Here is a 144,179-nt window from a genome sequence, read left to right on the forward strand (position 1 = left end):
AGCTGTTATCCTTATGGGAGTTCCCTTGTATGTTATTTGTCATTTTTCCCTTGCTACTTTCAACAATTTTTGTCTTTAATTTTTGCCAATTTGATTACTATGTGTCTTGGCGTGTTTCTCCTTGGGTTTATCCTGTATGGGACTCTCTGTGCTTCCTGGACTTGGGTGACTATTTCGTTTCCCATGTTAGGGAAATTTTCGAGTATAACCTCTTCAAATATTTTCTTGGGTCCTTTCTCTCTCCTCTTTCTGGGACCCCTATAATGCACATGTTGTAGAGTTTAATGTTGTCCAAGTGATCTCCTAGGCTGTCTTCATTTATTTTCATTCTTTTTTCTTTATTCTGTTCCACAGCAGTGAATTCCACCATTCTGTCTTCCAGGTCACTTATCCATTCTTCTGCCTCAGTTATTCTGCCATTGATTCCTTCTAGTGTATTTTTCATTTCAGTTATTGTATTGCTCATCTCTGTTTGTTTGTTCTTTAATTCTTCTAGGTCTTTGTTAAACATTTTTTGCATCTTCTTGATCTTTCCTCCATTCTTTTTCTGAAGTCCTGGATCATCTTCACTATCATTATTCTGAATTCTTTTTCTGGAAGGTTGCCTATCTTCACTTCATTTAGTTGTTTTTCCTGGGTTTTATTTTGTTCTTTCATCTGGTACATAGCCCTCTGCCTTTTCATATTGTCTGTCTTTCTGTGAATGTGTTTTTTTCCCCACAAACTGCAGGATTGTAGTTCTTCTTGCCTCTGCTCTCTGCCCTCTGGTGGATGAGGCTTTCTAAGAGGCTTGTGTAAGTTGCCTGCTGGGAGGGACTGGTGGTGGGTAGAGCTGACTCTTGCTCTGGTGGGGAGAGCTCAGTAAACTTTAATCTGTTTCTCTGCTCATGGGTGGGATTGGGTTCCCTCCCTGTTGGTTGTTTGGCCTGAGGCAACGCAACACTGTAGCCTACCTGGGCTCTTTGGTGAGGCTAATGACAGTCTCCGGGAGGGCTCACACCAAGGAGTACCTCCCAGAACCTCCGCTGCCAGTGTCCCTGTCCCCATGGTGAGCTATAGCCACCCCCACCTCCACAGGAGACCCTCCAGCACTAGTACGTAGGTCTGGTTCAGTCTCTTATGCGGTCACTGCTCCTTCTCCTGAGTCCCAATGCGCACACTACTTTGTGTGTGCCCTCCAAGAGTGGAGTCTTTGTTTCCCCCAGTCATGTTGAAGTCCTGCAATCAAATCCCAGTAGCCTTCAAAGTCTGATTCTCTAGGAATTCCTCCTCCTGTTGCCAGACTCCCAGGTTGCGAAGCCTGAGTGGGATTCAGAACCTTCACTCCAGTGTGTGGGCTTCTGTGGTATAAGTGTTCTGCAGTTTGTGAGTCACCCACCTAGCAGTTATAGGATTTGATTTTTTTGTGATTTCACCCCTCCTACCATCTCATTGTGACTTCTCCTTTGTCTTTGGATATGGGATATCTTTTTTGGTGAGTTCCAGAGTCTTCATGTCGATGATTGTTCAACAGTTAATTGTGATTCCAGTGCTCTCGCAAGAGGGAGTGACAGCATGTCCTTCTACTCCGCCATTTTGAACCAATTCAGTTCTGTAGGTCAGAAGTCCAGCACCGCCTGGCTAGGTTCTTTCCTCAGAGTATCACAAGGCTAAAATCAAGGTATAAGCCAAGCTGAGTTCTTGCGTGTGAGATCTGGGAAAAGCCAATTCATTCTTGGAGCAGACAAAATTCACCTTCTTGCTATGGTAGGCCAAAGCCCTATTTCCTTGATTGCTATCAGCGAGAACCACTCTTAGCTCTTAGAGGCTGCCCACATTCCTTGCCATCCCATCTATTCTTAATACCTCCAAATTTCTAAATACTTTAGTTATATAACTAAAGTATGTGTGTATATATATATATATATATATATATATAGAACTATATATTTAGTTATAAATATCTTAAATATTTTCTGTTGATGAGACAAAGATCTAACTCACAAAAACCAGTTTGTCTGGCTGCTCCTCTGCAACCATTTCTGTTTGTATTTTAGGGCATGACTTCCTTGTTTTTATTTCACCTTTCAGTGATTTTTTTTTTTATCCCCTTAGCCTTTTTCAGATATGTGTTGGAATCTCCTGTACTCAAAGTTCTCCTTGCATTCATTTTATTAGTTTATACATTTATTATGTGTTTACTATTATTTGAGTGGAGTTTTGGAGGAAAGGAGGTAAACAGCATGAGCTTAGTTTGTCATATTGTAAGATTAGACAGCTTCTTGAGTTTAAGAATCATATGTATTAAGAAATCAAGAGGGATATAGAAGAAGGCTAAATGATGGGTACTTTCATGTAAATAGGAAAGACAGAAACTTGTGCAAAATTACTTTGAGTTACCTAATATTTCTGATACTTGATTTCCCATCTGGAAAATAAAGTGGATGAATAAGATGATTTCTAAGTTCCTTCCAACTTGAACATTTTATTCTTATATTGATTTTCTCTTATGCTGGCTTAATCTGTTTCAATAAAACATAATCTACACATACTGCCTTTCTGTTTGTATCCCCAATATGTTCATGATTGGACATGAGCAGTGAAATTTGATAGATATCATAGAACATTCTGCCACCCTTCATTAATGATCACCTTCTTTCAAGGTTAGCAATTAAAAGGAAAGAATTTATAAACCTTTTATCTTAATTCTTATTGAAATTTACACTCAGTAATGCCCATTTTAGTTAATGTAGTTGGGTAATACTTATTTGTGTATTTGGGGAACATATGCATAATTTGACCAAATAAATCTGGCAGACTATTATGGTCTTCAGGAATGCTTACTTGTTCTCCAATGCTGAGTTTGTTAGCCCTTCAAAGGGAAACATCCAGGATTCATCATGATTTTTCCTGTTCCTCCATATTCAACATCTAATCAATTCATTAGCAAGTATGCTTTACTTCTAATACATATTTATCTAGTCTTTTCTTATCAACTACACCAATACCACCCTCTCTTGGGTCACCCCTATAATTCTAGCCTCCTGTCCCAGTCTCCTAACTGGTTCCCTTGCTTCCACTCTTTCCCCTACATTCCACTATTTTGAAAGGGTTTTCCAACACACATAGAATCAAATCAAAACTCCTACCATGACCTATAAACCTTTCCTAATCTGACGTGACTTCCTCCCATCTCATCTTCTTTTAATCTCTCTCACTCCTTTACTCCATTTGCACAATACTGGCTCTGGTGCTTCTCTAACTGTCAAACCCTTTCCATCTTTTGGCCATTGCACTTGTGGTATCCTCTGCTTAGAATGGTCTCCCAGATCTTTCTATGGCTGATCTACTTCCCATTTACTTCTTTGCTCCAATGCATCACCTCAGAGAGGACTTTGAAAAGAGCCATGCTTGTTGTTCAGACCCAGGCACTCTGTTCGCTTTGCCCTAACTTATTTTCTTCATAGCTTATCATTTTGTGGTATCACATGAATTATTTATGAATATATATTTATTTATATTTTACTTCTCTTTATCTCCACCCCTCTGTCTCTCCATCTCTCTCTCTCTCTTTTTCTTTCTCTTCCTCTTCTTTCCTTCCATAGAAGGGTAGAGGAGAAGTTTTGCCTGCCTCCTTTGCTGATGTACAGCTTTTTCTAGCAGCTTTTTCAGGATAGTGCCTGACAAATAATAGGGACTTACAATATTTTTATTTTGAGAGGGGGCAGAGTCAAGATGGTAGACTAGGAAGACTCTGAGCTTACATCCTCCTGTGAACGTATCAAAACTACAACTAAATACTAAGCAACTCTCACTGAGAATAACCTGAACTAGCAGAATCACTCTTCTGTAAACAAGACTGTAAAGAATGAATCAAATGGAGTCTAGTAGGAGGTGAGAAGATATTTAGTAATGTACAATATATAGCAAATACATAGTAAAGGCAGTGGATCAATCACTTAAATAAGCTAGTATGGGGGATAAAAGACAAAAATTATAAAGTCAACTATAACTACAATAAATGGTTCAGGGACAGACATGAAAATGTAAAAATATGGCATCAAAAACACAAAACGTGGGGGAGAGGTGAGTAAAAAATGTAGATCTTTTAGAATGTGTTTGAACTTACATGACTATCAGTTTAAAACACATAGGTACAATTATAGGTAAGCATATATGAACTTCATGGTACTACAAATCCAAAACCTACAAGAGATACACAAAAATTAAAAAGAAAGGAACCCAAACATAACACTAAAGAAAATCATCAAACCATAATGAGAGACTAAATGAGCCTAAAAGAAGAAGGAAAGAAAAGAACAGAGAAGAACTACAAAAACACCTACAAAACAAGTAACAAAATGACAGTAAGTACCTGACTATCAATAATCACTTTAAATGTCAATGGACTAAATGCCCCAATCAAGAGACATAGTGTGGCTGACTGGATAAGAAAAGAAGACCGGTCTATATGCTGCTCACAAGAGACTCACTTAGGAGCTAAAGACAAAGACTGAAAGAGAGAGAATGGAAAAAGATATTCCATGGAAGTGAAAACTAAAAGAAATTGGCTGTAGCAATACTCATATCAAAAAAGTAGAATTTAGGGGCTTCCCTGGTGGCACAGTGGTTAAGAATCTGCCTGCCAATGCAGGAGACACAGGTTCGAGCCCTGGTCTGGGAAGATCCCACATGCCGCGGAGCAACTAAGCCCGTGAGCCACAACTACTGAGACTGCGCGTCTGGAGCCTGTGCTCCACAACGGTAGAGGCCATGACAGTGAGAGGCCCGCGCACCGTGATGAAGAGTGGCCTCTGCTCGCCGCAACTGGAGAAAGCCCTCTCACAGAAACGAAGACCCAACACAGCCAAAAATAAATTTATTAAAAAAAAAAAAAAAGTAGAATTTAAACCAAAGTCTATAATAAAAGACAAAGAAGGGCATTATTTAATAATAAAGGGGGTCTCTCCATGTAGAGGATATAACATTCATAAACACATATGCACCTGATATAAGAGCACCTAAATATATAAAGTAAATATTAACAGACATAAAGTGAGAAATTGACAGTAATACAATAGTAATAGGTGACTTTAAAACCCACTTCCATCAATAGATAGATCATGCGGACGGAAAATCAGTAAGGAAAATGTGAACTTATATGTTAAACCAGATGAACTTAAAATATTTCTATAGGACATTCCATCCAGAATCAGAATGTACATTCTCTTCAAGTGCATATTGAATATTCTCCCAGATAGATCTCATGCTAGGCCACAAAACAAGTTTCAGTAAATTTAAGAAGACTGAAATTATATCAGGCATCTTTTTTTGACCACAACAGTATGAAAGTAGAAATCAATTACAGGAAGAAAATTGGGAAAAATACAAACATGTGGAGACTAAATATTTGCTACTAAAATACAAATGGGTCAATGTAGAAATCAAAGAGCAAATGAGAAAATACCTTGAGACAAATGAAAATAATAACACAAACTTCCAAAATCTATGGGATGCAGAAAAAGCAGTTCTAAGAGAGATACCAGCCTACCTCAAAAAATAAGAAAAATCTCAACCTACTTTTCCTTGTAAAGGAATTACAAAAATAAGAACAAACCAACCCCAAAGTCAGTAAAAGGAAGATCAGAGCAGAAATAAATAAAAGAGACCAAAAAAAAAATTAATGAAACTAAGAGCTGGCTTTCTGAAAAGATAAACAAAATTGTTAAACCTCTAGCAAAACTAATTTAAAAAAAGAAGTTACAAACAATATCACAGAAATATAAACAATCATAAGACTATACCACTAACACTTATATGCCGACAAATTAGACAACCTGAAAGAAATGGATAAATTCCTAGAAACATACAGTCTTCCAAGACTGAGTCAAGAAGAAATAGATCATCTGAAGACTAATTATTAGTATTGAAATGGAATCAGTAATCAAAATTCTCCAAACTTTTTGTTGGGAGTCCAGGGCTAGATGCTTTCACAGGGGAATTCTACCAAACATATAAAGAAGAACTAATAATTATCCTTCTAAAACTACTCCAAAAAATTGAAGAGGAAGGAACACTTAAAAAGTCACTTTACCAGGTCAGCATTAAATGATACCAAAACCTGACAAAGACGTTACAAAAAAAGAAAGTTACAGGCTAATATCACTGATGAACATAGATACAAAAATCGTCAACAAAATATTAGCAAACCAAGTTCAACAAACACAAAAAGGATCTCACATTGTGAGATCAGGAACAAGACAAGGATGCCCACTATCATAATTTCTATTTAACATAGAATTGGAAGTCCTAGCCACAGCAATATGACAAGATAGAGAAATAAAACACATCCAAATTGGAAAGGAAGAAATAAAATTGCCACTATTTGCAGCTGACGTGATACTGCATAGAAAACCCTGAAGACTCCCCCTGAAAAATCTATTAGAATAAACAAATTCAGTAAAATTGCAGAATACAAGATTAATATACAGAAATCTGTTGCATTTCTACACACTAAAAACAAACTATCATAAAGATAAAACAATCCTATTTACAACCACATAAAAAAAATAAAATGTCTAAGAATAAATTTAGGAGATGAAAAGAGGAGATGAAAGACCTATACTCTGAAAACTATAAGATATTGATAAAGAAAACTGAAGATTGTTGAAGAAAATTGAACAAACAAATGGAAAGATATCCATGTTCATGGATTGGAAGAATTAATATTGATAAAATCCGTACTACCCAAAACAGATTTAACGCAATCCCTGTCAAAATACCTATGACGTTTTTCACAGAACTAGAACAGATAGTCCTAAAATTTGTATGGAACCACAAAAGACCTTGAATAGCCAAAACAATCCTGAGAAAAATGAACAAAGCTGGAGGTATCACACTCCCTTACTTCAGACTATACTACAAAGTCGTAGTAATCAAAACAGCATGAGACTGGCACAAAAACAGACATGTAGATCAATGAACAGAATAGAGAGCCCAAAAGTAAACCCATGCACTTATGGTCACTTAATCTACAACAAACAAGGCAAGAATTTACAATGGGGAAAAGACAGTCTCTTCAATAAGTGGTGATGGGAAAACTGGACAGCTACACATGAAAAATCAAAGTTAGAACAGTTTCTCATACCATATAAAAAATCAACTTAAAATGGATAAAAGACGTAAATGTAAGACCAGAAACCATAAAACTCCTAGAAGAAAACAGGCAGTATTCTCCTTGACAAAGGTCTTAGCAATATTTCTTTGGATCAAAACACAAAAATAAACAAATGGGACCTAATTAAATGTAAAAGCTTTGCACAGAGAAGGAAACTATCAACCAAACAAAAAGGCAACCTACTGAATGGGAGGAGATATTTGCAAGTGATATGTCTAATAAGGGGTTAATACCCAAAATATATAAAGAGCTCATACAATTCAATATCAAAAAAAGGAAAAAAAACAACTTGATTAAAAATTGGATAGAGGACACGAATAGGCGTTTTTCCAAAGAAGACATACAGATGGTCAACAGGTACATGAAAAGATGCTCAATATCACTTATCATCAGGGTAATGCAAATCGAAACCACAATGAGATATTACCTCATGCCTGTCAGAATAGCTATTGTCAAAAAGACAAGAAATAGCAAGTGTTGGCAAGGATGTGGAGAAAAGGGAACTCTAGTACTTTGCTGATGGGAATGTAAATTGGTACAGCCACTATCAAAATCAGTTTAGAGGTTCCTCAAAAAATTAAAAATAGAACTACCATATGATCCAGCAATTCCACTCCTGGGTTATATTTGAAGAAAATGAAAACACTAATTGAAAAAGATATATGCACTGGAGTGTTCATAGTGGAATTATTTATAATAGCCAAGATATAGAAGCTACCTAAGTGTCCATTAACAGATGAGTGGATAAAGAAGATGTGGTATATATACACAATGGAATATTACTCAGCCATAAAAAGAATGAAATTTTGCCATTTGCAACAACATGGATGGACCTGGGGGATATTATGTTCAGTGAAATAAGTCAGACAGAAAAAGACAAATACTGAATACTTTAACATATATGTGGAATCTAAAATATAAAACAAAAAATGAATATAATAAAACCAAACAGACTCTCAGATACAGAGAACAAACTAGTGGTTACCAGTGGGGAGGCAGGGGAGGGGTAAGATAGGTGAAGAGGATTAAGAGTTACAAACTACTAGGTTTAAAATAAATAAAATATAAGCATGTAATGTACAACCCAGAGAGTATAGCCAACATTTTATACTAATTTATATGGAGTATAACCTATAAAAATATTGAATCTCTATGTTATACACCTGAAACTAATATTATACTGTAAGTTAACTATATTTCAAATAAAACAAAAAGGTTTTTACTTTGATTCTAATTGCTTGTTTAATTGCTTCAAATCCCCACTAGTCTTCAAGCAATTACAGAGCAGGAAACATGTCTGCCTTGCCATTTTATCCCCAGTGCTGACTAGAGTGCTTGCAAAAATAACGGTGTTTAAAAAAAAAAGAAAAAGAATAATATTTTCTGAACTCAATGGCAAATCTTATGACATTTTTATGAAACAGTCTAAAAATTATAATAAATTATTGGCTTCAAGACATTTCTAGGCTGATGAGCTCTTTGAATAATTTTAAAAATGACAGTAAATTTAAAAACCTTTAAATGCATTCAAATTTTATTTATGATGGTCACCTTGCTAGTGTTTGTGGTTTTCTATCTATTCCACATAGGCTCCTTGAATCTATCAGTGTCCTACATAGCAACTGGACACTATATTAGAAATGAGGACACATCCAACTCTATTAAATAAGAATATGTATTTATGCAAGTCACTGAATCCTAGGGTATTCCATTTGCTTTGTTTGTAAGCTGAAAAGAATGGTGTACGTGATCTCCAAAATGCTGTTGTTCTTGTCATACCATATATTTTATGTCATATCAATAATACTGGCTTTCCATAAAAGAGTAGATGAGTCATCACTAAACATACAGTCACATTTTAGTATTTCTGGAAGATGGGTTTAGTTCTGAATAACTGTTTCAAGAACATTGTTTTAGTGTGCAGGCATTAGTTAACTACTAGAACGTCCTTTCTTGCTGACCTTTGAGTTTATTTGCCTATTGGATTGTGATGATTTATTAAGGTAGATGATTTTCTTTGAAATGAAAAAAAAAACTAAAACAATTTTAAAAACCATGTTCAATGCTTCATAGTGTTGCTTACCAATGTTTAAGGTAAAACAAATCTATTTGTTTTTTTAGATTAACAAATCATATGTTCATTGATGGTTTCCACTGAACTATGTGGCCTTATGTACTATATTCATATTAGTTCTTTATTCCAACTTTTTTTTTTTTTTGCTTCTCTTTATACCACTAGTCTTCTAGTCATTTTTAGGTCTTTCTCTTGAACTACTTTATGTTCTTCAAATTTCACTTAATGTAGAAGCCAAACTGCAAAGGTGGGACAATGAATATGGTTAATAGGGGCCATAAAGGAATTCCTTTACAATTCATTAATTTTCTGTTCACTAACATTTTAATGTCATTTAAATTTTTTTTAGAAATAACAAAATATTGGTGATTTAAATCAATTTGATCTCTATCAGGAGCTTATTAGTAGGCAGAAATAGATGTGATTGGCTACACATGATTAGGGGCATGTACTTTGCTTTAAAACAAATAAACAAAACAAGAAAAAAGGGGGAAAATCAATAAAAACAAATACCACCATTATTTTTATATCTTTAAAGTGTTTTGGTTTTATAGAGTCACCTATTAAGTTGAAAACGTCCTCATGTCACACTGAGTAATAGGCAGTATGAGGATGTTAGGAAGAGTTGGTGTTTAGTTGTAGTTTCCAAGTTTAGAATAGAAGACAGTATATGCTGTAGGTCAGTATCAAGGAGATCAGACCGAGTCAAGCGCAAAACACTAGAAAAGACTGGAGAAATGATAGATTAGACTTACAGTGTTCTCTGTAGGTATAAATCAAGATATGTAAATGAAAATCCTGGCAGCAGAGTAGATTAGGCTCTCAAAAATTGTATAAAGAACAGAACAAGGTGGAGACGGAAGAAAATAGTAAAATTCAGGAAAGGGTAAAGAAGAGGAGTTTTTCTTAGAAACATGAAGTTGAGGAGCTGGGACCCCATCATCAAGAGGCAGAGCCAATGACTAATGTGAGCGGGAGCCTTTATTTCTCTAAGGAAAGGAACTGAGTTCAAAGGGGTAAGAAAGCAGAAGTATTTAAGTTATGAGCGACTGGTGAATGTTCTATCACTCCCTGGCAAGTTCACTTAGTGAATTCTTATCACCAAACCACACGGTGGGAGTTAGCAGAAATAGGGCTCGGGGAAATCACCTTCAATATTTGTAGGCATGGTTTGTAGTGGATATGGCTTTAATAGCCACAAGCTGAAGGGTGAGAAATATGTCATATACCTATGCCTTCTTCTTATAAACTCTGAGAACCCAATCAACTGGGAGAATTGAGTCTTTGTTGACTTTGGAGATTCTCTTTCTTCCTGTCAAGGTCATGGATAAATTCTAGAAGGTTAATCTGCATGAAAGCCTCAGAGGCGGTTCATGTACTTTGTTCTCACTGATTATTACTAAAATGTCCAATGACCAAGTCTTCATGGTACCCTGGGTTTCTGGGACTCTGTTGTTTCTGTGTTATGTTTTGGGTACAAAAAACCTTTATGGAAAGTGGGAGATCTGGAGATGCTAGATGCTTCCTCAGGCTCTGCTTACAGCCACTGAAATCCTACCACTCCCCCTGGGGTAATGAAAATGGAGAAAAATCCTCTTTTTTTTTTTTTTTTTTTTTTGCCTTTTAGAGTCCTGCCTATCCACCCTCTACCAAAGTCAATTCTTCTCCATGATATCAAGCATAATCTCTTCAAATGTGTTTGAACACTTAAAAAGCTGTAACATGGAGTTAACTTCAAGTGAGTTCTATTTTCTGCTCTACAAAAATCTTTATGGTAAGAACATTCAAATGGTACAACAACATGCTTAGAAATAAGGGAAGGAAAAAATGGAGGTCAGTCACATATACATAACTCAATAATTTATCTAGTCACTTTGTACCACTAGAAAACCTTTGTGTCCTCTCAAAGAACACTTGTTTCCCATTCCTGTGTGACCACATACCATTATCACAGTCACCATCTCTACCACCACCAGAAAGCTGAAACATGTACACGTCATCCTGTATGGAGATGTTACCCCAGAGTGTGACATGTACACAAAACAGTGCCTGTCGACATCTCAAGAACTAGGAAGGTGAGCTTGGGTGCCAGGATAATGTTTGACGACCCCTTTCAGGAGCTCACTTTTCTTAATCTTCCTTCTCCCACCACCAGTTCCATCCCACCCAGGGTTTCAGTCTTAGAAGGGTTCTAGGGCCCCACTTATTCTCACTGGTGTTTGTCCTAAACATAAGCACATCTGACCTAAATGCAGTTATGTAAAGCTTATATTTATTACTGGCAATTATAGCATTGAATCTTATCTCCACCAATACAATGTCATCTTCCTAATCATCCCTTTTCTTCCGCCATACCTGTATCAAGATCTCCTGCTGATGTTTTCCTAGATTAAGTTAGTTTGGCCTCTTTATCTCACCCATTTGAGGATCAGACTTTAAAGGGTGAGAGAAGCATGAAAAGTTATGGTGCGTAATTGCTTAGGAGCAGAGTGGTCTCGCTCTAGCTTACCTGAAAATGTCAGTTGCTCAAAACAGTATTATGGCTTTATTCCATCAGTATCCGCTGAGTGTTGTTTTCTTGGGTGGGTGTGGTTCACCCTGATGTTCTTCTTTCCCACAAAGAGTTGTGTATGCTTGCAAAAACTCCTTGCGGTTGCTCTTGGGGGTGTTTCCTCTTTGAGAAGGGCAGGAAAAGAGAGACTATCTTGTTTCCTGACCAAGTGGGAAGGCTGATCACGCAAGGACCCAGCTTCTCAGGTCTGAAGGGAGAGTGCAGAGAGTTTTAAGAGTGTCTTTCACACCACTGTGCTTGGTGCCAGAGGGCAAATATCAAAAAATCAGCCAAGGTGATTTACAAGGACAAGGTATTTGCGTATGTCTGACTCTAAAGATTAAGGCTAGTGCTCTTAAGAAAAGAATTTGGAGTTGAGGAACCAAGTCAAACGAGGTTAGAATATGGACAGAATAGTGTGATTGGGTGGATCAGAACAATTCTAGAGATGTTGGTTAATGGTCAAGTCTAGATACTTAGATATTTCCCAATTTCCACAGTAATGCTGATGAAGGCACCAATCCCCATTTAAAAAATTTTTATCATAAAAAAGAAAAAGAAGCCCAAGAATAAGAATACTCTAGATACACTCAGTGCTGATGACATAATGCGGCGTTAAAATAGAGAGTATAAACCATTTGGAGGGCTTCCCTAGTGGTGCAGTGGTTAAGAATCCGCCTGCCAAGGGTCGACGGAATCCGTCAAGCCCTGGTCCGGGAAGATCCCACATGCCACGGAGCAATTAAGCCCCTGCGCCACAGGAACTGATCCTGTGCTCTAGAGTCTGCGAGCCACAACTACTAAGCCCTTGTGCCACAACAGCTGAAGCCTGCGCGCCTAGAGCCCGTGCTTCGCAACGAGAGAAGCCACTGCAATGAGAAGCCCGCGCACCGCAACGAAGAGTAGCCCCCACTCGCGGCAACTTAGAGAAAGCCCACATGCAGCAACGAAGACCCAATACAGCCAAAAATAAATAAATAAAAATTAAAAAAAAAAACATTTGGATGCCCATGAAGCTATAAGTTCCTCGATGGGACATGTCAAAGAGAAAGGGAGATCAGACTGGTAAGTATCAGTCTTGAGGCTTGCTGTCTCATGTGTGTGTCTAACACTGACCCCCACCACAAGAGGCCACAAGAAACACTCATTTAGGCTTTGAATGGCATTCAGTGGATAATATCAAGTTTTCTAAATGAAGTGGCCTATGTAAGCACCTTCGTGTCTGGTGCAAATAGATAATCAATATTCTTATATTAAGTACAATAATGTATCAGGGGATATCCGTAGCAGCTGCCCAAGGCCCAATTAGGAGAAAACAAGTTTGGGGACTTTAGTTCATTCAAAGCGATTTTTGTGGTTAAAAAATCTAATCCCTAAAAGGATTTATGAAGACAAAATTATGGAGTCAATTATTCAAGAACCAGGGAGCCACAGTATATACTATTCCTGTCTTCCTTACCAGACTTTGAACTTCTTAAGGGCCTGGAATATATATATTGCATCTTCCATGCCTGGAATGTAGAATGTACTAAATAAGTGTTTCTAGAATAAATGTACGATTTCTTTTTCACTTCGCTTATTGCAGTAATGTTCTCCATTTATCTCCATTTCCCCCTATTTCCCAAGCACCTTTTGCCCCTTGGCCTAGATATTGAATATGTTTCATCATATTTTAAATAGACCTAGTCAGAGGTTCCCATGATAATCTCTGCCACAAGCATGTTGGCCAACGTGCCAGGGCGTTAGGAGGCGTGCCAGCACATTGCATAAGTGTCTGGATCATGTAATCAGATACTGTGACATGGAACAAAGTGAGCAGGGGAAGCCAAAGAAGTAAGACAGAGTGAAAGGGGAAAGGAGAAAACCAGAGAACTGCTACCACAATGCACTAGAAGCAGGGGAGGCTGTCGGATTCTTCCGCAGCCATGCTGTCAGAGAGTTTACTGATAGAGAAAGGTTGAAATAAAATCCAGAATCTAACTGTGAGAAGAGTTATTAGACCACTTGATCGAAGATCAAAGACAAGAAATAGACATTTCCTTTTGTGGCACAGAGCTTGTGATCGCCCTAGTATAGCTGGGACACACAAAGCTATGGTAGAGGCCGGGATCACTCACTAATACTGTTTGTACTTCATTTTTCTCTGAAATTTATTACAGATTTTGTTCCAAGGGATTATAGGAGAAATAAGAAAAGTTTTAGAATGTATTTGAATGCAATCTATGAAATGTCATTTGTTTTAAAAATCTGAAAGGAAAGGGATTTCACTTCATAGCGCATTTTCCCCATTTTAGGCACTATTGTTTTCTGCTTACCCTCAAGTGATTGTTTTCTAATACTCTTGCATATTTGGCAAAAAATGGATAACCAATACACTGTAATTTTATATACAGTAAAGATTAGAAAATGATTGTGGTAAGGGGTGCCTGGTGAAGACACTAACATCTCTGCATGTTCCTGTAAAAGAGCCTTGAGATGATATTTTTTCAAATCATCTTGTTCAAACTTTGCTCTCAGGAACCTTAATGTCACCACTTAACTGTACCCAAGATTTTCGAAATAGTTTTAACATTACAGAAAGAAATGTTCTGGGAGCAGGTATGTAAGAGATGTCTGGATGTCAGATAATTTAGGATCTGAGCTCATTCTGTTTATTTACAGCTTGATAACTCTAGGGAGGAAATGTATTCCCTTTTTATTTACAGGATCTCCCAGGTGAAAGACAATTGTTCTTAGATCATTCTCCCAGCTCTTTCAATCAAAGTTCTTGGACTTAAAACTGATTTTTTCCCCCAAAGCTGTATATATCTTGGAGGAGGTAGATGATTTTGGAGAAGAAGGTACAAGATAGAAAAAAGGGTACACAGGCTATGAAGTGATTTGACATGCTATTTCTTGTAAAAGTCCTTAAGGAATCTTCACTTGCATGATCAACTTCCCCAAACGGAATGAATACTAATTTTACACTGAATTAACACTCATAAAGTAGTTATAAAAAACCATAGAATATTGTTTATGAGGCACTGTTGGTTCTATTTCTTATTCTACTATAAGTAAATAAACATTTATATTTTTATTTCTTAGACTCTTACATAAACTAAGAATATAAGTATAGTTCTGGCAGGTAGCATAAAGTGACATTTCCTTGGAAAAATATTTAAACCATAGCCTTCATACTGTTTTTTCATACTTTTTATTTTTTAAAACTAATATTTTGGGGTTTTTTTTGTGTTAAAGATGAGCATGTTCCTTAAATGTAATTAGGGAAATACTTAAAAATGAAAAACATATATATCTATTATTTGTTCCACTAACTAAAGGTGACCACTCTAAAGGTTTTGTATATTTTCTTCCAATGAAAAGCCTATTTCTTATTGCTTAAGAGTAGCACTTAATGATGATCAATTATTGTAAAGCATCAAAAAATTAAGAAATCCAGTGTTATTAATTAGGATTTGAAAGAAATGATAGAAATAAAATAGTCATACTTAACTAAATTTATCATGACAACTTAGTTCTCATTCATTTAGGCTTTGCATCTATTGGATTCATTTTTTTCTTCTGATTGTAGTATTTTCTGATGTTCTAAATATCTGTTACTATGGTTCATTTTGACCACTATTCCTAGATATTATCATAGCAAATATCTATAGAGCATAGTAAAACAAAACAAAACAAGACAAAAAAACAAAAAACACCCTTGATTCTGATTTCAGGCCCTTCACACATCTCAATTTCAAATTTATATAGTGATAAGTCCAAGGCCAAATTTAGAATCCATGTAACCCACAATCTAACCTTCAAGGGCCTCGGATTCATAGCTCTTGCTCAGAGCTGAGGAAGAGTGGTCCTTGGTTTTAAAAGAAGGTGGGTTGGGGCAGCTGAGTATTGGGAAATCACCCAAGTGACAGTGTTTGGAAAACATAGACTCATGGGTGATCCATTAAAAATTCATTTCCTGTTCCAGAACTGTAGTTGTAAGGGTAAATACAATAAGAACTGACTACTAGCATAAGGATGTTATTATCAGAGTAGATTTTGACACCTGATGAGTGGCTCTTCTAATAGCAATGGTAATGAGCAATGTCTGGCTAATATATAGGATAGTTTCCTCATCTCATAGATTACCTGCACTATAGTGTTCTTTTCAAAGGAGACGTCATGAGGCTTAAGTGAGATGGTTAATGAGTTAGTTCTGTGACTGCTAAGTAGCTTTAAGGTGGGGTGTAGCAGCAGGGGCAGGAGTGGTAAAAGAGTGGTTATAAACTGCACATTGAAGGAACATCAGTCATAAGTTATACCTTGAGACCTAAACTCAGTGTAGTATAGAGACCAGGAGTTAGTGATGGAGTTGTTCACTCATAGCTGTGGAACCTTGAGGAAGGCATTTAAGTTTCCTCCTCTGCCATATGTGACTTGAGTTTGCACTATTAATATGCATTCACCATGAATAAATTGCTTTACGTATATGTGTCCGCCAGTCTGGATTTTATGGTCACAAGTCATCTGAAGAGTTTTTCTTAAAATTCAGCCTTACTCTGCAAAGTGCAAACATAAGAAGTCACTAAGAATGGCTTGACATTGGAGAGAATTCTGAGATCCAAGAGGAGGGATCGTTTAGCTTGATCTTAAAACTAAACTTTAAAATTGCTTGATTGTGCAATAGGAAATCTTTATACATGAGGGAGACTCACTGTGCAGGATTCTGATAGAACAGATGATCAGGATTCAATCAAAGTATTGATTGATAATTGATTATTCCCTTAAAGTATTGATGAATCCATATATTCAAAAATATCATTGAGCATCCACTATGTTCTAGACACAGTGACGACTATGAAGCCACAATCACGTCCTTCCAGAGGCTTCTAATTTAGTGGATAATGATAATTAATAACACAAAACAGCATTCATTAATTTTGAAATGAGTGTCACTGACAGTAAATTCTCCAGGAGTTCATCAGAAGAAACAATCTCTTTGAATAGAGGGGCTCATAAAGTTTCTCTGCTTCTTGACAGTATTTTGTCCAGCCTCATGGGAAGCGAAATGTTCAGCTAAATGTAATTCTTCCCCAAGGAAAACCAGCTGGTGTTTATATAGAATTCCTTTTGGCTTTATTATTGCCATAAGCAACTTCTTCTTTATTTGTGTTTTATAACATGGCTGGGAGCAGCAACAAACAAATGAAGACATTAGTAATATTCCCTGAACATATTTCATTTGTGTCTTTTAAAAACATATTTTTTAGGCCATGATGCAAAATTACCAGAAGTTTCTATTACCTGACTAAATGTGAAAATTTTTCTTGAAAAGGAAACTCTTACATCTCATAATAAATACGGAAAAACATCAAGCCTACTGATAAACTAAATAATGTGAAGGTTTATCTAGGACCTAGGTTCTTGGTGAAAGAAAAACGAAGTTGCTTTGATAATACGTCTTGATCATTCTCTTACATTGCAGTTGTATAAATACATTAAAAAAAAATTTTAAGCCACCAGAACAGATAACCTAACTGTCCTTCCTGAGGGAAACCATGATAGAAAAGCGTATGTGTCATGCTGTTTGTAAGGTAGTTATTCAAAGAACTGCAAAAGAAAGTTTTTGAATTCATAGAATGATGAATGGAAAGTTAGATGATGGCAGTAATGTTCATTGACTCCATGAAATCATTCAAAGGCCTACACTGAGATACCTCACATAATGTAGGGATATAATATCTTTTCTAATTTTTATGTACCATATCTAAATGCTTCTTATAGTTTCTAGAGGATATCTAAGTTTTGATCAGTGATTCAAGACAAGTGACATGAGTGTTGATACTCTCCTCAGGATATTTGCAAGCTCCTTACAGATTAGATTGCTGTGCAAGTTACTGATTTTCTCCAGTTTCTTCCTGTGAAGTTGGGAATGAAATCCTGATCATGGGAAAGGAGGAAGGGGATCTAGAAATCTGATTTAGTTGTATGGTGTGGAAAGATTTTCAAAGATGGGGAAGGGAGGCTGGGTTTAGGTAGGAGAAAAGGAAGATGGAGCGGCACTGGTCACATACACCTTTTGTTCTTAGGGCTTCTATAATGCTCATTGGAGCGTGGGAAGGTTTGCTAATGTCATCGGGTGAACTCAGCTAGTTCACTCATAGAGCCAGTGCTGACATGGCTCAAAGATGTAAAGTGGGTGACTTTTGTCCTCAGAGTATGGCAAGCCTTCCCTTTAATGGCTCTTGTCACCTTGGTAGCACACTAATCTCTCAATTGCCTATTCTGGTCCCCAGGAACACGTATTCTTACATGGCTCATTGAACTAATTTGTGCAGTAAATTTTCATGGAAAGCTTTCAGTGTGACAGGCTCTGTGCTAAACAAGGGTAAACTCACTAACGCTGGCAAAAAAAACTGAACCAAACCTCCAAGGCAATTTGTATTACAATGTGACAAACCCCTAGGTGACATTAAGGCAATGGAATAGAATTCTCATTTGAGGTATCATCAAGAAGAGTAGAGTTGACATTTTTAGGTTCAGTGATTTATATCATCTCTCTGATCCTACAGATTTCTTAACACTATAGCATACTATTGTGAAATAGATCTACAGTGGCTTCTGGCTTGTGGATTGGCATGCGTACAAAACCAACATACAGTTCATAACTGTTTTTTCCTGGTGACCCCGGACCTTGGTCTTTGTGACTTTAATCTAATCTCTGACTTGGGGTCCAACTCCCAGTATTTACATAACCATTTATTTTGTATGAGTCTTCCATGTTTCCCTTTGTTTTCATCAAGGCCTTTAGGACTGAAGATCCAAAATTATTTGCTGTCCAAATGGCAAAATGGTGATAAACATTGAAGCTGGGGGATGGTCATACAAGGTCGTTATACCCTTATTTCCACTTTTGAAAAGTTCAAGAGAAAGTCAAAAGACAAAGAAAACCATAATAGAAGTGACTTTCAGATATTGTGTATGAGAACCAGATGAGTATGAAATTGATGTTTAACTTTACAGGAAGAGAGAAGTTTAGAGAAAGACTCACAGGCCTAACTGTGCTACCTCTGTCTATCAAAAACCGCAAGGATTTTCTGCTTTAAGAAGTTGTGTGCAGTCAAGTCTTTATATGAAAGACTGTCAGTCTCTAATTGTTTCTAAGTTTCCTTGATGGAGTGGTGTCATATAAATCTTGGTCAACAGGCCTTGGAATCTTAACTGCTAAATTCACCAGTTTCTATGTTGTGGTCATTGTTGTTAACTTACATTTAAAATTCTACAGGTCTGCATTTCTTTTTTAACATACCACTAATGTTAGGGACCAGATGTTCCCTCTAGATCAGGGTAGGGCTTCTTAGTTGCTTCCCTTGTTTTTCTTATAATATACGTCTTCCACGAGGTTGTTTTAGAGACATTACAGCGTAGAGTCCTTGAGCTGGAAGCTTGGAATAGTGTCTCAGGGACAAGGAAGGAAGCTCTAAGAGAAAAGTATGGTGGAAAAGGAAGGAAAAAAATGGAAGCAAGCACAGTGTATGGATGTACCAGATGAAGCTAAAAAAAAAAAAAAAACATTCTCACAACTTGTTGAACTGTGATCTTGATGTAGAAGGAAAAAAAAACCTTACGGGGAAACATTCCAATCTGCTTTCTTAGGTTCCTTTAATATTCAGATAAACTTTTAGTAATTTTCTTTTAGAATATGACTATTTCCATGGCTTAATGTTCTCATTGTGTCATTAAATTTTATATTATATATCATTTAGTGGGAAAAACAAAATACTGACAATGTCATTCACTATGCTTCTTTTGATGTAACTTTTGTTCCGTGTGATCAAATAGAATATATGCACCATCAAAAGGCATTCAGGATTATACTGGCTGCTACAAAAACCAAGTTCCTCAGGTCCTGTAAGTTATTATCTTTCTGTTGCATTTTACAGTTGATAAAATTAACATTTAGAGAGGGTAAGTAGCCTATGCTCACACATCTCGAAGTGGGAGAACTGTACTCCCCTTATAAGCACTCCCAGATCTCCTGATTCAGAACTGTTTAATTTTCAAGGGATCCCATTAGTGAAAAGCACTTTTGTTTCCTTTGACAATAAAAGAAACATAGCAGTTAAAAATATATATTCCAGGTTTTTTCCCCCAGCTTTTCAAAAGTCTTCCACAGAAGATGTAAGTGAATCTCAACCTGGTTGTCATTTGATTTTCAAATGTGTTGAATGGTTGAGTGCCGAATTTTATCTAATCTCATTAGACAAAATTCAGTGGTGGTTACATAATGTTTTTGCCTAAAAAACTACGTTATTTCTTAAGAACCTATTAGATTTAGAAACAGGATATTTCCAAAAGAAAAAAATGACAAGACAGTATCTTTTTTTTTTCTTTTTTAAAGTAGGTCTCATTGAAACTGTGATGAGGAACCATGTCACTAGGGAAAAAGAGTCATTAAATTTTGTTTGTTTTGCATACATGCCAATTCACAACTCAGAGGAAACTGGATTTATTTTGCTATCAAGTAACTTTATAGACATATACACAGTATATAAACAGATTCTTAAAACGACTTTAAATACTCAAACATCTCTTTTGAAATGCATTTTAATAGGTGATAAATGAATTCAGGAGACCTATCTAGACTTCATTTTTAACCCCCAAACTGTACACAAGCTGATCATTTGAAGCACCATCTGAGTGTCGAGAAAGAAGAATGATTTTTCCAAGGTCCAAGACCTCATTGAAAATATCCCACTCAGAAATCTGGGAAACCCTATTTGCCAATGGCATGAGCCTAAGCAAAGCATAAGATAAAGCTGAGATCAATATTCCAGGCAAACCACCTATGAACACTACATCCAGTGATGAAGCTTAAAGTTAAAATCAGAGAAGTATTCAGAGCTGGATGAGAGAACGTCATGAACACAGACTGGAAATGAGCAATGTCATGAACACAGACTAGAAATGAGGAAACAGACTGGAAATGAGCAATGTCATGAACACAGACTGGAAATGAGCAAACAGACTGGAAATGAGCAATGTCGAACACAGGTTGGAAAGGAGCCAACAGGTCTGAGTTTCACAGGCTGTCTGAGCTGAGCAGCAGAGTTCAGGTGCCAGTGATGCAGACTAATTTCTCCCATATTCTGAATGGAAATCTATGCTAGTGATTAGATGCAGTGATTTAGCAAAATTCTCTTTGCTGGGCTTCCCTGGTGGCACAGTGGTTGAGAGTCCGCCTGGCGATGCAGGATACACGGGTTCGTGCCCCGGTCCGGAAGATCCCACATGCTACGGAGAGGCTGGGCCCGTGGGCGATGGCCGCTGGGCCTGCGCGTCCGGAGCCTGTGCTCCGCAGTGCGAGAGGCCACAGCAGTGAGAGGCCCGCGTACCACACACACACACACAAATTCTCTTTGCTTTCTGCTGTGCTCTTTTTCCATCAGAAATAATAACCTGTTCTCAATGAAGGCCTCAGACCTCCTAACTGCCCCCCCACCTCCACCCCACACACAAATCAGACTATTTAAACTGGAAGTAAAAGGAAAGAAATTACATTATTGCGTGTTCAACAATTTCTTAGCAGCTGCCTGCTGGAAGGTTTGTGGCAGTTACATCAGGCGTATCACATAAAGTTTATATTCAATAACTTCTAGTGTCTTCAGTCACTGAAAAATGCATGGTAGGTCCCCACTGAGTGTATTGCCACTCTCTGTGCTAGCTGTTGAAATATTATTTAGGGGAACATTAAAGAAAAAATATTCTCAGGTTTCAGAGTCATGTTGGGTGACAAAAAGTCACCCAAGGAAAAGTTGCAGGGATCCAGGGTTAAAAAACATACTAGTGATTCACATCCAATGCACAGCAGAATGAGCCATCATGGGAAGGATACATTAAGAAAACTGATAGGATCGCAAAAAAATGGTTCCACAGTTCCATGGCTACAGGGGATCCATTTAGTTTTCAGACCTTTGACCTTTGCTCAAAAGATGACCTAGTTAGTCTTCTATGCTTTGGCCTTTATATTTTGTCTCTTTGGACTAACAGCCATGTAGTAAATCTACAGTCATTCCATAAAGTTTCCCCTTTATATCTGTGCACTTTCAAATATAATTTGATGTGGCCTCCATTCCGGCAGAATGATCACTGCTTCATTATGCCATTTTAACCACGATCAGCAATTGTAGACAACAGTGTCCTTTGAGTACTGTGTATAAGTTAGTCAATCTATCTATTTGTACTTGAAAAGGCAAAAATAAAAAAAAGCAAATAACTTCTAGAAAAAAAGCAAAATAAAAACCTCATCAGAGATACATGAAATAAAGAACAGAAAGCTGTTATTGGTGTCATATACCCTTAAAGGTATCTTATCTACAAATGAACAGGCAAAAGTTAAAACTGAATTTAGCTCACGTCTTTCAGGAATGTATTACTGGAGTGCCGAAATTCGATAATAAACAAGTATGATCAGCAAACATACAGGCTTTCATTATCATCTAATAAAAGAGACTATTGTGATATGTTATGTAATTTTTAAACAGTTACTTGAACTTTACCTCATACAAAAATATAAAAACATCCTCTTATATAATATTATTATTAGGTCTTTAGGCTTTATGGCAAAACTGTTTCTTATACCCTTATAGTTATGACTGATTTCTGGCTACTTGTTGAGTCTCCAGCTGAATCATGGACAGGACCAGTGATATGACCTGAACTCAGTAATAAGGTACATAAACTTGACCTGGCTATCCCTTATCTCCCTCTAGTAGTAAGTTGTTACAAACTATTTGCTAAAATAAAAATACTCTTTACATGTATGTAGGTGATACTCAGGAAATGGTGTGGCAAAGAATATTCAATTTATATGCTTAGAGTTCTAAGGTAAAAAACAGAAATTTGGTACTTGAATGCCAATATGTGATTAAGGAAATAGAATATCATGGAGAGTAATGGATCGCAAAATTTAGGATAATAATAACAGCAATATCAGGCCAAAAGGTAGTACAGGCATCTTGAATATCATTCTAATGTTCTTTATTACTGTCCTGAGATACTTATAATTTTCAAGGAGAATAATGGGAGTTAAAAATAGCAAAGAAAAAAAAAAAGGAAAGCAAAGGGAATGTATGAGCCAAGATAATACAGAGATTAAATTCTACCAACTTCTTTCATAAATCTTTGATATCTCCACAGTCCCTGAATGGATACTTTGGCCAAGCATTGAACTGCTTCTGTGATCAGCAAACATACAGACTTTCTTTTCCTTTTTTTCCCCATTTAAAAATTATCTCCTACTTCTTGAGTTGGCAGAACGTCAGGCAAATTGATTGCCCGTCTATTTTCTGTACACAGCCCACATCTTTAAGGACCTCAGAATTTTTCTTAACATTGTGTGCCCTACCTAGAAGCCATTTTTTCCGCCTTTTCCACTTGTTCAAATCCTACTCATTTTCCAAAGCTTAACATAATGTGCTATCTCTGCATTTCCTTATCTCTCTCTGAGGTCTCAAAGCAAATTAGTTATGCATATCCTATGATTGTAAAACTAGCTACCTATCTATTACTGTAAAGCAGTTTTTCCAACCACTGATTTAAAATATTCATGGATTAACAATGATAAAGATGGTAAATGTGTCCATTTCTATTTCAATTTTAAAATCAAATTGAAATATAACTGCTTAAAAGAGGAAAAAAAAAGTTTGAGGTCTCAAACACTGTCAAATGAATACCCATTCAGTTTATCAAAACTGAACAATGCCAGCTGAAAGGAAGAGCTTTAAACTCTATTCAGTTTTAAACTACCATTATTCTTATTTTTAAAACTATTTTATAAATCATTGATTAAAGATATTGAGAGACCTAAGGGTATTGAAAACCAGAGGTGAAAGTAGAAGTAAGGAAGTTTGTATATCTGCAAATTTGCACCAACACCATCTTTATCAGGTTTGAAAAGTGCATTCAGGCAGTTCACATTTCGATAAAGAAGAAAGAGTTGTGTCTGGAAATTCAAGATCAGTAACCAAAGAAAATATATGTGTCACATATATTTAATCTTTTACTTGTTAGGTACAAAAGCAAGACACGTCCAAATAGTGTTATTGATGTAGAAGTGTTTTCATAAAGCAGCCTCTAACCTCCTTTCTTATCTCATAATTAAGAAATTAAATAATTAATATAAATATAAAAAATAGTATGATATAGTTAAAAAGTATGAAATACAAAAAGTCAAATATCAATTAAGGAAACGTTGTTTTTGTCCATATTTGATGACAAAAAATTGTTAAATTTCAGGTCATCTTTCACTATATATTTGGTACTGAAATACAATACATTAAAACTTTATGCATTAACAAATTAAGCTTCTTATTAATTATTTGGAGGTAAAATTTCCTTTTTTAGTAGGAAAAATCAAATTTAGTTTTCTATTATGGCTATATTAAAGAATACACAATCCTTAATAATTTCCTAATATAATTAGAAATCTGACTCTTCATATCATTAAAAATGAATAAAATTTTTTAACATGACAGGCTATAGATATAACTATGAAAATGGGTCACAGGTCTGAAAAGGTTTGGAAATGTTAGTTGATAAATAAAAATAATTAAAAATTGAATATAACAAATTAATACTTTATATTCACTTAGAAATGTGATATATAAATAAATCAATAGATGAATAAATACATGGATTAGAAGGAGGAGGGAAGAGCAAGATTTGTTAGAGAAGAAATTGATTGTAAAGCCAGATAGACCTGGTTTGAATTTTTTAAACTGTCACTTATGAGCTATAGGTCCTTAGGAAAGATATCCCACCAAAACTCTTTGAGCACAAGTTAATTATAAAAATAATAGATATGGCAGTTCCAGTAATATACCTACCTATGCAGTAGTCCTTATGCAAAGTTTTTATCCCATTCTTTTCTTGCTCTAGTTTGAGTGTAGTTTCAGCCTGCATGTGGTATACACATGGCTTCAACCTGTGTTGAAATGTTCAGGAGAAAGACACAAATCCTAGAAGTTAGTATTTCTTCCCAGCTTTCTTTTGTGTAATCCTCATTTATCCAAATTCAATTGCATTTTTTCCCACTGTTCTTTGATATCATCCATTACTTTCCTAGATGAGATGGAGGACTAAAAGACTAAGACTAATCTTTTAGTCCTCCATCTCATCTACCTTTTATAATACATTGTAACAAATAAAAAATTTATAAAATTCTATCTAATAAACAATAATCATTCATCTAATTAAGGGAGGGAATTAGATATTATCACCTAGATATTTTTCATAAGCTCAGATAATCTTCTTAATTTTCTCATGCCTAAACCTCAAAGTCAGCAGCACCATTCTAGTTTCTTCTGTTATATTTGGCTGGATAGATCTATGGATTGGCCAAGAGATAGTAGAAGTCTCAGTTCTCTCTGTTCTTCTCCATTATTTCCCACAAACATATCTGAGAATGCTGTTCTAAAAAGAGGAAATGGATTGAAGTTACATTTAAATGTTGACTATCAAATAACAAAATATATCTATAATGACTGGAATTTTAGGATCAAAAGTTTCATTAGAATAAGAACGTATGTCTTAAAATTATGCAGTATGAGAGACTCTACTGCTGGCTTTCACGTAGTCATCTGCCATGTTTTGAGAGGATCACATATAGCTAGGACCTGAAGGCAGCCTCTAGTAGCTGTGGACAACACCTAGTCAACAGTAAGCAAGGAAGCAGGAATCTCAGTCCTACAACCACAAGGAACTCACTTTCTCCAGCAAACATACGAGTGTAGAAGATGACCTCAAGCCTCAAATGAGAAAGTAGCCCAGCAGAAACTGTGTGAAACTGTGAGAAGAGAATTCAGCCACTCTGTGCTCGAACTACATACAGAACTGTGAGATAATAAATGGGTGTTGCTTTAAGCCACTAAGTTTGTTATGAAGCAATAGAAAATTAATATGATAGGGTTTTTTGTTTTGTTTTTTTTTTGTTGCATTAATTCCCATTGTTTCTTATATCAAAACAAATAACCTGAAAGCTATTTCTGGGACTAAAGACTTTCCATTCCCCACAGAAATTCTTTCATGGAATTAAGGGTTCCATGTTAAATCTTAAACATTTTAGTTGCAGGTTAATGCCATAAATAAATATATAAAAATAGTTTATTCAGCTAGTCAGCAAATATTTCTGGTATGCCTTCTACATGTTGGGTACTCTTTTAAGCAATGTGGAATATGGCAGTGAACAAGAGAGTGAAAATTCCCTGGCCCCAAGGGCTTTACATCTTCATATAATATATATTAAAGATTTTAAAAATACCAAAGAAATATATGATAAAATCAAGTAGCATAATAAATGCAATAAAGTGGAGTTAGAGGATAGAGTATGATGAGAGATTGCTGTTTTAAATACATTGGACACTAGAGAGATAACATTTGAGCAGAGAAGCTGAATAAAGAGGGGGAACAGAACCAACACACAAATATCTGGGAGAAGAGGGTTTCAGGTCAAGGGAACAGCCGGTGGAAGGTCCAGAGGTAGGATGTGTTTTGACGTGTTCCAGAAAGGCCAGAGTGGTGTGAGCAGAGTGAATGAAGTAGAAGATAGTAAGAGATAAAGGTGGAGGAGAAGTCAATGGCCAACCATATGAGGTCTTTTAGATTCTGAACCTTTGAAGATACTTTCTACTTCTGAACCTTTTGTTAGAACTCTTTGATGACACTGTCCATTTTAATGTATATCTCTTTTAAAGATCTAGTAATCAAGTTATCTTAAAATTTGGTTCATGAAGAAATTTGATGCCTTCTGAAGGACTGCTAAGTTTTCTTTTATGATGAGAGTTTTAAAACACATAACAGTACCCTTGTGGTCATGGCTGCCAGGAGACACCAAGCTTGGGCTTGAGTGAACGAATGTTCCTCAGCTAAGGTTTTGGGTAAACTCATCTCCGCTCCTTCACGATTTTTTTTATTTGTCTCACATCTTCATTAATTTTCTGTCATTTATTGTTGCTTTAAATACCTTTTGGAAATAGGTATAATACAAAAAAGACCAAATCTGCCAATCAGAGATCTTTCTATCTAAAACTATGATTCATATGACATCCATTTATTAAACAATTGGTTAGTATTTAGAGACTATGGACTAAATTAAATGAATAAGCCCTCGATTCCATCAAAGAGATAAATTTGTATGCTAAGTATAATAAAATAAGATTTAAACTTACAGGGAATTAAAGTCTCATATATAACACTCTGGGCGGTCAGTTCATGAAGAGCTTTTGTTGGCTAAGGGGAATTGAAGAAGAAATCACAGAGAGGAGGAGCTTAAAGGAAGACTCCTGCTGAATATGGTAAGACTCATTATACACTGAACAGTACTAAATGGTGTCATTCACATTGTATACGTGATATATATATATGTGATGTATTATATATGATATAATATATGTACATATATAATGGCAATTTTCTTGTAGGGTACTTCAAAGTATTTTGAAGAAGTGGTTCCTTTCATTTGCACAAAGTAACCACATAGGCCAATAGTAGCACAAACAGTAATTTTTAAACATGAAAGTATCCATTAATTCCAGTTCAATGTGTCTGGGATGAAGAATGAACATGTTATGTTTTTTAAAGCTTTCAGTGTCCACACCATGTTAAGGATCATTGAATTTGGAGAGTAACATTTAGGTAGAGAATTGAAAATTCTAGATAGAGGAAATATTTAAAGCAGTGGAAAATGCAAGAAAAAATGCAGAGAATATTTCATTGAAGAATAGACTTCATGCAGGAATAGGAATAATAGTTGAGAAACTTCTGTGCTGGTCTAAGGAGTTTAAAGTTCATTCTCTAGGAAATGGGTACTATTAATGTTTTATTTTAAATAAATAAATCATAAAATCAAATTTGGGTTTTAGAAAGATTACCCCGAAAGCAGTGAGAAGGATAAATGAGAGGGGAGTATTTCTGCATGCAGAAAAATCGATCAGGAGACCATGGTAATGGTTAAAGGTAGGTGGTGATTGAAACCTGACTTAGGTAGAGGCAGTGAAAACAAAACACAGGAGACAAATGGAAAATATATGGTGAGGTTAGAGTTGTTAGGAATTGGAAGATGATTGGGTGTATGGGGAACAGTTTTAGGCTGGGTAACAGGAGGTATGGTGATGTAATTTTACAGAGATGAAGAACACAGATGTAGAGGTAGGAAAGGGGAGTTGTGTTTACGGCAGCAGGGTAGAGATGTGCACGGAAGGTTGACGTGCAGTTATATCACAGTGAGTCAATCAAAACACGGTGTTTAAGAGCTTAAGACCTGGAGCCATGGAGATCTGGGCCCAAATCTGGCTACTTGGAGCACTGTAACAGTGAAGTAAGTTATTTAACTTTACTAAACTTTCATTTGAATGTGTAAAATGGTAAATGTTAGTTTTATATCCAGAATTTTGAAAAAGTGAGTTAATAGAGACACTTTACTGGTGTATAGAGAATTCTCAAAAATGCTAAGTAAATTTACTATTAGGGTAGAATTTAGGGGTAAAAAATAGATTTGGGGATTAACTGTGCAGAGGTGCTAAATTGAGCCCATAGAGTAGCATACATTGCCCAGGAAGAGAAGGTACAGGAAGAAGAGAATGGATAGGAGTAGAACACAGAAGATACCTATTTTGAGAATGCAGATAGAGCAAGGGGAACACAAAAATGGACAGGGAAAGGACAATCAAGAACATGGTATGAAGAATTTATGCAGAAATAGAGGAATCCTATTTGAAGTATGATCTAAGGGCTGGAAATCTTGGTTCTAGAGCTTTGTTAGTATGTTTTGATTGGTCTCAGTATCCTTCTACTTAATCTTCCCCTGTCTCTCCCAAAGAAAACAGAGCTACAGCACACTAGATAGTGTTTTGTACAGTTGCTTACCAAAAAAGTACATAAGAACTGCCTGATTATTAGCTGATTATCACGTGATAACATCAAAACAAAATTTCATAAACAGAAAGTGCTACAACATGTAAGTAATAATTATAAAAAACCAAAGCTCTGTGTCTGATTTAAAAACCAGTGGGACATCTGCTTGGTTGCTACCATAATTGGCCACCAGCCTGTTGTTTTGTTGTACTAGAAGGACTTTATGTCCTGTGGATGTTACTTGCTCCTGGTCCAGGGGGACTCAAGTTTCCATTAGATTACAAGCTTTATACACAGAGCCAGATGTGTGCAAGACTCTTGCACAATTTCTAAGTCACTTAAAATTTTTTTGCCTTTAGTATTAGGTTCATTCAGTTTCCTTTAGTCCTTCCTCCATGAGAATTAATCATCTCCCTGGACTTCCAGTCTCTAAGGTGTCACTTGCGTTGTGACTCTCCCTGTGACTCTCCTTGTGAAAGCTTGGTAGGATAACCCAAACAAAAAAGATAAATTGACATTGCAGTAAGCGTTCACTCCTGTTCACATTGTACTCAGTTCCGCTCAGTCATTCATTTATGTAATCTGTCATTCAAGAAATGTTGTTTCAGCACCAGCTGAAATATGCCAGTCATTGAGCTAGATGTGTTCTCATATGTTAACTGAAGAGTAAGTGTTCATGTTAGGGTGTAGAATAATTTCTAGAATAGCTTCAATTTAAACAGTTTATCAATTACTCTTCTTCCCCTTTCCTCACATACCACAACAGCAAACTCCGTTGATTTTACCTTCTAAATATTTCACAAATCCATGGTTTTTTCTCCATTTTTTTCAGTCATTTTAGGACGTTACTATTAAAGTCAGTAATAGTTGCCTTGATGGTTTCCCCACATCCATCCTTACCTCTCTTTAGTCCATTAACCATGAAGCTATCAGAGAGCTTGTTTTTAAATGTTATTCAGATCCAATCATGTATCTCTCTTGATTAAAATTTTTCGAAGGCTTCCCATCGTTCTTAGGATAAATCCCTACAAATCCCTATGACATCTGGTTCTTCCCCAGCTCTTCTGCCTCATCTCATATTACTCTTCCCTGCCCTCTTTCATCCAGTCACATTGGTCTTCTACCATGCTCCTTCCTGACCATGGCAGCCTCCTTAGAGTTGCTGGACCCCTACCTTTGAATGCTTTCCTAATTCTTTGCCACTTAAAAGCAACTCATTTTTAGATATTTGTGTGTGTGTGTGTGTGTGTGTGTGTGTGTGTGTATGATATATATGATATACATATAAATATATTATATGTCAGTATTTATATATGGTTGAACTAAATGGTAAATAAAGAGCCAAAGTTAATGCTCTCAAGTATCTTATTGTTTAGACAAGCAGTATTTAAGACATCTTAATATATTATAATAAACTGAGATAAACAAGGATAATTTTTGAAGGAATTTACACTGTGATAAGCTGAGAGGTCAGAGAGAATTCCCTAATATATCTATATATAGGCTTCCCTGTATAATATGTATATTTATATACATATATATAAACAATATCTGCATATATCCATATAGATATATACACACATACACACATATAAACAAATGCATGCAATAGATAGATGTATACATATATGCACGTGTATATACATATATAAACAAATACAATGTATATATACATATATGCACACATATATATACATTCAAATGTATATGTATATTAGGGAAAACTCTCTGATCTTTTAGCTTAGCTTATCACAATAAAACTTTCCTTCATTATTTATCCCACTTTATGATAATACATTATGATTTGTGAAATACTACTTGTCTCCCTTCACTAAACAATAAGATACTGAGAGCACAAACTTTGGCCCTTTATTCACCATTTTTTCTCAAAGGAGTAGCACAATGCCATACACATAAACAGAATCTCAAAGTGTTTTGCTATTTGATGGATGAATGATTAAATGATCAACCATCCACCCTAGAAGGGAAGAATGTTGCTTTGGAGCTATAATATTTCATTGCAAATTATATTTTAAATTAATTTTTATTAGAGTATCCTTCACACTGCAAATTATTGGTAAGGCTTTTACAACTAATGAAGATGACACTGGAAGGGAGAAAAAAATAAAGATACACAACTGAGCAGTAATTTTAGATGTCAAAGACAAGAGCACCACTCCATTAGATCATTTTTATTAGTATAGATTTCCATCAATCCTCATTACTTTTGTTTTTTTAAAAAAATTTATTTATTTATTTTTGGCTGTGCTGGGTCTTCGTTGTTGCACGTGGGCTTTCTCTAGTTGCCTCGAGTGGGGGCTACTCGTCGTTGCGGTGCACAGGCTTCTCATTGTGGTGGCTTCTCTTGTTGCGGAGCACAGGCTCTAGGTGCACAGGCTTCAGTAGTTGTGGCACGCGTGATCCAGAGCGCAGGCTCAGTAATTGTGGCACACGGGCTTAATTGCTCCGCGGCATGTGGGATCTTCCCAGACCAGGGCTTGAACTCATGTTCCCTGCATTGGCAGGCAGATTCTTAACCACTACACCACCAGGGAAGTCCCAATCCTCATTACTCTGGATGACAAACATAAAGCCAGCACTCGCCTCTAAAGTCAGCTTTGAGAGGAAATGGTGGTAAAACATTTACCTCAAGCTGATGTTTGGAATAAAGACATTTCACACATGTATAGATTTGAGGAGAGCAAGGTAAGCAGAGAAGATTAATATTAAGACTTTTTCTCCATTGTATATTCTTTTCTCCTTTGTCACAGATTAGGTAAATCCGAAAGAGGAAAACAAATATCATATATTAACACATATATGTGGAATCTAGAAAAATGGTACAGATGAACTTATTTGCAGGAATAGAGACGCAGACGTAGAGAATGGACGTGTGGACATGGAGGGGGGTAAGGGTGGTGGGATGAATTGGGAGATTGGAATTGACATACATACACTACCATGTGAAAAACAGATAGCTAGTGGGAACCTGCGGTATATAGCACAGGGAGCTCAGCTCTGTGCTCTGTGGTGACCTAGATGGGTGGGATCGGGGGAGGTGGGAGGTCCAAGAGGGAGTGGATATATGTGTACATATAGCTTATTCACTTTGTTGTACAGCAGAAACTAAACACAATATTGTAAAGCAACTATACCACGATTTAAAAAAAAAAAAGACTTTGCCCTAGCTTTTCTGCAAGAAAATGGTCCTTACAAAGAATGTCTGAGTGAAATTATTTATTCCATGCTAACATGGGAAAGCTAACAGACAAACAAACAGAAAAACCTAGAAAGAAGGGTGTGTTACTAGAATCAGTGAAAAATTAGTCCTCAAAATGTCTTTCAGATCCTAAATATATACTTTACGCAAGCTGATGATAATCCAAGGGCGTTTTTCAAATGTGTTTTTCCTAAAAACAAGTTAGCAAGGTTCACATGTTAAAGTATATTGGTGAATATTCTCATTGTTTTCAAGTGTGTACAGGGGTTTATGCCAAAATCTCCTAAGGCCACAACCATTCCTTCCCTGTTATGTTACAGAACCAGGGACTCAAGAACAGATTGCTGTTAACACTTATACAGTGGACAGGAATATATACAAAGGGGTGAATCTCTGATTTAAAACTTGAATTTTTCTGAAGGGAATTTTTTTTTTTTTTTTTTGGCTGCTTTGGGTCTTCATTGCTGTGCGTGGGCTTTCTCTAGTTGCGGCGAGCAGGGGCTGCTCATTGTGGTGGCTTCTCTTTGTTGCAGAGCATGGGCTCTAGGTGCGTGGGCTTCAGTAGTTGTGGCACGTGGGCTCAGTAGTTGTGGATCGCGGGCTCTAGAGCGCAGGCTCAGTAGCTGTGGCGCACGGGCTTAGTTGCTCTGCGGCATGTGGGATCTTCCCGGACCAGGGCTTGAACCCATGTCCGCTGCATCGGCAGGCAGATTCTTAACCACTGCACCACCAGGGAAGTCCTGAAGGGAATTTTTTAAAAGCATCATATTATTCATTGAAAAGGCCTAAACATGTTCCGCAGGACATAGTACTTAGGGGTGAAGTCATTGCTGGTAATAGTATTTGATGAAGCGCCCTAGGTGGTGCTGGTCAGATGGAGAAGAGATATCTGAAAGAGAGATGGCCCCTGAGGGCGTCAGGGAAAGAGGATCTGGGGGTTGGGGCAAGGAAGGACAGAAAATATGATTGTGACTACTGCCACTGTAACCGTGATGCTAAGTGTAGGGATGGATTCATTTGATTGCTGTTCTGAGAAAAAAATTTCACATAGAAAGGGGACATTTCGCAATAATGTCCTGTGAAGAACATACTATCGACAGCTGGCAAAAGCTGCTGTTGGCAGCAGGACTGTTGGTTCAACTTTCATGCCTTACAGTTTATGGCACTCATCGTGCAATAAAAACCGGGAGAGGCTTTGAGTTTGCCTAGTTTAATACTTTAGGTTCATAAACACTTGAAAGGCAACGAATTTGGGGTGAAAAAGTCCTAGGTTTAATTAACATCCTGTGACGAAATGTTGAATTTTGAAGATAGTTGCTGAAGAATGCCGATTCTTTGGTTGAAGAGGGTCAGAGGTCTTGTCGGAGTTAGTTACCCTAGAGCCCAGTTATTTTATTTTATTTTTATTTTTTGGGCTACGCGGGCCTCTCACTGCTGTGGCCTCTCCCTGTGCGGAGCACAGGCTCCGGACGCACAGGCTCAGCGGCCATGGCTCACGGGCCCAGCCGCTCCGCGGCACGTGGGATCTTCCCGGACCGGGGCACGAACCCGCGTCCCCTGCATCGGCAGGCGGACTCTGAACCACGGCGCCACCAGGGAAGCCCGAGCCCAGTTATTTTTTATCTCAATCCACCACTATTCTTCCCTCTCCCTCACCACCCACGCTTCAGAAGTCAATGCCAGCAGGGAGTGAAAAATTTAATGATAATGAATACATAACTCATAGAAAGGATATTCCACATTTCCTATTCTTATTTATAGGACATAATCCACATTCAAAGATAATGGTGAGTCGGGTGTGGGCATGCTGTGATATTTATTGTGATTCATAGAAAGTGTGTGTGATCCTGAGTTTGCAGAATTTGTGGTTTGTCCTTTGACCTCTTTGATAAAACATTTTGTTTAACAAGTTCCTAGCTCAAGCAATAGAAAAACCTTTTATACATACAGAACATATTTTTTTTCCTATAAAGAAAGGGGTCACGTTCTATGATAGATGAGAACCTGGCCTTCCCTCTCATGCCAAAATCTCTCTGATCTCCTGACCTCACCAGCTGACTCCTTGCCACCTGGATGTCACTCCCCTATGCCAGTTATCCAACCTCCGACTGCCAAACATGATATTAATGGCTGAGAAGGGGCCATGAGACTGACCCTCAAGGCTCTGGTAGGTCAAACTCTGTTTATGCAAACTGACGAGGACAAGTTGAGAAAAGTAAATGCAAGAGATGAGAAATATCTCTGGTAGTAAGGTTGTGCCTTACAGATCTTCGATCTTTTCCTTGTGTTACGGACATAATGCTTCTGGGGATTTCCTGGTGTCATAGCAATACTCCATAGGGACCATTTCTGTACTTTTCCTAACTTTGTTTGAAAAAAGTTAAAGCAGCCTTGGCATTCATTACTCATAGGATGGTTAATCTGACACAGATAATGTGTGGTTGAAATTCCTTTTTCACCTATAGTTATAGGTTATATATTTTAGGGTGGGAAAGAAACATGCTTTCAGTCAAAACTGTTAGACTCTCATATGAACTACTTATTAGCCATGTGTCCATTGTCAATATTTATCCTTTTGAGTTTGTTTTCTTTTCTGTAAACATTTGGACCTAAAAATATTAACTTGATTTGAAAGGATTTTGGGGGATTAGGAAAAGAGAATGAGATTGTACAATATTTAATTTAGCAAAGTACCAAGCATGTAGACAGTGCTCGGTGCATGGGATCTATTATCAAGATATGAAAATACAAGGTTTGGTAATTTGAAAAAAGTCATTCTCTTTCCTGGAATGATAGATAATACAGTAGGTAAGATCAGTTCATTTAGAAAGTGGTAACTCCCACATCTATCATTTTTCTCTAATGCCATTCTGTAAAGACAGTATTAACTAAAAATAATTAATACCTCAAAATCTCAGGAAAGCAGCATGACTTTTCTAGTTTCTCTAGTCACTTTGTTCTAATGTATTATTATAGATCCTTAATGTATGAATCCCAGGAAGTGACTTATTGTTAGAAATCTTGCCATTCTAGCTTCAGGGTAATAACTTTAATCGTAGAGTCTGCTCAGGCTGAGGGTAGAGCCTTATTCATATGCTTACCAACAGGACTAAGCAAAATTCAATTTAAATCTACTACATTATACACCTATACCAAAAGATTAACTTAAAACGAAGCACGATGGCAATGCGTGACGCTTTCTGCCTTGTTAACTGAGGCAAACCAAAATGGACCAAATTACTACTTAACCCATGTAGGATAAAAAATACTAGAAAGTTTACCAAATAGATATTCACGTTTCAAGGACTCATCTGCAAAATTTCCCCCCAAAAGTTTGTTGAATAAATATTTAATATTCACTATTATGTTTTTTCATACTTCATCAAGGAAAATTCAAACCTATCACAGCAAATGCTAATCATAGAGGGAAGCAGATTGATTGTTTAAGATTGATGATCTGAATTCCCGTGTTTCAGAAGCAAAGCAGCTATCTGTTAAGGGGCATAACAGGTTTTAAAAGGAAAAGGATTAAGGGTTTTATTTTCCTCACCTGCTCATAATGAGTGAGTTTTTTTTTTTCAAGTTAATTTTCATTTCATCTGGCTCAGGTGTCAGGGATCTATATTTATCTCGGTTTAGGCATGCGTCTGAAGCACTGGAAGTCTCAGGATGTCAATGGCTTTCACATGTCAGGATAACCTTAAATACAGAGGAGTCGTCAGGACCCTGAGCCTCATTTCTGAGTTCTCAGCTGCTGTGCTGTGGAAATCATGTGTTTATTTTCTGCATCTCCTCCTACAACAGTCACCCTGAAGCCAGTTTTAAGATCCTACCTCTGGGCAAGCAAGCGCCTCTAGAAGTTGGTGAGCACAATTATTTGTTTAGGGGTGTGGCTATAAATGTCTTTGTAGTTGATGGACTATCATCTAGTAAGTATTAGTAATTGTTATTTCTAACTCCTTAAGAAGATAAACATTAACTGGTATAATTAGTTTATGATGCTTCTTTTAACAGAGTTATAAACTTTCAACTAAATGGACAGACTTAACACAAATGTTTCATTTCCACTAGTCTCTCAATTCATCCTATGAAATTCCATTTGCATATTTTCCTACCTTTTATTTAGAAAATATCAGAAACTTGAACTAATTATTTTAAAAAGTACAATTTTAGTGGAAATTTTTCTTCCTTCAGATTCTCTTAGTTGATCTGGCACGTCCTAACCTAAAGTGATTTCTTATTTTATTTCAATTTCTGTGCATCTTCTTTTAAAAATGTTACTCTTTTGAAAAGGATGCTCTAAAATTCTGACCAGTTCAGTTTTTTGCTTCCAAACTGGAAAAACATGTTTTAAATGAGACTAGAAGTTGAATGACCTGTGTTCATGGGAGCTAAAAATGTTTTTTGGTGTGTTGTCAGGACTGATAATTTAAAAGACTCAATCCTCTTTACAAACTGACTCCTAGAAGGAAAAAAAATCATTCCATACATAAGCTTATTGATCACAGAAATTGTATTGACTGTGGGCACCAGATATTTGAGGGGAGGGGATTTTGTTACATAGAAGAATTTTTGTTACATGGTATGTTTCATACAATGGCTATATAAGACCAGGAAACACTTCAAAGAATGCTAGAGTAATGACTTACTCAGACAGGAAACTTAAGGATATACTTATTTAGAGACAAAATTAAGTGCTGATACAAAAAAAAGCAGTCCCCTCTGACTCTCTATGCTATGCTACGAAGTCTGAGAATGAATTGGACAGGTTTCTTTACCTTTAAAGAAGGTCATTTCCTTTTATTCTTTGGAGAATGGTTTCTTGGAGCTGTGCTGAATTCAGGGGAAAGCATTCTAGACTGATACTTATAAAAGTATTAACTTTTGTTCACTTCCTGTGAGAGAATTCAGAACTCAGGATCAGGATCAGATGAAGAGAAATAGGCAACCCGTCTTGTTCTCAGGTATACCTGACTAAGTAATAGAAGTGTGATTTGTGGGGCAATATATGAGACTCCTGCAATCCTGACAAGGGGAAAGGAGAGATATTTTCAGATGACGTACAACACAAACTGTAATTATTTGGAATAGGATCATTTTGTAAAGGACAATCAGGACTTTGCAATGAACTGTTCCCAGAGTTTCAGAAAGAAAACCAACACCTGACGATAATAAAACGATTTTCACCTGGGAAAAGAAGGTTAGCTCCTGAACTCAGAAGAATCATTGTTAGGAAAAAAAAAAAGAAAAGGAAAAAGCAAAAGGCTTTAAAGTGCTAACAAATTAGTGAGACTGCAGAGTGGACCAATCAAATGGAAGAATATATTTTTCTTAGAGCGAAAAAATACAGAGTAATATATTGCTGTTGATGTGACTAAGGCTAGTTTTGCTTAGCACAGATTGCTGATTGAGATTACTAATTCAGGAATTTAATAGTGTTTACAATCGAAGCTTCACAGTTGAATTCTTTGAAAAAAATTCATAAAATTTTGAAATGAGAAAGAAATGCTTTAAAATGAGAAGTATTTTTTATTGGTCAGTTGTTTATATGTTTTGATGCTTTTGGATGAAAATTGAAAAGTGTGTCTCCACTTTACTACAACCTAAAAGATCTGGAGTAAGAAGCAGGGCGGTGCTGGTGGAGGAGGGATGCTATTTCCATATCAGGTTCCTGGAATCAGAAATAATGCCTAATCCAAAACGATTCTCTCAATCACAAACAATGAATTGTCAGGAAAAGGAAAGAGTCTAAAGCTAGCTTAAGTGCCCAGGGAATAAAAAGAGAAATATAGTTCAGTAAATAGTTTTACTGTTTCGTGTGTTTTATGTTGAAGTATAGGTATTGGCTAAGCCACTGGAAACTTTTCTCCATTACAAAGGGCAGTTAGTAGGTATGCCAGTGATTCCACAATGAACTTTCCAGCCATTTCTTTATGGAGAAGGGTAAGGTGAATTCTGCTTTGTGTCTTCTGACAAATTTAGTCGTGTGGAGAATAAATAACACTGTTAAATCGGTGCTTGATAGTACACTGTTAATAGTTTAAGATGTTTTGAAATATACCCAGAGACCTTTGTCACACAAACACTAGCATCTGAAGGAGGAAATGACAGAAAACTGGCAAACATTCTGGAGGGGACATAGCAGACAGCTTGGCTACAGTCACCAAGGTCTCCAGAGTGTGCTCATAATAGAAAAGCATTGTTCACCCTTCAGTGTTTGTGAAGTTTAAAAGTGGAATGAGAACAGTTTTAAAAATGATTAGTTTGATCTCTTAATGTTGGTTTTTTTCTTATTAAATCTTCCAAACTTATATCTTACATTTCTCCCACTTTAATTTTTAGGAAATCAAAAGGGATAGTAGTAGTCATGAGAACGCAGTGTTACTGAAATTCATTTGGAGGCTCACTTTGTTCTATGTGGAACTTCATCATTACTCTATTTGAAATGTAACAGATGCTATTGTAAGGGGTCTTTCTTGTGTCTCACTCTAGGAAGCTTTAGAAATAAAGTAATAAAAGGTTATTCAGTACAGTGAGCCCAAAGCATGGACCCTAAACACGCCTTCTCAGAGCAGGCATACATTTTAATAAGTGGGATCTTTTCTACAAGTATTCTTACTTTAAGGCAGAACCCTAAAACAGCAAAAAGCTATTTTGGTTGGATAGATAATGGAGTCACTATCTTTCAGATACACTTATTCACTGATGCATTTGTTGAAAAATATTTATGAGCACTTACTGTGTGTCAGACAATGTTGTAGGCTACAGAGAACATTATTAGAAGCCTTACTGTGCTGGACATTTATAAGGATCCAGGATTTTTTTTTCAGGTGATGGTTCTACATTTTGTTTATATGGAATGAAACCTTTTGATGAAAATTAAAAAAGAAAAAGTTAAGTTAGTAAACGATGAAGACGTAAGTTGAATTCTGTGGATACTTTCCCACCACTGCCCACAAACAGACCCCTTAAGCAGCGGTCAGTCTCCTGAAGAAAATAGGCTAAACAAGTGACTTAAAAATAATGCTATATGTAGAGGAGGAGTAGAAGGAAGATACTGGGCAGAGTTAGCTTCTCGCCATTGCCTTTCCAAATGCATAATTAACTCTTAAAATTCTAATTAACTAACATACAGCACATGGAAATACCTCCAGAAAAAACTAACTGCACTGTAGACTATGAAGGATTAGGTTTCATAGCTTCCTAAATTTATTTCTGGTTGAACTGTTTTTGTCTGAAATGGGGAACATATATAATCTAAATTGTAGCTGAGTCTCTTGGTTAGGGGGGAAGACCTCTAGTTTGCATGGAAACCTCTAGTTGATATGAGCCTGATCCTTTTAAGAGCTGCTTGGTCAAAAGTCACATCCAAGCAGTCAGGTTAGACAGGCAATTACAGTGCAAGAGAACATCAGCTGTGATAAGGGCAATGCTCAGTGATAAGGGCTCTGTTTACAGAACTTTGCTCTTAGGTAGAGTCTATACTTCCTGCTGTGATGTAAGCTCCATGAAGGCAGGAGTCATTTGTAACTTAGAAATATCCAATGCCGGACACATAGTAAGCACTCAATAGACAGATTGTATCCATTTATTCAAAAATAGGTCTAAATCTTTTTTTTTTTTTTTTTTTTGCGGTACGTGGGCCTCTCACTACTGTGGCCTCTCCCGTTGCGGAGCACAGGCTCCGGACGCACAGGCTCAGCGGCCATGGCTTATGGGCCCAGCCGCTCCACGGCATGTGGGATCCTCCCGGACTGGTGCACGAACCCGTGTCCCCTGCATCGGCAGGCGGACTCCCAACCACTGCACCACCAGGGAAGCCCTAAATCATTTTTTTAATTAATTTTTACTGGCGTATAGTTGCTTTAACAATGTTGTGTTAGTTTCTGCTGTACAGCAAAGTGAATCAGTTGTACTTATACATATAGTCATTCTTTTTTAGATTTCCTTCCTAGTTAGGTCCCCAGAGATCATTGAGTATGGTTCCCTGTGTTAAACAGTAGGTTCTCATTAGTTATCTATTTTATACATAGTAGTGTATATATGTCAACTAGGTCTAAATCTTTTCTAACCCAAAATGTTCACCTTCCAATGAGGTCTATGAATAGAATTTTAAGAATTTTTAGTCATTTAAAATAATCTAAAACCTTTGTTTTTTTACCCATCTCTTATACTTAGCACTTTTTAAAATATACAATTTGACATAAATCTCTACTCTAAAGTAATATATAGATGTGTGCAGTTTTTTGAGTGAGAAATTCTCAGGTTGGTAGTTTCATGGACAGTCACCATCACTGGCACCAACCCCGCCTTTCCCAGAATGTCTGTTTTTTTTTTTTTCCAATTGGTGGAGGGGGGTGTATAGGGCAATCATCTATTAAAATTAATTACAGGGCTTCCTTGGTGGCGCAGTGGTTGAGAGTCTGCCTGCCGATGCAGGGGACGCGGGTTCGTGCCCTGGTCTGGGAAGATCCCACATGCCGCGGAGCGGCTGGGCCCGTGAGCCATGGCCGCTGAGCCTGTGCGTCCGGAGCCTGTGCTCCGCAACGGGAGAGGCCACAACAGTGAGAGGCCCACGTACCACAAAAAAAAAAAAATTAATTACAAAATTTAACACAGAAACATTCTATATTTCATATTACACTAAGTATGTAAACTCACAGACAGGGATAATTTCTCAGTGAGTCGAGTCTGTGAAGCTCATTCATCTCAGCTAATGCCACTGAAGCTTTAGTCCTTTTCCCCAATCTACATGGAAAGCTTAGGTGCGCTTGCTGGTGTGTTCAGTCTCTTAGGTGTCTTCACTACATGTACCAAGTTTCTGGATAGAGCCAAAGAAGAGCTCTTTGCTCAGTTGTTGCACTCTGGGTCCAATGGTCATCTTTAAGATTTGCTAACAGGCAACGAATAGATTTTGATTTCTCTACTTCTTACTTGTTGGGAAACCACAGTATGTATAGTAGTTGTTCTTTGCTAGCCTGATCACACATACCTCCAAAACCCTCCCTTGGGGTGGATGTAGAAGCCAGTGGGTAGTAGAGATGCAGACATCATTATCTGTTCTCTTCCTCAATTCACCGGTCAGAGTTCCTTCCAGACCTCGTTGAGAGTTTCTTTGCCTCCAGTTAGCCAAACTTCTGTGTTTTGCATTCTTATACTGCAGTCCTATTACAGTATTTCAGCAAAGTTCTGTTTTACCAGACGAAGTCAGGAAAAACAGGATTAGGCAAGGAAAAAAGTGAATTCTAATGTTGAGAGGCAAGCAGAAAGGAAGCTTACTATAATGACTCCCACTATCTTCTCTACCCCATTAATATTCCTCCTGAGTTTGAAAGATGCCATTTTGTTTTCTCTCTCACATCTCCCATGCGGAACTCTGTACATAGTAACAGCAAGAGCACTTCTGAAGCTGCAATCCTGTAGAATAAAGAAAAGCAATTGAAACCATCTGAATGGGCTTTTGTGAGGAGGAAACTTGGTTAATAATTATTGACCATGGCAGAGCAGCAGCTATGAAGCTTGGCTTTTTTCTGCGGCTTAAGGCTAGAAGTCAACTTTTAGCAGGTCTCCCGATGTTCACATTTGTTCATGGAAAAAGCTGCAAACATTGGAAGTGGGAATAGTTCTTGGCACAGTCTTAAACCAAGATCCACTCATTTTTATAAGTGAGGACGCTGAGGCCCGTAGAAGTGAAGTGAGCTTTTGTGTCCTGGCCTAGCCATTGGATTGTCATTCTCATTTCCCTTTCTGCAGTTTTTCTAGGTCTCCCCTTCCCATCAACACCAACATCTAGTTTTTATGGTTTCAACCTATAACCTAGATGTTGAAGAGACCCACATCTGCATTTCATGACCCCATTCTCTTCCCTGGGCTTTAGACTTATCCATTTATGTGCCTGCTGGTCAAGTTTGTAGACATGGATGCCCTACTCTGGAGCTGAAAGTTTGTAACCTCTTTCAACACATAACCTTGTTACTCTGTTCTGATTCATGATGTGCATTTTATGCTCAAAATTAAATTGTAAACAAACCCAAGAGTGGTGTGTTTCTTCCTCTGCTTGAATCTCTTATAATGTTCAGTACAATATGTGCACGTGCATGTACTGTGCAAATACTTTTAAACAAATAGGATGGATTAAATTATATGAGCTAATTATAACCTACTGGTGGGCTCAGGGCACTCTGATAATAATTATGCAAAATGCCTAGTATTTAATGAGAGGCAGTGTAAATTATTGGTTGAGATGCACTCGCAGCTAGATTGAAAAGGTTTGAAACTTGGGATCTGCCACTTACCAGCTGTGTGACCTTGGGCGAAATAGTAAACCTCTTTGTGTCTCTGCTTCCTTGGCTGTTAAATAAGAATAATAAAAGTACCGTCTTCATGGCTCAGTAGTTCAAAATAAACAAGTGACTATACGTAAAATACTTACACAAGTGCCTTGCACAAGTGCTATAGAAGGGTTAACTATTATTATTTAATTCTCACAATAATTTTAAATAGGCAGTGTTACCCTCACATAAGACTGAGTAAACAGACTCACAGAGATTAAGATACTGGCCCAGGGTCCTGCAGCTAGTTTGTGAAAATGCTAGATAGAACTATCCTCTCCCACCACCCAAATCTCTTATTTCCTCTCCATTCTTTCCTTTTATCTTGTTACTCCGAGCCTGAAACCTAGAATCCATTTTTGATTTTTTACCTCTCTACCTAGCTCATTAAGATTTGCTAACAGGCAATGAATAGATTTTGATTTCTCTACTTCTTACTTGTTGGGAAACCACAGTATGTATAGTATTTGTTCTTTGCTACAGGCAGTGTAAATCACCAAAGGTTAGCTGTTCATGCTACCTTCTAAATATCTCCTCATCTCTACTAAATATCTCTGAAATCTTTCCCAATGTCTTCTTCCTCAACCACTGCATGAATTCAGACCATATCATTTCCTACCTAGATTATTTCAAAAGACTTTCTCATGCCTTAGCTCCAATCTCTTCTCCATGTTACACCACCGCCGTCTTTCTAAATCCAACTTTTATCATATACTCCTTCCCTAAAATGCCTGAGTGATTCTATATTGCTTTCAAGAGAAATTCCTGAGAGAATGAATTCCTAGGTGTTCAAGCACAACCCTCAGTGGTATATTATGCGTGTTAGGGTTTCATGATGTCATTTCTGCCCACCTCTCCAATGTCCTTTCTTGTCTTTTCTAAAACTCGCACATTGAACCAAAGCCATACCAAACTATTTATATTTCCGTAGTTTTATGTTTTCTTATGCATCTGTATTTTGGGGGTATGCCTTTGATCCCTTTGCTGTCCTTTCACATCCTTCCATGACCCACCATTCTTCTCCCCACCTGCGTGTAGGTGTCACAATGTATTATAATTGTCTGTTTACAAATCTGTCTTCCTAGGCATGCTGTGAGCTACTTGCAGGAAAATATATCAGGTTTTTGTTGTTTTGATTCTCTCATTTTATCCCAATTAAAAGTCCAGGCTAAGAATGCTTAAGGAATTTATTTTATTTTACTCTTGCAAGGGCAATAGGTTAATGACACATGTGCGAGTGTCATTGGAGGAATAAAAGCATAAATAAATGAAAAGCAAAGTTAATGATTCAAACTGTTCTAGGAAAGTAGCTTCAAAAGTAATCTGAAATTTTCAAAAATGCAGAAGAGTTTGATAGGGGAAACGATCCAATATGAGAACCAGTAAAGATCATTGCAGAAAGACTGCAGACAGAGTTTGCTTCTCTTCTGGGTTGTGATCTGGCTGTGAAGGGAGCCAGATCAGAAGTTGGTTCAGGTTGCAGGCGTGACTGCCTGGCAGGTGCTTGCCATGTAGGCAAGAGGTTGAGGGCAAGATGAGATTAGGGAAGGACATGTACTATGATGGGTAAGGCGAGTTCCGAGTCTAAATTCTTCCTTCTCTGGGAAAATAAGGACTAGCAAGTGAGTGCTGGAAACTAGAGAGTCAGAAGTAGTATCTCATGGCACTCAGCTCAGTTTTAACAGTTGTTTAAATCAGATTAGATTTCGGCACAGTAGATCTCAAAAAATTGGTGTGCATGAGAATAACCAAGAATGCTTGTATGATCAGGCCACGCAAGATGGCTATTCTCTTGCTCTCTGTACATCCACTGCTCAACCAGTCCCCGCCCACCTACATCCTACTCACATGACTGACCTTCCCTGTTAATCATTGAGTCTAATCAATAAACGCCTACAAACTTGTCCCAGGCCCCAGCTAGTGATTGTTCTAATCTGTGGATCAGAACATCTCCACCAAGGTAGCTTATCAAAGGGGGAAGTGAAGGATGTGCTCCTCTGCTGGTTTCCGTGGTAACCAGTGACCCAACCTGATGTCAACTGGTAACCTTCCTCCCGTGCCACCCCCTGCACCCAGCAAAGACTGCTGTGTGTCCTGCTCATTGTCTGCTGCACTGTCACTCCAGGACCTTGCTTCACACATGTAAGATCCCTCATCTGCTGAACCACTGATGTCTCTGTCACTGACTCCAGGCTGTTTCTCTAGTCTTGAGGCTGGACAAGCACGGGGCTTGCAGGCCTGCGGGGTGAAGCCCAACAGTGCTTAACTCAGTACTCATAGTGCCTCCTTTTAAGAAACTCATTGTTGTTATAATTATCTTCATCATCATTATCATCATTACTCTTATTGTTTTCCTAATCTACATTTGTACCCTGTTCTCCCCACCTCACTGATCACCTAAAAAAAATTTTTTTTAAATATCATTTTTTTGTTTTGTTTATTTATTTATTTATGGCTGTGTTGGGTCTTCGTTTCTGTGCGAGGGCTTTCTCTAGTTGCAGCAAGCAGGAGCCACTCTTCATCACGGCGCACGGGCCTCTCACTATCGCAGCCCCTCTTGTTGCAGAGCACAGGCTCCAGATGCGCAGGCTCAGTAATTGTGGCTCACGGGCCCAGTTGCTCCGCGGCATGTGGGATCTTCCCAGACCAGGGATCGAACCCGTGTCCCCTACATTGGCAGGCAGATTCTCAACCACTGCGCCACCAGGGAAGCCCGTGATTACCTAAAATTTTAATCCCTTCTACATACTGACTTTGTCTTAATCCCTTCTAAATCATTTAAAATTCACCTACTATTATCTTGATAGCCCTTTCCCGGGAGGGTCCCTAGTCCCCTAGTGATACTATGCTATTCTTTTGTGCTCTTTTGCAGATATAAGAATAGTATAATATCTTCAACATAGTGGCTGGGACTTGGTGGTTCAGACTTAAAATACTCTTCTAGCTATTGATACTTTTTTTTTTTTTCCGGTACGCGGACCTCTCACTGTTGTGGCCTCTCCCGTTGTGGAGCACAGGCTCCGGATGCGCAGGTTCAGCGGCCATGGCTCATGGGCCCAGCCGCTCCGCGGCATGTGGGATCTTCCCGGACCGGGGCACAAACCCGTGTCCCCTGCATCGGGAGGCGGACTCTCAACCACTGCGCCACCAGGGAAGCCCTATTGATACTTTTGAAACAGGGTTATGAAGCTCCTTGATGTTTCATGGTCCTTCGGCTGATGACCTGCCCTTCCCTGTGCCCTGGCCCGTGGTCCTCATCTCAGCAGGGATCTTCTACTCCGTACTTGAAACTGCTACTTTTACCTCAAAATCTTTGTCCAGCGTCATTTTGCAAACCCCATAATAATCTCTCCCGTTCCTCATCACTATCTCATCTTCTAATTTTCCTTCTTTGAAGTTCTATTTACTCTGTTCCAAAATTCTAGGCAATTATGCTACCAAATATGTCAGAGCCTCCTGATAACGCTGGCATGAGGAGTCAAGCTTTTTAGCTGCCTTATTACTGTACATGCCTTTCAGCCAGGGACCGCCAGAAAGATGCCTAGAGTTGAAAAAGTTGAATTCATTACTTATTGCAAAGAGGGAGAAGTGTAAACCGTATGGAACCAATGGTGACTTGGTCTGAGGTGTTCAGAAAGGATGTCTTATAGAATTTGAACTTCGGTTGAGTGATTTGGGGAGAGGGTTTAAGGAAGTAGAGCATTGCTCTGAATTGAATGTCGTTAGGAAGCAGGGTGATTTTTACAATGTGGTGTCTTGATAAGTCTTATCTAGGAAGAGGAAAGAGGAGACTGGCTGGGTGATGAAGCAGCGGTGACCCATATTAGCTAGGAAAGGGGGACATGTGGTGTCTGTGGCTTAGACAGTGTTCATGATTGGTCTGTATTCAGACACAATTACAGAGTGTCTTGTTTTTGTCTTGATTCTTCATGATCATAGAGTGCCCTCGTCTAGCGTCGATGTTCTGTGAAATTGTTTACGTTCAACAAGAGGATACCAAGGCCAGGCTGTGAGTGCCAGGCCAGTGTCCAGAAACAACAAGACCTAACAGATAGCACCACGCCAGGTCCTGGATGTCAGGGGCTGTTTTCTCTATCTCATGATAAAATTTTTTGCTACTTCAGTAATTAAACCTACTTCCATGAAATCCACTTTCCACTACTTTGGCAATAAGATTTTCATACAGTTTCTTTGTAATTTCCTCCCTAAGTGCTACGGTATCCTCAACACATTGGGTATTTTAATACAAAATTTCATTCCCTTACACTAGCAGTACGATGATGACCGATAAGAACCACAAGAGAAGATTAATCTGGGTATATAAAAGTATACAAATTGCTTAGGGAATTGATTAATTTTTTCATACTTATACCATAAACACTGATTTGTTATATAACTGAAAATATATACCATTGGCAGATAGGAAATAGATGGAATAAAATCTTCATTTTATTTAGTGAAAGTTACTCGTGAAGAAATTAGAGGGCCTTTCCACTTACTACACAGAGAAAGAGCTTAATAATCAGAGACTGTAGAATCTTGGAGCTGGGAATGATCATAAATCAACATATCTCCGGAAATATACATCTAAGTTAAACTAATGTAAATGTGGTTAAAAAACTTTCTACTTAGACATTCTAGATGCCTCCTAAAATAAATGGGATAATCTTACTTTTTCTCTTACATAATAGACTATCATTACCATAAGTTTTGCTTAAAGAAAAGAACATTTTGTGAGTGATTCAAGTTCATGACTGAGTAATATTCAATATTTAAGTAATGTGTGGATTTAAAATAGGTAGAACCATTGACAAATGTCCTGTGCTGGTAATTTGCTTTGTAACTTGTCATAGGTCTGTAGAGGCAGTGCTGTGGGGCTCTGAGGAGGGGAGGAGGTGAGATGAGTCTGTATAAACTAGGCTTAGTCATGCATGAGAAAACATCTTTCCATAATGTAATATTTAAGGTATTTAGAATATTGTTAAATATAACACTTTCTTTGACTTACACATATATGCTCTTTAAACATGAGCTATATAATCAATTCGAGGTTACAGTCCCATAAGTAAAATTAAGTTTCTTCATCTTTGAGTTCTTTTGGTTGGTTTTAAAATAGAATTAAGGCAGCACAGAAGAAATAGCTATTTATTTTCCAGCTCTGCGTTATTTATCATATTATCTTGTTAATAAGAAGATGTCTTATTGAACTTCATGGACTTTGCCCTTTAGTTACCCTTGAAGATATGATCTAAACAAAGAAAGATGCTCATTTTTCACTTTCTCCTTACGGTTTACTCTTTTGTATGATTCTATTTCATCTTTCCTGTTTTCGAGTAAAACATGTAGCTACATTTTACGTGAGCCAGAAATAATAATTTACTGAACGGGAAACTGAAATTGAGGAGTTAAAGTTCCAGTTAAACATTTTAACTTTTAATTAAACAACAAGGTTTAAATCATTTTAAAGATTACAGATGCCTGTCATGGGCCTAGAGGTGGGTTTATTCAAGCCTTGTACAACCAATGACAACACTTTGTATCCTTAAATCTAAATGGTTCAATTAAATTACATCCGAATCCTGATAATTGATTTAATTCTTTGTTAACAGTAATAAAAGGGGAATAATGCCAATAAATATCCATTGGTTACTTGGGAACTTATTATTCTTAGAGTCGATTTTATGTGCGGTCAGATTTGTATAATGTGCTTTCGGATATGTATATTCTTTAATATTACTGTCTGGAAGTTTGCTGCAGATGAACATTTATTACTGCTTTTTGTCAAAAGGAGTGTTTTGTGTACCCATTTCAGCAGTAGGCACCTATTTGAAATGAAAACAAAAGGATTAGAGTCAGTCAGTTTTCTTACCTGAAATATTCCTGCACATGGTGTGCTTCTGCAAATTCTTTACACATCACAGATATTCTCAAAATAGTTATCGTACGACTTAAGCCAGAATAAAATGGCAGCTTTCTCTTTTTTGCTTACATATAATCCTTGCTGCTCGGAGCATATCAGGCTTGGAGGCAAACAGTGGCAATTGTTTTCATCTGCGAAAACCACCCAGATGATTTCTTGGAGAGTCTCCTTTCTTTCTGACTGTCTTCAGGCTTAGATTCTCTTTCTCTCTCATCCTATCCTTTTTGAACTGCCATAATGCATTTACATTTTACACACCTACTGGCCAAACAAGATAAATTATAAATATGTTCAACAAAAAGGAGTTTCATATAATCATTTTATCTTCTTCCTGACAAGGGCCAGTTATTGACCCTAGACTAAGTAAATCAAATGATCGATGTCTCCTGCTTACTGTTCCGTGGCCGTTTGCATCAGAGCTCTCCATCTCCTGACCTTTGTTCCTCACCCCCTACATATTTCCCCCAACCCGGGGAAAAGATGTCGAACACGGCCCTAATTCCACAAACCTCAGCCTGGAATGTGAAGTGGGGAAATTGAGAAATTAGGAGATTAAATACTTCTTAATGTCAACTGAAGTCTGTGCTTGCTCTTGTTATCTGGTCTGCTGTTTGTAGAGCAGATACTATGTTTATCGCTTCAACCAGAGCCAGTATAAAAGAAGTGCTAAGTCCCTCAGTTCCTTTGATCTTTAGTGTATTGTCTCTGCTTGTACCAGGACTGTTACTTCAGTTTTTAGCCAGTTTTCATTACTTCGCCTCTTTGTACCCCTGCTGTTATGCTCCAGAGTGCCATCGAAAAAAAAGCAAAAACCCTTAGCAAGCGCATTTCTCCCACTCAAGATGATGGCTGTAAGGGCTTGCTTTTTATTTTTACAGCCCTCTTTCCAACGGCTGCTGCCATAAACTGCGCCCATTTTCCCACTAATCCAAACTCTGAAGGTGGACACCTTCTCTTCATTAGACTGAACACAAGTCTTAGTTCAGGGCTATATGTCTTTCCAGTATTATTTTATTAGTCTTCTATGTAGATTCTCATCCCAAATTACTGCTTTTAATTGGACCCTTTAAAAGTGAAAACACTTATCCTGTCCCTTTCCCTAATTACAATTACTTAACGATTCTGTTCTGCTCCCAGAATAAAGTTCAAGCTCCTTGGAATATTATACAAGGAGCTTCAACATCTGGTCTTCAGCCATTTGTCTCACTTTTTGCTATTGCCCTAAAAATCAAGGTTTATGATTTTCCAAATATGTCATTCCCTCCCGCCTCTGAATTTAGGCATGCTGTTCTTTCTGCTTGTACTGACCTTTCTCCCTCCTGTGTGATTAGAAAATGTCTTTTGTCACTGAAGCCCTTCCATTATTTTATAGTCTAACTTCTCTCAACAAAACCACAATCTATTAAAGACCCTATGTTATTCATCTTAGTGTCCCATTGCCAAGTTCAAAGTCTATATATAGTTGATGGTCAGTAAGTGTTCAGATGAATAAATTAGTTCCTGAACACCTTTCCTTTGTTTTAACCCAAAGCTTGGAATTCTGTTTACTTCTACTTTTTATAATTTCTCCCATGAAGGCTTAGTGAGGAAGCTTCAGTGGTTTTTCCTGATAGTAGTTCCCAAATGTAAAAACTAGAGGTTACATGGCATTGGATAGACTTGAGTTCAAGTGTTAGCTACCACATATTAGTTTTGTGACCTTGAATCAATTATGTAACCTCTCAGTGTCTCAGATTTCCCATCTGTAAAATGGCTACAAAATTATCTTATGGTTAAGATTTTAAATCAAACTATATATGAACAATTAGGAACACTCTTGTTTCCTCATCAGAAAAGTAAATCATTTAATTATTTTTAATACCCCTTTCAGCGTTCAGAATTGGGAGACATTAACTTGGTCTCTGTTCTCTTACTATCTGTGACACTGAAAAAGTAATTTCTAACATCTTATCTCTGCCTCTTAGCTAAAATGAAGCAGTTGTTCCAGATGATCTATAAAGAATCTTCCAATGCTAGGTTTATTTGATTATTTATTATGTGAATCTGTGTTTCCATTTCCTTCCTTTTGTGTATATACTATTACACTAAAGTTTCCCAAGTACTTTATTTTTTTTAATTATTGACAAATGAACATAATTTCAACAGGAGAAAGTGTTCTAGATTTACAGGGCCGGTGACTGGGAGCTAGTAAGCAACTGGCAATAATATCTTGGCCAAATTCCAAAGAAAGAATTGCATTTTTGGTGTTGACTTTCTGATTATAGAATTATATAGCAACTGTTTGTGAAGACTTCAATAACATTTTTAGACTAAACAGAAATGATGTAAGCAAAATGGCCGTTACAGGAATTTCGACACCCATCCCCTACCAGAAACATGAATTTAAAGAACTATCCATGCACAAAAATACCTTCACAAGAGCTCAGGATTCCAGGTGAGGGATTATAGTTTCTGGGTGAAGGAGGTACTGTGTTTTAGAGAGATGTTAAGAGATACACAGTAGATGGCCTCAAACTTTTCAGTAAAGTAGAAAATAAAGCTGTATCCTGAGAACATAGGTTTCCAGGGAAATTCTTAGGAAAATGAAGAAGCCACAGCAAAGCCAAGAGAGTGAAGATAAGAGTCACAAGATAGGAAAAAAAGTAAAGGATTGGTAAGCGTGGCTCAGTTCAAATATAATTTGTTAAAAAATGTATGTGGTTGTCAAATGAACGTTTGCTATTAAAAAAAAAACGGTCAAATAGTATTTCAAAGCTTGAAGAAAAATAAAGAGACAATTGCCCTATTTTTCCCACCGTCTCCCATTCCCCATGTTTCTTTCCAAGGAGGACACTGAACTATTTCTAGATAACATACTTAAAGTGTTACTCCTTGATTTAAAAAAACAAATTGCTTTGCTTTACACAATTTCCTCCTGTGGAAGAGAAGGATCTAACTTTTATAGTTATCACACACAATACCACACCACCCACCACATCCATATACATGCTTCCCATCTTCCACCCAATCAGTGTAGTTATTTTTTAATATTATTGACTGTTTAAATCATTATTATGAATTTTCTGAGCAGCAGAGCCAAGAAATAAACAAAGAGTGCTTTCTTTCTGGTACAATTTATGTTTTCCTGGTGATAATTGCATCCTTAAATCCTCTGTCCTCCTGGTCCAATACTAACTGTTTGGTTTTCTTTTTCCCCTCGACCTGTAACATATTTCTTACCCTGAAACTTCTTTTCAGCTCTTCCTGGAAATTCCCTCTGCCCCTCATTTGTCAGATTAGCTACTTCCTTAATCCCCCGTCTTCCGATTTCTTCGTTTACTTCCTTGTTTCGGTAAAGTTTATATTCTGGGATTTCTTGGGCTCCTTAAGAAAGAGTAAAAGAAAAGTAAAATTTAAGACCTTGCATATATTAAAATGTCTATATCCTCATTCTTGAAAATGTGTTTGCACATAGAATAACAGTTGGAAATCAGTTTTGCAGATTTTTGAAGAGATTGCTCATTTGACTTCTAAACTCCCAGTGCTACTGTCCGTTGTCTTTCTGATTTATATGTGACATTACTCCCAAACCCACCAGAAGGTTTTAAGATCTTCTGTTTATTCTTGGTACTTGTGACGTGAAGACAGGCAGGTACCACGTCCTGTGGCCCTTTTTATCCACTGTGCTGTAGTTGGGTGGGTTCCTGCACTCTGGAGACTTATGTCCTTGGATTCTAGAAAATACTCATGCACGGTGTCGTATTTCCCCACTGTCTGTCTGGTTTTATCTTGTTTTCTCAGAAACCCTGTTATGTGGAGGTTGGATCTATTCTGCGGCTACTCTAACGCTGCTCCAGAGGCTCCTCTGTACTCAGATATTCCAACTGCTTGCTCTTTTGACTGTGTTATTTCTACAATCATGGTTTTCAATTTCCAGATTGCTACCTTTTATTTCTCTGGGTTTCAGGATTTCGTGATTTCATGATGTAACATCATCTCTTCGTTGTCTGAAGATATTAATCACAAAAATATTTAGTGTTTTTTAATTCCCTTTTCTTGTATTCAGCCTTGTTGTTTGCTTATTTGTTTTTAACTTTTTTCACGCAAGTCGGAAGTATTCCTCAAATGTCTGCTAATTGCCCCTTTATATTGAAGATTGTGGCCAAATGAATACAGATTTCATCTAGAGCTGCATTGTCCAATACGGTAGCCACTAGCCACTAGCCACTGGTGGCTATTGAGAACTTGAAATGTACTTAATCCCAATGGACGTGTCCTCCAAGAGTGAAGTAAAGATCAAACTTCAAGACTTTGTGCTGAAAAAAAATCTCATTAATAATTTATGTGGATTGAAATGATAGTAGTTACGATACTGGACTAAGTAATACATAATATTCAAATTAATATTACCTATTTACTTATACTTTCAATGTGGCTACTGGACATTTCAAAAGAATATTTAGCATGAGGCTCGTATCACACTTCCATGGGGCAGTACTGCGCTGGAGTGATCAGATAAGGGTCTGACCATTTCATTATGCTCTCTGAACTCCCCACTTCCACTAAGAAGTAGTATCTCAAGATTGCTTTGGCTATTCGGGGTCTTTTGTGTTTCCATACAAATTGTGAAATTTTTTGTTCTAGTTCTGTGAAAAATGCCAGTGGTAGTTTGACAGGGATTGCATTGAATCTGTAGATTGCTTTGGGTAGTAGAGTCATTTTCACAATGTTGATTCTTCCTATCCAAGAACATGGTATATCTCTCCATCTATTTGTATCATCTTTAATTTCTTTCATCATTGTCTTATAATTTTCTGCATACAGGTCTTTGGTCTCCTTAGGTAGGTTTATTCCTAGATATTTTATTCTTTTTGTTGCAATGGTAAATGGGAGTGTTTTCTTGATTTCACTTTCAGATTTTTCATCGTTAGTGTATAGGAATGCCAGAGATTTCTGTGCATTAATTTTGTATCCTGCTACTTTACCAAATTCATTGATTAGCTCTAGTAGTTTTCTGGTAGCATCTTTAGGATTCTCTACGTATAGTACCATGTCATCTGCAAACAGTGACAGCTTTACTTCTTCTTTTCCGATTTGGATTCCTTTTATTTCCTTCTCTTCTCTGATTGCTATGGCTAAAACTTCCAAACCTATGTTGAATAAGAGTGGTGAGAGTGGGCAACCTTGAGATATCATCTCACACCAGTCAGAATGGCCATCATCAAAAAATCTAGAAAGAATAAATGCTGGAGAGGGTGTGGAGAAAAGGGAACACTCTTGCACTGCTGGTGGGAATGTGAATTGGTACAGCCACTATGGAGAACAGTATGGAGGTTCCTTAAAAAACTACAAATAGAACTACCATATGACCCAGCAATCCCACTACTGGGCATATACCCTGAGAAAACCATAATTCAAAAAGAGTCATGTACCAAAATGTTCATTGCATCTCTGTTTACATTAGCCATGTCATGGAAGCAACCTAAGTGTCCATCAACAGATGAATGGATAAAGACGATGTGGCACATATATACAATGGAATATTACTCAGCCATAAAAAGAAATGAAGTTGAGCTATTTGTAATGAGGTGGATAGACCTAGAGTCTGTCATACAGTTGAAGTAAGTCAGAAAGAGAGAGACAAATACCGTATGCTAACACATATATATGGAATTTAAGAAAAAAAAATGTCATGAAGAACTTGGGGTAAGACAGGAATAAAGACACAGACCTACTAGAGAATGGACTTGAGGATATGGGGAGGGGGAAGGGTAAGCTGTGACAAAGTGAAAGAGAGGCATGGACATATATACACTACCAAAGTAAAATAGATAGCTAATGGGAAGCAGCTTCATAGCACAGGGAGATCAGCTCGGTGCTTTGTGACCACCTGGAGGGGTGGGATAGGGAGGGTGGGAGGGAGGGAGATGCAAGAGGGAAGAGATATGAGAACACATGTATATGTATAACTGATTCACTTTGTTACAAAGCAGAAACCAACACACCATTGTAAAGCAATTATATTCCAATAAAGATGTAAAAAAAATAGTATCAACACTACTTTTGAATCCTGGAATCTTTTGCTTGGTAGAGTTCTGGAAGTGAAAGTGGAAGAGGAATCAGCATGTGGACTTTCACTTAAACTTATTTCAACATTGGCCTTAGCTGGGCCTCCTGGTCTTAGGTCCAGAGATCTCTTACTCCAAGTCTCCAAAGAAACACCCCACCTTCTGACAGGTGAGGAAGGAGAGGGAGCAGCCTGTGCAGAGTATATGGGGAGAAGATCTAGGGTTTAGGACTTCTAAAGATATTCAACCAAGTTAGACTCTGCTTCCCATGCACCCATGGTCCTATCTGGGATTGTATAGTAGATTCTTTTGGCTTCTGCTCTATGTCTAGATGTTTAGAATATGACACGTTAGGCTGAGCAATTACTGTTAGTCCATTATGGCTTTCTCTATGTTGACTGGTTTCCTGTCTTCTCTCATCTAAATCTTTGAGCTGAACATGTGTGTTCATATTTTTGTAAACTCTATTAATTGCATTTTAAAGAGATTTCAGGTGCAAGTGAAAATGTATTCAATCTGCCACGTTTAAAGCTTAAAATCATCTTGCCATTCCCTTCTTCAATCTTTTCTGTCAGATTATGTTCAGATACTTAAGTCTCCTATAACCTGGTCTAATATACTTCTCTCTACTTGTAGATATGAACCTTCATGGCACACCAGGCTTAGCTTGTGCACATGCCCTTTTTCAAACATCCCAGTTACATTTCTAAATGCTTTATGTGATTATCTAATTTTATTGGCTGAGAATCCCACTTCCTTCTACTTTTTCACATTTAACTAATCTTCTAGGGACGATTAAGGATCTAAGAGTTCTGTGACCGTATTCTTAGGAATTTAGTCCCCATTGATCTCTTTCTTAGCTAAACTTCTATCATGTGTTTGTTTCCCAGAATTTATAGTTTTTATACTATGATAAAATGATATTGTGAGGTATTAATCCATATAGTTTTGTTCCTCCCACTTCATTCTCTTTTTTAACTGCAAGATATGAAGCAGCAAATTGAGGGAGGACTTTTAGTGGAGACAAGGAACTGACATTATGTTACTATTCGGTTTTAATGAAGACTTGGAAAATAGTTATGGTCAACTTGAAACCGCTGTTTTCCAACACTGTCCTAAAAAAGATAAAAATGGCCATAAGCTTGGATAGAAGTGAGAACGTGGGAGCCTAGATGTGAATAAATCCCAGAGAGCTGCTGTGATCTGCCCCGCTGCAGACTCACTCCTGAAGGCAAGTTCTTTCTCCCCTTTCACCCCACAAGTGTGAGGATCTCAGAGTGGAAGTGTCACTCAGAGAGAAGCTTCAGAAAACACTGCATCAGTCATGGCACCAGAGCAGTGGAGTATCCTGGGCTGTGTGTGTAGTGTGTAGGCAGTTATGTGTTATGGAGCCTCTGGGACCCCAACACTGAGCTTAAGACCCTTGACGTGGGCTTCCCTGGTGGCGCAGTGGTTGAGAGTCCACCTGCCGATGCAGGGGACATGGGTTCGTGCCCTGGTCCAGGAAGATCCCACATGCCGCAGAGCGGCTAGGCCCATAAGCCATGGCCGCTGAGCCAGCATGTCCGGAGCCTGTGCTCCGCAACGAGAGAGGCCACGACAGTGAGAGGCCCACATAACGCAAAAAAAAAAAAAAAAAAAAGACCCTTGACGTTTGTGCAAGTCAGCTGAGAAAAAGAGCCATCACCTGCAAAGTGCTCAAGACCAGGATGAGGGAAAGTTATAGCCACAAATTTAGAGAGGGCATGCTCTGTGTTCTCATCTCCTCCTCTGAAAATAGCACCTATTGAGAAAAATATAACACAGTTTTAAACTTGAAATGACTGAGAAATATCAAAAATGAAAAGTTTCTTAAAAGTGACTAAATTATGCTGGACCAGGCAGAATGGAGGCTTGAGGTAAAATGAAATTTCATTTTTGCAGACCTGAGTCTATGACTATAACACTCATTTCCACTTCAGTAATATACAGCCATCCCCAAAGTTTCTTTCTTGCCAAAACAAATGGAAAACCCTTCCATGGGTTTTCATGGTTTATCAGGTAACCATGATAACTTTTCTTTGTTTTAGATTAGTTAATTTTATATTTCACATTCCCTTTGTCAGGATAGACAATTCTGTTTTCTGGGAGTGATGGAAACTTCGACTTGATTTTTATTTTGAACTTTGATTTGATTTTGAAAACTTAACATGTAATTTTTTTCTCCCTTTAAAGAAATATACCCCTCTAGGTGACAGGAGAGGTGGTGGCATTTCTACGGTCTTTGTTTAGCATTGATTGCATATACATACACATGTATGTGCAATTTGAGCGAATAACTGTATTATCAAGATGGTATGACAGCCCAATATTGTAAAATGGCTGCTTTGGAGAAAAGCTAGCATTTTGGAAGCTGATAATTATTTCCTAATATTTATTACTTGACAAGTAGAGTAGTTCCCACTATGTTCTGATCTACTTTATTGGAGTATTATGTTACTTGCAGGCAAAAGCATCCTAATTGATACAACCATAGTAGCTCAGCACTCTTTGACCTTGAGCAGTTTACTTAACCTCTCAGTCCTTTTGCCTCTCAGTGCTTTAGTATTTTTGCCAGTTGTAATATTAGCAAAACAGTAATTCTTATTTCAAGTCATTTTTATGAAGATTAATTTAGATAATCCATATAGAGTGCTTAGAATGGCGTCTGGCCTATGGTAAGCACCCTCAGTGTCAGCCGTATGTATAACATGACATAATTTGGGTTTTTCAAAAAATGAGCTTCTAATAAGATTATCATTTCACACATTAAATGCCAAGTGATATTCCAAGGAATAAAAATGGTGATGTGGTTATTTTAAAAGTCAGTCAACACGCAACAAGTGTGTCAACTGCCCTCCAGACAGATTCTGGAGATAAGTTCAATGACTTTTAAAAGTACTCGCCAGAAATAGCTTTGGTTACACTTAGCCTAAAGGAGGAAAGGACACAAGATACCATTTAGGTTGTATTTACAGTTAGACTTAAATAATTATTTGACCTGTTGTCTCAATCTACGAGGTTGCCCATGTACCTGAACATTGATTTGTGAGTTTAGACATTGAAGCTCAGTGAATTTCAAGGCAAGAAGAGTCCACTCCCTGCCCCCAGGGACTCTGGGAGTTACCTATTAGATAGGCAAGAGCAAACCTCTGCTGCTTCTTACTTAATCCAGTTGAGCAATAGAGAAGAGGGAGAGACTCCAGGACAAACTGCCTAACAGACGCCAGAGAGAGGGTTACACATGGAGAGAGTGTGCTGTCCTCATGTTGCCTCTGAGTCTGGTAAGGTTAGTAGAGTTTGGAAGTGAATATAATCAGAAAGCATTATAATTGGGTGGTACCTGTAGAGCCCATTTTAAAATGAGTGATCTGAGATTGTGAAAAAACTTTTAAAGTGAGGGGAATAAAGGAGATTAGAGGAAAAGCAGTACTTCTAAATAGCCAACTTCCATGACATAGTGCTACAATCTAGGCTCTACATACTTTCAGAAAGTTTTATGGTGAAAAATAGAAGAAGCAAGAAATTTTTATTTTAAAATATTTTTCCTCTGTGCTTTCAAATGGAAATAACTTTCCCCCAGGTTTATTTTTTTTTAAATAAGAATGCATTATTAATTTTCTATCTTATTGTGAATTAGTATTTATACAACCTCAGGTTTCTTATTTCCTTAGCCCTGAGTATGAATGTTTGCTTTCTCTAATCCCTAACATTCATAGTAAGGTGATAAGTTTTATCTATAATAAGAGACATAGAGACATACTAAGATCTTTTTTAAAATTTACATTACTTAATACAGCAAAGAAATCTGTAACTACCTTAAACACTTACCGTTGATACATTTAGTCTGACTAGTTTTCAACTTAAAAATCATTGAAGTGCTTCCAAAGTTATGTATACACCTTTACTTTTAATCTCCATCATTTTCAAATTAAACTGGTAGGTTTTTTTTATAACAGTCAACATATTTGCTTTCATTTTCTAAATTTAAATGAGCCTTTCTTTATCTGTATAGGCACCAGATAGTAACATAACAAAGATGTTTGTAAAATGCATCCAGTATGGTTTTCTTCTTTTTTCCGTATGCGGTAAAATTTTTGTGCTTTGAAGCAGAATTTTTAGTTCTTACTTGTACTGTTTTTATGCAATAAAAGATTATAACTTTTGGTAGTTTAATACAAATTTCTTTTAAATTTTAAGGTGAAACTACATTTTTTTCCCTAACAGTGCCTGGACATAGCAGACACTCAATTCATTTGCATTGAATTTCCTCTAATCTTATATATTTTGATGTTGCCACAGCAACTTTTTACATTTTCTTCCTTGAAGTCACTGGCTTCTGGTAGAAACTCCTGTATCCTTCAAAAGATGGAGAAATATTCTCTGCCTTTATGTTAGCCAGTGTGTTCTCTGTGTTAGCCAATACATGGTTAATTGTTCTCTGACTCATGCTTGAGGAAGAAGCTGGAATATCAGGTTCTCTGAGAAGTTTGTCATCTCTCCTTCTAAAACCTCCCCGCTCTGTAGGTTTTCCACTGTACCATAAACCTTCCATTAGACCATCTATTGTTTGATTTTATAATAATTTTTCTATATGTCTGTCTGTCATTCCATGAAGCTAGAGTTTTATTTATTTTATTTTCATAATTTCTGGACCCAGAAATATCTAGTACAAGGAGGAATAGTTCATTAAATTGAGTAATTTTGTGAACAAATGAGTTATTTTAACTATAATCTGCATATGAAAAAAATGAAAATAATTCTGAAACATCACAGTAGCATAGCACAATGCATTTGCTGGGAGATTTATATTGACACAAGGTAAGGATTTAGATATGGGCAAGAAAATGCCTTACATGATCATGCATCCTTATGTCTTCTGACTAATCTTTGATATTACTTGTCACCTGTATACATAAACCCAAGGTGACCTATTTCATACAAATCCCGGAAATCTTAGCATTTATCTAATTTTTCTAATTTTCTTTGTCAGTTATGCCCTCTGTAAAAATGTGGTTAACAATACCTAATTATAGAATTTTTTTTTTTTTTTTTTTGCTGTACGCGGTCCTCTCACTGTTGTGGCCTCTCCCGTCGCGGAGCACAGGCTCCAGATGTGCAGGCCCAGCGGCCACGGCTCACGGGCCCAGCTGCTCCGCGGCATGTGGGATCTTCCCGGACCGGGGCACGAACCCGTGTTCCCTGCATTGGCAGGCGGACTCTCAACCACTGCACCACCTGGGAAGCCCTACAGAATTTTTTGTAGACTTAAATAATGACATGGAAGCATTTAGCATGATAATATGTTAACAAATATTTGTCCTCCCCCTTATCCTTTCTTAGAACTTTTCAAGTTGTCCTTATAAGGGAGAAGAAATAGTATTCTACTTTTATATTTAATAATTTAATTTAAATAATTTTAAAAACGTATTTAAAACAAAGTAAAATTTAAAAAGCCAAAAGAGCATTGGAACCAGAATAATTTAAAAAAACTAACTTCACTCTAGTAACAGGGTACAGTGTGTGGGAATCGAAGAGTTGTAAATTATTCCAATTATCCAGGAAATTAATATTAAACTGACTAGCACTGCTGAAGAAGAACAGAGTATAATGACATACACAAAAAAACTAAAGTAATACATTAGCAAATATCAGGCCAGATCCTGGGACAAGATATGTGAAAAGGAGAAAAAGAGAGCAATATTCTAGCTGAGGAGTTTTTTTTTTTAACTGCCACTAGGGCAGTGTAAAAAGAGCATTTCCCCAGACCTCTGAAGCTTCATCTGCTAAGTGATTAAGACTAGATGATTCTTAAAATTCCTTCACATTTTGTAGCATAAAGGTCACAAACGAGAGAGAGAAAAAATGTGTCATACATGGAAGTGGGTAAAAGGTCTTTGAACTAACAGTCACAGCTATTTATATCTGAGTAAATGTGAATGTCCTGTGAGCCTGGAGACTTGTGGCTGTTTACACTGGAATCTTTATGTAGAATTGTCCTCTGTGTCTGAGCTACACCTCTAAACTATGACCTCCTTGAAGGTAAGCGTTGCTAAACTATCCAAGCCAATTTGGGCACACACTATTATTGGGTTATCTTGGTAAATATTGGTAGCTTCCAATAAACAACAGTAGGGTGAGCTATAGATCTCTTCGAAAGACAGCTACAGAGAAACCTTCTCAGAATTGGCTTCTGATGGAAGGAGTTAAGTAGCCAGCAGGAACCCAACCTGCTCCATGTGCTCTGTGAAGTCCCCACCCAGTCCTTTTAAGTATCCCAGTAGTTCTTGCATGGAAGATTCCTCAGAGGCACAGACTTAACATACTAACTACAGAATTCAGCTAACCATCCAGTCCCAGTCAGGCAACCAGGAATGCCCTGAAATCAAGAGCTGGACAATGGGCCATTTCTGAACTGGGCTTAGTGGGTTTTTATAGCCTATAATGTAAAGGCAGAGACTTAGGCCAGTAATATTTCTAGCCAATTCGTAAATCTTTGAGACCATTAATTCCAGCAGTAAAAACCTCATTGTTACATTTATTATGAAAATTTCCAGATTTTAGGAGATAAAGATAACTAAATTACAGATTTTGATTACACACTAAGTAAACAGTTCTAGAATGAATATTCACAACTAGGGTAGCTGCCCATTTCGAGATGGTAGATTAAAAGTATTCAGTACTCCCTCATTGCATTTTATATGCGAGTATTTGAAGTTCATTACAGAAAACCTTCCTGTAGGGATCATGCTTTCTTCTTCTTTGTGACAGGATTCTAGGCACACAGTGGCCACATCATGAATATTCATTGAGTGTGTGTGTGTGTGTGTGTGTGTGTGTGTGTGTGTGTGTGTGTGTATGAGGATGCATGTCATCAACTTTAACCTTTACAGAATTATTACCTTAAGAGATATGGAGAAAATCATACATTTTTTTGTCTAATGTAGCATATACTGTAATGGCTTGATTTGCTTTTAGAATATCTTTATTTTTGTCTTAGTTTCTTTATTCTAATGAGTTGCAAATATAATAGCATACTCACCAAATATTGCTAATCTTACATGGCAAAAGAATGTCATAACTATCATAAACTTGAACTTGCTCATTTTGCAAGACCGTGCCCAACGTTCCTAGCATCTCCAGCTTTCCACAAACTAGAATATTCCCTGATGCTTTGTTTCTTATCCTAAAGACCAGTGTGCATGTTGTTATGTGGTTCCTAGGAAGACTGTAATGTCCTAAACAAAGACGAAGGATGAGAAGAGTCAAGGGAATTGCTATGAGAAAATAAGTAGGGATATCCCTGGAGAAGGAGTTGCTTCTGTGTTCTTTTAAATGTCACAGAGTAATTGTTTCTTTTTTTAAGGAAAGAACCAGGGGGAAGAGCAGCTTATTTTCAAGCTGGAGAGCTTGGCAAATATAGCCTGCAGGGTTTACTTTGGTTTAGGAATCCCACTGCCTCACTGGAGGGTCAATCACAGCCATTCTTGGATACTTGGAGGTGGGGCTGATTGATGTACAGCGGTGACCTGACCCAGCACTTAAGGCAAACACAACCAGAGTCATCAGTGTTAATTCCGTATCCTCCAACCAGCATTTTGAAAGTGCGTTGACATCGGTGGCCTTGCACTTTTTCATCGGACTTCTAACTGGTAATTACACCTATATAATCACTGTGAAGTTATCTAGCCTAACAGTGTAGGACTCAAGACCAGTGCCTGCAATACTAAAATCTCTTACTTTGCTCTGAGTTTTGCTTTGTTCTTGTCCAGTTTAAGCTATACGTGCATTTTTCTCTTCTCTTAAGGAATAGAATATATGAGATGGTATAGACATTCAGGCACCCTGTCCCAAGCTTTTAGATAAGAAATTGTGTCTAAAAGAAAATGGAAGGAGTTGGTCAGGTGTTGTAATTTTACTGTGATCTTGTCAGTAATAACTACAATACTAAGTGATAAGATGACATTCAAAAATATTTGAAATTGTCCAAACCCTCCAACTTATCTATGCTTGTATATGTGCAACGATGGAATATCTTAATAGAGCACCATATTAAAAGGGCAAATTCATGTGCGGCTACCTTTTATTCTTAAGAAGATATATGCCCAGGAAGACTGTTAAATTATAGATGGCCACTTTTACCCGAAGAGGCACTTAGAATGAATATTATTATATATGTTTTGGAGTCTCTTATATTAAGATTGTAAGGCAGAGTGGTTGTCTTCCCAGTCGTGGAGAAAGAAGAATCTATCCTCCCCCATCTCTTATAGTCAACAGTAACCAGTAGAGGTCACAGGCAGTTTCTACTGGGGCATTCCTGGAATGGATCTAGTCAGCAAGTGGTCACTGTGACTTGCTAGAGAGGTGACTTTGCAATTTTATTTTACCCTCAGGTTAGGGAAACTTAGTCATCATCTTGTATACCTGACTTGGGCTACTGAATCTTTTTTTTTTTTTTTTTTTTGCGGTACGCGGGCCTCTCACTGTTGTGGCCTCTCCCGTTGCGGAGCACAGGCTCCGGACGCGCAGGCCCAGCGGCCATGGCTCACGGGCCCAGCCGCTCCGCGGCATGTGGGATCTTCCCGAACCGGGGCACGAACCCGTGTCCCCTGCATCGGCAGGCGGACTCTGAACCACTGCGCCACCAGGGAAGCCCTGGAGGTAGCTTTTGAATCTTTCCTTCTGTACTCAGTATTGAGGCGCATCTCTGAAAGCAAAGTCAGCTGCTTGTGGCTTCCGGAACACTAGTTGCTTCTCACTACACAGGATGTACTAAGGATCTGAGGATAAGTTCTTGAAGAAACATTACTATCTTCCTTTCCTCTGGGAAATTCTTAAGCATGTAGAAATGTCCCATCGAGATTATGACTTAGTCAAAATGGATGAATTTGGTTATATTTATTCATTATGTTTCATCTTTAAAAAATTGAAGCCAATCTCCTAAAGCATGTCTTAACACATGCACGTTGGAATTTTTCAAAAAACAGATATTGTCTATTTTCAATTTTAATTTTATTCACCTAAGATTGGAGGAAGATTGCCTGAAAGGGTGACATCTTCAATGGTAGAATGTTTTATAGAAAGAAAAGGTTTTCCCTGTAATTAATTGGCACCAAAAGACTTAAAAAGGCAAATCACCACAGCATTTTTTCCCTAACCTAAATGACATGGCAAATAAGCCAGAGAAAGTTTAGTAAACAGTACAAACTTAGTTTAATCTTTATTTTTTTTAGTTTCATAGCTTGAAGAATTTAAATATTTTCTACTACACAGGATGGTAAATAAATATGAGCTTAAAAGGATAAGTGGCAGAATAAGGTTCAGTTATAACTAAAATATTTTTTGGTAATATTTGGAAACCCGTGGTTATGTATTGAACTGCCATCAGGAGGTAGGTGTCTTTCAAAACAGAAATACCCATTAAGTGGATAATGTGAGTGTGTCAGTAAAAGGAGTGAAGGAATCGTCTCACACCGGTCAGAATGGCCATCATCAAAAAATCTAGAAACAGTAAGTGCTGGAGAGGGTGTGGAGAAAAGGGAACACTCTTGCACTGTTGGTGGGAATGTAAATTGATACAGCCACTATGGAGAACAGTATGGAGGTTCCTTAAAAAACTACAGATAGAACTACCATATGACCCAGCAATCCCACTACTGGGCATATACCCAGAGAAAACCATAATTCAAAGAGAGTCATGTACCAAAATGTTCATTGCAGCTCTATTTACAATAGCCAGGACATGGAAGCAACCTAAGTGTCCATCGACAGATGAATGGATTAAGAAGATGTGGCACATATATACAATGGAATATTACTCAGCCATAAGAAGAAACGAAATTGAGTTATCTGTAGTGAGGTGGATGGACCTAGAGTCTGTCATACAGAGTGAAGTAAGTCAGAAAGAGAAAGACAAATACCGTATGCTAGCACATATATATGGAGTCTAAGAAAGAAAATTAAAAAGGTCATGAAGAACCTAAGGGTAAGATGGGAATAAAGACACAGACCTACCAGAGAATGGACTTGAGGGTATGGGGAGGGGGAAGGGTAAGCTGTGACAAAGCGAGAGAGTGGCATGGACATATATACACTACCAAATGTAAGGTAGATAGCTAGTGGGAAGCAGCCGCATAGCACAGGGAGATCAGCTCGGTGCTTTGTGATCCCCTGGAGGGGAGGGATAGGGAGGGTGGGAGGGAGACGCAAGAGGGGAGAGACATGGGAACTTATGTATATGTATAACTGATTCACTTTGTTGTAAAGCAGAAAGTAACACACCATTGTAAAGCAATTATACTCCAATAAAGATGTTTAAAAAAAAAAAGAGTGAAGGAACAAATGAATTCATGGTTTCTGCTGATTTAGGAATAGCTGTGATTTTGTAAGTATAATTGCAGTAAGTTAATCTGGATGCAATTTCAAACTTACATACCTAAAACCACATTTAATTTTGAAAAACTATTAGATTAAAATGAGATGTCAAATAAAAATCAACTAGGACAGATAAATGCAAGGTAAACCAAGGAAGAAAAGAAGGAAAAATGAAAACTGGAATCTTGTGGAGGAGAGAAGTCTATACTGAAACTTACTATAAAAATAATATTTTGGGACAGACTTATTTATAACATGGGAAATATTTAGTGGTTTTTAATTTTGAGTTGCATGAAATGGTATGGTTTCCATGTTTTTATGGGCTTATTTCACCTCCAGTTATTAATCACTGTAGTCCTCATTTCTTCAACCTACTGTGATTATCCAGTTTTCCCTGAGGAGTTGTAGAAAATGAAAGGAAAAACAGGCCTGCAGCAGTCTTGGATCATGTCCAGAAAATGTTTTTAGTCCTTGGACTACATGGAGGATGGTGCCCCAAGCCTTGTACGCACAGATTGGGAAAACAATGAGATCTCAGCGTATTCACTCTCAACAGGAAAGCCCTGTGTCCTTAACAAAAGGTGTACTACAGAGTACACTGAAACGCACTTGGATAACATAAACATCTCGAGTCACATTTGTACCTTTACCCATGAACAGGAAGCAATGTGGAGCAAGACAGTTTGCTTGCTAAATACCACAACTGAGGGCCCTGGGCCCTGAAAGCCAGGAAAACACTTGTGTTAGCAATCTCTGAGGATAAATGTACTGATCAGCCAGTGCAAAACTAGGAGGACCAGTAGAGTCATTTAGGGTGACATTCCCTAGCAATTCAGATTCCATAACCTGCTACTGTTTACTTAAGTCACAACCTCCGGAGAAAAGAGAAGAGCAGCTTTCCGGAATCTGAAAGGGGATGGTGAGAATGAACATGATTTGAGTCCTTGGTCGCTTGTTGGAGAACGATGAGGATGACAGACACTTGCATAAAGACACGGCTGATGTTATTTAAACCTACTTCAGAATAGAAGATTTCTTTCTACTTAACCATAAGGTAAATTCCTTTATCAAGTCCATTGTCAGTGCCCCCTAATGTGAAACAAACTTTAATGATGCTACTAAAAACGTTAGGGCTAAAATGAAGTTTAATAGGTAAATTGAACTTCTCTATTATTCAAAGTTTAAGTGTGCAGATACTAAAGGGAAGGTTTTACTGTACTCCTGACTAGTTGTCATTTCTTTCATTCAAGCAGATAACCAACTGTCACAGAGAAACATGCAGAACAGTTGCAGGGTTCTGATATTTTAGAATTCTGAATTTTTATGATATCTACCTTATGCATGATAGTATAGTAGTCTGTCACTTTTATTCTGTTTGGATTTTAATGTTTATGATTTATAGAATATAGTCATGAAGATAAAATATATAGAAAGAAATTTAAATGATGTATAACATTTCCAGGAAAATATTTGCTTCTGGAAGTTTTATTTGATATATTAGATAGATATATAGCCACACACCCATACACTCTATATGTGGGTATGTATGTGTGTTACACAGGTTTTTGTTTTGTTTTTACAGACTATTACACGAGACTTTGTTCAAACTGAAAAATACATTTAGAGCAGGATGTTCCCACTTTGAATCCTTATGGATTCTTGGAAATCTTAAGAATTTATTTCAAGTTCTTCTAAGGAGTTCATTTCAGAAGCAGAACTCTAAACCAAACACTTTGGTTTCTTGGAAGACAGAAAACTCTGGCTTATCCACAAGCAAATGCTTCCCTTAAGCCCACTGAGAACCAACCTGGAAAATGATGATTTGATTTCACTATAGGGTTTGATAGGCTGTTTAATATTTCTTTAAAGCTTCTAGCAGAAGCTGCTGTGCCACTCAAATGCAAGGTTTGTGCCAAATGTTTCTTCAAAGTGTCAGGGCAGAAGGATCAAACTTTTCCATTTTCAAGCAAACAAACAGAAAAAGAAAGGCATCAGAAATTTCTTATTTCCTGTGTGGCGATTTCTAAGATAAATTACTGTTACGTGACATACTTCTTAGAAAGTATTTTATTTCTAAGCTTTAAAAAAGAATTTAATTAGGTATGCTTCCATGTCCCTGGAAAAGTGTCTGTGTGTGTGTGTGTGTGTGCGCGTGCGTGCGTGCGTGCGTGTGCCTGTGCATGCATGTATGTGAGTTTAACTCTTTCAGGAATTTGACACCCAAGTGCTGTGTATCTCCGAACTTAACAGATTGTCAGATGGCATAGATGTCAATATAATTGTTTAAAAGACAGACTAGAGAGTATGGTTAGTATGTCTGTTTATTTACTACATGGAACAAAATCACTTTAAGTCTCATTATCCCTCTGATTTCTTTTCTGGTTTTATACATTCATCACAATGAAAGCTTCTTAGCCTTTTATAGCATATCACCTTGATCAAGCCATCAGCTAATGTGAATGTGTAAATTGATTTCTGTAACCCTTAAAATTATTTTATTGATTTCCTTTTTAAGACCCCACTTCAGGGACTATTTATAGTGTAGATGACATTTCTCAACACAAAACTCTGTTGTACCCTCAATTCAATGAATTTTATATTTCTGCCATGTGAAATTATAAATTAATTGCTCACATAATTTTTTTCAACCTTTTTCTGGTATTTGGTTAGCTAAATGCTTATTTTTGTAATTGATTATTGATTTTTTCTTATTATTTCATAACAACATGCTTTGAGGTCTAGTTATTCTTTTACCTGAAGATTTCTGTTTTTTCCCCCTAATAATTTCCTTTCTAATGTATGAAGACAAATTGTCCTGACAACTATGCTGATCTTAACACTTCCTTAAGGTTCATAGTATTGCTTAAATGTTGACTTTTCCCCACTCTCATTAGAGAGTTAAGTCTGTTTTGCAAACAGTTCAAGTAAAGATAGGTGCCGCCAACATATTTAGAAGGCCTGTGAAATTTACATATTGATCTGGCCCAGCCCACATGAGACTATCCGCATATACAGAGGTGCTCTCTTTAATCTGTCTTTTACACACAGCTCCTACCATGACTTCTATGAGACATATGGGGAAGTTTACTTTATATCACTAATGCAGTAAGTTTACTTTCATTGTGTGCTCTATTCATTAGACGACATAGCTTAAGTCTAAACTTTAATGACCCTGATATTCTGCATTTTACCTTTAATGATGTCCTTTCAATTTTTCCTTTAAACGTGATATTAAAAACTTCCATTTTAATCTCTCAAGCTTTCGCTGGCGTTACCGTGTACTGCTATGTCTTGTGAATTTAATATTCTCTTTTAAAGTTATGTACGTATATATTTATTTTTATTCCTGCATGTGAAGGCCCTCCTCACCACATGAAGCAGGTAGAACCTGCCATTGGTTTAATACTTCCATAAATGTAAGGCAGCAATTGAAAAACTAGGTATTTGTTTATATAACACACACAGTCAGGTGCCGTATGCATGTGCATAAATATGTGTGTGTGTATAGATCTTCATGATGAGTTAGCCCAAGGATTAAAGTGATAAGACGAATTTTGCCTTATGGTTTTACACTGGTGACTAATGTTTTGAGATACTTTACAGTGTTATGTGTTATAGGTCTTCAGAATGAATTTTGTTTTAGCTAATCTCAAAATAATTGTTAACTGCCACTTACAGAATATGTTCACTGTTCATTCCTTGGTTATTGTACTTAGATATCATTTTCTAAGAGGAGGTTATTTATAATTGTTATTCAGTTTGAACAAATGTGTTGAAAAGAATACGTAAATGAGGTATTGATCAAGAACTTATTTATATATATTTTTTTTATTTCAGAAAAGAGTATAGGCCCTTCAGTCAATCTTTCAGGGTTTTAATCCTTGTTTTGGCACATGCTAGCTGTGTGACCTCAACTAGTTATCTAAAGAAAATAGTAAGGTGGTGTGGTGGGTCAGTGAGATAACTTATGTGAAACACTTATTTCAACAACTGGCAGACAGTAAGCCCCCAATACATGTTAACTCTGTTACCTTATCATCATCATAATTTATAGGTCTTTGATTGCCCATACAATCTAGAATTGCAAAGCATATGATACCAAAATTCTTTTCATTTGCTAGACTGTAAAAAAAAATGAATCACTTAAAAATTTTAATCTACTATATAGAATCTGCATACATCTTTACGTTTTAAATTTAAATCTAACATATGATTTGATCTTCAGCTTGAGGCTGTAGGTAGGCTCTGTAGTTATTCTCTTTGACAAGAAAGGAAATCAGGAATATGAGGACTGTGTGCTGCCCAGTTCACAAAACCTATTATTATTAAAAGAGCTGTAGTCAGGACTTGGGCTGTGTGATTCCTCTTCTAGAACTCGTATTATGCCTACATTGTCTGCTTCTCACATATGTTGCAATGTTTATAATTACTCAACATACTTTACTCTTCCTCTTTTATTTCACAAGTGTTAAATTCCATGAATCAGCTCATCTAGAAGTACTGTTCTAAAGGATTTTTTGAAACCATACAAATGCTAGAAGAAAGTTTATTATTTTTTATATTCTTCGAGAAAGACTTTCAAAGCATGACACAATACCTAAAAGGAATTGCTGTGAAAGTTAATGGCATAAAAATTGAAATTGTCAGTAATTTAAAAATGCAATAAAAATAAAGTTTAAAATAGTCAAAAAAAGTTTTAAAAACTGTCAAATGTCAGAAGACTGGCTATTGCCTTACTAGCTAATAAGGAAGGACAAACAAACCCACAGGGGAATAAAAAAGATGAACAAAGGTATTATCACAAATATTTAAAAATATAAATGCCAATACGCTTAAGAAAATAGGTGAACCTTCACTCAATTAAATATTTACCGATAAAATAAGTACTTGTTAAAAACAAAGTTTAGTGTAAACCAGTGTGAGACAGGCATTTTCACACATTGCTGTGTACATGTATGAACAGAAATTTGGTAAAACTCCCCCTGCCAAAAAAAGTACATACTTTTAAATTTCACTTTCTGCTATTTACTAGTGTCCTAGCACAGTAAACAAAACTATATGGGAACTTCCCTGGTGGTCCAGTGGTTAAGACTTCACCTTCCAATGCAGGGGGTGTGGGTTTGATCCCTGGTCAGGGAGATAAGATCCCACATGCCTCGCGGCCAGAAAACCACAACATAAAACAGAAGCAATATTGTAACAAATTCAATAAAGACTTCATTCTCCATTTTCTGATTAAGAAAATAAGAGTAAGTAGTTATTTAACTCCTAATCCCCAGTCAGTATAGCTAGCAATGGTAACATCAGAAGTCATGGATGTCTGTCTGATTCCAAATTCTAAGTGGTCTTCCAGAAAAAAAAAGACTTCCCAAAGCACTGTGCCTAAGCTGACTTAAGCATATTGACAGTTTTATCTTTCATTCTACTAAATTTTGTCTAGTGCTGTAGTGGATTTACAGAAGGCAAGGTATATAGCCTCATATAAAAATATCACTTCAAAATATTGCACACACATTATATTTTTAAAATGAAAACCCCAACACGCATTACTCAGAAATGGGTGCGGCAGTTTTCTGCCTTGTTCAAGGTGAATATTTTGCTCAAAATGTAGATATATGGTTGCAGATTTTACTTAGCTCTAGATTTCCTGGGTGTTGTGTGCTAAGCTACTCAGAACGGTTGCCTATGGGATTGAACACTTAGCAGCTGCCTCTGGGAATGTAAATTTGATTCTTTGGGCTGCTCATGGGAGGGTGTGACATTTTCCTCTCCAGAGAGAGAGGATTTGGATGGCATTAGGCTACTGAGTAAATAGTGATCCAAGTAAGTTCAGTGTCAGCTTAGGCATCTATTTTACACGTATTTTTTCTGAATCATCTTTCTCTAACAGTGTTCAAATTTTCATTATAATTTAACTATCCTTGACTTCCCTGGTGGTCCAGTGGTTAAGAATCAGCCTTCCAATGCAGGTGACGTGGGTTCAGTCCCTGGTCAGGGAACTAAGATCCCACATGCTGCAGGGCAACTAAGCCCGCGTGCCACAACTACTGAGCCCATGCGCCACAACGAAGAGCCCACACACTGCAATGAAAGATCCCGCATGCTGCAACCAAGACCTGACACAACCAAAATTTTAAAAAATAATAATTTAACTAGCCTTTCAATATATTTAAGATATGCTGTTTAAAATGGCATCTGAACTCCTATGTTGGTGGACTCTTTCTGAATTGTCACACTGGAGGGTGTGTGTATGTGTGTGTATCTGTGAGAAGGCTGAGAAGGAAAGGTATCAAAGTAGCTTACATACAATAAAATAGATACTCTTAATCAAAATAATTATTAAATTAGCTTTTATACTACCTTTTTATTAATACCACAAAGTTAAAAGGTCACAATTATAAGGGAATCATCTTTTTAAATTATCTGAAATCTCTGTAAGTTATTCTTTTTAAATGAAAAGCATCAATCACAATGAGATTACACAAGGCCATTTCTACTTTATTGTAATTAAATGATCAGATATTTTTTTAAAATTCTAATATACCTGAAGACTTTTATAACTTATTATTAATTTTTAAATAAATGTGTCTGTAAAAATATCCTGGAGAAAGAAAGCAATGCTAGAGGAAAAAAAGTGCTTTGGATTCCTTTCCAGTTGTATTGCACAGCTAGCAAATGAGAGGATCCAACACATGCCCAGAAGTGACAGCACAAGCAATCCAATGAGGACTGGTTTAAATACAATCTGATGAACTAAATGTATTTCTGCCTATTACTGTTAGGTTGTTGTCTTTCAAGGCTGACTTAGAGGCATTTATTTAGCTGATCTGTCTGATAGATGACAGTTTAACCTTCTGAAGATTTTGATTTTTGCCTGTATGTTTCTGAGAATTTCTTTGTAAAAATGTATTTTTAATATTGAGGGTCTTTTTTATCCTCCCAAAGTGCAAGATTTGGTTAGATTTTAAAATAATTACTTTCTTTTAAAGTAACTTTAGTATATGCTTTTTTATATTAAAAGGTCATCCTAAATAGTAGAATTATTTAAATGTTATGTAACAGTTGTCTTTTTATCTGAAGAGATCTAAGAGAAATTTAATTCTGGGTGTTTTCGTAGAAGGATTTTGCTGTGCTCGTGAAACTTCTGTAAAACTAAGAGAAAATAATAAATAGTGAAGAACTTCCAGTTAGAACAATAGGCTATTTCCTTTTTTAAACGTCTGTTTGTTATCCTTGTTGATTGACAGAGTCTCCAGTCGTTTTCGCAATTATTAGGCTCAACACACTTTAGATTTATGAAAAGTACATTTTGTTTAAACTTTATGAAATGAGGTTTTCAAGCAGGAAAGTTAGACTCTGATAATTCTGCCCAATCTACACTTTCCACCCCTGGGCCCAGTTTATCATCTGGAATAATGATTCTGTAGTAAAAGAGTATATTAGAGGCCACTCAACAAGTTAGTTCCTTTTGTCTCTCTGGCCTCTAACTTACTTGGATGGGAAAATGGCCAAAAGAAAAAAAAAAGTACTGCAGAGGATCTCAGATATAGGTAATGGGTCCTTACCAGAACATAAAAATAGACCTGTAGGAGCCATATCAGTGGTGGGATGTGTGTGTGGGTTTTTGTTTGTTTGTTTGTTGTTTTAATTACTCTTGCAACAGAACACTCACTGGGATCTGACGTCTGTCTGTCTGTCTCTCTTTTTTTTTTTCTTAAAGCATATTTAAACTCACTTTTTATAATGGGGATTTCAGTGTAGGGTTTTCTGCAGAATACCATTTGGTCCTACTAAGAATTGACTGTTCAAATGTTGGAGCATTTGATTGAAAAATCCTTCTTAGCCTTTTTAAAGGTAAGTCATAATGATTTTTTTTTAAATAAAAAGATTTCTATCTCCCAAATGATAGGAGATGACACTACTATATAAACACCCATTAGAAGTTATAGAACAGCAACAGCAAGCAGGAACTGTTTTCTTGAAGTCATTAGGCTTTTTTTAAAACATAGGTTTGTGTTGTTTTCCAAGTTATCAATCTTCTTACCTTTTATGTTTAAAAAAATATTGAAACCTTGTCCACCAGCCTATGACATTTTGTTTCTTGATGTTTAAAATCTTATGTTTATTTGTAAATATTTATTTGTTAATATTTAAAATGATGTACTATCCAATTTGATTATTGCAGAACTTTCATCATCTACTTAGGCTATTTATACATGATTTTTAATTTAAATTATGAATGAAAATCAACATAAATAAAAACCAGTATAGTAGGATTAGTTCTTATAAATGACTTGCCACTCTATGCCAACATGCTTTCTAATATGCAATTGTTAACTACCTATTATTTTAGAGAGTCATTATTTTGTTTAATCTTCTATCTTAATTTCACAACTTTTAGTGAACCTGACTTTGTCTACATGGTTAAATGCAGTGCATGTTTGGATATATTCTTATTAAGCATTTTTTTTAAATGAACAAAGATATTGTAATTGCTACTGGGGATGGTTAATTGTATTAATTCCAAATAATGATTCTGATTTATATAAATGTTTATAAATTATATAAAATTTGGTAACAGAATAAAAAACAAAATTAAAGTTTTTGGATATTTAGGAAGTTTATTACAAATATCAGCAAATTATTTTCTTGAATGATGATACAAAGTTTAAAGGACAAATCATTCTAGAGAAATTAAAAGTTTTAATTTATAGTAATTTATAGTAAGTGAATTTATACATAACTGTAAATGGCATAAATTCTCTAGAGTAAATTTCTAACAGTTTCTAGAATTGTAACATATTGAAAGATGTTTTTGAAATCTTTTCATGTACTTTTCAGTCCTTGACTGTGTAGTTTTAAATTAGGAAAAGAAACAGTGCTTTTAGTATTCGTTCAAAAAATAACCAAAATAATAATTTTTAAAAATTTTGTTATGTAGAGAGTCCAGTGGTGGACTGGATTTTATGAGAGGAAAAATACATAGAAATTTTTTCATTTACCAAAATCATTATGAGACCGGAACAATAAATCCAATACAAACTCATCAGAAGTTAAGCTGGGAGGAATAACATAATTACAACTGGAGAGGTATTGGACAGAGTGTACTAAAAATTTTGGAATTTATTTTGGGAGTTATAGTTGCTTCACTTAATTTTTAAGAAAATGTTAGCAAAAAATACTTGTGGATTTTTTTTTCTTCCTGAAGGAATGGATTCTGTAACTATTTTCTGATTTAATCCAAACGTGTTTTAATTCACTGGCCCAAGTCATGGCTGAAAGTTTCAAGGAGCATTAGTCTAACCTAGAAGCTGCCTTTTCATTTGCATAATATTCTAAATCCTGGTATACATAAGAATAAACGATTTCATCAGATTTTACTGTAACCTAAGAGTTTTGGAAATAATCATTCTTCTTTGTGTAACTTATACACATTTATTAGATTTTTAAAAAATAATACTTGGCCAATTTGCAATAACATTTTACTATTAGGTTATTGTTCAAAATAATATTCCATAATATTTCAAATAACATAACGTGCTATGATAGGAATTTTTATTCATTACCTCATTGAATTTTATTTGACATTTTAAACCATATATGATGTATTTATACACATTTTAGAGAAAACTGAGCCACAGAAAACTATAATGTTAGACTGTGAATTGAACCTAATTATTTGAATTCAAAGCTCAGAATAATTGCAAATCTTATAGTATTCTACTGTTTACAGTAAGAGTTGGGCTGGGAAAAAAGAGGTAATAGCATTTCTATCTAGGACTCAACAATCAAGAATGGCTCTAGGGCTTCCTTGGTGGCGCAGTGGTTGAGAGTCCGCCTGCCAATGCAGGAGACGCGGGTTCGTGCCCCGGTTCGGGAAGATCCCACATGCCGCGGAGCGGCTGGGCCCGTGAGCCATGGCCGCTGAGCCTGCGCGTCCGGAGCCTGTGCTCCACAACGGGAGAGGCCACAACAGTGAGAGGCCCGCATACCGCAAAAACAAACAAACAAACAAAAGAATGGCTCTAGATAATCCTATTTAAACGGACATGACTCTAAGAGAATCATTTCAAACCTATAGTAATCTCTATATTTAAGTACTCCAAAAACTACCCCAAAAAGGTTGGTTTGCTTCTAGAAGAACATTTAGTGTAATAATGAAGTCAATGTAATTATTGTTTTAATTTTCTAAGACTACCACCAAAACAAGTATTAACTTGTTATATTTGAAAGGCATAATTTAGTAAAGTATATTATTGTTTTGTATAATAGATGTCTATAAACTTTTTTCTGTTATATATGTTTAGCTCCATATATTCTGATAGGATGGAAATGCCCATATAAATTAAAAGGATTATGGTAACTTGAATAAGAGAAGGTGTCGGAGATCTCCTAATCTAGTTATTTAAATATTTTCCACATAGCCGTTGGGTTCTGTGGGGATGACTCAGAGCCCAAATGAGATGTGACCGGAAAGGGGAAAGGGCCACAGTTCTTGCCAACTTTGACCACAATAGCTATTCTTTTAACTATCTTTATATGTTGGGATTGTGTGTAAAATAAGTGCTAGTCTAATTCCCTTCTGTTTCCACATAATGAAACACAACCAGATTTAAATGATTGACTTAACTAGTTTGATGTGAATCTGCATCTTCCTCATGGCTAGGGAATCATGGCTTTTTAAACACACCTAGATATCATATAAAGTAAGAGTGTGAACAGGAACTTAATTTGGAAAGCTGATATTCATCATTCATATTCAACCTGTTGTTGAATTAATCACCCCCAGAACTCTAAAACTGCGTTTTGTGGGCAGATACTGTATTTATTAGGTGAGGAAGACTGTGTATCAAAAGAATCACAGTGTGTGTCTAGTGGAAAACAGACGTGTGTGATCTGGTTTCCTATTCCAAGGAAAAGTGGAAGGAAGGCTTATGGAGAGAATAGGAAATTTCTAACTCACTCATGAGTTAGAAAATGTCATCCAGGTCCTGGCACTCATTTATGGTACAAGTACATACTCTTATAATCTGAAAAAGTTTCGTAGTTCACGTCCCAGGAAACTGTACCTCTGGGCCATGCCTCTTCTGAGTGGAGTTTCCCAGGAAACACAGCTCTATCTGCACATGGGAATAATTACAGATTCTCTGGGAACTTTATTTTTCTGACCTACTAATGGAGACGCTTCTTATAGCTCAGTCTCAGTTCCTATCACCACGTTTCCAACATAGTAGAATGCCATAAATCTCATAAGTTCATCTGGAAACATTTCGTAGATATGACAGCAAAAAAAGAAACAGCCACGTGTACATATACTCATGAATTCTACAAAAGGAATAGGACTTAATGTCTGTGAACTGATAGGATACAGCTGATCTCCATATAGACTGAAGAAAGTTATGGGATTAGTGATATCTTAAAACATTTCTTTTTATTTTCTCTTCCTTCTTCTTATTGGTCTCAAAAATATGTTTTCTTCCCTGTACCTTTGATTATTTTTGGTTTTCCAAATTTAAGTACTTTAAGCAAGCAATAAGTTATTACAGATATCAATATCTTAGTTTTTGTTTATGTTTGAGTAAAATGTGCTTTCTTTTTTTCTTTTTCTACATCTTTATTGGAGTATAATTGCTTTACAATGGTGTGTTAGTTTCCACTTTACAACAAGGTGAATCAGTTATACATATACATGTGTTCCCATATCTCTTCCCTCTTGTGTCTCCCTCCCTCCCACCCTCCGTATCCCACCCCTCGAGGTGGTCACAAAGCACCGAGCTGATCTCCCTGTGCTATGCAGCTGCTTCCCACCAGCTATCTATTCTACGTTTGGTAGTGTGTATATGTGCATACCACTCTCTCACTTTGTCACAGCTTACCCTTCCCCCTTGCCATATCCTCAAGTCCATTCTCTAGTAGGTCTGTATCTTTATTCCTGTCTTACCCATAGGTTCTTCATGACATTGTTATTTTTTCTTAGATTCCATATATATGTGTTAGCATACGGTATTTGTCTTTCTCTTTCTGACTGACTTCACTCTGTATGACAGACTCTAGGTCCATCCACCTCAATTTCGTTTCTTTTTATGGTTGAGTAATATTCCATTGTATATATATGCCACATCTTCTTTATCCATTCATCTAATGATGGACATGTAGGTTGCTTCCATCTCCAGGCTATTGTAAATAGAGCTGCAATGAACATTTTGGTACATGACTCTGTTTGAATTATGGTTTTCTCAGGGTATATGCCCAGGAGTGGGTTTGCTGGGTCGTATGGTAGTTCTATTTGCAGGTTTTTAAGGAACCTCCATTCTGTTCTCCACAGTGGCTGTACCAATTCACATTCCCACCAGCAGTGCAAGGGTGTTCCCTTTTCTCCACACCCTCTCCATCATTTATTGTTTCTAGGTTTTTTGATGATGGCCATTCTGACCAGTGTGAGATGCTATCTCATTGTAGTTTTGATTTGCATTTCTCTAATGATTAATGATGTTGAGCATTCTTTCATGTGTTTGTTGGCAATCTGTATATCTTCTTTGGAGAAATGTCTATGTAGGTCTTCTGCCCATTTTTGGATTGGGTTGTTTGTTGTTTTGTTATTGAGCTGCATGAGCTGCTTGTAAATTTGGAGATTAATCCTTTGTCAGTTGCTTCATTTGCAAATATTTTCTCCCATTCTGAGGGTTGTCTTTTGGTCTTGTTTATGGTTTCCTTTGCTGTGCAAAAGCTTTGAAGTTTCATTAGGTCCCATTTATTTTTGTTTTTATTTCCATTTCTCTAGGAGATGGGTCAAAAAGGATCTTGCTGTGATTTATGTCACAGAGTGTTCTGCCTATGTTTTCCTCTAAGAGTTTGATAGTTTCTGGCCTTACATTTAGATCTTTAATCCATTTTGAGCTTATTTTTGTGTATGGTGTTAGGGAGTGTTCTAATCTCATACTTTTACATGTAGCTGTCCAGTTTTCCCAGCACCACTTATTGGAGAGGCTGTCCTTTCTCCACTGTACATTCCTGCCTCCTTTATCAAAGATAAGGTGACCATATGTGTGTGGGTTTATCATTGGGCTTTCTATCCTTCTCCATTGATCTACATTTCTGTTTTTGTGCCCGTACCATACTATCTTGATTGCAGTAGCTTTGCAGTATAGTCTGAAGTCAGGGAGCCTGATACCTCCAGCTCCGTTTTTCGTTCTCAAGATTGCTTTGGCTATTCGGGGTCTTTTGTGTTTCCATACAAATTGTGAAATTTTTTGTTCTAGTTCTGTGAAAAATGCCAGTGGTAGGTTGATAGGGATTGCATTGAATCTGTACATTGCTTTGGGTAGTAGAGTCATTTTCACAATGTTAATTCTTCCTATATAAGAATATGGTATCTCTCTCCATCTATTTGTATCATCTTTAATTTCTTTCATCAGTGTCTTATAATTTTCTGCATATAGGTCTTTGGTCTCCTTAGGTAGCTTTATTCCTAGATATTTTATTCTTTTTGTTGCAATGGTAAATGGAAGTGTTTTCTTGGTTTCACTTTCAGATTTTTCATCATTAGTGTATAGGAATGCCAGAGATTTCTGTGCATTAATTTTGTATCCTGCAACTTTACCAAATTCATTGATTAGCTCTAGTAGTTTTCTGGTAGCATCTTTAGGATTCTCTATGTATAGTATCATGTCATCTGCAAAGAGTGACAGCTTTACTTCTTCTTTTCTGATTTGGATTCCTTTTTTTTCCTTTTCTTCTCTGATTGCTGTGGCTAAAACTTCCAAAACTATGTTGAATAAGAGTGGTGAGAGTGGGCAACCTTGTTTTGTTCCTGATGTTAGTGGAAATTCTTTCAGTTTTTCACCATTGAGGATGATGTTGGCTGTAGGTTTGTCATATATGGCCTTTATTATGTTGAGGAAAGTTCCCTCTATGCCTACTTTCTGCAGGGTTTTTATCATAAATGGGTGTTGAATTTTGTCGAAAGCTTTCTCTGCATCTGTTGAGATGATCATATGGTTTTTCTCCTTCAGTTTGTTAATATGGTGTATCACGTTGTTCAGTTTGCGTATATTGAAGAATCCTTGCATTCCTGGAATAAACCCAACTTGATCATGGTGTATGATCCTTTTAATGTGCTGTTGGATTCTGTTTGCTAGTATTTTGTTGAGGATTTTTGCATCTATGTTCATCAGTGATAGTGGCCTGTAGTTTTCTTTCTTTGTGGCATCCTTGTCTGGTTTTGGTATCAGGGTGACTGTGGCCTCGTAGAATGAGTTTGGGAGTGTTCCTCCCTCTGTTATATTTTGGAAGAGTTTGAGAAGGATAGGTGTTATCTCTTCTCTAAATGTTTGATAGAATTCTCCTGTGAAGCCATCTGGTCCTGGGCTTTTGTTTGTTGTAAAATTTTCAATCACAGTCTCAATTTCAGTGCTTGTGATTGGCCTGTTCATATTTTCTATTTCTTCCTGATTCAGTCTTGGCAGGTTGTGCATTTCTAAGAATTTGTCCATTTCTTCCAGGTTGTCCATTTTATTGGCATAGAGTTGCTTATAGTAATCTCTCATGATCTTTTGTATTTCTGCAGTGTCAGTTGTTACTTCTCCTTTTTCATTTCTAATTCTATTGATTTGAGTCTTCTCCCTTTTTTTCTTGATGAGTCTGGCTAATGGTTTATCAATTTTGTTTATCTTCTCCAAGAACCAGCTTTTACTTTTATAGTTCTTTGCTGTCATTTCCTTCATTTCTTATTCATTTATTTCTGGTCTGATCGTTATGATTTCTTTCCTTCTGCTAACTTTGGGGTTTTTTTGTTCTTCTTTCTCTAATTGCTTTAGGTGCAAGATTAGGTTGTTTATTCGAGATGTTTCTTGTTTCTTAAGGTAGGATTTTATTGCTATAAACTTCCCTCTTAGAACTGCTTTTGCTGCATCCCATAGGTTTTGGGTCGTCGTGTCTCCATTGTCATTTGTTTCTAGGTACTTTTTGATTTCCTCTTTGATTTCTTCAGTGATCTCTTGGTTATTAAGTAGTCTATTGTTTAGCCTCCATGTGTTTGTATTTTTTACAGATCTTTTCCTGTAATTGATATCTAGTCTCATAGCGTTGTGCTCGGAAAAGATACTTGATACAATTTCAATTTTCTTAAATTTACCAAGGCTTGATTTGTGACCCAAGATATGATCTATCCTGGAGAATGTTCCATGAGCACCTGAGAAAAATGTGTATTCTGTTGTTTTTGGATGGAATGTCCTATAAATATCAATTAAGTCCATCTTGTTTAATGTATCATTTAAAGCTTGTGTTTCCTTATTTATTTTCATTTTGGATGATCTGTCCATTGGTGAAAGTGGGGTGTTAAAGTCCCCTACTATGAATGTGTTACTGTCGATTTCCCCTTTTATGGTTGTTAGTATTTGCCTTATATATTGAGGTGCATAAATGTTGGGTGCATAAATATTTACAATTGTTATATCTTCTTCTTGGATTGATCCCTTGCTCATATGTAGTGTCCTTCTTTGTCTCTTGTAATAGTCTATATTTTAAAGTCTATTGTGTCTGATATGAGAATTGCTACTCCAGCTTTCTTTTGGTTTCCATTTGCATGGAATATCTTTTTCCATCCCCTCACTTTCAGTCTGTATGTGTCCCTAGGTCTGAAGTGGGTCTCTTGTTTACAGCATATATATGTGTCTTGTTTTTGTATCCATTCAGCCAATCTGTGTCTTTTGGTGGGAGCATTTAATCCATTTACATTTAAGGTAATTATCGATATGTATGTTCCTATTCCCATTTTCTTAATTGTTTTGGGTTCGTTATTGTATGTCTTTTCCTTCTCTTGTGTTTTTTGCCTAGAGAAGTTCCTTTAGCATTTGTTGTAAAGCTGGTTTGGTGGTGCTGAACTCTCTCAGCTTTAGCTTGTCTGTAAAGGTTTTAATTTCTCCATCAAATCCGAATGAGATCCTTGCTGTGTAGAGTAATCTTGGTTGCAGGTTTTTTTCCTTCATCACTTTAAATATGTCCTGCCAGTCCCTTCTGGCTTGCAGAGTTTCTGCTGAAAGATCAGCTGTTAACCTTATGGGGATGCCCTTGTGTGTTATTTGTTGTTTTTCCCTTGCTACTTTTAATATGTTTTCTTTATATTTAATTTTTGACAGTTTGATTAATATGTGTCTTGCCATGTTTCTCCTTGGATTTATCCTGTATGGGACTCTCTGTGCTTCCTGGACTTGATTAACAATTTCCTTTCCCATATTAGGTACGTTTTCAACTATAATCTCTTCAAATATTTTCTCAGTCCCTTTCTTTTTCTCTTCTTCTTCTGGGACCCCTATACTTCGAATGTTGGTGCATTTAATGTTGTCCCAGAGGTCTCTGAGACTGTCCTCAGTTCTTTTCATTCTTTTTTCTTTATTCTGATCTGCAGTAGTTATTTCCACTATTTATTCTTCCAGGTCACTTATCCGTTCTTCTGCCTCAGTTATTCTGCTATTGATCCCATCTAGAGTATATTTAATTTCATTTATTGTGTTGTTCATCATTGCTTGTTTCCTCTTTAGTTCTTCTAGGTCCTTGCTAAATGTTTCTTGCATTTTCTCTATTCTATTTCCAAGATTTTGGATCTACTTTACTATCATTATTCTGAATTCTTTTTCAGGTAGACTGCCTATTTCCTCTTCATTTGTTAGGTCTGGTGGGTTTTTATCTTGCTCCTTCATCTGCTGTGTGTTTTTCTGTCTTCTCATTTTGCTTCTCTGACTGTGTTTGGGGTCTCCTTTTCGCAGGCTGCAGGTTCGTAGTTCCCATTGTTTTTGGTATCTGTCCCCAGTGGCTAAAGTTGGTTCAGTGGGTTGTGTAGGCTTCCTGGTGGAGGGGACTAGTGCCTGTGTTCTGGTGGATGAAGGTGGATTTTGTCTTTCTGGTGGGCAGGTCCACGTCTGGTGGTGTGTTTTGGGGTGTCTGTGGCCTTATTATGATTTTAGTCATCCTCTCTGCTAATGGGTGGGGTTGTGTTCCTGTTTTGCTAGTTGTTTGGAATAGGGTTTCCAGCACTGTAGCTTGCTGGTCATTAAGTGAAGCTGGGTGTTGGTGTTGAGATGGAGATCTCTGGGAAATTTTCGCCATTTGATATTATGTGGAGCTGGGGGGGTCTCTTGTGGACCAGTGTCCTGAAGTTGGCTCTCCCACCTCAGAGGCACAGCACTGACTCCTGGCTGCAGCGCCAAGAACCTTTCATCCACACGGCTCAGAATAAAAGGGAGAAAAAGTAGAAAGAAAGAAAGAAAGAAGAGAAAATAAAATAATGTAAGATAAAATAAAGTTATACAAATAAAAAATAATTATTAAGAAAAAAAATTTTTTTAAGTTAAAAAAAAAGGGACGGACAGAACGCTAGGACAAAAGGTGAAAGCAATGCTGTACAGACAAAATCTCACACAGAAGCATACACATAGACACTCACAAAAAGAGGAAAAGGGGGGAAAATCATAAATCTTGCTCTCAAAGTCCACCTCCTCAATTTGGGATGATTCGTTGTCTATTCAGGTATTCCACAGATGCAGGGTACATCAAGTTGATTGTGGAGATTTAATCCGCTGCTCCTGAGGCTGCTAGGAGAGATTTCCCTTTCTATTCTTTGTTCGCACAGCTCCCAGGGGCTCAGCTTTGGATCTGGACCCGCCTCTGCATGTAGGTCGCCGGAGGGCGTGTGTTCCTCGCTCAGACAGGACGGGGTTAAAGGAGCCGCTGATTCGGGGGCTCTGGCGCACTCAGGCTGGGGGGAGGGAGGGATATGGATGCGGGGCGAGCCTGTGGTGGCAGAGGCCGGTGTGACGTTGCACCAGCCTGAGGCGCACCGTGTGTTCTCCCGGGGAAGTTGTCCCTGGCAGTGGGACCCTGGCAGTGGCGGGCTGCACAGGCTCCCCGGAAGGGAGGTATGGATAGTGACCTGTGCTTGAACACAGGCTTCTTGGTGGCAGCAGCAGCAGCCTTAGCGTCTCATGTCCGTCTCTGGCGTCCGCGTTTTTAGCCGCGACTCGCGCCCGTCTCTGGAGCTCCTTTAAGCGGCGCTCTTAATCCCCTCTCCTGGCACACCCGGAAACAAAGAGGGAAGGAAAAGTCTCTTGCCTCTTCGGCAGCTCCAGACCTTTTCCCGGACTCCCTCCCGGCTAGCCGTGGTGCACTAACCCCCTGCAGGCTGTGTTAACACCGCCAGTCCTCTCCTCAATGTCTTATTATGAAGAAGAAATAACAGTAAAGAATAAAACTTAATCTAATATTAGCAAGTAAAATAAATTTTATTATGTAAGAAGCTGTACTACTGAGAAAACCATGTGTGCAAAACACAAATTTTATGTGCTCTAAATGGCTACATGTGAGAGGAGAGTGGGGAATAACTACACTTTTTTTATGAAGCTCTTGAATAGAATGTCCTGAGTAACCTGAACTTTTGTGTATTCAATTCATGTCCTACTTAATTTGTTAGTCCCTCCTTTGCTTCAGGTGAATAAAACTACAGTTGACCCTTGAACAGAACAGGTTTGAACTTTGTGGGTCCACTTTGACACAGAATTTTTTCAGTAGATACTACAGTACTACCTGATCCACAGTGTGTAGTTGGTTGGATCCACAGATGCAGAACTACAGATAAGGAGGGCTGACTGTATAGTTATATGTGGATTTTCCACTGCCCGCAGGGTCCATAACCCCTCTGCGTTGTTCAAGGGTCACCTTGTATTTGTAATTTTGTAGTATGAAGCATAAGGTTAAAGTATAATTATAATAGCAATACTTAACTTATGGTGACAGGGCACTGACGCATAATAAATGAATGCAAGTAAGTAGTTCCCCCATATTCACGGGTGTGGAGGATACCTTCTAAGACCCTCATTGGGTGCCTGAACCCAGAGATAGCACCAAACCCTAAGTAGTCCCCCTGTAGCCAAGATTTTGCTTTCTACAGGTTCAGTTACCTTCACCTGACCACTTTTGACCATGGGTAAGTGAAACTGTGGAAAGCAAAGCCATTGATAAAGGAGGACTACACTACACATGTGAAATATCTTGCCTATTCTTAGAGAGAAAAAAAAAAAGGAAACTTACATCAGGGTAACAAAAGTATGTCGGCCAATAGAAAATGTGAAAAATTAGATAAACTCAATCTTTTTCTGTTGAAAATATCAGTACACATATGCAGGAATGTTAGAGTAACTCTTGTATCTTTGCTTATGCATCATCCAGACAGTGTCAGACTAGGAACTGTCTAACCATGCAATTCAACCCAAAAAATTATTGACACTTTTGTTTTCTGATGAACTTGACTCAACAGCAGTGGGCTGTGTATACTATCTCACTTCAGTTTTAAATTCAAAGCAGACAGAGCCTAGGCAGTACCCAGGTCTGCCCATGACTTCACATCTCTGGGCTCAGGGTCCTTGGAAGTCATAATAATGAGTTTTCATGTTTAGAGAGGCACTGAATAAGCTGTTGCCCCCTGGGTCGTCCAGTGGACTTTCTTGAGACTCTTTGCCCCTTGCAGAAACTCTTTCCTGTAGTCCGTGGGGCTGCTTGAATAAAGGAGAATGATTCTGGGAAAGGTCAGGTAGATTCTTAACTAGGTGATGGCATAGATCTGGAAAGGGGCAAATAATACACACCTCTGTCCATCTCAGAAACCATAGAATTGTAATGTTTAACTCATTTTATATTCCATCTGTCAGAATTGCAAATAACATTAATATTGAATAATTTTTAGTGGTGTTTCTATAGAAAATACAATATCTTTCGGAAAGAGATGATTTTATCTTTGAGTTGTATTTTTTAATAGATTCATGATGTTATAGAAACAAAACTAGAATTTGACCCTCGGGATTTCGTGTCCCAATTTTTTAATGAATTGCAGTCCATTTGTTTCTACAGAGATTCTCCTCAAGTTTCCTAAACATGGGATAGGATAGTGTTAGTTGGGAGTGGGGAGACCAAGTTGGGAATCAGGGTCTTGGGGTTCCCACCACTGCTGCCACTGCTGTAATCAAAGTCACTCTGCCTGGTCTTCCATGTAAGAATTTGAGTGAAGAACCAGTTCAGCTGCCTAAATTAAAAACTGGGGATCTCATCTTAGCATCTTATTTTACACATGAGGAAACTGAGGAATAGAGCTATTAAGTGACTTGCCCAAGGTCAGCTGGCAAGAGAGTAGCCCATCACGCTTCAGTTTATTCTCCAGTCTCTCAGTTACAGCAGGCTCGATCCCTGTATTTTGATGACTACCTTAAGTATAACTTGCAGATTTTGAACTGGGGAATGGTCTATGAAATAGGCATTCAGTAAAATATTACTTGATAAGCTCCCCTGAATATGATCACTTGTATACAGTACAGAACACCTGGGTGACATTCTCTACTCAGCAATTACAATGATCGTTTAAAAGATGATGTTTCAGGGCTTCCCTGGTGGCGCAGTGGTTGAGAGTCTGCCTGCCGATGCAGGGAACACGGGTTCGTGCCCCGGCCCGGGAAGATCCCACATGCCGCGGAGCGGCTGGGCCCGTGAGCCATGGCCGCTGAGCCTGCGCGTCTGGAGCCTGTGCTCCGCGGCGGGAGAGGCCAAAAGAGTGAGAGGCCCGCGTACTGCAAAAATAAAAAAACAGAAAAAAACAAAAACAAAAAGGATGATGCTTCACAAAAATTTTAAGGTGCTATACAATTATCCTTTGCAAAGGAGATTCTACTTGTGAATATCTAGTCATTATTATCAGGTTTAAATAATTTGTTCCATTGCATTATGACAATCCTGGCCAAAGCCATAGGAGGTAGCGTATATTCTTCCCCCTCCACCCCCAAGCAATTAATAAAAAGCCGACTCTACTTGCTCAGGGACACATAAAATTCCACAGGAAAAATAAATCACTTGTTTAGGCTTGTGTGTTTTGTTTACATTGGAAAAAAACATGTGACACTCATGACTATTCAAGCTTCTTAGCCATGAGGACCTCAGTGTGAATCAGTTTGCTCATCCTGATTTACAGTGGAAGTATCCTAGCTATAAGGCATTGGTAAAGGGAAATCCTAAAGGATGAAAAATAAATAAATTGCCATGAAAAAATTTTATAACATCTTTTTCCATTTTGGGGAAAAGTCTTATTTTCTTAACATTAGTCTTAACACTATTTTCTTAGCTGTGCAATTAATATTTTAAAAAAACTAAATGTTTCCTCAAGTGGAAAGAACTACTAATAAAATCATCAGAGTGGTACTTCAACCACAACAAAGCTATGGAGGGAAAATCTGAGACCATAACAAAATATAATTATTATTCTACTTACAAGGTTGAGAAAAATATTATGTGTGCCTCTTTTTTGTCTGTAGCCTCCATTCTGTTGGCATTTTTGTTTTCCTTGGCCAGGGGCATTTTGAAGTAGGGAATATTTGTTTATAAGCTACAAAGCACATTCTGTTTATTGATGTCAGGTCAACCCCATTATAAAAAATGCGATTGCAACCAAAATAGCTCAAATGAGTATGTTTTCAATATTTGAATAATAAAGTCTTATTAACCTTGTTACAATAGGATCTACTTATTCCACTAAGAGTTTTCTTGCAAAGATAAGACTGACTAAGTGAAATACATATTGACACAATCTAGTTGCTTTTAACAGAACTGGCATGGGTCAGTTGCCCATGACAGAATGAACAATATTGCCCTTGAATATGTTAAAAAATATATATGTGAGACCAGCAAGAAAGCAATGACTATCACAGAAACTAGACATCCTCTACATATTTTCTTTAAAGTCTTTTCACCTTTAGACTACCTAAAAATCAGTTATTAAAAAAAGAAATTGACTAAATTTTGTTTCTTTTTATGGCTGAGTAATATTCCATTGTATATATGCGCCACATCTTCTTTATCCATTCATCTGTCGATGGACATACATATGGAATCTAAGAAAAAAAAAAAAGGTCATGAAGAACCTAGGGGCAAGACGGGAATAAAGACACAGACCTACTAGAGCATGGACTTCCTTGAGGATATGGGGAGGGGGAGGGGGAGGTTGTGACGAGGTGAGAGAGTGGCATGGACATATATACACTACCAAGCGTAAAGTGGATAGCTAGTGGGAAGCAGCCGCATAAAACAGGGAGATCAGCTCGGTGCTTTGTGACCACCTAGAGGGGTGGGATAGGGAGGGTGGGAGGGAGGAAGATGCAGGAGGGAAGAGATATGGGAACGTGTATATGTATAACTGATTCACTTTGTTATAAAGCAGAAACTAACACACCATTGTAAAGCAATTATGTTCCAATAAAGATGTTAAAAAAAAAGAAATGAAGTACTCTTCTTTAAAATATTTCAATGTTTTCAACACCGTGTATAAGAAGGAATGCAGGCATGAACTCAATATTGATGAAAGTGGAATTTTCTTTTAATAATTATAATTTTGATGTTATTAGGGAGTAGTCTAGTGCTAATTTTCTGGCAATGTATTTTCCCAATTTACTCATGCTTTTTTGTTTTAACAGATAGCTTACAATTGATTACAAGAATTGATTCCTCTGAGACTCATCAGATCATTTCCTGTAAAATCCGTATCTCTCTTATTTGTGAAAAAGGTAAAGAAAACATCTGTCACCAAACTTGCTTAGCATTTAGATGTGATAGACATCAGTCCACCCACATTCAGTTTGCAGGAGAACTCCAGTTAGGGTGCAGATGGTTGTGTTGGGGTGGAGAAGCCAGATAGAGGGTGAAGATGCCCGTAAGTGTCCCAGGCTGATGCAAGGTAAGCAGAGGGCGAGAGTACAGTAAGCATATTCTCCTTAGATAAGATTTCAGAATGTTAATCATCCATAGAAAGAAAATTTTAAAGAGGAGAACTTCGAAGAACTGCTCTATGTGACATTATTTATTACTTCTACCACTGGTAGGTAGGTCAAATCAAGAAAGGACAAGACCTAGAAAGTTTTATTTTTTTTTTTAAAAAAAGCATCTGTTTATAACTGGCGGAATGATCTGTTTCAGTTGCGTGTTTTCCTTGTACTTTGATCTTTTTGTTTGATACTTATGCTTCTGTTTTATGATCTCCTTCTAATGATAGAACCAGACCTCTTGGAAACCACCTTCATCAGACCTGGGAGTTTGAAGGAAGCAGGTGCTGAACCTTAGTTTTTTCCCAGAACAAGAAAAATGGGCTGCGATCGGAACTGTGGGCTCATCGCTGGTGCTGTCATTGGTGCAGCCCTGGCTGTGTTTGGAGGTATTCTAATGCCAGTTGGAGACATGCTTATTGAGAAGACAATTAAAAAGGTACAAGTAATTTCAAGAATATTTCTTGCTGTCCTGATTCATTCTATCTTCCATCCCTTTTTGGCTTAGGGTGGCTGTTTGATATTTCATTGTAACTGGCAATAATGTGTCTCCAACACAAACGTGATTGTGAACTACTGAAACTACATGATAGAGAAGTGGTCACAGTATGATGTATATTCTACCATTCATATTCTATATGAATGCACTGTTATCTTAGGTCTAAATATTTAATTTCTGATAAAAAACTATTATAGGTATGCAGGTAAGTAGAAATAATTACATTTAATTATGTCAATAGAGTATGCTGATAAGCTTTTGAATGAGAAATGAGTGTTATTTTGTGAGGGTACATTTATAAAATAGGTGCAGTTTGATTAATGTTGAGAAAAGTAAAATCATATTTAATATATATATAACTTAAACAAAATTGTGTTTAATATTGATGTAGGAATATTTGGTAAAACTGGTAAAAATTATTTGTTTGGTAAACTGCTCTATATGATATGTGTAATAATATATGATTGTCTTATGAACATTTCTTATTGATGAAGTTTGATAATTGACTTTTAGAAGATACTTCCAGAAATGTAATTTAGAACATATCCTAGTATATATGTAACAAGTTGACTATAGTTTTAACAAAACTAAAAATAAAAGTGACTAAAATATATTTAGTCACCTATGTGTTAAGTCACTAAAAATAAAGTGACTTAATATATAGGCTTTGTACAACAAACTAGAATTTATCTCCCACCCTAGTTCCTTCTAATTCACTTTCATACTCACCAACTTTAATTGATAAAGAGAAGGAAGACTAGAATAAAGGAAAGTAGATCTGCTGAAGTCCTAAATCAGGGATGGCAAATTCAAATGGCTTCAGGGGTTTGGAGACAAGGTTTAAAAAAAAAAAAAAAAAAAAAATGGGGAACTACCAAGAACAAGGTAAAAACAAGACAAGGACTATTGTGAATTTAAAAGTGTGTGCTCTGCCCAAAGGCATGTATGTTCATTTTTAAAATACAATGCTACACTGCTTTTACACAAAGAGAAGATGGAGACAGTGAAGCAAAACCATGAAAAAGTGTGTGGAGCTAGTTGATGAGCAATTAGCATGCAACATTTGTGGATATTTTGTTGGTTCCTCTGATCGTGTAAAAAAAAATCTGTTGTACATATGTTTGGAAGTATATACCCTTTTTGTAAAATCTTACAAGGTGAAGCAGGTTAGGCTTTTTTTTTTACCATTGATGAAAAATGAAGTACATATGTGAAAGAAAAAAAAAGATGAAATTTTGATATTCTTATTAAAAGGTTTGGGGCTTCCCTGGTGGCGCAGTGGTTGAGAGTCTGCCTGCCAATGCAGGGGACACGGGTTCGTGCCCCGGTCCGGGAAGATCCCACATGCCGCGGAGCCTGCGCGTCCGGAGCCCGTGCTCCACAACGGGAGAGGCCACAACAGTGAGAGGCTCATGTACTGCAAAAAAAAAAAAAAAAAAAGAAAGTTTGATTCTTTTGGTTTGTTTTTTTTTTGTTTTTTTTTACTATTTCAATGCTATAGACAAAATGAGTTTGTGTATAAATACATTGAAAATCTAAGAAAACTGAAAAACAAATATAAAGTGAAATGGAGCTATGAGGGCAGTCTTGCTGACAAAATTTCTTTCATTCATTGTATACTAGGTATCCTGTATTTGTGGCAACTTACACAAAGTTATGTGATGCATCATATCATGTATAGTGAGGCTGAATAGAAGCCTAGTTCATTGTATGAACATTGAAAGTAAACACTGAAAGATTAATTTCCAAATTATTCTCTCGAATATCTCAAATTCAATTGTTCTCTATTCCTTTACCTCTTAATCAAAATTATAAAGTATTATTTCATTCACTAAAAATAAATAAATAAATAAATAAATAAAATACAGTGCTAGCCAAATAAAACATATCTGAATGCTGGCCTCAGCTCTCAGCCTGATTCAGATGTCAGCGGTCTAGACGTTAGTAAGCACAGTGCACATGGAGAACAACAAGAACTGAATCTGAAAATGGGCTGGACTACCAACTCATACTGAAGTTTCTGTTCCTGCTAAGACCTTGATCTGTCTCATCCATTCATCCATGTTTAACATCTTACTCTTACTAGGAGTATAAACATATACAATTATATTTCACTAAAGCACTGACCTAATTGACAAATAAATATGAAGATTTAATTTCAAATCTAGTTACCCCGGACAAGAAGTTACTATTTTCCAGTGTTTTTTCGGTTTAGCTAAAATGCTTAGTCTTTAAATTTAAAAACTTTTCTCACTGTACCATTATAGCTCTTGTCTTAGTATAACAGATTTTTAAAAAATAGGACATTTTTAGGTACAGTTTCTATACTTGCATGCTATATTTGCTTAATAACAGTATAGTCATTTCTATCCTTTCTCTTGCTAACAGACTGCAAAAATTTCAACCTCATGCATTTAACTGAAAATATACATTAAATTCCATCTCCTTCCTTGGAATTCCCAGTTTTCTTGATATTATTATTATTATATTTTATATATTTATTTATTTTTGGCTGTATTGGGTCTTTGTTGCTGCACGTGGGCTTTCTCTAGCTGTGGTGAGCAGGGGCTACACTTCGTTGCGGTGCACGGGCTTCTCATTGTGGTGGCTTCTCTTGCTGTGGAGCACGGGCTCTAGGCGCATCGGCTTCAGTAGTTGTGGCTCGCGGGCTCTCGAGCACAGGCTCAGTAGTTGTGGCGCACGGGTTTAGTTGCTCTGCGGCACGTGGGATCTTCCTGGACCAGGGCTCGAACCCATGTCCCCTACATGGGCAGGTGGATTCTTAACCACTGTGCCACGAGGGAAGCCCTATTTTTAATACAGTTCAATAGAGACAGACAGGTGATGGTGAGGTGGGGAGAATCTAATAGTGCGAGAGGGAATTGCCATTGTTCAACACCCTTTCTGCTCTATAAACTTTCTTCTCTTCTGTATATTCTGGGGCGAGAGAACAGGATCAGTTCTAACACGGAGACTATAACTTATTTTGTGGAAAAATCTTCAGAATAGAAAAGTGACAATAATCTTCCAGTGCACAGCATTTTAGACTAAGACTTTTTTGATACATAATTGATCATCTGTAGCTTAATAGTGGTCATCTGTTCTTTCTTATTATTCAACAGTATTATTCATTTAGACCCTGTTAGATGGCATGAGGGGTGCCAGCATCTATTTTAATTGTTTACTGTTTATCTCTAAGTTCGCAATGGCTAATCCTGAGGAAATAAGAGTTTTCAGACATCAGAAATTTGCTTTTGTATAGAGGCCAAGAGAGAATAAAATAAATATTTATCTCAAGAAATATAAGTTTTAACTGGGGAAAGCATATTGTAAAAACTACAGAGACCTGTGAAACTCTATAATTGAATTCTAAAGCATATACTGTAGAAAATAAATATTATTTAGAAAGAGAACTTTCTCAGAGTATTCAATAACTTCAGGAAGAAGGTGAGATTTGAATTGGATTTTGAAGTACAAAATTTTCAAAGTCCAAAGAAGGCTCCAATAAAAGTGTCAAAGGACTGTTTAATACTATGGGAAAAGTTGTGGAAATGCAAGTAAATGTTGTGACGAGGGAAGGAGGAATATTAAAAAATGTGCCAAAAATATAGGATTAACAGGAGAGACAATTAGAAAAATAATAACATGGGGTAAGATTTAGGAAGCTTTGAACATCAGTTAGAAGACTAATTAATGAAATGATAGGCAATAGTAGATGGTTTATGTTTTCTGGTAGGTGTTAGATATAACAAAATCTGCATTCAGAGATTGATATCAAATATACTATATACTAATATGCTATATACCATACATACTAATATACCATACTATATACTAATAAAGCATTTATTTAGTCCTACTAAGAGCTGCATATATACTAATTCATTTAATCTTCAGAAATATCTATGAGAAGGTATTACTATTTTACCCATTTTACAGTCACAAGACCCTAAATCAACTTGCCAACTCACCTAGCCAAAAGGAGGACGAGTTAGTTTCCATACCTAGGCAATCTAAAGGGAGAGACTAGATGATTTACACAGTTTTGTACTCTATAATTCTACAATAGAATGTACTGGAAAGTGAGGAGACCGAAAACAGGAAGCGCTATGTAGGACATGACCACTTTCAAGGAGAATTTAAGACTCCCTTTAGAAAGATCTTTGCAGAGTCTGCACATAACAAAAGGCACTCTGGTTTAGTGTGGTGGAGTACCTAGAACTGATGGGTGATGGGATACAATGGGATAGAGGGACTAAACAGGGAGAGAGAGGAGTAAAAAGAACAAACTGCAAGATGTCCAGTTGTTATTGATAGAACTGTATACCTTAGAAGAATAAAAAACAGACATTTTATAAGCGATTTGATATGAACATCAGTGTATATTTCAGAGGTCAGAGCTCAAGAGATTTGATCATTATTATAGGGAATACAGATAAAACTAAACAGTAGATTTGCTTAAGGAGAATTTGAATATAGAGACAAAAGGGCGGAGAAATTACTATAGGATATGTGCATTCTGAGGTAGGTAGGAAGACAAAAACAGAAAAGGGTAAAATTATTTTATATGGAGCAATGAAAACAATAGAGTGCATTTTTTGGGAAGTTAATAGGAAGCCAATTTTCAGAGAAAGAATAAAATGATCTCAGGCAGATGAAAATTAAGGAAATAATGGTTAGAACATCGTCAGTAATGACTTTGAAAGTATAATTTCACTAGGGCAGGGTAACAAAGCAGGGATAAAATAAATAAATAGAGTGTTTTCCCTTCTTGTTTTTGAAATGAGGGTTATCTGCAATCTTTGATTTACATTGTAACCCAGCTCAATATCCACAGACTAAGACATCATCAGAATACCTTCAATGGTTAGGGGCTGTGTGGTACATTTAAGACTAAGCCTGAGTTTGCTCTCGGATGTTCATATATCCATGATGATCTTGTCCATTTGAATCATGTAAAGATGCTGGGACTTTTTCTTTATTTAAATAAAACTGTTTCTTTTTTATTTAGTTTGAAAAATTATTATTATTAATTTTTTTTTTTTTTTTTTTTTTTTTTTTTTTTTTTTTGCGGTACACGGGCCTCTCACCACTGTGGCCTCTCCCATTGCGGAGCACAGGCTCCGGACCCGCAGGCTCAGCGGCCACAGCTCACGGGCCCAGCCACTCCGCGGCATGTGGGATCTTCCCAGACCGGGGCACGAACCCGTGTCCCCCGCATCGGCAGGCGGACTCTCAACCACTGCGCCACCAGGGAAGCCCTAAAAAATTATTTTTTAAATGAGATTGGCATATGTATCTGTTCGGCATGCAATATAAGTCAAATCTTTGAATTATGTGTAATCCCAGAGAGCCAAGTATCTTACCACTGACTCAGAGCACTTAGGTTAATTCTGTTATTTTACAAATATATACAAGTTTTACTACTGGTCAGTTTTGTCTACAATTGAAACTCATTGCAGATTACTTGCTGTATTTAATGGACTAGTAGCAACTTGGCAAAGTTATTACCTGTATACAAGCACCATAAAAAAAAAAGAAGTGCTTAATTTAAAAAGATCAGAAAATCATATCCTGTTGTTACCTAAGTTTTAAATATAGAATTGGGACTCTATGATGCCTTCCAGTTCTAAAAGATGGCACCAGACACCAGCCTTTGAAATGGCCTAAACTAGTCCATACATTTTACTTCATGTGTATATGTGTGTGTGTGTATATGTATATATATATGTATTTCTTTACTCGTTATTTCCAAGGGATATTTTTTAGGGACTTTGTGCTTTTTATGCATTATAACTGGAAACTTTTTTACCAGTATTTTAGACTTTGATTCCTAATAGATTTGTGTGGGCCCAGCAGGTTTATGCACTCTTGCTAGACACACTAAAAGTCAATGGCATGAGCTGCCACGAATGTGGAAAGTAGAAATTACCAGAGGACTTCAGAAAAAGGTCAAAGTTCTGCCACCATTTACAAAGATTAACTTATCACTTGACACTGTTAATGTCACTTGATATATGTTTGGTGAATATTATATAACAGGCAATTTAAAATAATTTCAATTTAATTTCCCTATGATATTAACTGTAGAACACCAAGAAGGAAATTAAAGATACCTTTATTTCCAATTAAAAACTAATGTTCAATTATACCATCATTCAATTATACCATCATTTCCTTCCCCCATTCTTGAAAAGAATGATCCTTCAGTAGCCAAAAAAGTGCTTCCAGATAAAATAAATTGAAATAACAATTATTTATGTTCATTAAAATGACTAGAATTTCAAATCAACAGTACATATTTAATAGTAAAATTAATTTCATAATATATGCTTAGAGCATTTCCAGATATGATAAAATAGTTTTTACATCATTATAGTATCTAAAAAGCTAAAAAAAAGTGCCAGAAGTATAGGTTGTTAAAGATGGTAGCATTTGTTTTAAATTTAATGATAATATATGAGAACATGAAATACTCTAAAACAAATTATAAATTTAAAGAGCAGAATAACATGGTTTAAACACATATATTTGCCTATTAGCTCCAATAATAAAATCACTTTAAAATGTTTTAAGAAAAAGCAGATCAGCATGTGTAATTTTCTTCCTCTAGCCCAATTTAATATCAACATAGTTTACTTTTCATGCCAAATACAAAATCTCCCATTTTAGGTTCTTCCATAAACTCTTGACAGCTGATTTCTGAGTTTCAGAAACACATTAGATCTGATCCATTTCACCAAATATTATCCTGTGGTTTAACTGTTGACTTGATAACCTGAGACTGAAACCACTTTTTGACTCTCAACACAACTGGTACTAATATTCTAATTCATTCTCTCTCAGCACGCACACACACACATATGCATCATGTACACACATAGGAGAATATTTTTTGAAATGGGAAGACTGCTTGTAACTGGTCCTAAACAGAACAAATTGTAGTAGTGAGTGGAGAGGATAAAGACTCTTTTCAGCATGTTTCTGCTTTCTAGGGAAGTTTTGATTTCACTGGATGGAGAATAAATAGAAGAGTGATTAAATAGAAGAAGTAGTGTCACAGGATTTTACATGAGTTCTTGCCAGATGACTGGTTTAGACAGGAATCCTATGAACGAAGTAGTTAAAGCAATCTGGAAAGTAAGTGAGATGAGAGTTCTCCCTCTAAGGGGTGGAGAATATTTGTATAATAATAATAGTCAATGTTTACTGAATGTGCTAACACTGTTCTGAGTGCTCACATTTATTCATTCTTACAATAACCTATGAGGATAAATATTTAATTAACCTATGAGGATAAATAATTAATTAAATATTAAATATTTAATTTAATATTCCACTTATTTTGACTTTAAAAAATACTAATTTCATATAGTTCAATCTAATGTTATTATTAGTATCCCTATTTTACAGATAAGGAAACTGAGGTACAAAGAAATTAAATAACCTGCCCAGGTTTAACTGGTTAGCATGTGACCAAACTGGGAATCAAACTCATAGCATCTATTTCATTGTTAACCACTTCACTCTAGGCTTTGAGTGAAGAAGCCAATATACTTGGTCAGGCTGGGAGTAGGCTAAGGAAATCTACTCATAGATTAAAATCTCTTGGACTTCCCCAGTGGTCCAGTGGTTAGGACTCTGCGCGCTTCCACTGCAGGGGGCGCAGGTTTGATTCCTGGTCAGGGAACTGGGATCTGCGTGCCACGTGACGTGGCCAAAAAAAAAAAAAAGATCTGCTATATACGATTCCGTCTCTTGGTACTCTGTAAGAGCCCTGAGAAATGGGACAATATGCTTTCTACATATGTATTCTATATACTTCAGGCATAGGAAGATATCAAGGACATTTTAATAGTTACACTAAAGTTGATGAGTACTATTTTCCCGTAACAGCAATAATCAAGTGACCAGGTGACTACATAGAGGGCATTACAGTCCCATATATCTACCTTTAAATTAATGTAGCAAAATAGAAGTTTCAAGGTAAGTGGCTTTAAACCCAGCTGGAGACCCTGTCATGTGGCAGTCATCAGGCTGGTATCCACTCATTACTAGGACTGGATAGTCTGAACACTTAAAGTCAGGGACAGATACTGACGTACATATTAGCCAAGTGAGAGGATGTTAAATTATATTACTTTTTCTGTACACATAATTATCACCTTTGTACTTCAAATTTAGTAAAAGATCTGCAAAATGGGGTAGAGAGTCCAAAGTCAACTTAAAATCAAGGCCTCCTAAATTCACAAAGAACATAAAAACTTTTGCTCCTTTTACAGGAACTTATGATATATTTAGCCTTGGTAGTCAAAGAGGCCTCTACAATTTTTTAGTACATTTGATAATGTTAGGATCAGAAGAAATTCATTCCTATTGTGACTGCTTCAATATTTTTCTCTGTGTCTCTGAACAAACCATGGTGTTACGGAAACCACACAAGACTGGAGTGAAACGCCAGATTCTCCATTATCTACTACTAAATTGTCTTACAACATGAATCAGACATCTGCTTCTCTAGGACCCACTTCTATTTCTAAAAACTGGATGGGTTTAGATGACCCTAATTCTAAAGCTAGTAATTCAATGCATTCATTTCAACTCTTTGTGTTTCAATTTCCCCATTAAAAAAAATCTCTAGGTCAACAAATAAGACAAAGTAATTCATGGCGTTAGAAGAAAGGCACGATACAGTTACAATGTCTTTTGATATGAAATGTACAAGCATCAGAGTTAGGGAGTTTTTCTGTCCTGCCAAGTACATTATTGAGTTCCTTTCATTAAGAACTGAAATAAAGTATGTGCCTTGAGAGGTACATGATAAACAATTGATACTATATATATTAGTCCTTAACATTCTATAGGGTGAGAGTAATTATGTGTATGTGTGTATGTTCGTGTGTGTTTTCCCCTCCTAAAGTCTCTTGAAATGGGTAAATTAACATAGCTTTCAGCTTCCATATAGATTTCAGCTTCAAAAGCCCCATCATTTACGGTAAACACCTTAACATTTAAAAGAATAGCATTAATACTTTATCTGTACACAATTTTGTCTTAATTTTGAGCTTGCTATGGAAATAGACTTTTTAGGAGCAAATAAAAAGATTTTCAAGGATAATTGCTTGTAAAAAGTAAGAAGATCTAACATCGCTTTAGCAGCTCCAATTGCATTGCAACAGCAATGATTGCAACAGCACAGGGTTTTGTAAAGGCATTTTAGCTGATGTCCTGTTCTTCTCTAAGGAATTCCCTTATTCTCTCCACTAAGTAATAAGTAAAGTTTCCTGAAGATATGAAACTTAACTTGACTTCTACCAACTAAGTGCAGAGGTGACAGGAACAAAAAATAGTAAAAACACGGTGTAAAAGAGGACCAGCCTAAGGGTCAGAGACTAGGATCCTCGTCATGATTCTACTTCTAGGTATTTGCCTCAGTTACCCTTGAGCCAGACACCTGGTTTCTCAGAGTCTCAGCATGCTCTCCTAGAAAATGTGCTAATGTCCAGTGTCCTTTCCTGATCCATCATTCTATGAATTGATGCTTCCAGGTGACAGAAACAAAGAAGTCAGATTGTCCCTGTATTCCTAGGTCTTATTAGGCTCATTTTGTGTGAAATACTTTCCTTCCTCTTCCTCTGGCAGCAAGGTAAGTTAGAACTTGACACCTGGGCATTCCTCCCAAGGTGCTTACTTGGAAACACTGCCTGCTACAAAGTCACCTTTGTCTGCGTTAGCTACTAGAGCTCCAGAGGCTTCCTGCCCAGAGAGTGAAAGCCTTGCAAGGAATCCAGGAGAGCATCTATGATAATTCCCTCGTTTTACAGATACTGAAATTGACCCAAGGGGTTTGGTGACTTTCTACTCAGTCCCAACTCCTGAAGCACAAGAGAGATTTCTAATGTAGGGTTTTCTGATTCTGTCATTGGTATTTTTCCTATCTGTCCATCTTTATTACAAGGATCATCAAAGATTTTTAATGGATTTCACAAAAGGATAACATGAAAACTTCCTTATTTCATCCTTTTATTAAAAAAAAGTATTAACCTAATAATAATGAATTAAACTTGTAATTTTTGGAAACATGTACTAGCAGGTTTCTGCAAATGTACTGAGAGTTGGGAAAGCCTCATTTAGCAGGGTTTTGAAGGGGAGAAGTCAAATTTGTGTTTTTCTTAATTTAAAAGATATTAAGTGATGTTCCCCTGAAGTATCCAACTTTTGAAAAAGTGAAAAAGCTTCCAATACCACTAGAATTTTCTCTCAGTTTTTCTGTTTTGCCTCTTCAATCCATCTCACTGAGGGCAGAAGAGAAGTTAATATTTGACCTGATAATAAATTTTTGGAAAGCTTTTAATTAGCTTAATAAATTGTGTTATAAACTGTTGCAATGTTGCCGTAAGGTCACTCTAAAGCTTGCTACTGGCTGGCCTTACGATCGACAGACATGGTCTGCAATATTAGACACTGATTCTCTTTGTAAAGGGTTGACGAAAAGAGATTGCTATCAAATGTGTTGAAAACATTTCTGCCGCAACCTGTGGCAGGTTGCAGAGGTTCTCACAAACAAGATACTTGAGCTTGGTTCTTTCACTAACTCATTAATGGTTTTAAACTCCCACAAGTGCCCGTATTTACTACAAAGAAATAACCCAAACTTGTTTTCTTTTTCATAGGAAACTGTCCTTGAGGAAGGTACAATTGCTTTTAAAAATTGGGTTAAAACAGGCACCACAGTTTACAGACAGTTTTGGATCTTTGATGTGCAGAATCCAGAGGAGGTGGCAGTTAACAGCAGCAAAATTAAAGTTAAGCAAAGAGGTCCTTACACGTACAGGTGAGCGAGTCCCCATAAAAAGTGGCACTCTTTCCTTGACCATATGTGTTTCTGAAAAAGCTTCCACTTGACAACTCCCATTGTATTGAAATGTACTTATTATTTTCTTGCCATTAACATACATTGAAATATTCTGTTTCTGCCTATACAAAACCCTAATCTAAGGATTTAATGATGATAAGAAATATATATTTTATTATGAATTTACCAGCACCAATTAACTGCCCTACATTTAGGAAGTTACAGGAGTTTTACACTTGTGGCATATATTTTCAACAAGTCTAAAATATGCATGCTAAATAAAAAACCATCTATCACAATTTTAAAACCAGAGCACTTTGAAATCCTAAAATTGAAAGTGTAGGTTATATGAGTGGTTCTCCAAGGGTGGCTCCTGAACCAGCCACATCAGCATCTCCTGGGAACTAAGTAGAAATGTGAATTCTCAGGCCCCACCTTAGACCAAATGAATCAGAGACACTTGGTTTAGACCCCAGTAATGAGTTTTACAAGTACTCTGGGGGACTGCAATACACACTCAATTCTGAGAACCGCAGCATTAAACTGTTTCTACCTAACTACAATACCTGCTAAGGACTTCTATTCAAACTAATTTCCAGGTCATGTGGGTGTTTGTATTTATTCAGTAGTTTCATTCTTATGTTTTCTTCAGTACTGAGACTGAATAAGCTATACCTTTATCTACATGCCTTAACATACTTTGGAATAGAATCATAGCCTATTGGAAGTAGGGGGAAATAATTAGCCAGAACTTTTCATTTTGTAAATTTAAAAACAAACTGATACCAGGGTAAGTGAAATGATTTGTCCCTGTTCACACAAACCTACGAACAGGTAACTCTTAGATATTTGTGTACATTTTCTCCTATGTAAGTTATAGACTATGTGTATTTTCTAACTATCAAAGTAGGAAAAGGGGAGATTGAGGTGCTAAAAACACTAACCTTATCCAGGTATCAGGAATATATTTATGGTGCCCATATGTGAAGATAGCTAATCCTGCTGTATCATTTGTTATACACATGAGTGGTTTTTCCTCAAGAATAATACAACTACTCATATGCCATGATCAAGTATTATTACAAAATTTCATATTTGTAATGATTTCTTCTAATTCATAGTTTTACTTTCTTATCTGTTTCAGATAGTCTATGATTATATAATTTCTTTCCTTTCCGTGCATTAATATATTTCTAGATTGACAGCTCACACGCAAATATAATGAAATAACAGTAGTTGGGAGGGTGATGCCTGCTGCCGCAGCACATGATACGTAAGCTGCAGAGCACCTTGGTGCCTATTCTGTCCTAATAATTATCCCCACGTCTCCTGTCTCCCGGCACAGGTCTGTGACTATTCACAGCTCTGTCAAAGAAGACATGGTTTTCATTGTTACAAAAAAAAAAACACCCAGAAAACAAAACAAAACAAAACAACACCTCACCTTGGAAAATATTTTTATTTTTTCATGGTCTTATAGTTCTTATGTTGTTATGAAAAGCTGTATGAATACCTTCGCCCAAAAACTGTTGTTAGCTGTGATGTGTACCTATGAAAATGTAGAATTCACATATGACCTAGTAAGAATCTATGCATAACTGATTAAAAATCATACCCTGAGAGAACCGAATACATGTGATAAAAGAGAATACTTAGAATTTGGGAACTCATCACAGTTTTTAATTTTTTGTTTGTTTGGAGGGGTTATGTTTTTACTTTTAAAGATATTAATTGGGGTGTGGAAAACATAAACATAATACTGAATCCTGCCCTAGTCCTGCTCTGATAGTTGATAGTTAATACATATTTTATTCTTAGAGGCTTAAACCTTGCTCTTGAAGGGATGAAAGGGGGTGGGTTAGATATAATTGATTTACCTGGAGAAGAGAAGTTGGATTTGCAGCTAAAGTACATAAACAATAAACTCCTATTTATATAACAATGTTAAACGAATTTGTGATTAACTACAAGTCATCTTGTCTCATGATGTCAACAAAACGGTCCTTAGTGTCTGCTTGGATGCCTTAAATGATGGGAAAATGACATTTACCTTTCCGAAAAAGTTAATAGTTTGAGAGTCTTCCACGTGTTGAGGTGATCCTGCCTCCCCATCAATTACACCCTGAACTCAGTTGAAATTCTAAGTGGAGGAGGATGTCTCTCCTCAAACCACAGGCTTATTTGGCTTTCGGCTGCTAAAGTGAGCTTGATGAAACGTTGACAAGGTGTGACATGGGTCAAAGCATGAAATTGCCTGGATAGAGATCTGAATGATATATGTTCCAACCTAGACCATCTCTATGAAGACCTGGTACCTCCTTCAGAATATTCTCAGATCCAATCTTTTTTTTTTTTTAATTACTTTGTTTTGGCAGGAGTACATAGCAAAATCGGAGGCAAATTCCTCCCTTTGGCCTTATTAACCAACACTTTCTGAAACCTGTATACATTCTAATTTTTAAACAAAAACTTTAGTGATTCATGTTCTCTTTTTAAAAGTACGTTCTAAACACAGGCCTCAGTTGAAAGGATTTTTCTGTTAGTCAGTGCCATCTACTGGTACAATGTAAGTACAACTAAGTAAACTAGAATTTGGGTCACAATTATTTTTCTATTTCAATTATTTTATATATATATATATATACATATATATATATAATCCTGAAAATTAAAGTATTTTCATTTTAAAAGTTAATATGTAATCTAATTTTAATATACAGTTATCTAATAGAAAAGAGTAATTGACTAGTAATAGACTCTCCAGGGAGATGTTCCAGATTTTTATATTCTTTGCATGTCTACAGTACTCCAAGAAGAATAAATAATAAAGCTTGATGAAATTACATTAGAAATAAAATCTATTTCAATTTTTTGTGAATTCTCTTTTTAAAGAATGTGAACAATAAATTTATTCATTCAAAAATATTTACGAAGAACTTACCATGTACCAGACACTGCTTGGGGATACAAAACACACATACTACCTATGTTATAACAATTTACATTTTTATTATACCTGATTGAAATCAGGTCAGGTGTTTTTGGTTTATTTTATTTTTTCCATTTCAGTCCCATGCTTTTTCAGTCTTCACCTTAGTTAGATAACAACAGATAACTATTAGAACCTCACATAATAGACATTCAGATATATGATAGAGCAATGAATAATGTCTACCTTATTGCATCTCAGTAAATATCTTATACTTGCAAAAGATTTTTTTCCATATATAACCCTTCACCACATTCCTAAAAAGTAGTTGGTACTTTGCCTAGAGATTTTAGAGCCAGGAGCTTAGAACTCGTAAGTATACAATACATGAGGCAGAGATGGAGGGGAATGGTCTCTAAAGTGGAAATTATATTCCATTAGTTATTTTAATTCTGATTAAAATACCAGAGATTATGAAAAAGCCAGTACTGGAAAGGCTGTGTACTTTGAACATTCTTTCTAATGTACGGAAACGTGCTTTTACTGTTCCTTTCCTTCAGCCTCTCTGCTGTCTCCTCCCGACCCTCAGGATAAAAAGCTAAATATCTGAGTACAGGACACAACCCTTTTATGTTTGAGATCTTGTTTATTTTAGTGGCTTTATTTCCACCACTCTCCTTACTCTAACTCTGTAAACCAACCATAGTGAAAAGTTTGCGTATCTAAAATTACACCATGTTCTTACTCCTTAACCTTCTACATGTTATTTTCTACCCTATTTTACCTAACTAAACTTCTCCTTGTCATTCAGACCACTTATGTGGAATTGTATCTTGTCCATTATCCCCCCATAACCATCCCAAGCCTGGGTTTGTACCTGTTCTGTGTTTTCCCACAGACACTGTGTAAACTCCTATAATAACGCGTACTCCTTCTCCCCTGCTCTGCACCTCTAAGACACCTCCCCACCCAGCCCTCCCCACCTTCTCTGATTTGCTAGAAACTCAGCATTTGCTTATATATCATTTTAACCCACCTGTTTAGCCTAATTTCTGACATAGTCTGTGCACTCAAAAATTATTTGTTGCATGAATGAATGGCACTTGAGACTTAATGTTCACTTGCAACAATTATTTTGAATTTTATTTACTTTTTTTTTCCAGAGTTCGTTATCTAGCCAAGGAAAATATAACCCATGACTCTGAGACCCACACGGTCTCTTTCCTACAGCCCAACGGTGCCATCTTTGAACCCTCACTATCAGTTGGAACCGAGAATGACACTTTCACTGTTCTCAATCTGGCTGTAGCAGTGAGTAGACAAACAGCGAAATTACTGGTTTTGAAATACTCTAGAATCCTCTGTAATTAATCTCATGATTAGAACTACTATTAGATATCATTTATTTTGTTATGTTTATGAAACTGTGTTCTTACGGCATTATTTTGAATTACACTCATTTGGAAAGATAACAAGATTATAGAATAATCAACTGAATTAGAAAACCATTTAAAGTGTATTATTTAGGACTTCCCTGGTGGCGCAGTAGTTAATAATCCACCTGCTAATGCAGGGGACACGGGTTCGAGTCCTGGTCAGAGAAGATCCCACATGCTACGGAGCACTAAGCCTGTATGCCACAACTACTGAGCCTGTGAGCCACAACTACTGAAGCCCATGCGCCTAGAGCCCATACTCCACAACAAGAGAAGCCACCACAATGAGAAGCCCGCACACAGCAAAGAAGACTAGCCCCCGCTCTCTGTAACTAGAGAAAGCCCACGTGCGGCAAAAAAGACCCAACACAGCCAAAAATAAATAAATAAATAAAATTTTATTTCTTAAAAAGTAGGATTTAACTTTGACAGTCTTCTTCCTGTGGCTCACACTGAGGCAGAGAAATGTAATCATTCAGAGATGAAGAAAAAATACACTTTTAGTCTTGGCAAGATTTGGCAGTCATTTTAAAGATACAGTTGAAAACTTTTATCAAGCTTAATTCTAGTATTTTCCATTTATTTGTTTAAAATCTGATACTACAATTGGTGTCTTAAACGGTGATTTTTTTTTTGCAGGCTGCACCCCACCTCTACCCAAACGTATTTATTCAAGGAGTACTCAATTCACTTATCAAAAAGTCAAAATCTTCTATGTTTCAAAAGAGAACTTTGAAAGAACTATTGTGGGGCTATAAGGATCCATTCTTGAGTTTGGTTCCATACCCTATTCCCACTACAGTTGGTGTGTTTTATCCTGTGAGTACGAAGTATGAATGTTGATACTGTTAGACTTTAATTGGATAAATATACTGGCACTGACGATTCATAATTTTATCATTTAGTGTGTTAACCCTATTTCTGATATGGGAATAAATGTTCTAAGTTTTTAAAAAGTACCTACATGGATTTAGTTTTCCTAGTTGGGAGAATTTACTTATCTGAATTTAGCACATTTAATCAAGTTTCCACTCTTAGATAAATATACAGCAAATTGTCAAAAATAAGGTTATAAGCTGGTAAGACTTTGAGCATTGTTTTTGGTTTTGATTTCCTGTCTGATAAATCAAGTTTAGGGGCTTCCCTGGTGGCGCAGTAGGTTGAGAGTCCGCCTGCTGATGCAGGGGACACAGGTTCATGCCCCGGTCTGGGAAGATCCCACATGCCGCGGAGCGGCTGGGCCTGTGAGCCATGGCCACTGAGCCTGCGTGTCCGGAGCCTGTGCTCCGCAACGGGAGAGGCCACAACAGTGAGGCCCGCGTACCGAAAAAAAAAAAATCAAGTTTAATACCATATTTTTATTTTTGTTAATTGTATTCATCATATCATTCTTCCTTTTCTAGACCTGTTACAAATTTATTTCAATGTAAATTTAAAAGTCACCAGAAATTGCACAGCAGATTGATAAGTCAGCAATGTCATATTTTCACAGAATTAGTTGATAAGAACTTCTAGGAATCTACAAATGTCATGAAATGGCAGTTTGGAGATAAAGAAAAATATGAACTTGGTTATGTACTTAGTTATAGCATAATGTTTTGAATTATAAATAGGACAAGGTGACTATTGCATTGAAAATATGACGGTGATTTCATTTGGCACTATATGACGTATTAGTTATATTCTCCAGTTCGTGGTTGTTATTTTACTTTAGATGGTTTTTAGGATTGCAAGTTCATAGATCAATCAAATATGAATATAGAAAGCCTTAAGGGATAATAAATTCAGTTACTATTATTTAACACAAATATTCTTAATTCTTTCCTTGGCTAATTCTGCTTTAAATTTTGTAAGCACTTATTTTCTTATTAAAGATCATAACATGGAGAATACTTCTAGAAATCTGTCACAGTTCTCATAGGTTTTGTTCATTATCCCCTCACCTCAATAAAATAGGAGTAGTGATTAAGATGGCCTTTCTGGCTTAATTATGAAAAGTGTGCTAGAGTGGGATGTCAGCTTTGCTATTTGTTTCCTTCTGTCTGAGGATCTAGCGCTTACTTCTAGGCACCTTTTATATTATATCTTTTTAAAATGTTAAAGACCAAAAATTTAAAAACTTTATTGCATATATATATTTCAAATCATATTAAAAAATTATGAACAACCACTGAGAAATGTGTAAGTTAATTACATATTTTATAACTTAGAAAATGTGGCTTGTTGTAGAAGTAATTTTTTCTTGTACGTATCTTTTCAGTACAACAATACTGCAGATGGAGTTTATAAAGTTTTCAGCGGAAAGGACGACATAAGCAAAGTTGCCATAATCGACACATATAAAGGCAAAAAGTAAGTATTCACACAAAGTGTGTGTGTGTGTGTCACTAAGGTACTCTAAGGCAGGCAAGAAACTTATTTAACAACTGGTAACGCATAGACACCAACCTGTGGAACAGACCTGCCTGTATCTCAGCCCTAGAAACTCCTGTTCTGCCAGGCGTTAACCCTTTAGTTGTGATGACTGGTCACACTAGTGCATAGGTGCTGAGTGTCAGACCCACTGAGGGTTGACCTTTATACATAGGTTCTCTTACATAAAGAAATCTAAAGAAACTACTTCCATCTCTGCTGCATAACCAGCGTTATCGTGCACTCATACAATTACATAACCACAAATGAAAAGGAAGAAAATCAATACATTAACTCATCTAGTAAGTAGGAAAATACATCTTTCTGCTTTTTTTATTTTAACCGAGCATGTCAAATAAAAATTGTTCATTCCAAGGACATGACTAAATGTGCCTATAAAGGTGGAAGCTTAATGAATCCATGCCAACACTTTCATGACTTTCCCCTTCAAAATTTTCTTGAAATATTTTCTATATTGGTAACTTAGCTTTTAAAAACTTTATCAGTGCAATAAGGGAAGTAGTATTTCAAGTGCTAAAACTGACATATTAAACTTGAAAATAAGGAGCATGCCTCCTGGGAAGCAGTAGTAGAATGAGATATGTTCATATAGCCATGATTTCCTACTTTCCCCTAGCTTGTGCCTGTTTATCTGGAGTACACCTAATTTATTCATCATATGTCTAAAATAGGACGAACCCCAATAAATATCAAGGGAAAAGCCTTTTCTCCTCAAAGTTAAAATGACTTTTAAGTCAGTGATTTTCTGACAAAGAATAGTCAAAATCAAAAGAGGTGAAATATTTTTATTAAGTAAGCATTACCTCACACTGCATTCCTATCTAAAAGTTGCTTAAAACAGTTAAACACTTGTGTAGTCCTTTTTCTTCTACAGAGTTCATAGTCACGTATTTTTGTTGAAAATTCTAATGGAGGAAAATGAACACATCTAAATGCTCATTTTAGGGGAAATCACTATATATTGAGGCAAGTGAGCATTTCCTCTATTTCAATATTACAGAGAGTTTTTGAGGAGTGTTACTAAATGCTCCAAATTGGAGTAAGAATTTCCCATGAGTTTAAGATTATGACAAGGTTAATTTAACTGACCATGGCAAGACTGAGCATGATTAAGTTTACTCTGTTTAAAAAAGCAGGAGCAGTGGAGGTGATGGTGGTTGGATGAATTGGGAGATTGGGATTGACATATATACACTAATATGTATAAAACAGATAACTAATAACCTGCTGTATAAAAATAAATTAATTAAATTAAAAACAACAACGACAACAAAGAATCAACAGCTTGCCTTGACATCTTATTGGATGGTATGTTGGGAGTGTGAAAAACCCACTTTCCATCACCAAAAAGTGGCTGAGTGTGCAGAGAAACTATCACTACTGTTGTTTTTATTGTTTCCAGATATATATGTTGATACATATATCTTATGTAGATACCAGAGTACAAATTAATAAACTCCATCCTACTTTAATGCCCACTCACGTAAGAGGTAAAAGAGAGGAAAAGTTTAAATTGATTATCTACATGTTTCTAATCTCTACTGATCAAACATCTGCTTCTTTCTGTCCTCCTCCACACTTCCCTCTTCCCTCATACTGAGTTTATACCAGTTACCTGGTTAATATTTTCCTCCTATTCAGCTGAACACACAAAACAAAAAAAACTTTCCCCTAAGTAGACAGCTAAATTTCTGATAAGTGCTTCTCAATTTCCTTTTTGCAGAACTCTGTTCCAAGTTGTTTCTAACTACCAACTTCTGGCAGCTTTTATTGTATAATCTGGCCACTTAATGGCATCAGGCGCTTCACTTATCTCAACAAGATGCAAACTTCAAACAAAACATAGACCAAATGACTTAGAACATTTCTTAAACCTAGCATTTGATACATCTAGTCTAATCAATATTATTTTTGCAGGAGTACTGACTCATAATAGACAATGTAATGTGAAAACGTGCTCTTGAAATGAGACTGATCATTTTCTTTTTTTTTTTTTATTCCTAAGGAATCTCTCCTATTGGCCAAGTTATTGTGACATGATTAATGGTACAGGTAAGGGCATTTGTTTTGTGGTAATAATCACAGTGAAACCAACTCCTTTCTCCCACAAATCCACCAGGGTACCTACAGTGTTCTGGAGTTTGAGGGTATGCGTTTACCTATCTTTGTATCCCTGCAACATAATTCAGAGTCTCTGTTCTTACGTAGGCTTAGTAAATGTCTGTCTAATGTGATGGGATTTCTGAAGATCAACCATTGAAGATGAGCCTTTACTGCATTCCTGGGGAAATGTTTGCTTCATAAAAGCTTTACTTAATTGAACTCCCTCCCTGGCCACAGAAGTCAGGGGTTAGAAAGTTTTAGCGTAGTCGTCACTGTCTGCACCTTTTGTAAGTACTGTGTACATAATGGTTTAAAACTGAAAGAATTAAAAAATCAAGATAAGTACAAAAGTAAAACATGCATCCAAATTGAGGTTTCAATATGAGGTAGAATCAGTGAAGCTGTTAAGACAGAGCCACGGATTTTTGAATGAGGTGATCAGAAATGAGAGAGAAAACAGCAACAAAACAAGGTTATACGTGTACTAACCATGAAAAATGTATGCAGAAATGCACATTCTGAATTAGAGTTGTGAAGAAAGAAGGTACTATGAATTTAGATTTAGTGTGTGGTAGATCCAGCTTATTATTCTCCTTAAAAAAAGGCAAAGTACACATATGCCTATTATTTTAAGAATTAAGATTGTAGGGCTTCCCTGGTGGCGCAGTGGTTGGGAATCCGCCTGCCAATGCAGGGGACGCAGGTTCGTGCCCTGGTGGGGGAAGATCCCACATGCCATGGAGCGGCAGGGCCCATGAGCCATGGCCGCTGAGCCTGCGCGTCCGGAGCCTGTGCTCCACAACGGGAGAGGCCACAACAGTGAGAGGCCCGCGTACCGCAAAAAAAATAAATAAAAAATAATAAAAAAATAAAAATAGCATAAAAAAAGAATTGATTGTAAAAAGCAATGGGAATCGAATCCCATGAGGTAATTAAAATCAGAGGTGAACTTTCAGCTGGTAAGAAGCAGAAGCAGAGTATAATGTTTACAAAGCCAGTGAGACAGTGCTTTATAGGACGGTAATATAATGAAGATGAAAAATGTTAAATACAAAGTTATGTAAAAGGCAGGGAATAAAAAGGAAACAGAATATTCATTTTCACAAACGTATTGCTGAGTTTTCCATGTTTATTTAATTTTGTTAACACTCTTCTAGAAGAAAAGAGCAAAACCAAACGTTGAGTTTGCTTTGTAGTGCTTTGAGTCATGGGGATCGGTAAGGAGGTCCTTTCTCAGCAGTTCATTTCTGCAAATAGTCAAGTGTCCCAATACCACTAACTCTAGTAATTTCGTAAGCATAAACTTCAGTCCTTAGACACAGAGAAAAATATACTGTGCTTCTTCTAGTAAACTACTGTTTATGGGCTTAAAAATATATTTTAAAATTTTTTCCAAAACAGAGAAGCAGAGAAGTTTTAAAAGAGGAATTAGAGGGCTTCCCTGGTGGCGCAGTGGTTGAGAGTCCTCCTGCCAAGGCAGGGGACACGGGTTCGTGCCCCGGTCCTGGAAGATCCCACACACCGCAGAGCGGCTGGGCCCGTGAGCCATGGCTGCTGAGCCTGTGCGTCCGGAGCTTGTGCTCCGCAACGGGAGAGGCCACAAGAGTGAGAGGCCTGCGTACCTCAAAAAAAAAAAAAGGAATTAGAGGGTTCGTTAATGACTATAATATAAATACATGTGTATCGGGCATGAAGCTAAAAGTATCATCTAAGAATAAAAAAGCAGTGAAACAAACTAGGAGCAAAGGTAGACTGAACAGGCCAGAGGACTCTGATGGAATCCCTGTGAGAGAGATTCTTAGTTATGGCACTAGGGAAAAGAGACTAATGAAATGGAAAGTGTTCCAAGGTGTTTTTTATCGTGATTTAGATGTACCTCTTCTACCTTCTTCAGTAAGTTTAAAGAGACAGAAAATGAAAATATTGATTTACAGTTGAATGTATTACAAAAAAGAGCCCTGCTAATATCAGCTATCTTATGGTCATGGCCCATGGTAATTGCTGGTGTCATTATGACACAATTTTCGATGATATTTCAGATCATTTTTAAAGCTTTGCAAGGTATTCTTTTCCTTTTATGGCTACGATGTTGGGACAGCAGTTGTCCCAACATTCTCTCAATGGCAGTATCAAGTTCATTGAGATCTTCTGTTACATTTCACTTATCACAAAAATATAAATGAAATGTAATAAGATCACAAGGTTAGTGCAGTTACCAGAAGAAGAGCGTGGTATTCATAGTTGAAGGATAGGTCTTACTGTTTTGAACAGACACATTCAGTGGTGGCTCATTTTGGTGATATTCATTTGTGGAGCAAATGGAGGAATAATCTCATTTTTTCTGCTTATATCCAGTGTGTGCCATGGGTCATAACCATAGGAGAGATTCAATAAACTCAACAAATGCCCTTTTTATTTTGATGTGTACATTTTCCAACCATTTGCATGAAATTCTGTTTAGTGAGTGAACTTCAATAAGTGACTTAAAAAATATTAATCAGACGTTAGGGTAGGTGAATGAATCGTTACTAAAAGTAAGAACAACATTTACCAAAATGAGTTCTAAAGGAACCTCAAGGTAAGAAAAGTGCTACTCTACTGATAGGTGGAGGATTTCAAAACACACAATCACAGTTTTAACAACGTGCGATTTTGCCATTGTTTTTTAACTTTCATTAATTTTTAAGGAGTGGGAAAATTTAGTATGAAATTGAATACCAGTGATTGTGTACGGTGTACAGACTGGTTCAATGTGGTAGCCGCTAGCACATGCCACAATTCGGCACTTGAAATGCAGCTAGTACAAACTGAAATGTGCTGTAAGTATACAGTACACACTGGATTTTGAGATTTTTGTTAATTTTTATATTGATTGTATTTAAAATGGTATTTTGGATATATTGGGTTAAATAAAATATACCAGATACTTTTTTCATTTTTAAAATGTGGCTACCGGAGAATTTTAATATTATATATACAGTTTGCATTTTATTTCTCTTAACCCTGCTGGAATCGAGATTTCTAGATTTGTCTAGGACACACATTACACCTAATCCCTTGCCACTGGCTTGGTTTTTAAACAGACGCAGCATCATTTCCACCTTTCATTGAGAAGACCCAGGTATTGCAGTTCTTCTCCTCTGACATTTGCAGGTAAGACAAAGACATTGATGTATTTCTCGAAGTCACAGTTCTTTACCTAAGAGATAAAACACAGACCAAGAAGCTCATACTTAATAATCATGTTATTTGAGAAAAATAAAGTACATTTAGGGAAGTCTTTTCTTGATGTATTAAGAAGAAATACAATATGGAATTCATAATGTGTTCATAATTCTTTAAAAAATTGAAAGATGTAGGAGGATATTTTGCATAATGCAAATCATTTTCTTCTTTGTTATTTCTAAGCGAGAACTATATTTTCATTCTTTTACTAAACTAGTAGTATGTGTAGTAACAGTCAACTCTAGAAAGGCATGTTCAGTCTTTGTAAAGATGTCCAAAGAGGATGATACCACAGTCACAGGGCTATGTTAATGTGCTCTATAGACAGTATAGCATCTTTTCAAATTGATGGGGCCTAGCAGCTATTACAAAAGCATTGGCACACACACACGGATATCCTTGAATCCTAGCCCTGTTTCTAAACGCTTGTGGTGTGGGTAAGCATTTAATATCTCTGAATTTTTCCTTATCTGTAAAACTGAAAAGAGCAGCATTTCTTCAACTAGAATTAACAGGGGATTAGAAAACATGTATTGAGTCCCGGTATGTTGCCGGGGTTATGGTGGACACTTGGTAAATGCAGGAGTGTAGGAGACATATATCAAAACCCATAGGCACACACCCCAGCATGTGAGCAGCCTTTCTCTCCAGGATTAAGTTGTAGAAGATTGAAATGTTATTTTTCTTTAATTTAAATTGGGCACAAATAGAGGACTTGAGGGAGTCATATAAATATTTAATCTATAAAGGAAACTCTGAGAAATGTCCTCAGTATAAATGAAGATCTTTATCTGTGTTTAGGTCAATCTATGCTGTGTTTGGAGCCGAAATTAATCTGAAAGGAATACCTGTGTATAGATTTAGTCTTCCATCCTTGGCTTTCGCATCTCCAGTTCTAAATCCAGACAATCACTGTTTCTGCACAGAAAAAATTATCTCCAAAAATTGTACTTCATATGGTGTGCTAGATATTGGCAAATGCAAAGACGGTGAGTAAAAGTTCTCAACGGCACAATCCATGCCATAATCTGTAGTTTTCTTTAAACTTCACCCAGGAATCCTTTGCAGCAAAAATTTAAAGTGTGAAAGCAATGAGGGCAGAAAGTAAAGGTGGTGGTAGGATATTTTTGTTTTGATTTTTGTACCGCTGTCAAGGTCCCAATCGTTTCAGTGTTGCAAAACTTAGTTATTATTAGATAAAGCCCTACTGATATTTCCGAGTGCTACTTTGGAAAATGTCTCTTCAGGCCCTTTGCTCATTTTTTAATTGGGTTATTTATTTTTTTGAGTGGTGTGAATTTTTTATATATTTTGGATGTTAATCACTTACGGGATATGCATTTTTCAAATATTTTTTTCCCATCCCATAGATACCCTTTTCATTTTTTGATGGTTTTCTTTGCTGTGCAGAATCCCTGTTGCTCCTTATAGATTTAGGGTAAAATGAAAATAGTTCCCAGAATATTCTGAGCATCGTAACTTACCCATCTGACGTTTTTCTAACCTTTTCTACCCTAGAAGATGGTAAATTAAAATAAGTATATTTCAGGGTGTCTGAGACAAGAATTGATTCAAACATGAAATTTGGAGTCTATCTTATTTTGCTCACCTTCTTCATATTGGAATGGGTGAGAATAAAGAAACAAAAGCCTCTTAAATAAATTCTCAGTCCATAGACATACTACTGCCTGAAACATGAAGGTATATGGTTGTAACTTTGCGTTCAGCAGCTAAGCATTACATATTGAAAATAAACACCTAAGGGATAAACGACAGACATCAACTGAATGGTTAGTAGGATGATGCAGAAATTTATATTTTATTTTTGATCAAAAAGCAATGAGATATAATAATTTTCCCTCACCCTCATCCCCCAGTTAGTTAGTATTCAAAGCCAACTTTATGCATTTCTCTTTCTAACTTAAAAAGCTTTATTTTCAAGGAAGTCTTTCCTAAGTGGTATATGAAATGAGGAAAACAATTTATCCCAATTGTCTCTTAAACCTTGTTTTCAGGAAAACCTGTGTATATTTCACTTCCTCATTTTCTATATGCAAGTCCTGATATTTCACAACCTATTGAAGGCTTAAGTCCAAATGAAGAAGAACACAGCACGTACTTAGATGTTGAACCTGTAAGCAAATACATTATTTATCTCATTTGTTTTTTTAAAATGAAGGAAAAATTAAATTCTCTCCTTTTGTCAGTCACATTTATTGATATTTATTGTATCACAATCTTGATAAATTACTTTTATTTCAATGAAAATTATGTTGATTTCTTCCTATTGTTGCTTATGAAATGTCAAGGTAATTCAATTTTAGTTTTTCAGCAAAGGTCAGGAATAGCAATGATGGAAATGATTCTAATCAGTTTAAAACAATTTGGTATAAGGTACTCTCTTAGGCTTCTTTCATACTTATCTGCAAGTATTGCTTACATGAAGGGACACTAGACTATGAGGGATTTAAAAAGTTTTATGGGTATATGTGCATTTGAGGCAAGATCTATGATATACTTAGTGTAAAAAAAATCTACTAAATTTCCTATAGTGTAACAGTTTTAACTTTTATTTTAATATTCCCTTGTCAACAGTTAAATGAAATGCCAGGATTTTAGTAGTCATGTTTCAGTTTAAATAATGACAGAAGTAGCATTATAATTATACGGATGATACATGGATTCTGACTGAATATATATTTGACAATATATAGTTCAGGATTTAAACTGACTACATGAGTTCTACGTTTCACTACTGTTGTTGTTGTTGATTCGCCAAAACCAGTTCAGATAAAAATCAAAAATCTAACTAAAACCTTGACAGTAGTTTGGGCAAAAAATTGTGTGCGCGTGCACATATATATGCATGTGTGTATACATCTGTATACATACAGGCATATACACATAAAATGTAATTATGGACAGTTTTGTATGTAATATTTAATAAGTCCAATTAATTTTTTAATAAATTTCACAAGTTTTAAGTACAACAGTTTCACCTTAGGTTCTATATAACAGTAAAAATAAGTTTTGGATATTATAAAAGAATGTTTTTAAAATAAGTTGGTAATTTTTTAGTTTGTTCTCTTTTTAGATAACTGGATTTACCTTACGATTTGCAAAACGGCTGCAGATCAACATATTGGTCAAGCCAGCAAGAAAAATTGAGTGAGTCCCTTGGAAAAAGTTTCATTATGATTTTTACTACCTCCTTGTAAGAATGTGGGTATATCTATGACAGGAAGTGGAAATAATAAAACTTTCACCTTCTATTTGGCTTTACGTCATTAAATGATTACTAAATGCTTATAACTTTCATTTGTAATTTAGAATTATATCTAGTGTGTATTGTAATGGTATTTACACATATTTTGGAATGAGTATTTGTGGCACTGCTCATTTTGCTAGCTGTCCAAATATTTTCAAGAGAATAGTTTCTAGCATTCATATTTTAGTTTCCTGCATATAATTTTTTGAAAGGACAAAACGTGCGCTTAGAAAAAGTCAGTCTAATTAGAAATGTGTATTAGATTTATAAGAGTGAAAGATGTCTGAGAAACAGCCATATTAAAATTTAAATGATTCACTACAGGGAACAAACATCAAGGTACTTATTAACCAAGTTTCAAGAGCAGCTAATTTCTGAAAATTTATTTCCACTAATAATTATTAACATTTCTGTCATATATGGGTAGTATATTATTATATATATTCATAATTATTTTCAATGTTTATTACAGAGCATTAAAGGGTCTGAAGCAGAACTATTTTGTGCCTATTCTTTGGCTTAATGAGGTTAGTATTTTTATTTCTTAGTCACTAAAAACAGTAAACTTCTTGGTAGATAGAAAAAGTTTTTGCTGTTTGAAAACTGAATACACATATATAGTATTTGAACTTGTGTTTCCATTGCATATATGGGAGATTTATATATTATTAATTATATAATAATTATTTTGAGAGTACCAAATCACACAGAAGTATCACGCTTATGTTAGATTTCAGTGTTATTTTCATAATGTTTATTAAACAATTTTTCCTGTCATAATGCATATGTTAGGAAAGAGTCATGTAAACGTGTAACTCCAAATAACTCCATGTGAATGTTGTAGTGCTAATAAAAGCCAACCAAACTTATAAAAACCAGGTTAGAGTAGACGTAGGCAGTCTATCTAGTGCCTGACAAGATATTTTAGTACAAATCAGGGAACTGATTAGCCACAGGATTAGGAAATGAACTGTATAAGCCTTTAGAGGAAGAAAACTGTTGACCCTTGACATTTTCCTCTGCCACTAGGAAACAACCTTCAGAAAACTGGAGAACACTCCAGTAAAACCATTGTATTTATCAATGAAATCAGTATATTGAAGAATGCTAGCTGACATGTTTCAAGGGAGGAAGATTATATTTCTCTCTCTAAATATTCTACCTTGGCATTTATTGCCTTCTTTGACATGCATGCAAAGGGAATTCCATTGGCTTGTCTTACAGATAAAGATGACTAACACCTATGCGGTGTTTCAAAAAAAAAGTGATACACTTAAGTGGAGAGTTGAGTATTTTGTTCCCAAATCTAACCAAATAACGTTATTTATTAACTTGATTACAGACTGGTACCATTGGTGATGAGAAGGCAGAAATGTTCAGAAATCAAGTGACTGGAAAAATAAACCTCCTTGGCCTGGTAGAAATTACCTTACTCAGTGTTGGTGTGGTGATGTTTATTTTTTTTATGATTTCATACTGTGCATGCAGATCAAAGAGAGTAAATTAAGTAAGTATATAACAAAAATTATATACGGCTTTAATAACATTAGTTTATATATTACTTGTTTTCATTTTATCAAAAAGAGGTTATAAACTAGGCTTCAAATATTTCTGGATATGTCTAGTCATCTAGCATTTTTAGCACATCCTTGAAGTTTTGAGATGCTTAACGTAAATTATAAACAAAGCCTGAATGAGTAATAAGGCCTATTAATATTAAGCAGATCACTACATTTCATTTTTATTCTGGGAGGACTGGGCTAAATTATGAAATTGTCACCTTTGAAAAGTTAGAATGTTGCACAAAAGCTATACATGTACTAAATTTTATTTCTTGATTGATTATTTCTAGCTAGTTATTTTAAAAAAATCACAAATAATTAAATATCTCTCTGACTAGGAAAGGGTATGTGAAACTGAAAATGGTAGATATTAGGGGAGACTGAAATTTACAAAGGAAAAGAAAATAAAAGGGAAAATTTAGATTAGCTAAGCTAAAAATTAATGAGAATTAAAAACTCAATAAATGATATAGATAAGATAAAAATATGCTGTTTTAAAATGAAGATAGCATATTAAAACAGAGTTGCTGCATATAGATATGCTGTCCAAAATCATGATGTGGAAGCCCTGATGAATGATTACAATTTGGGAGCTTACAATTCGGGAGCTAGAACTGAATACAACAGTACAAGAAAATAGAGACAAAAAATGTTCAACATAGTAAAACCAAATTACTCAGAGTTTACAGGAAAAATCAGGTAAATGTGGACAGATAGGAGTTTTAGCAAAACTGAAGAGACGGTTCAGGCCTCTATGTTTTAGACATTAGTGCCTGTGCCCCCTTGTACATAGAGGAATGAATGTCTGACCCTATCTTTCCTAAATGGAAGCCTTTCTTTAATGATCATACGTGGCGTTGGTATGGCCTGAGCGGGGGGCGGGGGTGATTTTCCACTTACCCATAGCTTCCATCCACCCGTCCTTTCCGGGAACATCAAAAAAAAATGTGGAATCTAAATAAAAGCAATATACTTACTATGAAAAATTACAATTTCAAAACAAGTCTTCTTACTCTACTTTCAATCAGGTTGTTGACCGTAAGCTGTCTTATATAGAAATTCTGGAGCTGCCACTGATAATTATTGACCTTCTTAATGTGCCAAAATCATGCTAAATATTTTACATGAATATCACAACTAATCCCTAATAAAATTTTATGAGTTTCCAATCGCCATGGATCCATCATCATCCTTCTGTCTTTTGGAGACATTCCAGAAAATTGTAAATTTTAACTGCAAAATTATCCATTTTCAAAATGGGAATCAGTCAAATTGAACATTAAAAAAAATGAAGTGGCATTTTGGGACCAATATTTTTTGTGTGTGAGATTGAGAGCTTGGGCCTAGGAAGGCAACTCTATCTTTTGTTCTGATGTTTTCAGGCTATATTTATTCCCTGAAAAGAAGACTGAACAATTCTGCCTACAATCATTTTGGACAGAATGTATTCCAAATGCTGACTTAATACATTCACATTATAATAAATAAAGGAAATACGGCATCACCATTAAGACCTGTCATCAGTCCAGTAACAAATGAGTTATGATTAAAGTACTTCATATGACCATTTATATAATAGATAGAAGAGATCATTCACTGAAAAGCCAATTTACAACAAAACCTTGTTGTAGTGGGAGAATATGCTTTTCAAAATGAAGTATACAGTAGTTGTAAAAATTTTCTGATACTATTCTCTATTATTAAAATTATATGATCTATTTCATCAGTGCTTAATGAGCCCTGAATGTCCAATATCTTGGGTCTCTATGTGGCTAAATTAAGGTGAAAGATTGAAAACTTTCTAGAGTGTCTTGATCAACAAGTATATTGACTTGGCTTAAACATTTGACTGTTACAAGGAAAAGTTACTGCTCTTTACACAATGATATGTCTGTTTTCTTTTCTATACAAATACAGAAGAACACTGTTCTCTGTAGATTACCTGATTTACTAGGTTTAGAAGAATCACAGATATAGATTTCCTTAAAGAAGCTTCAGTTTCGAATATTATAATAATTATGCCTCTGGGAAGATTTATAAACAATTGAAAAATAAGGAGATGGATGTACAAGAGGGAGTAAAGCAAAGATGGTGGAGCTAAGGTGTGATTTTGCTCGAGCATCACAAAGAGAGTAAGCCAATAGTCCTTTCGAAAGTAGCAGTATATACACCGCTAAACGGAGGATGGTCTGAAGGGACAGCAAAGAGTGGAAATGCTCATCCAGAGCAGATTTAACGAGCTACCCCTCCTTATCTGGCCACGCGCAGCTCTTGAGAGCTGGGAAGCAGCCTTCCATGTATCCTGGAATGGGAAAATAATTGCCTTATCCATGAAGTTCATCAGAGAATTTTTCTCTGCAGCTTGAGAAATTGGGCTAATTACTAGAAAACATGACATCCTCAGTATTTAGAATTTGAATATTACCTGTTTTATTTTTCCACGACTTTCTGGTAAGTACTTACTTACCTTTCTTCTGCTTTCCAGGAAGCAAATGAGTCGACATTTATGCACCAGCTACATGAGGACCTTTCTTAATATCGACCTACAAAATGAAGATTTAATATGCTTTATGTTTGCAAAACACACCTTATCTTACAGTTGAAGAACTGGCGGCACTTTTGTTCTCTGCACTGAGCAGAAGCACGTTTCTAAAGGATTAAGATGTCATTAAAATCCACACTTTGAACAAAAAGCAGTAACTTTTAAAATTCAACATGTTCACAATGGAATGGATTTCAGTTTCTACAGATGTGGCTTCAGCATGATCCAGTTATTTTTATTTGGTACTGATTCACTGATTGGTTCCCTTTTGCTAAATTCAGCAAAGGGGTGGATGTTCTAAACAAATCCTGGACCCTGAACTCTTGTCGTCCTCATCAAAGGGAAAAACATCACTACCCTCATCAGTGTCCCTGCAATACACAGACCCCAGGACTGCCAGGACATTGCATTTCATGAGCATGAGCCATTTTGAAAGACGTTTAAAAATGGAAACTAAATGACTGGCCTATGAACCATTTATTATACATTACTTAAGTTTCTTTCTCTATGGAATCCTTTGTACAGCATCAGTAGGCACTATAACCATGCTGTTTATAACAATATGGGCGTATATTTTTATCAATGATCATACAAATGGACATTTTTGGGACTGTCATTTTCCATGTTCTGCAGTTCTTTTGGAAATCTGAGTAGATTTTGATCTTTTCACTCAGTTGTATACAACTTATGCTTGGCAACTTCAGAATGCTGTGCTAGTATTAAGAGATGTAAATGATAATACAGAAATTATTGTGTGGGAGATTACAAAGAGTAGAATGTCCATTCATAGTTATTTGTTGTAGTATTTCTTGCTTTTATAGTCACCACAGAAAGACTGGTTTCAAACATTAAAAGATGTTCTTCCTTAAATTCCTGTGCTTTGCCTAGTTCCTGTTGTGTCACAAAATATTTACTCTAGTTTTCTGACTGATGCATTCTATCTGAATTTTTAATTCTTTATGCATCTACATTTCCTTCTGAAACATTTCTAAATTCAACCTTGACTACTTTTTCCTTAGGTAATTTTTTGAGCTAGTTGGGGGAAAAGGAAATAAAAAGATACTTGGTCATGCTTTAGAGTTGTAGTACTTAAAGTCTAGACTATGAAGGATCTTTCCTTTTTATTAGAAGATATATTGTTACGTAACCCCTTTCGTTAGCAGGGGTTCACTTATGGCAGAGAGCACTAGGCCCCCTAAAAAGGCTCCCCATAGAAAGGAAAGGTGGACCACATTCTGTTTGTGTTTTATACACAGAGGTTTCTAGGATAAATTATTAGTAATTCGTTTGTTGAGATACTAAAATCAAGAATAATTAATCTCCTCATGTTAGCTGCCAGGGTAAATACTGAAAACCCCAAACCAAGGATCTTTTGAAAATCTGAAGCTACTCAAAACATACTGATGTAATAATGTCCTCTCATTTATTGGCAACAGAAAAAAGTATCCCCCTAAGATATAGACAGATGAGATCCTAAACATCCTCTTCTGATACTTGAGACTACTCTTGCTGCATTAGGGTATTTGTGGACATGTTGATCAAGGAGGAATATAAAGGATACTTCTTTAAATCTTAAACTAAGTAGGGCTGAACGATGTAAAGTAGAAACTGTTCAAAAGAATTGGTTGAGAAATTACATATCCACCTCATGGTAGAATTGCATAACCAGTCAGTGACTCAGATTTTAACTCTTCATAAAGAAATGCACCTCCATAGTATTTGGGTATCAGTAAAAAAGTTTTGACTTATATGTCTTTAGTACCGTTCAACTAAATACATGTATATTCTAATCATTATCATTCCTCACCGTATTTTCCCTGAAATCTATAAATTATGCAGAGGAAAAAAATCCATACACAGAGATAAGTGAAACACATTAAAAATGCCCAGTAGAAAGTATAATACTTGCTTTAAAAAAATGGGAGATAGATTTATTTATGTGAAAAATGGGTTTGGATATGTGTGTGTGTGCCCATGTGCACATGCTGAGGTGGGAGTGGAGCACTTTTTGGGAATGCATTAAATGTTGACCTGCTGATTGCCCCAGAGAAAGTGTAATTGTACACAAGGATGAATTTGTTTTGTAGAAAAACTACCCCATATTTTAGACAGGCATATATTCATTCAAAATTGTTTAATCACCACAAAACTATTGGTGTTCAAAACTTAAGTTTGAAAATGTATAGCATCTACAAACGGGTTAACATAAATTAGAGTCTACAGCATCTTAAAATGGGTTGAGGCTTATTGTTGCTGACAAGTACATGAAGAAAGAGAACAATCTATAAAGCTTTTAGTTCTCAGAAAGAGGTAAAGGGGGTATCATTTCAGGAAAAAAAAACCTAGCTATACATTAGATTTTTACATATGCAATAATCTGTCAATCTTAACCCATTATCAATGTCTGAGCTACACAATAATTATCTTTGGAGCTGGAATTTGTTGCAGGTGTGTTCCACCTCTTACTTCAGTGTTTCTGGTTGAAGTTCTATGTATTAGAGACACGGTGGCTGCTCTCTCTTCATCTGCCTTTTCTGGCCCGTCTACAACTCCACTTAAAGAATCACTGGACTTCAGACTATGCTACAAAGCTACAGTAATCAAGACAGTACGGTACTGGCACAAAAACAGAAATATAGATCAATGGAACAGGACAGAAAGCCCAGAGACAAACCCGGGTATATATGGTCACCTTATTTTTGATAAAGGAGGCAAGAATATACAATGGAGAAAAGACAGTCTCTTCAATAATTGATGCTGGGAAAACTGGACAGCTACATGTAAAAGAATTAAATTAGAACACTCCCTAACACCATACACAAAAAAAACCTCAAAATGGATTAAAGACCTAAATGTAAGACCAGACACTGTAAAACTGTTAGAGGAAAACATAGGCCAAACACGCTATGTCATCAATCACAGCAAGATCCTTTTGGACCCACCACCTAGAAAAATGGAAATAAAAACAAAAATAAACAAATGGGACCTAATGAAACTTTTTGCACAACAAAGGAAACCATAAACAAGACCAAAAGACAACCCTCAGAATGGGAGAAAATATTTGCAAATGAAGCAACTGACAAAGGATTAATCTCCAAAATTTACAAGCAGCTCATGCAGCTCAATATTAAAGAAACAAACAACCCAATCCAAAAATGGGCAGAAGACCTAAATAGACATTTCTTCAAAGAAGATATACAGATTGCCAACAAACACATGAAAGGACGCTCAACATCACTAATCGTTAGAGAAATGCAAATCAAAACTACAATGATGTATCACCTCACACCAGTCAGAATGGCCATCATCAAAAAATCTAGAAACAATAAATGCTGGAGAGGGTGTGGAGACAAGGGAACCCTCTTGCAGTGTTCGTGGGAATGTAAATTGATACAGCCACTATGGAGAACAGTATGGAGGTTCCTTAAAAAACTAAAAATAGAACTACCACATGACCCAGCAATCCCACTACTGGGCATATACCCTGAGAAAACCGTAATTTAAAAAGAGTCATGTACCATAATGTTCATTTCAGCACTACTAACAATAGCCGGGACATGGAAGCAACCTAAGTGTCCATCTACAGATGAATGGATAAAGAAGATGTGGCACATATATATAATGGAATATTACTCAGCCATAAATAGAAACAAAATTGAGTTATTTGTAGTGAGGTGGATGGACCCAGAGTCTGTCATAAAGAGTGAAGTAAGTCAGAAAGAAGAAAACAAATACCATATGCTAACACACATATATATTTACGGAATCTAAAGAAAAAAGTTGGTTATGAAGAACCTAGGGGCAGGACAGGAATAAAGATGCAGATGCAGAGAATGCACTTGAGGACACGGGGACTGGGAAGGGTAAGCTGGGACAAAGTGAGAGATTGGCATGGACTTATATATACTACCAAATGTAAAATAGATAGCTAGTGGGAAGCAGCTGCATAGCACAGGGAGATCAGCTCGGTGCTTTGTGACCATGTAGAGGGGTGGGATAGGGAGGGGGGGAGGGAGACACAAGAGGGTGGAGATATGGGGATATATGTTTAGCTGATTAACTTTGTTATAAAGCAGAAACTAACACACCATTGTAAAGCAATTATACCCCAATAAAGGTGTTAAAAATAAATAAATAAAATAAAATAAAATGAAGGCCCCTTCCCAAAAAATAAATTAAATACTTTGTAGAAAAAAAGTCACAGAGCTGAAGAATACAATAATTGGACTGAAAAATACACTAAGAGGGGTTTAACATCAGAGCAGATGAAGCAAAAGAAAAAGTCAATGAACTCAAAGACAAGGCAGTAGAACTCACCCAACCAGAACATCAAAAAGAATGAGAAAAAGTGAAGATAATTTAACGGAATTATGAGACAACATCAAGTGGAGTAACATTCTCATTACAGTGGTCCTAGAAGGAGAAGAGAGAAAGGAAGGAAAAGAGAACTTATTCAAAGGAATAATGGCTGAAAACTTCCCTAACTTGGGGAAGCACACAGACATCCAGCTCCAGGAGTACGGAGAGTGCAAAATAAGACGAACCCAAAGATTTCCACATCAAGAGATATTATAATTAAAAAATCAAAAGTAAAAGAGGACAGAATCTTAAAAGCAGCAAGAGAGAAATAACTTGGTCTATACGAAGAAACTCCATATGACTACCAGCAGAATTTGCAGCAGAAATTTTGCAGGCCTGAAGGGGGAGGCATGATACATTCAAAATGCTGGAAAAAAACAAAAACAGAAATGAAAACAAAATACTTTCAACCAAGAATGTTCTACCTGGAAAAGTCATCATTGAAAATCCTAACGATGCAACTGGAAAACTACTAGAGCTCATCAATGAATTCAGTAAAGTTTCAGGATAAAAATTAATGTATAGGAATCTGTTGCATTTCTGTACACTAACAATGAAATATCAGGAAGAAAAATTAAAGAAACAATCCCATTTACCATCACATCAAAAAGAGTGACCTACCTACGAATAAAACTTCATAATGAGGCAAAAGAGCTGCACTCAGAAAACATAAACACTGATGAAAGAAACTGAATACCACACAAACAGATGCAAAGATATATCATGTTTTTTGATTGGAAGAATCAGTATTGTTAAAATGATCATACTACCCAAGGCAATCTACAGGTTCATTGCAATCCCTATCAAATTACCAGTGGCCTTTTTCACAGAAGTGGAACAAAAATTTTGAAATTTGTATGGTAAAACCAAAGACCCCAAATAGTCAAAACAATCTTAAGAAGAATGGAGCTGGGGAATCACATGCCCTGACTTTACACTGTAATATGAAGCTACAGTAATCAAAAGAGTATAGTGCTGGCACAAAAACAGACACATAGCTCAACGGAACAGGATAGGAAGCCCAGAAATAAACCCACCCCCAAATGGTCAAATAATCTACAACAACAGAGGCAAGAATATGCAATGGAGAAAAGACAGTCTCTTCAATAAGTGGTGCTAGGAAAACTGAACAGCTACATGTAAAAGAATGAAATTACATCATTCTCTAACACCATATACAAAAATAAACTCAAAATGGATTAAAGACCTAAATGTAAGACTGGAAAATATAAAGCGCCTAGAGGAAGACATAGGCACAACATGCTTTCACATAAATTGCAGCAATATGTTTTTGGATCTGTCTCCTAGAGTAGTGGAAACAAAAGCAAAAATAAATGGGACCTAATTAAACTTAAAAGCTTTTGCACAGCAAAAGAAACCATAAATAAAAAGAAAAAACCTAGGAACTGGGAGAAAATATGCAAATGATGCAACCGACAAGCTCTTAATTTCCAAATTATACAAATAACTTATACAGTTTAACATCTAAAAGACAAATAACCCAATTAAAAATGGGCGGGAGATCTAAATAGACATTCCTCCAAAGAAGACATACAGATGACCAACAGCCACATGAAAAGATGTTAAACATCATTAATTATTGGAGAAATGCAAATCAAAACTACAATGAGGCACCACCTCACACCAGGTAGAATGGCCATCATCAAAAAGTCTACAAATAAGAAATATCGGAGAGGGTGTGGAGAAAAGGGAACCATCCTACACTGTTGGTAGGAATGTAAATTGGTGCAGCCACTATGGAAAAGCTGTCTGGAGGTTGCTTTTAAAACTAAAACTAGAGTTACCATTCCCACTCTTGGACATATATCAAGAAAAGATGAAAACTCTAATTAGAAAAGATATATGCACCCCAGTGTTCATAGCAGTACTATTTACTATAGCCAAGGCATGGAAGCAACCTAAATGTCCATTGCCAGATGAATGGATAAAGAAGATGTGGTGTGTGTGTATATATATATGTATTGTGTTGGCCAAAAAGTTCATTTTGATTTTTCTGTAAGATGTTACAGAAATATATATATATATATATATATATATATTTATAATGGAGTATTACTCAGCCATACAAAAAGAATGAAATAATTCTATTTGAAGGAAAATGGATGGACCTAGAGATTATCATACTAAGAGAAGTAAGTCAGACAAAAACAAATGTCATACAATATTACTTATATGGGGAATCTAAAAAAAAGATACAAATGAACTTATTTACAAAAGAGAAATAGACTCACAGACATAGAAAACAAATTTATGATTACCAAAGGGGAAAGGGCGGAGGAATAACTGGGAATTTGGGATTAACAGATACACACTACTATATATAAAATAAACAACAAGGTCCTAGTTTATAGCACAGGGAACTATATTCAATATCTTGTAATAAACTATAATGGCAAAGCATCTGAAAAAATAATATATGTGTGTGTGTGTATAATTAAATCACTTTGCTGTACACCTGAAACATTGTAAATCAACTATACTTCAATAAAAAAATAAGTAAAAATCAGAAAAAAAGAAAATAGATGCTAAAAAAGCTAAAAGAATAAATTACCACTAAACCAGCCTTACAAGAAATGTTAAAGGGTTTTTTTTATAAAATGAAAAAAGGGTTCTAATTAGTAACAAAAAAAATATGAAAATATAAATCTCACTGGTAAAACGAAATATACTAAAGGTAGTATGAAGGTTAAAAGTCAAAAGTAGTAAAAAACAGGGGCTTACCTGGTGGTGCAGTGGTTGAGAGTCCGCCTGCCGATGCAGGGGACATGGGTTCCTGCCCCGGTCCAGGAGGATCCCGCATGCCATGGAGCAGCTAGGCCCGTGAGCCATGGCCGCTGAGCCTGCGTGTCCGGAGCCTGTGGTCCACAATGGGAGAGGCCACAACAGTGAGAGGCCCGCATACTGCAAAAAAAAAAAAAAAAAAAAAAATGTAGTAAAAACAACTAACTACAATAATTACTTAAGGGATTTACAACATAAAAACATGTAAATTTGACATCAAAAACATAAAACATGTGGGAGAGTAAAAATGTAGAGCTTTAAAATGTATTCAAACTTAAGTAGTTATGAACTAATAGACTGTTATAAATGCGCTGTTATATGTAAGCCTTTATGTGCATGTTATAATGTTATTATATATAAGATTCATGAGAACCACAAAGCAGAAACCTGTAATAGATGCACAAAAGATAGAGAGAAAGGAATCTAAGCACACCACAAAAAATGTTATGAAACCAAAAAGGAAGAGAAGGAAGGAACAGAGAGAAACTATAAAACAGACAAATAACAATTAACAAAATGGTAATAAGAACATATATGTCAATAACTACATTAAATGTAAATGGATTAAATTCTCCAACCAAAAGACAAAGATTGGCTGAATGGACTTTTTTTTAAAGATGCATCTATCTGCTGCCAACAAAAGACTCATTTCAGATGTAAGAACGCATACACACTGAAAGTTAAGGGATAGAAAATTATATTTCATGGAAATGGAAACCAAAAGAAAGCTGGGGTAGCTATACTTACATCAGACAAAAAGACTTTAAACAAAGACTGTAATAAGAGAAAGAGGAGAGCATTGCAAAATGGTAAGAGTCAATCTAATAAAAGGATGTAACATTTGTACATATTTATGTACCCAACACAGGAGCACAAAATATATAAAGCAAATATTAACAGACCTAAAGGGAGAAATAGGAATACAATACTACAAGAAGACTTTAATGCCCCAGTTATATCAATGGATATATCATCCAGACAGAAAATCAATAGGGAAACTTTGGCCTTAAATGATAAATTAGGCCAGATGGACTTAAGAGATATATATACACCATTCCATCCCAAAGCAACAGAATTCACATTTGTTTGAAGTGCACATGGATCTCCAGAATAGATTATATGTTAAACCAAATAACAAGTTTTAATAGCTTTACAAAGACTAAAATCATATCAAGCAACTATTACAACCACAATGCTCTGAATCTAGAGGTCAATTTCAAGAAGAAAACTGGAAAATTCACAAATATGTGCCAATTCCACAACATGCTACTGTGCTACTGAATAGCCAATGGGTCAGAAAGTAAAACAAAAGAGAAATCAAAAGACATTTTGAGACAAATGAGAATGGAAATACAAAATACCAAAAGTTATTGGATGCAGCAAAAGCAGTTTTAAGAGGGAGTTCATAATGATAAATTCCACCTCAAGAAACAAGAAAAATCTCAAACAACCTACCTTCACACTTCAAGGAACTAGAAAAAGAAAAAACAAATGAGGTCTAAAGTTAGCAGAAGGAAGGAAATAAAAACAGAGCAGAAATAAATGGAGGCTAGAAGACAGTAGAAAAGATCAGCGAAACTAAGCGCTGATTCTTTGAAAAGAGAAATAAAATTGACAAACTTCTAGCTACATGCACCAAGAAAAAAGAGGACTCAAATAAATAAAATCACAAGAGAAAGAGAAAACATTAGAACTGATACCACAGAAGTACAAAGGTTTAAGGTTCATAAGAGACTACTATTGACAAATACACATCAACAAATTTGACAACCTAGAAGAAAAGGATAAATTCCTGGAAACATAAACAACCTACCAAGACTGAATCATGAAGAAACAGAAAAACTGAATAAATCAATTACCTGTAAAGAGATTGAATTAGTAATCTAAGACCTCTCACCAAACAGAAGTTCAGGACCTGACAACTTCATTGTTGTTTTCCACTAAACATTCAAAGAGAATTGAAACCAATGCTTCTCGAACTCTTTCAAAAAACAGAAGAGGAGGAAACACTTCAAACTCACTTTATGAGGCCTGTAAAACCATGATACCAACAGTAGACAAGGAAGTCACAGGAAAAAAAATTACAGGTCAATATCCCTGGTGAACATAGACACAAAAATCTCAACAAAATATTAGCAAATGAAATTCAACAACACTTTAAAAGGATCATACACCATGATCAAGTGGAATTTATTCCAAGGACACAAGGATGGTTCAACATGTGCAAATCAATCCATGTTAGACAGCAAATTAACAAAATGAAAGATTAAAAAATCATGTGATCATCTCAATAGATACAGAAAAAGTATTTTAAAATTCAACATCCATTTATGATAAAAACTCTCAACAAAGTTAGAGGGAATGTATCTCAATATAATAAAGGCCATTTATGACAAACCCACAGCTATCATCATACTCAATGGTGAAAAGCTGAATGCATTTCCTCCAAGATCAAGAGTGTCTACTCTCTCCACTTTTATTCAACATAGTATTGGAAGCACTGGCCATAGCAGTCATAAAAGAAAAAGAAATGAAAGATATCTAAGTTGGAAATGAAGAAGTAAAACTGTCACTGTTTGTAGATGACATGATATTATGTATAAAAACCCTAAAGACTTTTATTAAAAAAGCTGTTGGAACTAATAAATAAATTCAGTAAAGTGGCATGATACAAAATCAAAATACAAAAATGTTGTGTTTCTGCATGCTAATAAAGAACTCTCAGAAAGAGAAATTAAGAAAACAATCCTATTTGCAATTCCATCAAGATGAACCAAATACCTAGGAATAATTTAACCAAGGAGGTGAAAGACCTGTACACTGAAAAATATGAGACACTGATGAAATAAATTGAAGACGTCACAAAAAAAGAACTTCCATGCTCATGAGTTGGAAGAATTAATATTGTAAAAATGTCCATACTACCCCAAGCAAATTACAGATTCTTCCAATGGTATTTTTCACAGAAATAGAGCAAATCGTCCTAAAATTTCTATTGAACCATAAAAGACCCTGAATACCGAAAGCAATTTTGAGAAATAAGAGCAAAGCTGGAGGCATCATGCACCCTGATTTCAAACTATATTACAAAGTAATATAAAGCAAAACAGGATGTTATTAGTGTAAAACAGACACATATTAATGGAACAGAATAAGAGAGTGCAGCAATAAACCTATGCATATATGATCAATTAATTTACAGGAAAGTAGCTCAGAATATACAATTGGGAAAGAACAGTCTCTACAACAAATGTTGCTACAAAAACTGGACAGCCACATGCAAATGAATGAAACTAGACCACTATCTTACACCATACACAAAAATTAACTCAACATGCATTAAAGACTTGAATGTTAGGCCTGAAACCATAAAACTCTTGGAAGCAAAGATATGCAGTAAACTCTTTGACATCAATCTTGGTGATAATTTTTCAAATTTTACAACGAAAGTAAAAATGAGCAAATAGAACTACATCAAACTCAAAAGTTTCTGCACAGCAAAGGAAACCAATAAAATAAAAAGGCAAATTATGGAATAAGAGAAAATATTTGCAAATCATATATGTGATAATGGGTTAATATGTGAAATATGTAAAGAATAAAAAACTCATAACATTGAATAGCAAAAAAAAAAAAAGAAAAAAAAATCTTATTACAAAAGTGGCAGAAGATCTGAATAGATATTTTTCAAAAGAAGAGATACAAATGGCCTAATAGGTACATTCAGAGATGCTCAACATCACTAATCATCAGGAAAATGCAAATCAAAACCACATTGAGATCTTACCACACCTGTTAGAATGGCTGTTATCAAAAAGACAAGAAATAACAAGTTTTGGCTAGGATATGGAGAAAAGGAAACCATTGTGCACTGTTGTTGGAAATGTAAATTGGAACATCCACCATGGAAAAACAGCTGGAGGTTCCTCAAAAAATTAAAAATAAAAATGCCTTAAGATCCAGCAATTACCCTTCTGGGCATTTTTTGAAGAAAACAAAAACACTAATTTTGAAAGATATATACATTCCCCATATTGCTGCAGCATTACTGACAATAGCCAAGATCTCGAAACAACCTAAGTGTTGCTTAAGAAATGGATGGATAGAGAAATTGTGATAGATAGACAAGCAGACATACAATGGAATATTATTCAACCATGAAAAGTGAATTCTTGCCATTTGTGACAACATGAACGAATCTTGAGGGCATTATGCTAAGTGAAATAAGTCAAACAGAGAAATACAAACACAGTATGATCTCATTTATACACAGAATCCAAAAGAAAAAAGAAAAATCAAGGTCATAAATACAGAAAATAGATTGGTGTTGCCAGCGGCAAGGGGTGGAGGTAGGTGAAGTCAGTAGGGGAATCAAAAAGTACAAACCTCCAGTTATAAAGTAAGTAAGTCTTGGGCATGTATTGTACAGCATGATGACTCTAGTTAGTAACACTCTATTGCACATTTGAAAGCTGCTGAGACAGTACATCTCAAGAGTCTTTATAACAAGAAATAAATTGTAACTATTTACAGTGATAGTTGTTCACTCTACTTATTGTGGTGATCAGTGCACAGTGTATAAAAACATCGAATCATTATGTTGTACACCTGAAACTAAGGTAATGTGATACAGTCATCCCTAGGTATCTGCAGGGGATTGGTCCAGGACCTCCTCGGATACCAACATCCAGGGATGCTCAAGTCCCTTATATAAAGTGGCATAGGGCCATCGGTCCTCCATGTCGACCATCCACATTCCCAGATTCAACCAACCACAGACTAAACTCCAAGTTTGGTTCAATCTGTGGATGGGGAACCCCTGGATATGGAGAGATGACTGTGTGTCAATTATACAATTTTTTAAAAAGTGTACTCAGCTCTGCTAATCAGAGAACAAATAACAAGGACAGATGAAACTAAGTGTAAAAGCTAGTGTGACTCATTAGATATAAAGTAGAGCATTTGCTGAAAACAGAAGGGTGGAAATACCAAATATACATGAGTCAGTCAATGTGTAAGACATTACATTTATAGGAGGCATAAAGATATCCCATTTGTCCCCTGTCAGTAACAAGTAAAAAACAGAAACAAAAACTATGCTGTCCATCAGGTCACTAATTGTCTAGAGCTGGGGCTATACTTGTCCTTGTGTCTCTCCAATACAACAAGGGTAGCATTTGACACCAAGCACCTTCTGTATTTTGGACTCCCTTGCTCCTGAATCATGTACCTCAGGATTCAGGTACAGTGAGGCTTTCACCCTGCTTGCAACCTGTCCTACATTTGTAAACCTACCCCACCTCTCTCTCCTAACTTCTCACTGTGTATTTTAAATTGATTTTAAAATTATAGAATTCGAGCATCTAAAGTTCTCTGAGATTTTTTGTTCTAAGACCTCTGGGAGAGTGCCGGGACGTGTACTTGGAGGACACTATTGCCTCAAGGTAATTTTCTACACAACTCTATAGTTCTTACGTTGGGATCAAAAACAAGTGTCTGTTTATTTGGAATAATTTAGCATGCAAAATGTGAAGAAAATGTTCAACAGGCTTGCTAAATAAACAAAAAGTTACAAATAGTGTATGCAGTATAAGGCACAGATGGCAAATAAGTTTCTTTCAACATCTATTTGATAGTAGTTACCTGAAATCATTTGGTGGAGAAAGACTGAAACTGGTTGAGAAAGTTAAACAGCCCAGATCTGTGTAGACCAAAGGCCATGAACACTTAGTAAGGTCTATTATGAGAAAGTTAAGTGAGAAAATTCATGGATCCCTAGGGGAAGGAAAATATCCCTAAAGGTAACTATGAAATGGGCAACTTGATGTCTGGCTTTAACCACTAACATTGTTAAATGGAATAAATATTTATGGTCAACTAGTTTAATTCACTGTCACATTGTAGAAATACAAACAAAAACACTCAAAGTTCAGAGTATATTGATAGTAGGGTTCACTTCGAAACATTAAAGCTCCATGTTTCACTCACTTTGATATACATGCTGAATAAGGTATTTAAATATCATATGATATTGCTAATATGTGGAATCTAAAAAAAAGGGTACAAATGAACTTATCTACAAAACAGAGATAGAGTTACAGATGAAGAAAACAAACTTACGGTTACCAGGAGTTAAGAGGGTTGGGGAGAGATAAATTAGGAGGTTGGGATTAACACATAAACACTACTATATATAAAATAGATAACTAATAACGACCTACTGTATAGCACAGGGAACTCTACTCAATTCTCTGTACTGGCCTATTTGGGAAAAGAATCTAAAAAAGAGCGGATATATGTAGTATGTGTATAACTGATACACTATGCTGTACACCTGAAACTAACACAACATGGTAAATCAACTATACTCCAATAAAAATTAAAAACAAAACAAAGATATTTACCACTGATGAAAATGTGCTTAAGGTACTAAAACAGAAATCAGCAAACTTTTTCTGTAAAGGACCAGATAGGAAATATTGCAGGCTTTGCAGCTCACAGGGCCTCTGTAGCAGTTGCCCCTACTCAGCTCTGTCGTTGCAGCACAAAGCAGTCGTAGACGGTACCCAACAAATGGGTATGACTGTGTTCCAAAGAACATCAATTTACAAAACAGAGGGTGGACTACAGTTGGCCCACGTGCCACAGTTTGTTGATCCCTGTAGCTGAAGGTGCTTAATCTTGGTATCATGAGTAATCATTTTGAGTGGCTTGGTTAACCTGAGAGTTTCCTATAACACTACAATTATACTAAGCTATCACAGCTATGTAAAGTATATGTTATGCAAAATTGGAGCTACACAAAATAGATATTCTTCAACTGACTGAACTGCTTTGCCACACCAACAATGAACTCTGGACTTTGGAGATTAGAGGCCCATGTTACCATCTGAATGGGGCTGTTCTGCTTGATACGATCTGAATGATTAAATAAGGAGTATTAACCGTATCTTGACTTGTGAGGCCCTCCCTTCTAGCTCAAAACTCACTTGCTCTCTTCGCATGTGTTCTTTACACTTGTTGGACAATAAAATCTTGATTTGCTTTTTTTATGGGTAGACATTTGCAAACTCAGGTTTTTAATATTTAAAAAAATCCTTCTTTAATTGGGTTTTTATTATTTTTTGTGACAACTGTTCTTTGTTTCTATTGTGAATAAATTTAAAATTCCTATATCTCCTCTCTCTAAATGTGATGGATAGAAATTTGGTTCTGGTGCCTGGGGTTTGAATTCCAGGCCCACAACTTACTGTGTGACCTTATGAAATAATTAAGCCCTCTGTGTCTTAGTTTCCTCATCTGTAAAATGAAGGTACTGATACCTCCATCATACAGTGGCTTAGAGGATTAAACAAGTTAATGCATATAAAGTTCTTTCCACAGTGAATAAAAGAGTAAGCACTCAAATGTTAATTAAGACCTTGTAACTTTGGTAGATCATAGCATCTGTGAGTTGATTATCTCGTAACTCATACTTCTCCTCTGTCAAAATTAGTAGCCCTGGAAAGATTATTCAAATTAATCAATTTATGGAAAGAGCTGAAAGTTTATTATTACCACTTTGTACTGTTACATCCTGGATTTGAAGTTACCCTACTTACAAGCTAATAAATTAGCCTAAATTGTTCATGGATGTTGGCAAAAGACTTTATTACAGTTCAGTAAAAAGCACGCGTCAGTTCCCCTGGACCTCAAGTCTCACAGGGGAGATGCAACAAGGTCAAAGGGATGCTGTGCACATCGTGAGATTGTACTGCAGCTCAGGAAGACTGAGTTTCAGGGATCCACCACTTTGAGAGCAAGCAGTAAGCAAGGCCTCTTATGGTTTGGGGGCAGGAGTGAGACATTACATCATTCCTCCAGGTTCACCACTGCAAACATAAGCCCAGGTAAAGGCTCATGTAACGAGCAGTTAGCGCCTTTCCTTCTTGGCACACCCAGCAAGACACGTAGGAAAACAAGAAGCCCCATGGCTACTACTTCTTTCAGTTCTACACCAGGCCCAGCAGTGTGTGATCGGTTAATTTTTCTTTACTCTTTTTAGCTCTATGAAAAAAAAATTTGGTAAACTTGGGTTTAATAACATTAAACTAACTTCTTCTGGGGAGGATTTTCAGAGTGATTAATGTGCTGTAAATCTCCAAGAGGAAAAAAAATTTTTTAAGTTCTTTTTAATTGACTTATGGTTGACTTATAATGTTGTGTTAGTTTCATGTGTATAGCAAAGTGATTCAGTTATACACATATATTATTTTTCAGATTCCAGGAGGTAAAATTTACTGTACACTGTTTCCCAAAGTTTTATGACCATGGATTCCTTTCACTTAAGAATAATTACTTACGAATACAAAGTGCATTTTTCAAAAGTACTGCTGGACATTGCTATGTTGCTTGCTTCACACAATTTATTTCCTGGTCGTTTAAGAAAAATCACTATAATACCCTTAATCTGTGCAGGAATATAAAGCACCTAGGGCAGAAAGAGGTACATGTAAAGTGCTCAGTATTTGAAACAGTTGCCCTCCCTCTTCTGTGGCTTTCACTGGCATGCTAACCTTAATCATCTGATCATGGTAGTAACTGCATTGTTTTATTAACTTTTTGTACCATATAACACATTCCTGGACTACACAGCTACCATTTTTAAGTGAATGCTAAACATTCCTTTAATTCCCTGCTGTAACTTTCTGAAATTCTTCTCTTGCTCTTACATGTGGGATATCTTACTAATGATTATTCTTCCTTTACATTCAACACATTGTCACTCTGTGGCAAACTCTATTCACCATCGTACAATATTTAGATTACTCTATCATGACATTCAGGAGACATCAATCGGTTAACACCATGGCAATTTTGCTCATAAAAAGAAGTTAAGGAGTGTTATTAGCTGTGGCAGATACAGTGGTAGCCCCAAATATTTTGTCCACTCCCCTGCATCTGTCAGACCCCTACGATTAGGAGCAGTTATGCAATAAATTCTGGCTGACTGTCCATGGATGGAAGCGCCACAGAATACTTCCTCAGAAGCACTGCAGAGCATTCAAGTTCTTATCAACTGCTGCTACACCTGACCACGTACAGATGAGATGGTGGACTCCCATCACCTTGACTTCCTGGGTGACCGTGTAGAGCACAGTCCCACCAGCTCTCAAGTGTGAGGCATGTGTTATGAGAAAGAAATCAACTGTTGCTGTGTTAAGCCATGCAGATTTTGTTAAGTTATATTATCATGAAAACAAAACCAGTTTTGAATAATAAAAGATCCCCCAAAAGCTGGAAGTTTTTCAGGTTCTCTTCGAAGCCACCAACAGCCTATATACTACCTGTTTGATAATATGGAAACCTTGAAGATCCTTGTATTTGAGAATTGAGATATCCTGTAGTAATGTTAACTAAGTGGTATCCCTTAGAACACTAATTCTGGAATATAATAATACATACTATATGGGAAAATTTGGTCCCCTGGGGAAATATTTGGGAAATATGGCAAACTAAATAGCCCTCTTGGAGAGTCACTAAACATATAAGCATGATATATGTTCCAAGACACCAATATTCCTTTAATCCAATTTTCTAAACATAAGAATGTAACACAGTTTTTTCCATTAAATATATGGGGTAGTAACTTACAGAATTCCAATGTGGGAAAGCCAACATAAATAAATGTTTAGTACTTCTTTTCAATAGGACTGCTAAGTGATGGAGGGATTATGTATATTTTATATAGTTCAAGAGCTCCAGATAAATGGGTGCAATATAGGGAAGATAAAGAAGACATATGTTAGCTCAAAAAAGAAGCCTCTTTACTCCTAAGAAAGTGCTTGGATGGAAATAAATGAGGACAACCCTCAACTTCAGCGGGCGGCAGTCAAGCTCCAAATGCAAATAGATTATTTGTGTGGGTCCCTAAAGTACCCGAACCTTAACTTCTCAGTCATGACAAAAATTTCCTGTTACATATAAAATTTTGAAGCAGATAAACAAAGGGAAGTACAAGAGGCACACATACACACAAACATACATGTGCGTGCACACATGTGAATATGTGAGTGCGTGTATATATATGTGTGTATATACACATATATCGTGCATATAGATAAGAACATAAAAATGATTTTTTCCCCTCTCCTTAGAGAGTTGAGTCAGCTTTGCAAACAAGGCAAGTAAAACTTAGGTCTGCCAAGATTTTTAGGAGGCCTTTGACATTTACATATTGATCTAGCCCTGCTCACATGAGACCTACCCACATATACAGAGGCGCTCTCAATTTAACCTGTCTTTTATACACAGTTCCTACCACGGCTTCTATGAAACATATGTGTAAGTTTATTTTATATCTTTGATGCAGTAGGTTTACTTTCATCCTGTGCTTTCGTTAATTAGACAACATGGCTTAAGTCTAAACTTTAATGACGTTGATATTCTACATTTTATCTTTAATGATGTCCTTGAAAATTTCTTTTAAAAGTGATATTAAAACCTTAGTTTTAATCTCTCAAACTTTCACTGGCATTGCTGTATACTGTTATGTCTTGTGCATTTAATATTCTCTTTTTAAACTATGTATGTGTATATTTATTCCTGCATGTGAAGCCCCTCCTCACTATATAAAGCAGATAGAACCTGCCTTTGGTTTACTACTTCTGTAAATGAACAAGGCACCAATTGAAAAAATAGATGTTTGTTTATGTATATATATATATACACAAACACAAGCATGTGTGTTATGCATGTGCACAAATATGTGTGTGTAAATTTCCATGATTAGTTATCCCAAGGATTAAAGTGATAAGATGAATTTTACCTTATCGTTTTGCAGTGGTAACTAATGTTTTGAGGTACTTTACAGTGTATGTGTTACAGGTCTTTAGAATGAGTTTTATTTAATCTCAAAATAATTCTATTATTTGCCACATACAGAATATGTTCATTGTCATTCCTTGTTTGTTGAATTTAGATATAATTTTCTAACATAGCATTATTTAAAATTGTTATTCTGTTTATACAAATGTCTTAAAAAGAATATGGAAAGTTAGGTATTGATCAAAAACTCATTTATGTATATTTTTTTCTTTCGGGAAAGAGTATAGGCTCTTCAGTCAGTCTATCAGGGTTTTAATCCTTGTTTTGGCACATGTTAGCTGTGTGACCTCAACTAGTTGTCTAAAGAACATAGTAAGGTGATGTGGTGGGTCAACGAGATAACCTATGTGAAACACTTATTTCAACAACTGGCAGACAGTAAGCCCCCAGTACATGTTAACTCTGTTACCTTATCATCATCATAATTTATAGGTTTTGATTGCTCATACAATCTAGAATTGCAAAGCATATGACACTAAAATTCTTTTCATTTGTTAGACTGCAAAAAAAAAATGAATGAAACATTTTCGTCTACTATATAGAATCTGCATACACCTGTACATTTTAAATTTAAATCTACCATATAATGATCTTCAGCTTGAGGCTGTAGGTAGGCTCTGTAGTTATTCTCTTTGACAAGAAAGGAAATCAGGAATATGATGACTGTGTGCTGCCCAGTTCACAAAACCTATTATTATTAAAAGAGCTGTGGTCAGGACTTGGGCTGTGTGATTCCTCTTCTAGAACTCTTATTATGCATCCATTGTCTGCTTCTCACATATGTTGTAATATTTACAATTACTCAATGTACTTTACTCTTCCTCTTTTACTTCACAAGTGATAAAGTCCATGAATGTTTATTTAGAAATACTGTTCTAAAGGATTTTTTGAAAACATACAAATGCTAGAAGAAAGTCTGTCTGTTATTTTTTATATTCTTGGAGAAAACCTTTCAAAGCATGACACAATATTTAAAAGTGAAAGTTAATGGCATAAAAATTGAAATTTTCAGTAATTTAAAAATACAATAAAAATAAAGTTTAACATAGTCAAAAAAATTTTTAAGTGTCAAATGTAAGAAGAGAGGCTATTTCATTATTAGTTAATAAGGAAAGGACAAACAAACCCACTAGAAAAAAAAAAGATGAGCAAGTATATTCTCAGAAATATTTTTAAATATACATGTCAATATACTTAATAGGTTAAAACTTCACTCAATTAAATATTTACCAATAAAATAAGCACTTGTTAAAAATTTAAATTTCAGTATAAACCAGTGTGTGTGATGTATGGAAACAGGCATTTTCACACATTGCTGTGTACATGTAGGAACAGAAATTAGATAAAACTCTTCCTACCAAAAAAATAAGTACGAATTTTTGACCCAGAAATTTCACTTTCTCTGTTTACTAGTGCCCAAGCACATAAACAAAACTATACAGACATGAATTTTTAGCATCATTTTTGTAAGATCGGAGAACTAGAAGGCACCTGATATTAAAAGAGGCAAGTGGCAGAAAGTATGATTCAGTGTATGTACTAGTCCATATACATATGTATATAAGTTTAAAATCTTAAAATTAATGGAGGGTATGAGGACACACCTGACATTGGTCACTTCTGAGGAATAGAACTGGTGGGTGAACGAGACTTCTCATTTTATACCCCTCTATAATTTTCAATATTTTTTACTTGTCCATATTACTTTAATGAATTTCCTAACATAAAAATTTGCCAATGATCACATAACAATTATTTATTCAACAAATACTGTATGTCAGGGTCTGTGCTAAGTCCTTCATATTACCACTCTCGATCTTTACAACAATGCTGAGAGGGAGCTATTTCCACTATGACTAAGAGAGGTAAGGTAGTTAGCAACAAGTCACACACTGTAGGAAGGGAAGAATTCCAAATCCCACTTAGGTCCATTCACTTCCATAGCAGATGCCCTTCACCTCAAAGCCCTGCCTATTTGTGTTACAAACTAGCAATATAATAACCTCTAATTTCTGGTCATTCTCACTCCCTTCAAAATATTATTGTGGTTGTGATAATCATATGTGTGTCCATTCATTCAACTGATTACCAGCTATGAGGCTGCTCTGTGCTCTGGGGATTCAGCAGTGCACTAAACAGATAAAACTGTCTCCCCTCCCGTGAAGCCAACATTCTAGTAGATGCAGAGACAGGACCAAAAAATAGGTCAAATGTAGGTCTGATGAAGATATGTAATCTCCAGGAAGCAGCAGAGAAGGGAGAAAAGGGGCAGGGGCCCGATGGGAAGGGAAGCATTTTGTTGCCTCATAATCAGGTACCTGTCAAGTGTTGCACACAACTCGCCTTAGTTAGTTCTTATTGTGATGCTCTGATTTATTTTCCTCCATTTTTTGATTAAGAAAATAAGAATGAGTTGTTAGTTAACTCTTAATCCCCAGTCAATTTGGCTAGGGCCTGGTAACATCTGATTCCAAACCCTAAGTGGTCTTTCAGAGAAAAAGAGTTCCGAAAGCACTGTGCCTAAGGTGACTTTAGCATGTGGACAATTTTAGCTTTCATTTTGTCTAGAGCTCTAGCGGATTTACATAAGGCAAGGTATACCCTCATAAAGAATATCCCTTCAAAATACTGCACATGCATAATCTTTTTAACATGGAAACACCAACATACGTTAGAAATGGGTATATTTTTCTGCCTTATTGCTCAAGCAGAATATTTTGCTCGAAATATAAAAATACGGTTGCAGATTTTACATAGCTCTACATTTTCAGAGTCTTGTGTGCTAAGCTACTCAGGAACTGTTGTCTATGGGACTGAACACTTAACAGCTGCCTCTGAGAATGTAAATTTGATTCTCTGGTTTGCTCATGGGAGGGTGTGACATTTTCCTCTCCAGAAACAGAGGATTTGGATGGCATTAAGCTACTGATTAAATAGTGATCCAAGTAAGTCCAGTGTCAACTTAGGCATCTATTTTACATGTATTTTTTTCTGAAATATCTTTCTCTAACAGTGTTCATATTTTAATTATAATTTAACTATCCTTTCAATACATTTAAGATATGCTGTATAAAATACCATCTGAACTCCTGTGTTAGTAGGCTATTTCTGAATTGTTACACAGGAGGGTGTGCATATTTGTGAGAATTAAGACTGAGAAGGAAATGTATCAAAGCAGTTTAACTACAAGAAAATACATATTCTTAATTAAAATATTTATTAAATTAGCCTTTATACTACCTTTTTACTAATACAACAAAGAAAAAGGTCACAGGTATAAGGGAACCATCTCCTTAAATTACCTGAAATCCCTGTAAGTTATTCTTTTTACATGAAAAGCATAAATCATAATGAGATTACACAAGCCCGTTTCTACTTTATCATAATTAAGTGATCTGACATTTGAAAAAGCCCCAATATACCTGAAGAATTTTATAACTTATTAATTGTTAAATAAGTGTGTCAGTCAAAAAACCCTGGAGAAAGAAAGCAATGCTCGAGGAAAAAGAGTGCTTTGGTACACGGGCCTCTCACTGTTGCGGCCTCTCCCGTTGCGGAGCACAGGCTCCAGACGCGCAGGCTCAGCAGCCATGGCTCACGGGCCTAGCTGCTCCGCGGCATGTGGGATCTTCCCAGACTGGGGCACGAACCCGTGTCCCCTGCATCGGCAGGCGGACTCTCAACCACTGCGCCACCAGGGAAGCCCTAAAAATGTATTTTTAATATTGAGGGTCTTTTTTATCCTCCCGAAGTGCAAGATTTGGTTAGATTTTAAAATAATGACTTTCTTTTAAACTAACTTATGATTATGCTTTTTTATATTAAAGGGTCATCATAAATAGAATTATTTAAATGTTATCTAACAGTTGTCTTTTTATCTGAAGAGATAAGAGAAATTTAATTATTTTGGTTTTCATAGAAGGATTTTGTTGTGCTCATGAAACTTCTGTACAACTAACAGAAAATGATAGTGAAGAACTCCCAGTTAGAAAAATAGCCTATTTCCTTTTTAAAGTCTGTTTGTCACCCTTGTTGACTGACAGTCTCCAGCCATTTTCACAATTATTAGCCTCAATACCCTTTAGATTAATGCTGTATAGAAAAGTACGCTTTATTTAAATATCATGAAATGAGTTTTTCAAGCTCAATCATGCAGGAAAATGAGACTGATAATTCTCTTTAATTATTCACTTTAATTCCTCAGACCCAGTTTATCATCTGGAGTAATGACTGTGTAGTAAAACAGAGTATATTAGAGGCTACTCAGCAAGTTAGTTCCTTTTGTCTCTCTGGCATCTGATATACTTAGATAGAAAATGGCCAAAAAAAAAAAAAAAGTGCTGCAGAGGATCTCAGATATAGGTAATGGGTCCTTACCAGAACATAAAAATATACCCGGGCTTCCCTGGTGGCGCAGTGGTTGAGAGTCCGCCTGCCGATGCAGGGGACGCGGGTTCGTGCCCCGGTCTGGGAGGATCCCACATGCCGCGGAGCGGCTGGGCCCGTGAGCCATGGCCGCTGGGCCTGCGCGTCCGGAGCCTGTGCTCTGCAACGGGAGAGGCCACAGCAGTGAGAGGCCGCGTACCACACAAAAAATATATATATATACCCATAGGAGTCATATCAGTGGTGGGATGTGTGTGGCTTTTGTTTTTTTTTAATTCCTCTTGTACCAAACCAGTCACTGGGATCTGACGTCTTCATTTTTTTTCCTGAAAGCATATTTAAACTCTCACACATTATGTAATGAGGATTTCAGTGTAGGGTTTTTCTGCAGAATACCATTTGGTCCTACTAAGAATTGACTGTTCAGATGTTGGAGCATTTGACTGAAAAATCCTTCTTAGCCTTTTTAAAAGTGAATCATAATGGGTTTTTTTAATAAAAAGATTTCTATTTCCCAAATTAATAGGAGATGACACTACTATATAAACACTCTTAAGAAGTTATAGAACAACAACAGCAAGCAGGAATTGTTTTCTTGAAGTTATTAGGCTTTTTTAAAAAATTAGGTTTCTGTTGTTTTCCAAGTTAGTAATCTTCTTACCTTTTATGTTTAAAAAAATATTAAAACCTTGTCCACTAGTCTATGGCATTTTGCTTCTTGATGTTTAAAATCTTATGTTTATCTGTACATATTTATCAATATTTAAAACGAGGTACTATCCAATTTGATTACTGCAGAACTTTCATTGTCTACTTAGGCTATTTATACATAATTTCTAATTTAAATTATGAATAAAAGTCAACATTAATAAAAATTAGTATAGTGGAATTAGTTCTTATAAATGATTTGACACTCTTATGCCAACATGCTTCCTAATATGCAATTATTAACTAATTATTTTAGAGAGTTATTAGTTTAACTTTCTATCTGAATTTCACAACTTTTGGTGAAACTTTGTCTACATGGCTAAATGCACTGTCTTCTTTGGATATGTTCTTTTTAAGTGAACAAAGATACTGTAGTTGCTACTGGGAATGGTAAATTATATTAATTCCAAATAAGGATTCTAGATTTAATAATTTTGTATAAATTATATAAAATTTGGTAGAATAAAAACAACCCAGAATTAATGATTTTGGCTATTTAGGAAGCTTATTACAAATATCAGTGAATTATTTTCCTGAATGATGATACCAAGTTTAGATAACAAAAATAATTCTGAAGAAATGTAAAGTTTTAATTTAATTAGTAAGTGAATTCATACATAAATGTAAATGGCATAAATTTTCTATATCTCAGTTTCTGGAATTATCAAGTTACATATTGAAAGATGTTTTCTAAAATCTTTTGCATGCACTTTTCAGTCCTTTCTTTACTATGTAGTTTTAAATTAGTACAAGAAACATTGTTTTTAATATTCGTTCAAAAAATAATCCAAAAAATTTACAAAAATTGTTATGTAGATAGTCCAGTGGTTGACTGGATTTTATGAGAGAAAAAAATACATAGAATTTTTTTTTCATTTATCAGAATCATTAAGAGACTGGAAAAATAAATCCAATACACAATCATCAGATAGCAGGTTAACCTGGGAAGAATCTCAAAATTACAATTGGAAAGGTACTTGGACAGAGTATACTGAAAATTTTGAAATTTACCTTGAAACTTATAGTTGCTACCCATACTTTTTACTAAAATATTTGGTGAAGTTTACTCAAACATATTTGAATCTTGTGGATTTTTTGGTCCTGAAGGAACTGATTCTGTAACTATTATCTGATTTAACCACAAGGTGTTTTAGTTCAAGTGGGTGTTTTAGGCCCAAGTCATAGCTGAAAATTTCAAGGAGCACTGTTCTAAGCCAGAAGCTTCCTTTTTATTTGCATTATAGTCTTAGTTCCTGTATACATAAATAACAAATCATCTCATCAGATTTTATGGTAATCTAAGTGTTTTGCAAATAATCATTCCTACTTGTATAAACTATATTTATTAGATTTTTAAAAAATAATACTTGGCCAGTATGCGATAATATTTTACTGTTATGATTGTTCAAAATAACACATCATAATAACATTTGAAATAAAAATAACATGTGCTATGATAGGAATCTTTATTCACTATCTCATTTAATTTGATCTGACATTTGCAATCTTATATGATGTATCCTATCTCCAGTTAGAGAAAATTGAGCCACAGAGAAATTATAATATTAAGACCCAGAATTGACCTAAATTACTTAACTTCAAAGGCCAGAATCATAACTGTTGAAAATTGTATAGTATCTTATTATTTACAGTAAAACTTGAGTTAGAAAAAAAACAGAGAATAGCATTTCTGTCTTGGATTCATGAAGAATGGCTCTAGATAATCCTATTTGAACCAACATGACACTAAGAGAATAATTTCAAACTTATAGTAATCCCTGTAAATCAAGTACTGCAAAAAGTACTCTAAAAGATAGGCTTATTTCTAGAAGAATCCTTAGTATAACAATATAACAATAAATATAGTATTTATTGTTTTAATTTTTTAAGACTGTGACCAAAACAAGTTGTAAGTTGTAATATTTGAGAGGCATAATTTAGTGAAGTGTATTACTTTATATTATAGATGTCTATAAATGTTTTTCTATTATATATTTTTAGCTCCACATATTCTGATACGATGGAAATGCAGAAGTAAATTAGAAGGATTATGGTAACTTCAATAAGAAAAGGTGTTGGAGATCTCCTAATCTAATTATTTAAATATTTTCTACAGAGCCCTTGGGTTCTGTGGGGATGACTCAGAGCCCAAATGAGATGTGACTGGAAAGGGAAGGGCCACAGTTCTTGCTAACTTTGACCAGAATAGCTGTTCTTTTAACTATCTTTATGTATTGAAATTGCACGTAAAATAAGTACTAGTCTAATGACCTTTTGTTTCCACATAATGAAACACAACCAGATTTAAATGATTGATTTAACTAGCTTGAATGTGAATCTGCATATTACTCATGTCTGGGGAATCATGGCTTTGTAAACACACCTAGATATCGTGTAAAGTAAGAGTGTGGAAAGGAACTTAATTTTAAAAGTTAACTTTCATCATTCATATTCTACCTGTTGTTGCATTAATCATAACCAAAACTCTAAAACTGGGTTTTGTGGGTAGATACTGTATTTATCAGGTGAGGAAGACTGTGTATCAAAAGAATCACAGCATGTGTCTAGTGGAAAACAGACGTGTGTGATCTGGCTTCCTATTCCAAGGAAAAGTGGAAGGAAGGTTTATGGATAGAATAGGAAATGTGAGATACTCACTCATGAGTACAAAAATGTCATACAGGTCCTGGCATTCATTTGTGGTACAAGTATGTACTCTTGTCATCTGAAACTGTTTTAAAGTTTTGTAGTTCACATCCCAGGAAATTTTACCTCTGGCCA

General features: G+C 36.3%; 1 protein-coding gene across 2 annotated transcripts; it reads left to right on the plus strand.

Moving 5' to 3' along the window:
- The first annotated feature begins 14,543 nt into the window (after positions 1–14,543).
- Positions 14,544–119,107, plus strand: LOC307191680 (platelet glycoprotein 4). Of its 2 annotated transcripts, XM_079931857.1 has the most exons (19): positions 14,544–14,640; positions 22,410–22,492; positions 26,990–27,113; positions 61,655–61,859; positions 65,447–65,635; positions 87,081–87,170; positions 87,656–87,864; positions 98,598–98,758; positions 102,872–103,019; positions 103,784–103,963; positions 105,405–105,496; positions 107,583–107,629; positions 110,764–110,833; positions 111,707–111,894; positions 112,921–113,039; positions 114,000–114,073; positions 114,646–114,700; positions 115,516–115,680; positions 118,221–119,107. In XM_079931857.1, the coding sequence occupies exons 7-18, from the start codon at positions 87,745–87,747 to the stop codon at positions 115,678–115,680; spliced, it is 1,419 nt and encodes a 472-aa protein (XP_079787983.1). In that variant the 5' UTR covers positions 14,544–14,640; positions 22,410–22,492; positions 26,990–27,113; positions 61,655–61,859; positions 65,447–65,635; positions 87,081–87,170; positions 87,656–87,744; the 3' UTR covers positions 118,221–119,107. The 2 variants fall into 2 exon arrangements, with proteins under 2 accessions (XP_079787983.1, XP_079787984.1); XM_079931858.1 differs by lacking the exons at positions 14,544–14,640; positions 22,410–22,492; positions 26,990–27,113; ... (1 more) ...; positions 65,447–65,635; positions 87,081–87,170 and having other exon boundaries at positions 87,602–87,864.
- The last annotated feature ends 25,072 nt before the right edge of the window (positions 119,108–144,179 follow it).

The sequence above is a fragment of the Stenella coeruleoalba genome, assembly GCF_951394435.1.
Source record: "Stenella coeruleoalba genome assembly, chromosome: 9".
In the NCBI taxonomy this organism is placed as follows: domain Eukaryota; kingdom Metazoa; phylum Chordata; class Mammalia; order Artiodactyla; family Delphinidae; genus Stenella; species Stenella coeruleoalba.

Bases quoted from the DNA above. Each gene is read 5' to 3' on its own strand.
- LOC307191680 (XM_079931857.1), top strand. From the start codon at position 87,745: ATGGGCTGCGATCGGAACTGTGGGCTCATCGCTGGTGCTGTCATTGGT. The intron at 113,040-113,999 runs GTAAGCAAATAC...TTCTCTTTTTAG, and splicing joins CGTACTTAGATGTTGAACCT to ATAACTGGATTTACCTTACG. The intron at 114,701-115,515 runs GTTAGTATTTTT...ACTTGATTACAG, and splicing joins CTATTCTTTGGCTTAATGAG to ACTGGTACCATTGGTGATGA.